Consider the following 125112-nt stretch of genomic DNA (forward strand, 5'->3'; position numbering starts at 1 on the left):
CACTTTGTAAAGGGTTGCAGAGAAAACTGGGTGTTAAACGACTGAGGATCATACACTACCAGACTTTCCACACACAAAAAGCATCTCGTTGCTAGAAGACACATTGCATATGAAATCATAATCGACTAATCTAAAATCGTCTCAAAATATCAAACATGTTTGATATCCTCCAAAAATTCTGTGAAATTGCTCAAAATCATTTAGTATCTACAGTTATTAGATTGAAATCACGTCAGAAATATTTGCAAGAAAAGGGTTATGCACCCTGGAAGTCCAGCATACATCACCAGAAAAAAGACCCAGAAGATCTAGAAATGAACCCCCAGTTCTAGTCTAATGCATGTTTGAGCCGTTTTAAGCAACTTATCTTAAAATATGTCAGTGCCATTGTTTTGTCTCATGTTTATAAAAGCTACTTAAATGTCTCGATTGAACTACGACCTAATCCTGGTTTAGTCTAAGCCCTGTCTGTGAAACCGGCGGGCCATACATAATCAAAAATAAAACATGCATTTACAAAATAGATATGGTGAATTTTAATTGCATAATCACGTGTTGTGGCCACTTAAATTAATATTCCATCTCAATTTCTGTATTTCACTCATTCCTGCCAAGTAGGAACTTCCCAAAAAGAGATTAAGTACTTTAGGAAGGATATGTGACAAACAAACAAAGCTAGAGATCTGTAATCTAAATCTGAATAAGAGTTTAGCTATATTGTAATATTAATCATTGTAAAGTCAGGAAAAGAAAGAGTTTAAGACAATGTGGGTGTGCCTGTGCTGTAAGATCAGTTGCTATACGCATGACTAATAAGATCATGTTTACTTCATTGTCAACTGTGTCTGACTCATGTTCATATGAATCCTTCAATCCCATGAGACAGATGGACACCGAGATGGAATTGCATCTGACGCGTTCACTGTGTGAGAGGTGAAGAAATACAGAGAGAAAGATAGAAATTGAAAGAGAAAGTGACCAATACCAAATAAACGGCACTTTTAGTTCTCACAAAAAAGCATCTTATTCTGGTGAAGAACTTCTCACTGATATTTGAATTTGACACACACACATTTTTAATGTTTTTAAAAAATAAAATTAAAAAAACGGTCTTCAGTGTCACATGATCCTTCAGAAATCATTCTAATATGATGATTTGATGCTCAAAAAACATGAATTATTATTATCAATGTTGAAAACAGTTGTGTACAATTGTTTTTAGGATTCTTTGATGAATAGAAAGTTAAAAAGAACAGCATTTATTTGAAATAGAGTCTTTTGTAGAAATAGAAATATTTCTTGAGCAGCAAATCATCATATAATAATGATTTCTGAAGGATCATGTGACTCTGAAGACTGTAAGAGTAATTATATTGAAAATTCAGCTTTGATCACAGGAATAAATTACACTTTACTATATATTCACATAGAAAACAGCTGTTTTAAATTGTAACTTATTATAACTATTTTTAATCAAATAAATGCAGCCTTGTGAGCAGAAGAGACTTCTTTTAAAAACAAAAAAAAATCTTAACGATCCAAAACTTGTATGCAGTTTGGCCTAGCATGGACTTGCTACTGCTAACAGAAATGTACAATACGCTGCTGCTGCATACATAGACATACATCAATCCTGTAGCAGATCTCGGCAGGTGGAGCTGGGGAGGTGGAGGGGTTCAGGGCATAGCGCTGCAGGACTAGCTTACAGCAAACACTGAACCAGACTCTTTAAACGTTGAGCAAGCATCTCATTGGCTGCAGGATCAGCAGAGGCCAATCAGCTTGTGCCATATGCGGTAATGATGTGATTGTTTGCAGATTGCATGTAAAGAACCGATCAGCCAGCGCACAATGAAGTTGCATGACTGAACTATATGCTGAACATGACAGGCAAGCCTAACCATCCATACATCTACCTTTTCATCTTTACATATTTGTTCAAATCATCATACCTCCATAGTGATGCATTAATTTTCATCCATCCGTAACATCCATCAATCCCCTTTTCTTGTTCAGCAGAGCCACAGTGATCCAGATGAAGGCAGTTCACCCATACCTGTCAGATAAAATGTGTGTGAACAAATGAAAAGTGTCAGGTAGGGCACTAATGCTTTGCTTTCGATATGCATGTGTAACCTTAATGGCAAAACTAATGAGGTGGTATCGTGATCTATAGCATTACATGATAGACAGAGTTCTCTTTCTCCAGTAAGAAGAGCTCAGTAGAGTAAAGTGACCTGAATATCTGAGCTTCGGTCACTGGGGAATGATGCACAGCTAATGGGCACAACTGCTATGAATGGAGGATACTGAGCACTGATTGAACAAAGACATTCATCAGTCATTTGTAAGCTGCACGCTATCATTTGTGCATCCATTATGAGGCAAAATGCACTTTTACAAAAATAGCGTGGAAGTAAAATCACTCTTTAAATCAACATCAGCTGCTGCCACAACTATAAAAACATGTCAACAGCTCAAAAAATGCATTTGAATATTTAAATGATTCATAATTTCAAACATTTTCCGAAGAAAATTTGAGTAATTATTTCATTTGCAGACCAGACCACCATAATGCTAGTTGCATTACTCTTGATAAGGTGTTCAAAGTGTTTTTAAGCATGTCTCTATGCAGTTCCCAAACGGTTCAAAAGGCCTAATAATTGGTTATTAGCCACACTAACTATAAAAGTGCATCCTTACTTCTAATTTGTACATTCATAGCTTTATAGGGTAAAACTCAATACATTAAGGCATATTGACATTAAAAACATAAACACACACACACACACACACACACACACCCACCCAACAAAAAGGATACATATACTGTAAGAGAGAATGTGCTAATGCACTTTAGGTAAACATGTTGTGCATTCTGAGGATCAGCATTAGTATGTGATTGTAACTGTATCGTACTATGCATTTATTCATTGGTTTTCCCACAGCCTTGTGCTCAGAAATGGAGCTTGCAGTGGGATGTTGCATGTGGCAAAACTGATAAATTTGATACTTTTGATACATTTCTATCTTTTTGAATTATGTCTTCATGGTCACAACCTTGAAGTGAATGTTTTCCCCATATAATTCATGTGCATGTTTTGAAAATTGCAGGCTTCATTTTTTAAGCTGTTCTGAGTGGTTTTAAGCAATTTAAAGTACAAACACTGCTGTGCTTGATTTGTAGCTCATTGTCATGTGTGATGATTCACAAGTACACACTCTCCACCAGAGGTCAATAGGAAGAGGAAGCGGGTCACACTTTTCTTCGTTTGTTTAGTATTTAAATGAATCTGCACTAAAGGATTCTCCCACTTATGCCATGCTTTTTCCCTTATCTGTGTGACAAAATTGTGAATTTGACGAATATACCTGTAAAAAACATTTCATGGGGACTTTAAATTATCTGAACAAACCAATAAAGGAAAAGGTCAAAACAAAACTAATTTAACGATCCACATTTATATCTCATTATTTGTAGTGTTAGCTAATGAGTGAACCATCACTATCATTATGCTATATTTCATATTAGGGTTAGTGATTGAGTAAACAACCTAGCAACCAAACACAGAATACTGTAAAAACATGCTATAAACAACTCATGACACCTTAGCAACTAACTAGTAACGTACATAGCAAAGGCCTGGAAACCACCCATTACACTATAGATTCAAAGTTTTTTATATATATATATAAATATGTCTGAACCTGATATTAAGATGGGAATCGGATGCACGTGATGTTTTGATGCCGATTGTTTACAGTGGCGTTAACATGATAAAGCTATTTTACTTACACCAACATAACGACAAAATGATAAATAATTAATGCTTACATGAATTATTAACGTTATTGTTTAGAATAGTATTTATATTCATTTATATTTATACCGAAATGCTGTAAAATCCAAGGTAAGTGCTATCAAACTCTCTCAAACTGTCAATCTCTTTTCCAAGGAAAGGCGGGGCCAAAGTTTCCATTTAAGGAAACGAGGCTTAGGTGACGTCATACACTAGCCAGCGCCCCTTGAGCTGCACGCGCGCGCCTCAGCGGTTGGGGATGGCGTTGACGCAAGCCACCTTAAAAAAAATAAAAAATAAAAAGGCGATATTATTTTTTTTCCATACATTTTTTCGAGCCGTTCGCGTATTTTTGTTTTTGTGAGTGAGTATACTCTCTTTTAGCAGCTGATGTTGATTTAAAGGGCGTTTTTTTTAGTGAGAGAGAGAGAGCGAGAGGGAAGAGAGAGAGCGAGGGGGGCGGGTGTCTCTTGCTCTCGCCTCGCGCAGCCTCACGCGCTCACAGATTCGCATGAAATCAACACACGGACGGTTTACTTCCACATTTATCGCTTATTTTCGGGATTTTCGGGATATACAACACCATCATCGATGCGAGGCCTTCTAAGGGACACTCATCGCTGATATTAGTCCCGCATTTCTTCTGTTTTTGTCATTTTTTCCCCCTCAGTGGAGCGTTCGTTATGAATTCCAGCCCGCTTCCTAACGGCAGGCTCCTGCCGGACAGCCAGAGCTGGAACTCCTCCGGTTCCGACGAGGATCTGGAAGCCGAACCGGGTCCCGGACCGCACGGAGGGGTGTTGGAGTTCAGCGGGGTGCTCAGTAAGGTGGGTAAAGATCTCGAATAACGCCTCCCGAAACGAGAAAGCGCGTGTTTGTGTGTGTGTGTTTCCACCTGATCCGATGTAAACAAACGCCAGTCAGTTGGCTTAATGTCACGAAGCCTGTCAAGAACATGTTTAAAATCAAAAGGTAAAATAGTAATTATGAATCACTAAGCTATTTTGCATGATAACATTATTTAATGACACATTTTTACCCATTTTTACACCACCGCAATATGTCCTATGTTCTGTTCCTCAGTGGTGAAATACTACAAATACTTAACAGTCAGTTTAAATGATATATAATTATTTGTTCGCATTGCGGTAATAATAATTTGGTTTATGTCAAGGTTATGTTAACCAAGACCAATATTTGGCTAAATATGTGATGCATAAATGTGTTTGCTTATGCGTGTATAATCAGTATAATTGAGAAGGGATGCTGCAGGTCATGAGCTGAAGCTCGAGTTTGTGGGGGTTACTAGAGTTCATTTGCTCGTCTTTTCTTCCTGATGGGATTAAACGAGAAAACCTCTCCTCATGACTCAGACAGCTGTGATGAGAGGAGCATTTTCCATAAGAGATTACTGAATTACTCCTCAACATGCAATGGCCTAAACCCCTTCCCCATGGACGATATCTATACATTCAATATAATCAATAGTTGTATTGTACATCAAGTGTTTATTGTCATAAGTCAACTATATGGCTGTGTGCATGCCAGTGTTATTTTAGTATCATGTACTCGTTTCTGTTCATATTTTGAATTTTATTTGAATATTTTCTGTATTCATTTTAGTTGTGTTTGCCATTTTTATTCGTTTTTGTATTTATGTCTATACTCGCTGCGTCCGAATATGCCCACCTCCATACTATACAGTAAGCGAAAAACAGCATGTGAGCCGAGTAGTATGTCTGAAATCATAGAACCATATCATAAAACAATAGGCAAAAAGTACTAATTCGATGGACACTTTACTGTCCCATGAGGCCACGGGAAAAGATTTGTGAATGGAAGTGATGCGACGCAACTGATGCTGTAGGTCACATGACAATGACAACATGGCGGATGTAATACGTTATGCTTTTAGTTGTAGTAAATGATAATAAACCAAGTGCACACACATTTTGGTTTTCTCATAACAATGTTTCCTCTTTTGTGTTCCCTCTACAGTGGACTAACTACATTCACGGATGGCAGGACCGCTGGGTCATGCTGAAGAACAACACCTTGAGTTACTACAAATCCCAAGACGAGCGAGAGTATGGCTGTCGTGGTTCGCTGTGCCTCAGCAAGGCTGTCATCACGGTGAGTATCCTGGGGAAAGGTCCCTCCAGACAGCCGTGGGAATTTCACAGCCGAGCCAAATTTAGAATGATGGTGTGCGTTCAAAACGAAAGCTTGAATGGGTTTAAATTGGAGATTGTTGTGCTTAAGTTGATTAGAGATTAGTAGGGATACATGATATTTCAGTTGATCAATATTAGTCTGATTAGGCAGATAATATAAGGTCTCATATTTCCATTTCTCTCAGCTTTAGTAGTACTAATTTTATATTGTACAATAAAAAAACAACAACTATGTTTTCTATTGTACATTATACTATTTCAATGCCCGATAACTTGAGGCATGTGATTTCACAATAATAACCCTGTGGAAATGTCTATATAATTCAGTGAAAACATCATTAATTGTGTTGTGCCATCGAATCGGTTATTGGCATGGATGAAATGTCAGTATTGCAGAATCTCTAGAAATTAGATTTGGTTTTATGGTTGTGCTTTATCTAAAATGATTAGCGCTGAGGCAGTAGATGTCCTGAGAGCTCTGTTCATGGCAGGGGAGAGGAGAAAAGAGGTTGACGGAGGGCAGACGTGATCCTTTGCCACAGGCAGTCGGCCAGGCATAGACAGACTGTGGCCTATTTCCCCCCCATTCATGGTAAAATCACGCTTGCGCACCTGCAGAAGCCCAGAGACTCTGTGTACTTTGCCTTTTAATATGTCACGTTTGACTCGTTAACAGTGGCAGATATTGCTGAATGTATTCAGGTGCTCCGGTAACTATTAAATGTGTAATGCATGGTTCAGTTTGACTGCTTATGATCTGATTTGGCTCAGATATCAGACAAACCGGAATGAAATGAGAATTCCCTGCATTGCGTTGAAGATTAACTCGTGACCACACACAGATTTCGACATGTGCTGCAACAGTCCATGCCTGAAGTGTCCTGAGTCACCACTGAAAATGAGGAAACAGGGCGAAGGTTGTGTTGTTATGGAGACGGCTGGAAAGGTACAAGTCCTTATGGCGACCCTGTTACTGCTATAGTCCTTCAATGATTAAACCAAAACTCTTTCCAAAGAGACAGGGAAAGGAACACACAAGTCTGTGTGAAACTGAAGCAGTTCAGCCTTAAGAAAACTCATTAAAACACCCAAATATGAAAAGTGAGGTCTGAAATAGGCAGGCATGGTGAATGAAGGGTTTTCGAGGTTTGTGACAGTGTGACTCGGTTGGTTCGTGTTTAAAGCTGTGTGAGTTCGACATTCTAATGTGATGTTTTGCATTTTGGCTTTAAGCGAGAGAAAAATGGCTCCTTTGTTTTGAGACTCTGTGTGTGAGGTGAGAGTGACTTTTTTCAGCTGTGTGTATTTGTTGAACTCCAACCATTATGGTTCAGCATAAATATTAACTTTGGTATTAATCACAAGCGTGTGGACTGGAAATGTAACATTTAGGGTGCAAAATTAACTTTTTGCCACACCAGCCAATGGTGAGTGAATTGACTGAATTTATCAGCCTTAAATATTCCTTTCTAGCTATGAAACATTTTTACATTATTTTATTTTTTTCTTGTGTGTTAGTTTCAAACAGTGCAGGTCATTGTGTGCATCATATATAAACCATTCCGCATCTCTATCTGTCAAAAATAGGACATGTTCTGGCTTAAAGGATTAGTTCACTTTCAAACATAGTTTACTCACCCCCATATCATCCAAGATGTCCATATCTTTCTTTCTTCAGTCGAAAAGGAATGAAGGTTTTTGAGGAAAACATTCCAGGATATTCTCCATATAATGGACTTCAATGGCATTCAATGGTTTGAAGGTCCAAATGTCCGTCTCAGTGCAGCTTCAACGTCTCGACACGACCCCAGTCGAGAAATAAGGGTCTTGTCTAGCCAAACGATCAGTCATTTTCTAAAAATGATAGTTTTTTAACCACAAATGCCCGTCTTATACCATCTCTGAGATGCGCCATTACGTCATCACGTTGGAAAGGTCATGCGTGATATCGTTAAACATCCGGGATATGCACACGTAAGGACCATTTTAAACAATAAACTGACACAAATACATATAAATTTGTGTCATACAATAACTTTGAATGGTCCTACTCCAAACTTGTAAGTACTGGGTCGGTACTTCCGACTACGTCACGCGTGACCTTTCCAATGTGATGACATAATGGCACATCTCAGAGATGGTACAAGATGGGCATTTGTGGTTAAAAAACGATATAATTTTTATTTATTTTTAGAAAATGACTGATCGTTTCGCTAGACAAGACCCTTATTTCTCGACTGGGATCATGTGTCGAGACTTTGAAGCTGCATTGAGACGGACATTTGAACCTTCAAACCGTTGGTTGCCATTGAAGTCCATTATATGGAGAAAAATCCTGGAAAGTTTTCCTCAAAAACCTTAATTTCTTTTCGACTGGAGAAAGAAAGACATGGACATCTTGGATGATATGGGGGTGAGTAGGCTAAATTATCAGGAATTTTTTTATTTGAAAGTGAACTACTCCTTTTAATGCAAGGGTTTTTCGAGAAACGATGCACAAGCCGTGATGAATGTGTGTATGTCTTCGTATTGATTTGCTTGTGTTGCTTACATCAGCGAGGAACAGACTCTTTCTAACCGTTCGGTTTCAGCCATATATTATGTTGCAGTTCCTCATAAATGTAACTGCCAGCTGGCCACTGTGTTTTAACAGTTTTTTTACTCATGTTTGGCATTTGGCTACTGTTCATTTTGGACCCTGGCCACTGGACGGAGCATTTTTTTTCTAATCTCACACAAGATAACACACATTTCTAGCATTCTTTGTGCATCTCCTATAGACCTTATTCACAGCAGCGCCATCTTTTCATTTTTAATGGGAATGAAAGCGAGGCTGTGAGGGATAGACATTCATCACTTCAGTGGTTTGTACTGTTATTTAATGTGTTTTTGGATTGTTCTGCTGATGAAACACTGCAAAAATATCTTTCCAAGACATTTCAGTAGACAAAAAACTCGGCAATTGAAAATTATAGATTATCTAGGAGCTTTATACAGCTTTTTACAGCGGATGCCACTGAAAACACAGCAAGTTTATCCCTCACAGCCTCTCTTTCATACCTGCGCTGAATAAGGTCAATTTTTCTTCCTCAGTAAATCTGTTTCCCTCTGAATGCCGTTCTTGAATACGAAGCAGCTTTATTCAGATTTATTCAGCGTGCACATGACAGCAAATCTGCCCTCATAAATCCTCACAAAAAACAGGTTATTGTGTCACCGCGCTCTTCCTGCCTGCTATTACACTGTCCTCACATGACTCGCACATACTTAAACGGGTCACACACCACGGTTTTAAGTGTCTAAGACCACAGGACCACCCCAAATTCAGACAGGCTTAACCCTTGCAGACACAACAGGATTATACCGTCCTCATGAAGATCTGATTCAAACCCAGAACGCCTCATTGTGTGTCCCTATAAAACTGGGTCTCGCTGCTTCAGCGCTCCGATCAGCATATTAGCTGGAAACAGTGTTAATTATGCTTTTTTGTGAGACACTCCGGCTGCTGAATCGGACTTGATTAGATTAACGAATTTCAGACCTTGAGAGATGGAGACGGATTGTGAAGGATCAATCAGTGTGATGACAAAAACAATTTCACAGACACTCGGTCTGATTTAATCGGTCTGTCAACATCACTTAACCAATCCAACATGCTCTTTTTCACGTTGTCAGTGGTGATCTACATAGGATTAGTGATTTTAAAGGATTAAATTTAATGTGCAACCTATCCCACAAAGTTTTTTCTGCATGGTGTTTTGAGCTGGATCTGTTATCAACAGCCGTATTCAGCACAAGAAAAAAAGCCATCAATAAAGCGACCACAGCACACAGCTTTCAGCGCTCACAGTGCATTGAACTTGAACTATGTGCTTTCGCCTGCCAAGGTTTAGCCTCACGTGAGCTGGATTTTTTTTCTTTCTTTTTTTCTGTCTCTCTTGCTAATCTCTGTTAAAGCGTGGCCCATAAACATGCAATTTTTCTTTGAGCTGTGCTGGACCTGGACTATGTCATGATCTGACAGGAGCAGAGGGAAAGCTCTCGCTGTGTGTCGGTGTATCAGGGACAGGTACACACAGGTACAGGTTATTCTGGTCCAGGGCGGGTCACTGCGAACGTCACCATGGGATCCAGTGCAGCTTTCAGCGCATGTCAGGACAGGCAGAGCACTTAACAGAGCTGAGTTTACAGGAGAAAGAAGAGGGAAGGCCAGTGCTTGATCATCTTCATGTGCTTTTATTTCTTGCAAACTTAACATTTGTGAGCCAAAATTAGGTCTACACGTTATTGGAAAAAAATGAAATTGGAATATTTCATTTTTCTGCAATCTAAAAACAAAATATAGGAATTTTCACCAGATAACTTGAATAGCTATATTTTTAAAGAATTATTCATTTCTAAAGTGAGTTGTGGGATTTTGTTGGGGAGTGCATCTGCATAGATATATAGATATATAAAAACCTTTTACGTTGATGTGAGAATCCCTTTAGGGCTGGACGATTTAGGAGAAGCTTCACTGTAATAAAATAGTTTTTTGAAGTTATAAATAAAACAGCGATTATTGGAGTCCATTTTACAAGAGATTATTATTTGATTCTTTCTACTTCAAAATTTCATGTTTAATTCAATGTGTTACTTGCCATTTCTTTGAAACAATGTTCGCTCAGAAATTGCTAGTAAATTTCACAAAGAATTACAAAGTAAATAATTGCTGTAAATCCAACAGCAATTCTTTCCTAGTGTTGAAATTAAAATTTTTAAAATCTAGTTTTACTTGAGTTTTCTTTCCTATTTTTTTTTAAACAATTAAATAAAATAACAATAATTATTATGCTTTTATTGTGGCTATTATTAAAAAATACAATATATTTCTTATTTTGTTTAATACTAATAAAACACTGTTGTTATTATTTTACTGTAAAATTGCAATACTAATATTTACATCAGAAAAAAAAAAAACCTTAATATTGAGCCCTGGAAGGTTGTCGGATGAGTAGAGAGAAGGAAAAGAGAAAAAAGGGAGAAAAGCAGAAACCTTGAAGGTAATTTGAATGTGGACAGTGTGTATCAAGTTACTCTGTCATTTTGACCTGATGGTTTTTGTTTCTTTTAGCTGGTTTTATTAGAGCTCAAACTGAGGTCTTCCTGTCATGTGTGTGTACGCTTTCTTTGGTGTCCAAACACTGCAGGTCCTGTGCGTATATTTTTATTTTTTTTGATAATTCATGTGGTTTTGGGCTGAATATTGCTCTGATTACTCTTTCATTTATTCCAGTCCAGAACTGGTTTCATTTATCCAAACCTAAACCACAAGAGAACCTGATCAAAACTGCTCCCAGATGAGTGACCGACCCTTCAGTCCTCTGTAAACACAGCCGACTCGATTCGCATGCAGCCGAGCGCTCGTGTGCTGAACTGCTCTGGCGCCACAAAATGGGAAAATGATGATCTTCACAACATTTGCATGCCACCTTTTTATTGTAAATTATTTACACAGAAACGTCACACCAAATGAACAGTAGTTTCATTCAACGGTGCAGGTTTAACTAGATTCTTATAAAGGATGCTAAGTCAAAGTTAGCTCATGTGTCATGATAAAACATCAACTTCATGTGTATTCAGTAACAAAAGAGGAGTCAGTTGTCATCGCTTTACAACCGTTCACTGCAGCACTGAGACGAGGTGCATCTTTTACTAACGCTCATGTTGGCAGAGGTCAGCAGGCTCAATAAACGGTGTGTAAAAGCCTCTCAGACATTAAATGAAGCTGTTCTCTGGTGAAATAAAACGGTAGCATTGGTACTCTTTGCTATGGCAGAACATCGCTGTTGGACGACAGGCATAAGCTTTCATTGCAAACTGAATTCAGATATGACACAGCATTTCTGTTTTAAAGGGGTGAGGAACTGAGAAATCAAATTATTCTCGATCTGTTGACATATAAGATGTCGTCATATAAGAATATCTTGTAAGTTTCAGAACTGAAAACTTCCTTGTTAGTCCAATAAAAGCTTTTACCGACACCAGGCACAGCGGACGACAGGCTTTTCAAAGTGGGGATCTATGACGTGAAAGCATATCATATCTCCGCAGAAGATGAACATGAAACTCATTATAATATGCAAAACTGTTATCCAATCATAGCAGTGGGTGTTTACTTCCAAGTCTTCAATGCGGCACGCCCATAAAAACAGAGCGTTTCAGGAGCTAGGCTCAAAACCAGGGTAGAAAATTGCCTATTATTTATTCATTTTGATGTTTTTGAATGTAAAAACCAAGCGAACGTCATAAGTTGACCTCAGACAACAATATAAAAACCCCTTTAATGTCTTCATGACTTCTTTCAGAGAGATTGAATCGGCTGTTCTTTCCAAAACTATCCATGCATGTATGCATCATTTCTGAGATTTGCTAAACATATATACTTATTCACAAAGTCGTATTTGCACACCTGCTGCTTTTTGTAAAGTAGGCTAATTCTTAAAGTTTATAAATATATCATCACTTGGTAGTCATGCCCAACATATGTACACACACACCTACACACACACACTCACTCACTTGTATTGACCTGCTTAGCTAAATATTTTATAAAGGCAACGGTTTTTGTAGTTACAGCTGCCAAAGAGAGAGAGGGAGTCAAGTGCATTTTAAAATGTCAATGACTTTGTGTGTGTGTCTGTCTGTGTGTTTGCATTTGCATTTTCGATTAGTGTTCTGTGCTAAACCCAAGGGAGGGCTATCAAGTGGCTTGTTCTCATTCTCACAGCCATTGTGTGCATGTCCTCACCTTCTGTCACATGGTAAACTCTGGGTTCCAGTCATCATCTGAGGTCATGGCTGTGCTGTGAACTGGTTTGGGCTCAAAAACCACAAGTGAGTATCACACACAGTGTGCTTGCTTGCATTTCCTCAGACAACACAAGCTCTTCATGTCTGAAACACATGGCGGGACCTGTTTTCCTCTCCTCGGCTTGACCAGCACCGGTTTCTGTGTCAACTGGGAAACTGGTTTGAAAACAGTCATTATTTTTACGATTCCACTTAGTGATGCTAGTGGCACAACTTTCTCACATCTTTGAATTATGGTACATTTTTAGCCGCTCAATGGTGTTGTATCGCTTCATAAGGGAAGCAGTCGTGGCCTAATGGTTAGAGAGTCAGACTGGAAACCCGAAGGTTTGAAAACTAACTTTAGCTGGACAATAACTTTATCCTAGAGCTGCTATAAAGCCAAAACAATCTCTGTTACTGTAATTTCCTATTATCACTGTAAAGCTGCTTTGAAGCAGTTCTTATTGTTAAAAAGTGCTATATAAATGAAGGAACATTTAAAAAAAATTATGGAAATGGCTGAGGTGCCCTTGAGCAAAGCACCTAACCAATTGCTCTCAGGGCGCCACAGCAAAAGTGTGTGTGTGTGTGAATGTGTGTGTGTGAATGTGTGTGCACTAACTTGGATGGGTGAAATGCAGAGGACAAATTCTGAGAAAGGGTTAGCATACTTGGCCTTTACACTATTAAGATATGCAGTTTTTCATAACAGTATTGAATATATAACGTTTTTAGTTTTACATGTAATGAAACCTTTAATTCTTTATAAACTGGGTGTTTAAAATGCTCATTTTTGTGCCAGCTATCTCTAATGACATCTCATAAACCGATTAGTTTAGTATGGTTGGTGAAGGACACATTTATCATGAGTGTGAAGATCGACTGGAGACGTTTTTGTTGTGTTTTGTCCCTTTAAATCTCTGCAGAGCTGCTGGAAAGTTCGATTTTTCCCATTTCTGCTGGAGCCATTGAGCGCCTCAGGCTTTTAGAGGGCTCTTGTGAAAATGGGTTTGAGTGAATCTGTGTGTGAAGGTGTCAAACGGCCTCCATTACGGATCAAACAGTCAGTGAACCCTGAAACGTCCTGTAAAGAAAACCGATGGCAGAATGAGGAGGAGGTGATGGCAGCACGGAGACACTGGGATGTAGGAGGGGATGATCTGTGATATTTTTAAAGTCTAGTAAAAAAAAAAGAAAAAAAGGTGTAGATCTGAAATAAAAGGAAAAGGGAAAACGAGAGAGATGTGCGATGGTCCTGTTGTCTGAAACGGGAAGTTCGCTCCCTGCTGATGAAATCCTGTTTGATGACCCGGGATCAAGTCAGAAAGTCCCTCTGCTCATCTCTCACTTCCTTCCTCCCATGTTTGCTCTGACCGGGACTCTGTAGTCACATCTAGGCACACTTTAACCTATCGATAATAGCAGGTTAGTTCGTCATGTGACCTGGCTCCCTTCCTTTGCATCCTGTGTCCTGAGCTGTCGCTGCGCATGGCCTGTGTTTCCTTTGTCTTTTCCTCTTGGATTCAAGCTGAAGTCCCTCCTTCCTGTGTTTCTGATTTCCCAAAGCCAGATCCAAGACTGAAATGCTCAGTAAACAGTGCTTCACTCATTATCCTTTTCTGTCTCTGTGATGCCTGGTTCAGATTACACGATTTCTTTAGTCTGTTACGAAAGTCACTGTGTCAGATTACGCGATTTTGAGTCTGAAAATCTTGTCGTTTCGTAGACAAGAAACATGTCAGACTACACGTTGCTTTCCGACCAGTCATCGCGTGCCGTCTCACACACACACACATACATGCACACACACATTCACTCGCACACATTCACTCGCACACACACGCACACGCACACACACACACTCAAACACTCACTCGCGCACACACACACATGCACACATACACGCACTCACTCACTCGCACACACACACTCTCGCTCGCTCACTCACTCACACAAACGCACTCACTCACGCTCACACACACGCGCACACTCACTCTCTCGTGCACACACACACGCACACACTCTCGCTCACTCACTCACTCACGCACACACACACACACACACACACACACACACACACACACACACACACACTCTCGCTCACTCACTCACTCGTGCACACACTCTCGCTCACTCACTCACTCACTCACTCGTACACTCACTCACTCACTCGTACACACACTCACTCACTCGTGCACACACACACACTCTCGCTCACTCACTCGCGCACACACACACTCACTCTTGCACGCTCACTCACTCACTCGCGCACACAAACACACACACTCACACTCACTCACTCACTCTCTCTTGACGCAACCCGTTGTGGAGGACCGGAAAAATAATTAAACATTCTAGTCTTCTTATCGTGATATCGTGAAGCAACGCAGACGTGGCGTCGGTTGTTGCCCACCATGACACGCTATACGAGATGAAACAATCGAATCTTGCGTCCCGACGCCCGTTGTCGTTTACGAATCCCCACGACACCCTACGTCAAACAGATCGTGCCGAAATCGGGCTAAAATCGTGTAATCTGAACCAGGCATTAGAGAAAGCAGCATGCGAGGGCCACGAGAGCCCTAGTGTCCATCTTTAACCAGCTCCTGATGTCAATATCTGCTGGTTAATCACATTCACTCGACTCATACCAAGTTTCCATACTACTTACCCTCTGAGGAAAGTGTGGACTTCCACACAATATGTTTATTTCACACCCATCATCACGGTCTTTAGTGATTTGACACAACTCACCTCTGTTCTTTAAATGTAGACCTTGAACTGTGGCTATCATTAACATGATTATTATTATTATTATTATGGTTATTCATTGACGTACAGATTATTGCGCAATAGTAATTTAATTGTCTTTTTGGTTAATACACCTCAAAGCCTTCATTAATGCACTGAACATTGGGTTGAGCTGCAGATGATGAGTTTGATTAGCTCTTTTTATCAGGCTAAAGGAATGTGGCTGTTACTGTTCATCACTGGTGCCATTGTGTTTGGCTTTGAAACTAAAATCAGGTTTTTTTACATTTTAAAACTCCCAAGAACCACCAGTATTTATTCAATAAATGCAAAAATAGTCCAGGCACATTGTGATGCTTTAACATTTGCACTGTGGCACATTAAACATGTCGTAAAACTGTTGTCGACAGCATATAAAATGCATGTAATTAGGCAGCAGAGCTTTTTAGTCCATTTGCTTTGTACAACAATTAAAATGTATTATTAAATGACTGAGTGTAAATAAACATACTCCAGTAAAAGTTCGAATTCCACCCTAAATGATTGCGATCAGCTAGTTGATTATGCAAATGCTTATAATGGACCATGATTCACAGATGTGTCTGGCTTGTATATAATTGTTATGAATTAATCAGGTTTTTTTGACGGATTTTAGATGTAGGATTTAGTTTGGATCCATCTGTGTATTAGGATAAATCATTATTATAGCTGTACGAAAGCCATACAGCTGTGTTTGTATATTGTGTTTTACTCTCTGGACACATAATGCATCATTCTTATGTTGCCACACACGACATGTTGATTATTGTCCTATTACTGGGATACTGTATATGAGACATTTCATTTAGTTTTTGACACAGTGCTGTAAATTTCACTGTCTCTCTCCTGACTTTGCACAAATAGGCTTGTGTGTGTGTGTGTGTGTGTGTGTGTCTGCTAGGAAGCCTATCTTTGGAGAGAGAATGAATGTGTCCAACAAGAGTGTTTGAAGTTCAGCTCACGTGTGCTATGGAAGATTTCCAATTATTCACTTTGTAACAATCGATATAGTCTGAACTCAGTATTACTTAAAGGGATAGTTCACCCAAAATTGAAAATGTTGTCATCATTTACTCACTCTCAAGTTGTTCCAAACCTGAATGAGTTTCTTTGTTGAACACAAAAGAAGATATTTTGAAGAATGGTGGTTCCATAGTAGCAGTGTGACAATTTTCATTTTTGGGTGAACCATCCCTTTAATGAGTACAATGGTTCAATATTAGTTCATGTTAGCTCAGGTCCATTCAATAATAGTTAAACTGTTTATTACTAGTTCATGCTAGTAATTGTAAAGTGTTACCAGATGTTCAAAGATGTGTGTTAACATTGTTTTACACCTCTACCAAAGCTCTGCACTGCATGTTTACCCACAATGCAGCGCTACCTGAGATGGAAACACATGAATAAACAGATGCCAGTTCTGTTTAACGTCTGCGTTAGTGTCAGTGTTGTGATATGTGTGTTTGTGCACATTGCCATGCGATTAATGGTGTCTCCCTGGTTAAGTCAGTCCCGTAGTGATGACCCTTGTGTTTATTTTAGTGTCTTTTCTCAGTACCCGCTGTGACCCTCTTGGGGTCCCTTGCATTGCTCACCGTGTCTCGATTTTCCATTCCCAGAATCCTCCTCCTCAAAGCTTTTCCCATGCAGGCACTTGAATGTTCCCATGTCAGTCTTTTGCTTCTGAGTTATATGCATAAATATAAGCACTCTTAAATCTAAAGTGACATTTTCAACATCATAACAGCCATTTTTCAAACATTGACATTGTAAATGCACAACAGATCCGACCACTAAGAGCAATCGAGACTGAGCTTCTTGAAGTGCATTCTGGGATTGCCTTCTCTGCAAGTGCATCTTATAAGGCAGCATTACGTTACTGTGTTATGAATAGTCTATGATGCCTTAAATTAGGAGCCGAGGAAATCCATTTTTTCCGAATTCCCTTTTCCGTTTATTATGTCTAAAAACAACTAGGGACAACTATTTACAAGCCTCTTTATATACACGTTTTAGTGCCAGATAGTACTAATCTGTCTCTAAAAATTGGATTTTAAAGGCCTTGTCTCTATTTTAACATGAAATAGGCCCTACTGCATTGATTGAAAAATCATTTTAAAAATGTTTTTGTTTTTAATGGTGGGAAAATGAACATAATTATTGCAAAAAAAACAGTGAATTCCCTCAAAATATTAAAGAAAAAATATTAAGTGAAAAAAATAAGTGTTCGGACACTTTTGAGGAACACAGTGCTAAGCAAGTTTTTCATCTCACAGTCTCCTTTGAATTTGGGATTTGTTGTGGAAAGATACTGTTTCTAGGTAAAGATTGAGTCATGTGTCAGTGTTTAGTACTTCCAGGCCTCTTGCTCTGTGTTTTGTGTGTTGTTGTGGTTTTGTTCTGTGGTGTGATAAGTGTCCTTGCTCAGATGTGAGCGATTATTCTCCCTCATTAAAACAGCCTCTCCGTCCTCGTGTCTCCTGTCATGCCTCTTCATATTGTGATCAGTGTCAGGCTTTGAATGAGCTCCTCGCGCTTCAGACCAGGTGTCTGTCATATTGTTTGCAGTTTTTCTCTATTGATGTAGTCTGATATATATATAGCTTTGTTGTGACATTGATTATTACTCATGTGAGGATCGTGTCAGACAACATTTTCAGTGAGTTAAAGCAAAATAAAGACATTAAATAAACATTTTTCTTTTTTATAGCTTTGTCATCGATGGTTGCATGCAACAACAAACATACACTGTAATTTCCCTGAAGTGATTATGTCAGATTCATTCTTTTGAATCACCAATTCTCAAAATGGCCTGAATTTAACTCGTGATTTCTCGGTCTGAATCAGTCACATGACTCTCACACTTCAGGTCATTCCCTTTTTAAATTAGAAATGAGAATTTAGACTAATTTGTATTAGGGCTGCACAATATTGAAGAAAAATGTGATGTGCGATAACTCGTTAAATAATGCAATGTTCGATACGATAATGCTTTAAGTGTGTAAAATAAATTTAAATTATATTTAAAAACTGAAAATGATATAAACAACATGCAACCAACTTTTTGTGAGAAGAAAGCATCCATACATCTTGTGAAAGTGAACAGCAGTGTTTTACTGTAGCGTTACATAAACATTAAGTGGCATTTTAACATCAGTGTTGAGTTTAAACAGAGAGATTAAAGGTTTAACAACAGAAATTGAATAATCAAGTGTAAAAATAAAACACTGCTTAGTCTTCACGATAAATTAAATGTATACTGATTCTTATTAAAGCTACAGAAGTTAGCTTGTTGAGTCAAGAGCAGTGAGTGATTTTCTGTCTTTTATTGTTTGATTGACATTAAGCACGCAGAGGTTTATTAGGCTGCTGTCACTTTAAGAGCTGCACGGATCCAGTATATTGTTACATGCCCGTTTTCTTTCTTTCTCAACTGTTTACTCTACGTGAGTATTCACCAAAACGGGCATTTGTTTTAGTGCACGTACTCAACAGCATGAGTACTTCGCTTATTGCGTTGAATAACATTAAGCATTTTACAGGTATGTAACTCTTATGTATCCACTAGGGATGGGCATCTCCATAACTAAGGCCGATACGATACGCATCTCGATGCATAGCCAATGATACGATACATTAAAGATACATATAAGCAGCTACCGATGCGATGCGATATGATTCACTACTATTACGATGCAGTGCGATACGATTTCGATGCGATTCAATGTAATATGATGCTATGCAATTATAGATAGTTAACTTTTATTTATTTTAAAATAAATATCAGACATACAGCAAATCATAAAGTAGCTTAAGTGCCTGACTTTTAATGGCTCTTTCACAAACAAAAGATTTGGTTTTCATAAAAAAAAATATTTTTTTTTTTCAGCTGAAAGAAGATGCTGTTTTAACAAACAATAATAAAAAATAAACGTTCATAACTGTATTCAAATGCAAATATATATATATATATATATATCCTACTTTAAGGTTGTAGGTGACTCTCATGACACGCCTCGCACTCCGTAGTGTTGTGATGCGTCATATTCACGTAGCAGCTGCAGCAGTGGTGATGAGAGAACGCGCTTGAGCAACAGTTGAGTGATGGTGATGAGACGCGAATCAGGGGAAATCGCGTCCATCGCGCCGTGCTAAACGTGTCTATCGCGCCGCAAGACCACCAGACGCGCGTCAACGCGTCTTTTTAACATGGAAACCACTAGCTCCAGATGCTCTATTCGCGTTCGTTGTGGACGCAGCAGTTACATAATAAAATATTGGTCACAAATGATTGATCACTTTCTAAATAGTAGAAGTATAGCGCATCTACTAATAAATATAAATGAATAAATCGTTTTTTACCGATGCAAATATGTTAGAAACGATGCATCGCGATACAAATGCCAACTTATCCGATGCACACTTATTTAAATCGATGCATCGCATCGTTAGCTTTTATGACGATGCACCGATGCGAATCGGTGAATCTTACCATCCCTAGTATTCACCTTACTATCTGCTGTCTGCGAAGATCTAAAACTTAGACTTTTATTTTTTTTTGAGTATTAAAATCATGCAGTTATCGCAAGCCGTTGCGATATGCATATCGTGATATGTACATTTGCGATATTTCGATTAATTTCGATATATATATATCTCGTGCAAAAGCCCTTGTTATGTCACAATTTCAGTTTTAATTTCTCTAAGGATATTAAGGGAATATAACATTTATTTTGTCACTAAATATATCATCAGGAAGTACAATGTAAACAGTGGTAAATAGTAATGCGGAGGAAAACACGAATTCACCGAATTCAGATGAGAAAGAACATTTATTTATTTACACCCCCAACCAGTAAACACATAGAAAATAAACTTTAAAGTGTTCCAAATATATATAGTCAAAACAAAATTGTAATTTGTAAATGTTGTTGGATAGAGGGAGGCAAGGAATGAATAATAAAGGGAAGTGAAAAGAAACGGGGCTGGCGGAGTGCAGTATATCAGACTGAAGGAGAGGAGTGTTTGACTCCTCATCTGGATTTCATAGAGCAGTGTGAGGTCTGCGGAGATCAACATCTGGCAATAATACCAAACACACACACACACACACTCACACAGCAGACATGGATGCTGTTAGTTTTTTTTTTCAGAGGGAAATATCTCACATTTCCCAGCTGGCTCTGTGGGTCAAGGCTCTTTTTTTTCTTCTCTTGGCTATAGTGGTTCTGTCTAATCCTCATCAACAACAGATTGAGTATTTGGATCCCTCCTTGTTTACAAAATAGAAATATCAATATCATTAGTAATGGTGTTTGATAATCAGGTCATGCATATCAATCTAATAAGTATTCTCCCTCCCTTTCTCTGTAGCCTCACGAGTTTGACGAGTGCCGTTTGGACATCAGTGTCAATGATAGCGTGTGGTATCTCCGGGCTCAGGACCCAGAACATCGCAACCAGTGGATTGATTCCATCGAGCTTCACAGGGTGAGTTCCCCTCACACGCCTGTCTTTACCCAGCAGGCTCTTTCTCATGCAGCCAGACTATTGACTGTCAGTATTAAGTCTGGTTTGTCTGAAACCCCGGAAGCAGCAATCTGACCAACATCTGACTGACAAGCAACCACTGCTTTTTTATTTTTTAGTTGACATATTTGGTGGGTAGATCGGACATTGCTGTTTCTTTCACCCATTACTGTAATGGGAAGCTCAGAGTGGGTTAGTTGTCCATCCACGGGCCTCTTGCTGAGTCACAGAAGTGAATAATAGTTCATTGAGAAATCAGAGAGAAGAGATTGACTGTGAAGAGATTATGAATGTGATTCAGTCTGTTTACATTATCTGAGGGGCAGAGCACTTAAGTGACTAACACACACACACTCACACACACACACACACACGCACACACGCGCGCACACGAGGAAGTCTCAAATACATAATCCTACAGTAATGCAGATTAAAAATATATTTATATAAAAACGATGTATGATGATCATACGTGATATTTAACACTCTCTTCCTCATAAAAGCATAACAACCCAAAAATGCTGCAGACCAGTACTGACATGCATGAGTGAACATGCTACTCGCACAGCTGTAGTAAAATACTCTATAGTGAGAGAGAGGATGTGGGCGCTGCATGTACTGACAGAGAACTGTCACTCAAGAAGCGAGAAAAACAAAAACAATCAAAGCCAGATCATAGTAACGGTGTGAAAGACGTCATTGATCTACTGAGCGACGAAACACTTCAGAAATGAGATAAGAGGAAGGGTGTTATTGTGACGTGTGTGTATAGAGAGAGAGAGATTACAGAATGAAAATATAATAATATATATAATATATATTATTATGTGTGTATATGTGTGTATATATAATTAAAAGTAATTCATGAATAAAATATTTTAAGATAATTTTATAGTAAGTAACAAATAAATATGTATGAATAGTTCAAAGATTAATTGCATGATTTTATATATATATATATATATACACGTTAAATTTATTATATTTAATTAATTGGTTTATTTATTTATTTTCATTAATTTTAAATATAAAATAAAATGTTTTATTTAATAAACAAATAATAAATATTTCTAAATACATAAATATTATTTAAAAATGAATAAAAATATATATTTTATTATTTTAGATGTATATTCCAGCTCTAGTTTGTGCATGTGTGTGTATTGTAGGGATGAGGGAAAAAATCGATTCTTAGATGCATCGCGAAGTGGACATGGACGATTCTGAATCGAATCACAAATGTCAAAAATAGATTTTTTTAAATGTTAATTGATAATGTAATGTTGACGGAGCGCAGGGGTGGACTGGCCATCTGGCAGACTTTCCCAGTTGGCTGACGTGCTTTTTGGGCCGATACATCTTATACTTTTAAAAAAAAAAAAAATATTTTTTTTTACATTTATTTGTCTTAACGGCCCATAAAACATGTACATCGACAATTGCCCCCAAACCCCCCCATAAGGCCCGAGGTCCACCCACCACAGTTTTACTAAAAATCCTGTGGGAAACACTGGTATTGCTATGACAGTGCAGCTTATATACAATAAACAATAGCTTGTTTTAGGATTCATCACTGTGGAGTATAGTTCAATTGTTTTAATAAATGACAATTTTTTGTTGTTGTTATTTCATGTTAACTCTCACTCATTCCTACGAGGTGCCTAGAGATTCCCAGCCCTAGTGTATTTCAGAGTCTGCTGAGTTTGCACAAGTGTTCGTATCTTGAGGCCACACCCTGATCCACACGTGCTTCTGATTTCTGCTGCTCGGAGGAGGAGGGACACACACACACACACACACACACACACACACACACACACACACACACACACACACACACACACACACACTTCCCCGTCCATTCATCCTTCTCTTGCCTTGAGGATGACCCCTCTCTGATAGTGAGTCACACACACATGGCTCTTCTTGGAAGAGGCATTCCTTCTGAATCACTGCTAAAATTCTTCCCAAGGACACTTTCCCCCTATCTATCATTTCTCATTAGGGTACACAGCAGGAATAGCCTGCTTATCAGCTCAGTAATTCGTGTTTTTAATTCAGAACCCAATAAATCCCTTGACAAGTGGATTTTTATTTCCTATATTGACACATTTGTTTTATAAACAGGAAGTTTGGGTGGGATACATTCTTTAAGAAAAACAGCCTATAGGAATTAGTTGTCACAACAGGGATTTGCGGTGTGCTTGTTGGTTGCAGTTGGGGGAGGGGCATTCTTTTCTACAGAGCATTTGATTGGACAAAAATCTGTGTAGTGCAGGATGAGTCATCAACATTTGTTGTCAATTTCACTTCATTTTAAATAAGTATAGCTATTATTCTGTGTTATTCTAACACATATGTACTACCTGGCCACAAAACCTGATTTAATGAAAGTATTTTTAGCATTTTTTTATTTATCCATATTTATATTGAAGTGTAATATCTCATTGTTTGATTAGACTTCAACAGGTTAAGAAGGAGATGTAAAAAAATAAATATGAATATGAAGTGGACCACATTGCATTGTGGGATATATTATTCCATGTTGCACACTGCAAAAGCGCTAGATCATTTCTGATTCTGTATACTTGCTATATAATCCACAGTCCTGGGAAATTCATGTACATGTATATGCTATGTTTCATGAGCTAATTGCTAATTTAATCACTATTAAATTATCTTTAAAAAAAACCTGTCTGCAGGAATAGCAAGAGCGTAACATAGTCTATTTGCACCTTTAATAACAAATCTGTGGCTTGAGTTACATGGAGGGTGTGACACAGACCTGTATGGGTGGAGCTGTGCAGATCTGCCTGTTGTTGTCGATTGTGAGCGTAATCTGTAAATCTAATCAGAGCTGTATTGTGTTAAGCCTTTCACTCTCACTGTGTCAACACCACACTCTCAAAAAAGCCACTGGATATGAGTATCTACAAAACCTGCTAGATTTAATCTAATCTCAGGAGGTGTTTTTGTCCATGGCTTCAAAACATCAGCAGAGTTTGATAACACACATACTCAATGACTTTAATAGTATACTAACTATACTGAAACTATACTATATTTAATATACTATACTATACTATACTATACTAAAATAACACTACACACACACACACACACACACACACACGCGCGCACTATATATTTTAATGATACTGCTTCTGAATTAAACATGACACTGATTACAATTCCTTCTCTTGCTGTCTTTTGCAATCACTTGATTAGGTTTATTGATTTGGTGGGTGTGTGTGTGTGTGTGTGTGTGTGTGTGTGGTCTGTGATACAGTGGTAATGGTTGTTATCATCCTGAAGTTTATCATCTGCGCACCAGCCGCTGAGGCTATTGATGTGTAACTCAAGACACGGCCAGTATTCTTCTTGACCTCTGATTGGTCAGTGGAGGCATTATCAATGCCATAGTCACAGTAAGAGTGCGTTTGGTTGGCTGGAGTGAATGCAGGACTGGCCCGTGTTTGATTGAGACGCTGAATGGTTATCTCTAGTTCTACCCCATAGTTACCTCAGATTAAACCCACTCAACCGTGGACTGAGCTCACTGTTGCCATCTAGTGGTGGACAATGTTAAAGTCCTCACTAAAACTGTGTATATTCAGCGTAGCGCACTTTATACTACAAAATGTGGACAAAATGTGAGTTTTTCCATATGCATACCCAAAATGTGCAGTATACAACAAGAGCACATGACAAGGAATACAGTATCCCATAATGCAATGTGTTCATCATTCAATCACCAATGTGCATCACTAATTGTTTCACACACTAGTTTTGAAAACGAGTATATTCTCTGTAGCATAGAATAAAAGTGTACTAGTATTCTTAAACTGGTTGAATTAATCTGTTTTGGAGAGAAATCTTTATAGTAATAGTTGCAGTCCAAAACAGAAAATAAAATCTAGATATCAGCTCTCACTGAAGGCTGAAACTTTTAAGGACTTATTTATGGATCCATATTTTTTTTTATTTTTTTTTTGTGCACATTTAAAGTACATTTAAATTATCTTTCATAGAATTGCACTCAATTTGTACATGTACTTTTTTTTTTTTTTCGTCTAAGTTTGTTTTCATTATATTGTACTTATGATATTATGGTGTTAAATGTTTAATATGTATCTGCCATGTAGGCGGTGATGCTCATATGGGCAATAACCTCAAATGCTACCTGTACTACTTTTACTGAAGGCTGTGTTTTGACTCTTATCTGCTCTGACAGTACATTTATTTAAAAATAGGTTGTTGTGACTCTAAAGTTGCGTGTGTTTACTGGCATTTCTTATCTACAGGAAAGGTGTGTGTGTGTGTGTGTGTGAGAGAGCTCGGATTCATTAGTTTAATTTGGTTCCAGTATGCGGAACGTCAGAGGGGAAGTGAAAGATTTTCAGATCGTATTTCATCATCCCCTCTTTCAGATTGACCAGATTAGGTGAGTTTATTAACATGGCACAGAGGTCAAAATAGTTCATCTGGAGGAAAGATACAATAACCTGGGCTTGTACCGTCATGTTCTGCCCAAAGCCTCATGGGGAGACAGTCATTGTGTGTGTTTATGCTTCTAAAAAAACTCAGACACTATTTTAAGAGGCTGTTACTCATGAGATGAGCCACAAGAGAGCTCTGAGTTCATGGAAAGTAACTCTCTGAGCTTTCTGTCTGTGTGTGAGCAACGAACCCTGAAGATGAAGTGGAAATTGTTCAGGTCAACCACTCGCACACACAAACACACACACACCCCAGTTTATGCTGTTTTTAAAGTGTCATATTTGAGGTTGGCTGTGTAAGTATCAGTGTAAATCTCGTATTATTATAGTTTTTGTTTGATCTAAATATTGACTGAGCGTGATTCCACCTTTCCTCCTCACAGTTTATGTATTTATTTAGTTTTGAACCGTTTCAAAGCCAGAGTATCATCGTGAGCATTAGCATCCGCTGTTTACAACTACACTGAGATGATGACTTATTAGGAGAGGGTGTCAAAAATGAAATATACTCTACTGTTCAAAAGCTTGGGCTTGGTAAGTTTTCTTTCAGATGTGAAGTATCAGCTCATCAAGGCTGCATTTATTTGATAATAAAATACAGAAATATTATTACCATTTAAAATAATTGGAACAATTTCTATGTGAATATATTTTAAAATGTAATTTATTCCTGTGATCAAAGCTGAATTTTCAGCATCATTACTCCAGTCTTCAGTGTCACATGATCAGGAATCAGTCTAATATGATGATTTGCTGCTCAAGAAAACATTTATTATCGATGTCAGACAGTCATGCTGCTTAATACTTTTGCTCTTTGAATATAAAGTTCAAAAGAACAGCATTTATTTGAAATAGAAATCTTGTAACATTATAAATGTCTTTACTGTCCTCTTGATAAATGTAATGCATCCTTGCTGAATAATTGTATTCATTCCTTTAAAAAAAACTGCAGTGATAAGCACAAGGCATTCACTGCTCCACTTTTAGGTCGATAGTCCTGCTTGTTGTCATCAAATTCTGCAAATGGTGCCAGGTTGCAGATGAACCTGGCTTTCACACACACTCTGTTGTCAGATGGACTGGAGTCTTTAGTGTGGAAGTGCTTCTGAATATCACATGATCTTTGTCTGTGTGTGTTTAGGCTGAATCTGGTTATGGTTCCGAGTCCAGTTTGAGGAGACATGGATCCATGCTTTCCCTCACATCAGCCACCAGCGGATACTCGGCCACCTCCACCTCCTCCTTTAAGGTGAGAAGAGCACAAATGAAATGTCCAATATTGATCGATGCCAATAAAAAACATCACTCTATAGACCTTATGTAGCTCCGCCTCTTTTCAGCGCTGCGCTCGCTGTCTTTAGTCTTCCGGTCTGTATTTTCACAGCGATCTCACGTATTTATGAATAAACGGCTCGTTTAAAAATCTTCCCAGTCTACTGACATTTAAGACATCTGCTTTAAGCATTACAATCCTCATGATAACTTTCGTTAACTTTACACTAAGTAAATCCTACTCCTCTACAGCGATGCTATAGAAATATACAGAGCGCCCGCAAAAACAAAAGTACAAATACAATATTCTAAAGACGCATAAGGTCTATAGACCGATAAATATGCCTCGCCTCCCTAGTCTGAAGTCAAATAAGTTTGCATGTGTGACCCACAGAAGGGTCACAGTCTGCGGGAGAAGCTGTCTGAGATGGAGACGTTTCGGGACATCTTGTGCAGGCAGGTGGACACGCTCCAGAAGTACTTCGACGGCTGTGCCGATGCTGTTCACAGAGACGAGCTCCAGAGGGACAAGAGTGAGTAGATGGAGCGTGAGTGCGAGTGATTCTGCTGACAGGCATGTTTAGACAGCGCTGAAACTCATTCAGACTGCGGCAGCATCCAGATTCCTCTGCATTGGTGCGGTTCCTCTCGCTCTCTCTGGGTGCATCTGTTGTTACAGCACAAGGGCCTGTTGATTCACACAAATGATCAACTGCCTCTTTTGTTCATCCGAGTCCTTCCCCTGTACTACAGTATGCGTGTCTACAGTAGACTCTCAGTGTGTGAATGGGCCGATCTGGGCACCACCAACCACAGGGTAATGAGTTCACTCTGACTGTGTGTGTGTGTGTGTGTGTTTTCTCATCTCAGTCGTGGAGGATGATGAAGATGATTTTCCTACCACTCGCTCGGATGGAGAATTCCTGCATAACAATAACGGCAGCAAGGAGAAACGTGAGTGTGAGCACATTCTGATTTCTGCGTATGTGAAAATTCAGCAGGTTTCACACTCAGCGAACTCTGATCCAGCTCGAGGAGACGGCACTGGGGCGGCACTGACAACTTGAGCAGTTTGTCCACTTAATTTACTCCAGTGATGCAGTAATTTGAGCCTATTGTAATGATTTGTGTGTAATCTGTAACATAGTCAGCATTGTCAGATGTTAGGTCCGATGTTTCGCACCGTGTCCCAACCAGGCGCTACATGACAAATATTTTTCTTTTAATATGTGACAAGTCTTTATTAAAAAAAAAAAATAGTGAAGCAACAAAGTCACAGCCTATAAATAGATTATACATTATGTATAAAAATAATAATATATAATTTATTTATTTTATATTAATAAATTATAATACGTAATGTATCTATCTATAAAGTATATTAATATAAAATATACAACTTAAGACAAATATATATGTATGCTTGTGTGTATGTATGTATATTATATATGTATATGTGTGTGTGTGTGTATGTGTGTGTATATATATATGCAAAAGCCTCTAAGTGCCATCTGAAATTTTCTTCTAGAATGATCATTTTTATTAAGCTTGTATATTTAAGTTCAGTAATTTCACTTAAATGACAATTAATAGGTAATTTGCATTGCCATTTAAGTGAAATTACTTAACTTAAATATACAAGCTTTATAAAAATGATCATTCTAGAAGAAAATTTCAGATGGCACTTGTAGGCACTTGCACATGTACATATAAATGTAATATAAAATACTTAGAAATATAACTCTGGGCGACTACTGTTAGTGTAAAACTCAGAATAACATGGAAGGGATTTTGTTTTATCGCTTCATAATAATAGTAATAATAATAATAATTATTATTGATATAGTGCCTTTCAGCACCTCAAGTTCGATTGATGTTTATCACATCGTGCCTGCTTTGGACACTGTAACACTGTCTAGTAAAATAATGTCTTTAAGATGAATCTCTAAAGAGTGTAACTGAATGTGTTCTCTCTCCCCATCAGTATTCCAGTGTTTGAGTCATAAAGGCATTAATGGGATAGACTTTAAAGGAGAGGCCATCACGTTCAAGGCGACCACGGCGGGGATCTTGGCCACACTTTCTCACTGCATCGACCTGATGGTGAAGAGAGAGGACAGCTGGCAGAAGAGGCTGGATAAGGTACGAGACGCGTCTGGAGCTCGTCCTTGAGCTACTAAAATCAGGAGAGGGATGTTGTATCTGTCAGAGTCACAATCACAACAGCAATATATCAACTGTCTGAGCCCTGAATTACAGAGCCAAACCTTCTCCTCACTGTGAAAATGTATGTGTGAACTGTCGTCAAAATGAATGCACATCAGCCCTGGCAATTCAGCGGCTAAAGTAGTTGTGAGATTGGTAGAAATGTCATGTATTGATGCCATAGGGCTTCCATGATGACTCATTTATACTAATCAACTAATCATCCAGAGCAATAGTCAGCTTCAGTTTCAGTGTGACCTTTCACATTCTTGCCGTTTCAAATGTCTTTTGGTTTTTAAAAGTTTTCATATAAAAATAATGCCACCCATTGACATTGAATAAATGCAAGTAAATAAAGTCACATGACTCATGACCGCATCAAATACTGCTGCAGCTAATCGCCTAGTTTGTGCAGACCAGTGTGTAAAATTGAAATTATAAATGTTTCCTTAAACTAACTTCCAACCAACTAGAATGAAATGTTGAAATTATTACTAGTAATTACTTTAACTGAAATAAAAATAAATTAAAGCTATATCGAAATATAAAAAAACACACATAAAAAATTGCTAAAACTTAAACTAAATTAAAGTGAAAACTGAAAATAAAAAGATAAAAACTATATCAAAAATATTAATAAATACTATAATACTATATAAATAATTCTTAAAACAACTCTGGTGCAATCTAGAATAATCTGATATAAGATGTCTTCTGTCAGAGTTTGAGCCAATCAGAAAGTTTTGTGTGACTAATGTGACTGGACTCTATTATTTTATTAATTTTATTAATATGCAGCAACATATTTTCAGACCTGCATTTGGCCCTCCTGTTTTAACTACTGTAGTTATATAGTGAACCAATATTTACTACCATGTTAAATCTCTATACTACTGCTAAGTGCTGGTAATTTCCATGAAGCCAAATCATATCTGAGAGTTTGAGCATCATTTTGGTGATGGTGTGCTTCTAAACATGGAGAGCTGTTGTTTCTCTTGGCAGAAGAGTGAATCCAGCCGTTTTAATGGGTTTGGGTGTGAACGTGGCGAGCGTGTGTTACAGAGATTGAGCCGAATGTGTCGCAGTCAGCAGCATTCAGCACAATACTGACATATGCAATCAGAACAATGGAGCGCTTCACAACAATCCTGCACCTATACAGTCTCTCGCTCTGCCCAGATCACACGGAGACAAGATTCACTCAAGCCAAGACATTAAATATGACGGCAGCAGAGTGTTTACTCAGCTAAAGTCTCTTGCTTTCTACAGGAGATGGAGAAGAGGAGGAGGGTGGAGGAGGCGTATAAATCAGCTCTGTGTGAGCTCAAGAAGAAGTCTCATTTCGGAGGGCCCGATTACGAGGTGGGTTTGCTTTCTGTACGTGCGCTAATGCCTGCAGAACTTAAAAACTGAAGGCAGAGCTGGAAAGCGCATTAAGATCTTAATCATATTATCGTATTAATCATCTTGTTCTGTCCATCAGGAGGGTCCGAACAGCCTGATCAATGAAGACGAGTTCTTTGATGCCGTGGAGGCCGCTCTGGACCGACAAGACAAAATAGAAGAGCAGGTGTGTTATTACAGACAGCTCTGATACAGAATCAGAATGTGTGTGTGTGTGTGTATATTAGGGGTGTGATGATTCAAATGACTCACGGTTCAGTTTTTATCATGTTTTTGTGGTTTCGGTATGTGCTATGTTCAGGGGAAAAAGGACTACTCTCAATTAAAAACAAAAAAATAAGAACAAATAATTAAACCACAAGCAACAGCACAAATAAATACAATAGAGCAAATATACAAATAAAATAAACAATGCTTTTCAAGTTTCAGTTTTCAGGTACAGAAATTGAAGTAATGAGATGCAAAACAACATTGCATATAATCTTCACTGTATTAATTAAATAAAGATGAATCATTATTAAAGTTACAAAGGCTATTCAGTCAAGATGAGTGAGTGATTTGCTTGTCTTTTGTTGTTTGATTAACATTAAACACTCAGACCGCAGTAATATTAGGCTGCTGTCCCTTTAAGACATAATGCACGGATAGGCACACTGATACTGACACACATGCGTCGTCTGCATTTATTTGAAATGGAAATCTTTTGTAACTTTATAAATGTCACTTTTGACCAATTTATTAATTTATCAATAGTATAAATTTCTTTAAAAAAATACTGATCCCAAACTTTTTAATGGTAGTGTATATATTGAATAAAATGTGTCCTGAGTATTTTAAACTTGTACACTGATTTTTTTTATGTTTTTTTTTTTTTACTTTTATATTATTTATTCAAAAGCCTTAAATTTGATTTTAAAAACTGATTTTATTTTTAAAAATGTAAAACAAATTTATTGGGGGGGAAAAACATAGTTTGTAGTCAATGTATTGCCTCAATACGTCTCATGATTCATCAGTGTGATCAAATTGTAAAGAAATGAATGATTCAATCCTAATGGAAACAGTCAAGTTCCGCCCTAAATCATTTTCCATTGATTATTCAGTTTCACTTTGAATTACGTCACATTATGGAAGTTAATCATGTTTTTAATCATTAGCACATGTTTGTTTCTCTAGTCTCAGTGTGAGAAGAGCCGGATACTGAGGAGCAATTCAGTGCCTTCAGGAGACGCCTACTCCACCGTGGGCTCGCACCGATTCGCTGAGAAGGTGAGTCTGTTCCTCTTCATGGTCCTCTCATCATGATCATCTGCAGACCTCTTCCTGTTCCCCTGTTGTCTCAGTCCATTTTCTTTTTTTCTGCACTCCTGCTGAAGCTGCATTTCTCTCTTCTTCCTCACCCGTGTAGCCCCCCTCTCGCCCCTCCTCTCCCTCATCTTCTGCTGTAGTCTTCACTCCTTCACTCTATGAGCACCGATTCAGTGCTGAGGTAACAGCGCCCTCTAGCACACTCATCCGACACTCGTTCGCAGCTGCTGACTGGGTGTTACACTGCTGATGCATTTGCAGGCATATATATAGATCAGAAGATATCAAAACTTAGCGAGCTGCGTAGCTGTCTGGCTAAAAGCCGCAGAAACCCCGCTGATTGCAATCTGAGATGGGACACATTAACCAAATATGATGTTGCTTTGATTAAAAGCATCTACCAAATGTAAATGTAACGCAAGTGTCAAATATAGTAGCTTTTTAAAAATGTAAAACAAATATATTGGGGGAAAAAACATCGTTTATAGTCGATTTATTGTCTTAATATGCCTCATGATTCATCAGTGTGCTCAATTGTAAGGAAAATAAATGATTATTTAGCATAAGCAGCGCACTATGTTTTGCTATGTTAACAACACATTAAAACCACATAGTCTGCCTTGTTACCTCTATTTTCTTCTGTCTTTGTGTGTTTGGCTTTTTGAAATTATAGCTAATGATACTTTTTAAGTGTCTTTTTGAAATCATAATTTGCATGTTCAGTAATTTCCTTTAACTATCTTACTTTAAGTCACTATGACATCAAAATGAAGCAATGATTTGCTTTCTTAATTCATGTTCCTGGTTTTATTGTTAAATCACATGGTATTTTGTGTAAAATAAAATGTTTGCGTGTTTGTACTACGTAAATAAATTAAGTAGTTATACTGGTATATACTTGTACCAATAATATTTCTTAGTGAGATCATATTTAATGTTTAGTTTTATGATCAAAGCTCTTTTGTTTTAATTATAGGGCAAAACATATAATACAATGATGTTCGAAATATGGACACATGTTCCTCAAAACCCTGATGGTTCATATTTGATACTCACATTTTAAATCGCTGTTGTATCTGATTCAGCGTTTCTAAAACCAGCAATTTAATGCCTGTAATAAAGTTTACAGTCATAACATCAAATTAGTGTTCTGTAGCGGCTCTGGAGGGTGAACTCGACCTCAGGAAGTCTTGCTGATGCGTTTAATTTGGAAATACTGTTTCACTCGTACATTACAGAAGTGGAGTGGGTTGTGAAAGGAGTTTCATGTTGGCTGATTGCTGCTCAGTTTTTGTGTGATTTACCTAGATCCTCTTATTTGAGAGCATGACCTCTGACCTTCTTGTTCTGCTTTGTTGGGCAGGTGGAGGAGATGGTGAAGAATCACATGACCTACTCTCTGCAGGACGTGGGTGGAGACGCTAACTGGCAGCTGGTGGTGGAGGAGGGGGAGATGAAGGTGAGCTCAGCGATACTGCCACACTCGGGACAGTACGAGTATGGAAAGAAATTAGTTCCAATGATTTCAATACGCACTCTTTAGCCCAATATCTGTGCGTTCTATGCAGTGTATTTGGTAGCATATTATATTAGTATTTGTTAATGTTTTAAATTGTGTTTTATTATTATACTTCAGGCTTTCATTTTAATTCATCATTTTTATTTAGATTTACTTTTTATTTCAGTTTTGGTTTTCACTAATGTTTTGGATTTGTTTTTTCAGCTTTCAGTTTAATTTTAGTTTACATTTTTAACACTTTTGTTTAGTTTACTTTTTAATATTTGTATTTATTTTATTTGTTTTAGTTTAAATTGATGTTTATAATTGTTTTATTTTTTATATTTTTAGTTAAATTTTTTTTTTTTTTTAGATGTTTGTTTTTTGTTTTTATTATTTATATTTTATATATTTTTTTTTATTATGTATATTTATTTATTTTATTTCCGTTTTAGAATTAATTTATTTCAGTTAGTTGCCAAGGTAACATTTCTTATTTTCAGTTAGTTTAATGTTTTCATCTAATATTTATTTTTTATTTTTGTTTAGAAATTTGTTTTTTGTTTTTATTTATTTTTTATATTATTTTTTGTATATTTATTTTATTTCAGTTTTAGAATTAATTTATTTCAGTTAGTTGCCAAGGCAACCTTTCTTATTTTCAGTTAGTTTGTTTATTTATTTATTTATTTTCAAAATGTTTAAAAAAATAGTTTGTTTTTTTGTTTGTTAACAATATCACTTCTATGTATTTTTGTGCCTCATCGTGACATTAGCTTAGCATCGTGTTATGATCAAACTACTGGAATCAGCCACTTTTGAGATTCATTTAAAATGGTGCCTGATAAGGTTAAAACTGGGTCTAAAACTCAGTCTAATGTGTGTGTGTTTTCTCTCTCTCTGTGTGTCAGGTGTACCGGAGGGAGGTGGAGGAGAACGGGATCGTGTTGGACCCGCTGAAGGCCACACACTCCGTCAAAGGGGTCACAGGTCATGAGGTCTGCCACTACTTCTGGGACACGGATGTCCGTAACGATTGGGAGAGTGAGTGTACACACACACTAGTGTTGCACGGTGTATCGATACTTCAAAAGTATCGCGATACTCGGAAATTAAAAACGTCACGATACCTAAATTTATCAGTATCGATACTTAAAAAAAAAAAAAAAAAACGCCTCCCTATGGACGTCTGTGTTTTTTTTCCTGCCGCACGCAGCAAAGAACCTGCCGCTGTCAGTGTCATGTGACAAAACACTACAGCGAGATGGCTGCATGTGCGAGCACAAGTGGTCCACGACTCGTAGAAAAAGATGACGCGAGGAGTGACATATGGAAGTACGTTGCCTACCTTGCTCTGTTGCACGGTGCACTGATACTTCAAAAGTAAATCGGAAATTAAAAACGTCACGATTCCTTAATTTATTAGTATCGATACTTCTAAGAATGACCGCGTTCAAGATTTGTAAGGCCGGCGACACACTGGCTGCGTGTCGTGTCCGTTTTTATTTCGGCTCCCATGTTAACTGCCTGCGTGACACACGCGTCTGGGCGCAGCTCGAGACGCGCTGGAAAGCGCGTGCATGCTAGAAATAGAACCGACGCCTATTTTTCACGCGACACGAAAGCGTGTTGGAAGCGTTTCCAGGCAAAATATGTCATTTGTCATGTCATGTCATTTTGACACGAATACATATTAATAAATGACATTTTGATGTTTGAAAGTTTTGACATAAATATAAATGTAATTTAAAAAAATATGATCGATTTTCAAATATTGCACCTCTCAATACAGAACGAATTATTCTGTAGCCTATTTTGCCGTCAACACTGCCGACGTTGTCTTTGCTGCTATTTATGTTTAACATGAAGTATAGGCCTTCCACAACTCTCTCTCCCACGTCAAATATATCACCAATGAGGCTTATCATATGTTACCAATATTAAACATTGTTTAATATAATCGCTGTTCATATTTTTATTCAAAGTTCAGAATCAAGATAAAGCTCTTATGTTTCTTATGATAAATGAGATAATGCTGCTAAATTTATCATTTTTTTTACCTTGAATGTCATTGCTCTAATGTATTTTTTATATTTTGATATTTCATATTTTGTTCAAATGTTTAATATATCTGCTGTTCATATGTTCATTTATTAGTGTGTTATATGATTAGAATGTTGTCCCGGTTTTAAAATAAAGCACAGCAATGATATTTGAGAGTGTTTCTCCCTTTTCAGGAAAAGTATCGAAAAAGTATCGAAATCGCAATACTTGACTTGGTATCGGTATCGAAACAATAATTTTGGTATCGTGACAACACTAACACACAGACACAGACACACACACACACACACACACACACACACACACACACACACACACACACAGAACTACATCTAGTTGTGTTCAGCTTGTCTGGCATCATTTATATCAGGTCTCATTTTTGTCTCCAGCTACTGTTGAAAACTTCAGCGTCGTGGAAACGTTGTCGGATAACGCCGTCATCATCTACCAGACTCATAAGGTGAGAAGAGTGTGTGAGAGACACTGGGCTCAGTGGAAGAGCACTTCCTCATGTTGTGTTTCCCTCGTGCAGAGAGTGTGGCCAGCGTCCCAGAGAGACGTCCTGTATCTGTCTGCCATCCGCAAGATCGTGGCCAATAACGAGAACGATCCAGACACGTGGCTCGTCTGCAACTTCTCAGTCGACCACGAGAATGCCCAGGTGAGCCTGTCTCTATGGCAACCGCTGAGTCAGCGTGTGTGTGTGTGTGTGATGAACCGAGCAGCAGCTCAGTGAGTTCAGAGGGTTATGTTACGTGGATCTCTTCAATTTCAAATTGATTCAGATTTTGTGCATTTACTGCAAAGTTACAAAGTCCCTCCAACGGGAGTTCTCCTCTATATCAGTGTCAGTGTTTCTGAACTCCTGAAACTCCTCCAGTCTTGAGTTTCTTCCGGGAACGAACACGTCACAATATTCCTCATTTGAATAATTAATATGCAGAATAAAGGGGCGGGGCCTGGTCGAGTTAGTTAGTAGTGTGTTGAAACTCATGTTATGGTAAGGAGCGTTCGTTCGTTTATTTATTTATATGTGACCCTGGACCACAAAACCAGTCACAAGTCACACGGGTATATTAGTGGCAATAGCCAACAATACATTAAATGGGTCAAAATTATCGATTTTTCTTTTATGCCAAAAATCATTAGGATATTAAGTAAAGATCATGTTCCATGAAGATATTTTGTAAATTCCCTACCGTAAATATATAAAACATTTATTTTTGTGAGTGAATGCAGCGAATCATGAACATAAATGTAGAACTTTAAAGGAGATTTTCTCAATGTTTCGATTTTTCTGCACTCTCAGATTCCAGATTTTTCAATAGTTGTATCTCAGCCAAATATTGTCATATCATAACAAACCATACATCAATGGACAGCTTATTTATTCAGTTGATGTATGAATCTCAATTTCAAAAAAGTGCCCCATGTGACTGGTTTTGTGGTCCAGGGTCACATACAGGCCACCACTGTAGCTCCAAAGTGCTGTACATTGCAGTAAAAAGCAACAGAACAACTTTAACATCCAAAGGCAGATTATTCCACAATCTAGGACTAGTGACAGAGAAAGCATGATCACCCTTCAATTTGAGACGCGCACGAGGAATAGTTAGAAGAAACTTGGGGCGGGACATTTCCCAAACACACTCAAAACGCTCAACCAATCACAACACACTGCTCCAACCGACCAATCAGAGCACAGTGTGCTTTTCAGAAGGAGGGGCTTCATAGAGACAGGAACTAAAAAGAGTGTTACTGACAGACTGGGAAAAGAGGAGCCGCAACAGTGGAGGTGGACAATATGAGAGAAATAATGAACATTGAAGCATTAAAACCTGTTCTAGTAGAGCCTGAAAACAAATCAAGACGTGGGGCGTAATATGGCCTCTTTAAATGTAGTTCAACTGTTAAAAAGAGGTTCTATGATACAGTAAGCATCCAGGCTTATTTCTGAAGACGCTGTATGATTTATTTATGACTCATTGTTTCATTGATTTTGTCTTCATGCAGCCAAACAACAGATGTGTTCGTGCTAAAATCAACATTGGGATGATCTGCCAGACGCTGGTCAGTCCACCAGAGGGCGACAAAGAGATCAGCAGAGACAACATCCTGTGCAAGATCACATATGTGGCCAACGGTACTTCTTACATACAATCTTTATCAAATAGCTAATAAAATATAGAAATAACATATATCAATATTTCTAAATGTTTTCTGTTCATGTAAATGCATTAGTGTGGTGAGAATACAATGACTGACGGGACATCTATTCAACACAAACCTGCTTGTTAATAAATAATATGTGTGTATATATGAACGCTGACTGGACGTTTGTTTGTTGTGGTTGCAGTGAATCCTGGCGGCTGGGCTCCTGCGTCTGTCCTGAGGGCCGTGGCCAAGAGAGAATATCCCAAATTCCTCAAGCGCTTCACTTCCTACGTCCAGGAGAAAACTGCCGGAAAGCCCATCCTCTTCTGAGCACCAGGTACACCAGACCACAGCACACGAGGAGCAGTGCAAGCCACACAATAAACATTACTATTAATATCAAACTGTATTTGGGTAATGTAAAGACATGCTCTGGAAGTTTTTTTTTTTTACACTCTCAATCAATAATTTATTTAATTTTTTAAACCGTTAATTTTCATTACATGCTGTCTTTAAAAAAAAATCCTTATTATTTTCAGGTTTTAAAATGTTTAATAACTATTATTATTATTTTATTTTTGTTTATTATAATTAATAATAAAATAAATATATTTAGTTTGATTAGTGCTGTTATTGTATTATTATTTATTATTATATATTTAAAAATAATATTCAGTTAACTATTATTTAATTTATTTTAACATTTGTTATATATTTAAATATATTTTGTTATTGTTATTTATTTTGCTAGTTATGTTATTTTTAGTGCTGCTATTATCATGTTGTTGTTATTGTTATTATTATATATTTATTATGTTTTTATTTATTTATTTATTTTACTGGTTACATTAGTTAACATGAACTAACAATGACAAATAATTCTGAAGCATTTATTACTCTTAAATATATATTAATATTAATTTTAACATTTACTAACGCATTATGAAAAGTTGCATCTGTTAATATAATTTTATGGACCTGAACTGACATGAACTAACAATGAACAACTGTATGTTTATTAACTTAACATTAACAAAGATGCACAAATACCTTAAGAAATGTATTACACATTGATAATGTTAAAGGTGCTTTGTGTAATATTTAGAAAGACCTGTTGGCAGAAATGCAATATCATATACATAACTATGTTTTCAGTGGTGTATAAAGACCTAACGTAATGAACCATTATGCTTTGATTACCTTAGAATGAGCCGTTACACACACCGCAGATCTCCTTACATTGACATGTTTCTACAGTGGCCCTGAACGGACAAATGTGTTTTGTTGTTCTTCGTGCAATGAAGCTAGCTAAAGTCAGCGAATAAAACACTGACACAATGATGAACAAGTGACAATAATATTCGTAATAACATATCGTTTTACTGAATAATCAAGTAAACCTAATTTCTTAATTTATCTTTGTAAAGAAACCTTTTTCCTGTCGGCCACCATAACTTCTGTTGGGTGCAATTCGCAACCTCACCACTAGATGCCGCTAAAAATCACACACTGCACCTTTAACTAATGGGACCTTATTGTAAAGTGTTAGTTATGTTATTATGTGTTTAATAATATGTTGTTATTATAGTGGACTAGATGACTAATGGTTGCTTTTGTTCTGTCCTCTGCAGTTCCCCAGTTCTGCTGTCAGTGTGTCCGAGAGCGTCCAGTTCCCACACACACACACTCCTGCAGTGTGTTCATCAGCGGCCCATCGGCAGACGCTTGAAGCCCTTCTGTAGCGCCACACTAGTTCACACAGGCCGTGTTTCTGCCAGAGCTCTAGACCCAGACAAGTATATATATGTATGTATGTAAGTAAGTGAGATGGGAAGTTTATATATATCGGAGAGTGTTGAAACACACGAGACCGGCTGTTTTAGTCCTGATTATTAGTGTTTTTCTGTTTAGAACAAACATTTCAGCTTTGCTTTCATTGTCCTCGTATAATCGTCAACGTTCAGTACGGAATCAGAGGCATGTTTGTGAATGGCCTTTCGTCTCGACGTTCGCCGTCTCTTTGATGAAGCGCAGAACCCGACGCTGACGAAGAGCTGATCTGGACGATTGTGTAATCTTTAGTTATATCCGTGTCTCAGCGGCCGACGCACCGTAGCACAATTACAGATCCATCGCGACGGGCGAACCATTTTAATACGTCGGACGAACTTTGCGCGCAGATTATTTGTATATAATTTCATTATTGCTGAGGTTTCGTCAGTCGATGCTTTTACCTGACTAATCCAACTCCATATGCCTTAGTGTGTGTGTGTGTGTGTGTGTGTGTGTGAGAGAGAGAGATGAGAAGTGAGAAGTGTGTATCCTACTCAAACATTTCTAGAAAGTGCCTCATTATTGATCTGGTACGTCTTGCTGTTCGTACCGCCCACGTTATTATTACATCCAGACCACCGCCACGACCCAGGCATCCTGTAGTGTTTCTACAAAGATCATTTCATATTGATTTTTTTTACCTTGTATTATTTAAACGTGATTTTGCAATCAGCAAAGGCAGACCGAGAAGCGTCTTCTCATTGGAGAAGCTCTGACGCCACTTAAAATATTCTATCCAATAGGGAGACGTGGTTTAAATTTGGGGGCGTAGATCACACGTAGTTGTTGATTGGGTAGAATTAGTTGTTTATTTATTTTTCTCTTGATCAAATGAATTTTTCAAAGTAAAAACTAAATCTCAAAGCATTCATAAACAATCTTACAAGGCACAAACTGGCAAAAATAGATTTTCTTCCTCAGTATTTTTGTCTTGTTTTCCTGCACAAATATCAAAAAGTTCTTAAATAAAGATGCATTTACTTGAATGAATGTCTTTTCTTAAAAAATCAAAATAAAAAATCAAAATTAAGTGACTTTATGCTTAATTCAAAGAGAAAACAGGATTATTTTTCTGACCCCATTGGCAGATTTTTTCTCGTTTTAATTTTCTCGGAGATATTTGCATAAATCACTTAATTTTTTATTTTTTTTGAACATTTTAAAGTCGTTTAGTGTCTCCAGTAAATGTATATTTCGATATTTGTACTGGAAAACAAGACAAAAATACCGAGTAACCACTTTTTGCAGAATGACGAGAGCTTTTACATTTTTTGCTGAACATTTTCATTGGTCAAACTGTCACATGATAGACTGTTAAAGACGCTTTAGAGGACAAAAAACAAAAGAGCAGGTGCACAACGACGACATCCGAGTGTTTACGGTAAGCTTTCGATTTTCAAAACGTCACGCTCGTACAACTTAAACATTCCAGACACTCGCTGAACCCGAATGTACGAATCCACCGGAGTGAAACCGTAAAGCTGAATGTGTTAGCGTTGTTCAGGAGAGGCGTTCTGCGTGTGTGTGTCCCTCTAATACAGTCTGGTGTGTTATTAGTTGCATTTGCACTGAATGTTCAGATGTCAGGATCAACATGTACTGTGAATAGAGGCGGCGCCGCTGCCGGTTTAGAGAGGAATAAAATGATTGACATCTTTCTGCACCGCTGACTTGTGTTGATCATTTCTCTGTGCAAATAATGTTCTAACTCATATTACAGTGTGATCAGTCACTTCTTAGTTCATTTTCCCCAATCTATTGCACACAAAATGCAAATAATACTCTGTTAATGTTCATTTTTTGCAGTTAGATGCATTTAAAACAGTTATTTAACAAAAATACTAAATCAATATTGAAAAAAATCAATAGTTTAGCAGGAAAGAACACAACTATAAGAGACAGATATGGCTTTATTAGCACTTTCTGTAGTCAGAAAGTTGAAGGATTTGCTTTTGTTTGAGAAAAGCTGAAGCACTTTAAAGTCATGAATTCATACAGTGGCAATTCAGAAACGTGACGCATTTCATTAGTAGCGCGCACACACACACACACACACACACACACACACACACACACACAATGCAAACATCCACACTCATTCATAAGCTCAAATCACTTAAATTAAATTAGCACCTGGTTTATAAGGTCCGTCAGTGGAGTTTGTCACAGTGAGTTTGGCAGGATTGATTCGACACATCAATTAAATACATTCATTCAGAATCTGATGCTCTCGAAGGTCCAAACCACACAATCACCCCTCAAGCCCTGATCTCAGATCATGATCGAGTCTAAACACGGAAAAATAAATCCCGTTTTCAGAGAGTGATAAAACGTTGCTGTGTTTCGGCAACTTGTACCAGGTTTTGAGCGAGTGACAGTTCTGGCTTGTAGTGCATGACTAAACACACAGATTCAGGAACATGAGCAATGATCGAGTCACACACTCAGCAGCCAATCACTGGGCAGCTCATGCTCATTAACTCGTGTGTTCGCCTTTTATATTGAGGCACAAAGCAAACGTAAAACATTAGTATTTCCCATAATTCCCGTTCAGACTGCTTCACAGAGGAAAACTCCTCCAGACACGCGTCGAGACGGCCCGAGAGCGACCACGAGGAACCACACAGACCTCATTTCCCAGAGTTCTCTGGGTGAGCACTCCTCATGAAGCTTCCTTGGGCTGTGCTTCAGTCTCTCTAATATTGACACTTGACCTGTTCGAGAGAGTGAAAGAACTTCAGAATCCCAACAACATCATCTAAAATCATATTGTAATATAATTCAGTATATTAGTACTATAATAAGTTAAATAATATTTGTGATATTACTAGGCAATTTAGAAAGAACCAATGTAAATATATATATCATGTGATATAAATATATATTTTAAATATAATAAAAAAATATTAAATATATGTATGCTATAATTGCACAGTTGGAACAATTGTGTGTGTGTATATATATATGCTAGTATATTTCACAAATAATTACAAAGAAATGGTAAGTAACATGTTGAATGAAATGTAATTTTTTTAATTAGAAACACTCATTTCAACAACAAAAAATTGATTGATTGAACAAAAAAAAATCAATCTATATAATCATGCATTTTCTGTGAAGCTGCTTTGAAATGATGTGTATTGTGAAAAGCGCTGTACAATTGAATGTGAATTGAATATAAAAATACCATATATATTATTTATATTTTGAAAATCAATATTGTTTCCTGTATGACATTGCAAATGAAAAAAAGAAAATAATATTCTTTATGTATAGAGTATATATGTACATGTTGTACCTGTTGTGAGTCATGTGACTCTTGACGAGGTGTCCCGCGGCGAGAGCGGCCATCAGAGAGAGCTCTCCTGCCAGCACTGTCCCACAGACGATCCGTGCCAGAGTTCGGGAGTTCTCACCGGGACACTGAGCGCTGGCTCCCTGAACACCCAACATCTGACACACACAAACCAGCGGTTAATGTCAGAGCGCCTCACTGACACCTGAGGGTGGGTGGGTGTGTGAGAGAGAGAGAGTGTATGTGTGTGTGAGAGAGAGAGAGAGAGAGAGAGAGAGTGAGTGTGTGTGTGTGTGAGAGAGAGAGAGAGAGAGAGTGTGTGTGTGTGTGTGTGTGAGTAAGTGTTTGTGTGTGAGAGAAAGAGTGAAAGTGTGTGTGTGTGTGAGAGAGTGAGTAAGTGTTTGTGTGTGTCAGAGAAAGAGTGAGTGAGAGTGTGTGTGTGAGTGAAAGAGAGAGAGAGTGTGTGTCACCTGTAAACAGGCGTGTTGCGCGGGCAGGCCGGTTCCTCCGCCCACAGTGCCCAGCTCTAGCGAGGGCATCGTACAGGAGATGTACAGATCCTCTCCATCTGTGCCGACACTCTCCATCAGAGTAATGCAGTTACTGCTGCCCACCGACTGCGCAGGGTCCTACACACACACACACACACACACACATCTGTAATTACATACACTAACATCTTATTTTATTTAGAACAATTATTTATTTGATATGCTGTGAAATCTTTACTCAGATTTCGAGCGTTTCATTTAAAAAGCACCTAAAACTCTAAAAACAGTAAGGTGAATGTCTCTCTCACACACACACAGACACACACACACACACACACACACCTGTCCGCAGGCGATGTAGATGGCCGTCACTATGTTTGCCGCATGAGCGTTGAATCCACCGATGCTTCCGGCCATCGCTGATCCCACCAGATTCTTACTGATGTTCAGCTCCACCAGAGCACCTGTGCTGCTCTTCAACACCTACACACACACACACACACACACACACACTATATTACTACAGCAGTTTCATGCACTGAACAGATTGAGAAGGTTGTGCAGCAGAGGTTGAGCATCAGCCAGAGCTCTCTGCCGCCCCCTAGAGGAGCGTAACTCAGTGTCTTGTGATCAGCTGACCTCTTTCACCACTCGGGCCGGTACGACGGCTTCACACACTGTGGACTTTCCTCTGCCCTGGATCCAGTTGACTGCGGCTGGTTTTTTATCGGTGCAGAAGTTCCCGCTGACGGCTAACAGACGCATGTCAGGATAGCGTTCCTGAAGTCTGCTCAGAGCCTGTTCTGTTCCCTACACACACCAACACACACACACTGCAACTTTAAACCTAGATATGAGTCAGTCCTGGAGTTGAGATGCTCTGTGAACTCTGACCCACAGATCTGCTTCATCACACACACCTTCGACAGCATGTTCATGCCCATGGCGTCTCCGGTCTGAGACTGGAAGCGGATGTACAGGTTCCTCCCGGCCAAACTGACCTGCAGCCGGTCCAGACGAGCAAACCTGGAGAACACAGAGCTCAGGTTATCACTGGAAACTCTCGCATAGCAGTGCTATATGAGGCTCATTCTGTGTGTGACCTTTGCCCTCTGACCTGCTGGTGTGATCGAAGGCCTGTTTGACGTCACTGAAGCCCTCTGAACTCTCCAGCCAACCCTTGACCTCGGCCGCCCGGCACGCTGACGGCATCTGAACCACCGGCCCGCGGGTCATGCCGTCCGCTAGAACACGACTGCTCACGCCACCCGACAACTACACACACAAGCACTCATTACAGTTAGAGGACACTTACAGAGAGAGAGAGAACAACACATGAAGAGCTGCACCATTAATCGTTAAAAGATCGCAATCGTGCAATCTCATTATTGTTTCTATTAAAGCTTTGATAAGTACGATCACAGCGAACATTCAGATCTGTGCTGGAGCCGCCGCTGAGCCAGAGAGAGCCGTTGTCATGTATAGGTATGAAACAGCTTCTTTTCAAGCGAATTTGACGCTTCAAATAAAGACGGTATCAATTACATCGTTACACCAGTAGGTGGCGACAAGTGACTGTTAAAGAGATTCAAGAGATTTGTTCAAAAACACTGATTCATTCAGCAATGGAATCTTTATGAGTGAGTCATTCAATCATTCACTCATTAAATAGTTCATTTCAATTAATTAAACATATTTAAACAGACTTTGAGTCAATCTTTGAAAATATTTAAGGAAATAAAAAAGTTAAAGAAAGAAGGAATGTGAAAAAAGAGGAAAAACAACAATGAATGAAAAAAGGAACAAATTAAAGGAAAGAAATAAACAAAAATATTAAAGAACAAACGAAGAAATTAAGAAACATCGGAAACCAAATTGAAGAACGAATCAACAAAAAAGGAGCAAATGAGCGCATGACTGAAAAATAAAGAATGGACAAAAAAATCTAACAAAGAAAGAAAAATAATGTGCAAAAGAAAATACAAAATATGAATACATCAACAAAAGAGGTAAGAGGAAAAACAACAATGAACAATTAATCAACAAACGAAAGGGAAAGAATCAAGCAACAAAATAAATAACAGAATAACAATATGGAAAAACTAAAATTAAAAAACAAATTAAAACAAAAGAATGAATTAATCAAGAAAAGACAGAACAAACAAGTGCAGGAATGACAGCAAATAAAAAAAGCAGTAGGAGGAACGAACAAAAAAACAAACAAAATGAAAGAAAGAAAGAATGAGCAGAAGAAAGAAATAAGCAATAATGAGGAAAATAACGAAAGACTCACTGTGACGGCTCGGCATCCTCGGTTGGTGCTGGCCACTAAACAGCCTTCCGTCGTTGCCATGGGGACGTGGAATTCTTTCCCGTCCAATAGGAGCGGTCCGGCCACGCCCACTGGCACAGGCACGTAGCCAATCACGTTCTCGCAGTTAGTGCCGATCACCTGAGAACAAGGAAACCACAGTTAAACCGAGTTAAACAGCACGTCCTCACTCTCACACACACACACACACATGTGGCAGACGGTGAGCAGCACCTTTGAGTAGTCGTAGTGTCTGTAGGGCAGGTTCTCCAGCGCTGACGAGTCTGAGAGTTTAGAGGAGAGCATCTCTCTGCGTACGGCCACGCCTCTCTCGGGACTCTCCAGCACCGCTTCCAAACGGTATCCCAGAATCCCTCTGCACTCCACTAATGACGACACCTCAGCGTTGCTCAGGAACCGAGCTCCTCTCTTTAAAGAAGAGAGAGACTTGACTTAAGATCACTTTATTTACCAAAAAAATTAAAGATATAACACATTTATTAGTAAAAAGCTTAAAAAAAACGAAAGCAGTTAGAAGGAGCGCAATGGATTTAAAACAGTCTCAAGATGTGAAAATAGCATTTTAGAAAAACTTAGAAAGAGAGAGAGAGAGAGAGAGAGAGATGATGATGTAAAGTACATGACTGTTTAAGATCAGTGAACACATGATTGATTGATTGATTGATTACTCTGGGGTCTTTAAGTATGCTGAGACATTCGTCCACAGGGCGGCGCTGGTGAGACTGGAGCTCACGACACTCGTCCGCTTCTTCCTCCTCCTGCTGTTCTCCATCTGACAGAGCGATAAATCAGAATAATAAACAAGAATGAATAAAAGAACAAATGAAAGAAAGTATCAAACAATTAAAGAAAGAACATATTAATGAACAACAGAAATCAAAACAAACAACAATAAAAGAATGAATCAACCAACAAGCAGAAATAATGAACAAAAGTTGAAAGGAGGGAAGATCCGGTTCACCTTTATTGGTCTGGACCGTCTTCAGGGCTTTGGGCGGGGCCGACTCCCTCTGACAGCGGTCCTCTCCTGCTCTCCTATTGGTCAGAGCGCAGCTGGGCGTGGCCACAGAAGATTTGATTGACAGGGATGATTCTGTTTCGGCCTGCTCGAAGAACACGTACTTGGCGGCCAATAGCAGCGCGAGAGAGAGCGTGATGACCTGCTCCAGATCCACACTGAGAACAACAACAAGATCGTTTAAAACGACTCCTAAAATCTCAGCAACATTCGCTCTGTCTCTCAGCTGGTACCTGGACATGGTTCTGTCGGACTCCATGTTGGGTGTGGGCAGATCCACGTCTGAACTGCTCATGTTGTGTGTCGGAGATTCAGTCACGAGTCGACTGTGAGCGTGAACCAGAGCCAGACCTAGAGACTGAAGCAAACACAACCAGAACAGTCACAACACACACACACACCAACAGGCACAAGGCACTGTCATTTTAGTGTAAAGTGGCCCAAAAGAAGACACACAAACATCAACACAAGCGACACCAGCTGATTAAAAGACATTAAGCAAAAAGTCAAGAGAAAAGATTATTGTTACAATACTTTTTGTGACCACTGCATGTACACTAGTCTCTTCTGCTCACCAAAGCTGCATTTATTTGAGTAAAAATACAGTAAAAACAGTAATATTGTGAAATATTACCATTTAAACTTTATATGCAAATATATTTAAAAATGTAATTTATTCCTGTGATCAAAGCTGAATTTTCAGCATCATTACTCCAGTCTTCAGTGTCACATGATCCTTCAGAAATCATTCTAATATGATGATTATCTTCTCAAGAAACATTTATTATTATTATCAATGTTGAAAACAGTTGTGCTGCTTCATATTTTTGTGGAAACCATGATATATTTTATTTTTTCAGGATACATGTATTTGAAAAGGAAATCATTTGTAACGTTATAAATGTCTTTCCTGTCACTTGTAGTCAATTTAATGGATCAAAAACGAGATCTTACCGACCCCAAACTTTTGAAGATCTGTGTATGACATGTTTCCTAAACTCACCATGATCATTTTGACTCTCTGAGTGACGGGGTTTGGTTTGTTTCCCTCTTCTTCCTCCAGGACACGGGCGAAATGACTGAGCTGCCAGATGGGCCGCCCCTCACGGCTCTCTCGGGACAGCTGGACGAGACAGGGGCGAGTGACCGGGGTCAATGCTCATTCACAGATCACTCACAGATCAATGTTCAGTCAGAACATCTTAAACAATACACAGATCCAGCAGAGCCACACTGACCTCTAACACCAGAGACACACAGGCGGGGAAGAACGTCAGGAACACAAAGTAATTGGCCAGAACCGACATGCACCCGAAACAGCACATGATCTCCAGCTGGGGCACACCTGGAGTCAGACAGGAAGTAGTTACAGTGACAGATGCATAAACAGGAAGTTTAAAGCCAGAGTAAGACTTTTTTAAGGGTTCAAGCGACTTCTATACAACAGATTTCCATGACTAAAAATTGCACCAAAAATATTTTAAAGCTGAGAAAATGTAAAAAATATTCCAACCCTAGAAATTTACAAGATTTTATCATTTTCCTTGACATTTCCACACCCTGAAATCACCATTAGGTCATAAAAATCCCTCTCATGAAGGTTTCTATGACCATAGTCACCCTGCTTTTAATTAAACAACTTCTCTCGGGGAAAGCGATAGGTAAAGAGAGAGAGTGAGAAACACTGCTTTAACACACCAGACATGGTGCCCACACCGATGACCAGACACTCCACGAGCGCGTCCAGGGTGAACGTGGGTCCCAGGATGGCCATGCCTTGAGCGATATTCTCCCGGACCTCCTCCTGTGGGTCACATGACTCGTCATTATTACATTCATACGCACCAACATAACGGCACAAAGTAACAAACAGCAATATTCACATAGATACACACATCAACTGAAATCAAATTTATTTGTATATCACTATTCAAAATACACATTGTTTTAAACCAGCTTTACAGAAAATCATGATGCTAATGTTTATAATATCTTTATGCCTTCTAGTCGCATTTAGCAGATTAGAGCTGGGCAATAATATAGTTATATTTTGTGATGATATAAACAGTCGAGCAGCTGAGATTTTGCTATATACTTCACGTGAGTATATGCTCTATGTATGAGGATGAAGTTGGATGTTTTATATATTTAGAGCTGGGCAATGAAATAGTTAACATTTTTACATCAATATATCTGCTAAATGACTAAATGTAAATGTATATATCACCAAAACATGATAACCATGTCTATTATAGTTTTGAATGTCTATTATTTGTTCATTATTTATCATGCTCACTTTAGTGATGATGCAAACAAACCAATGATCTTTTTGATCTGTTTATTTAAATGGACGGTGTGAACTGGTTCAAAGAAATCATCTAAATTTACTAAAATAAAAATTAAAACCCAAAACACACACACACACACACACACATATATATATATATATATATATATATATATACACTCTTAATACTCAAGAAATGGTCAAATAAATAAAAAAACCATGAAAAACAAGACACAATATTCATGATGTTGTTTAATTTTATATTAGCAGAAAAATCATATTTCTGTACCTGTGAGTTTGAGCTGAGAGCGAACTTGGCCAGTGTGCAGGCTTTAGACAGATCGATCAGCAACAGGAAGAACGGCAGCGCCTCACTGGAGGAACACGAGGACACGTTTACACACACACTATAATGAAAGATGATAATCCTGAATGTGTGAGACGGAGGAGAGTCATACTTCAGTCCTGTGAGCTCTTTACCCAGGAAGTGGACGACCACAGTGCTGAACACAAAGCTGGAGAAGATGGTAAACAGACCAGCGATACCTGGACATGAAACAATAAATCAAACATTTTTATTATAAACAGTCAAACAGACGAAAGATCATCCAATAACTTATAAATCTTTTTTTTGTCTTGTCTTGTTGAATATCCAATTTTATTTGGGAATAAATCACATTAAATGAGTTGAAGAGAGAGAAACTCACCCAGTATGTATTTGGAGCCGAGCTGACGAAGGTTTTTGAACTGGACGTAGATGTAAATGATGGCCATGCATCGTGTGATGGTTAAAATGATCATGTCACCGCTTTGAATTTTCTACAAAAAAATGAGCAACACAAACAATCTGCATGTTAACATTGGTTTCATATAATAACTTTCAAGATATGATTCTGTAAAGATCATAATTCCCGATCACACAGTTTACAGCCGACAAACTGAGCTAGACTTCAGTAGCAATAAAACAAACAGTTCAAATAGGAACTAACTAAGCCATAAACCTTGTGTGTAAATATACAGAGACATCTGCTACTTTATGTCAGTAATTTTGTGAATGGACATGGAAACAGATCTGTATAATAACAGTGTATTCTGAAGGTCCAGTAAAGTCGACCCGTGTACCTCCTGTAGTTTGGGACACTGATGGTTCCAGCCACAGATCTGGTCATTAGTAGCGAAAGCGTTCATGGACATCAGACACAGCGTCACGGCGACTGTTCCCACGATCACCTCCCACGGGTGAGAGGCGACGAACAGGCCATGGAGCCGGAAGACACGCGACAGCATCATCACGGCCTTCAGCGGGTCACCTGTTAACAGGACATATAAAACTGATAAAACATCATCACTTCCCTTGCCAACAGAACATACAAAACATCAAAACTGGTGTCAGCTGTTGTCGAAATCCTGATATGTTATTGCCTATTTACAGCACTGACAACTGATTAGAATTTAAGTTTAATTGAATTTGGCATATTTATGATTCTTTCCCAATTTCCAACATGTGGAAAACAACAAAATCTTAAAAAATATAAACAAAAATATGTGGCAATTTTGATCAAAACAGTGTTGGATACTTGGGTGGATTCAAACAACCAATATTATTCAGCAAATCAATGATCAACTATTCCAAATGTTTTTCTTTACTCTTTTCTCATTCTTTTTTATTTTGGTAATCAACTCTTCTATGCACTTTTTTTTATTTTCCTAATTTGTAATGAATTTAGACAGTAAATTGAATCTCTTAAAAGATATATGATAAGATTTTACTGAAATTAAACTGAAGAGACGTCAAAACTATTCACACGTAAAGCATATCCACCATTAAAGTTATGAAAGCTAACTGACATTAATAAAAAAACATGACACTAAATAGTTCACTAGCATTAGCATGATCACGTTTATAATTATTTGAGTTAATACATAATACTGATTGGGGTCATCTTAAACACACTATATTGCCTTTATAACACATTACAGATAATTAATTATTAATAACGTTCCTCACTAAGTTTGTCAAAGAATGAGAGGACAGCATGCTAAGTTAATTTAGCATTAGCTAAAGGAGTCACAGCTGTCATTGAGCCTCATATTCAACAACAACACCGACAAATGTCAAGATAACTCATTATATCGACTGAAGTAGGGCATTTAAGAATGAAAGTTAAAGATTTAACTGTTAATGTCTGAAATATTCCAACATACCCTCATCTGTTCTCCTCTGATCCGTGTCCGTGTTACACGGTGAATGTGACTGACGTAATCCGCCCTCAACGGGCTCGTGCCTGGAGCGAGCAGGCCCCGCCTACTGTCGAGACGTCATCTAGACGAGCAAACGAAAAATGAACAGTGGCATAATTATTAATTATTCTAATTTATTTAATCGAGTTTGACATACAGCAGTCAAGTTGCGTTTTTTTTCTTTTTTTCATTTAGTGTTGATATTACATGGGATGGGGAAAACAAAACGGGAATTTTAGAACATTTTCTGAAATAAACATTTAGCGATTAATGAAAAGGCTACATATAATTCATAAATTAAATTAAACTGCAGTTAGATTAAACAATCTGAGGAAGTCAACCAAATAAAATGTAATAAAATTATGAAGTATGAGCAGGACCGGCGCTAGTTAAGAAAGGTGGTGACAATTCTCGGGGCCCCTGGATTTCAGCCTCAGTGAATTCAACCGAGGGGGAACCTTCCAAATCCCACCTTCCACCAGTCCAGAGACTACCAGGGAATTCACTTTTTCAGTCATAATAAGCCAGGTCATTATGGCCTATATGACAACTAACGCAAGTATGATAACTTGCTTATTTTTTTATTTTACAGGTTTCAGAGATGACATTGAATTGTGTGAGTTGAACAAACTAATTTTAAAAGAGTTTTGACCCACTAATATAAAACACCTGAGTGTAGAAATATGTAGCCTTTAAATAATTGTTGAGTAATTGAGTAATTCCTGGAATTTCACATGAAAAGACAGTTAATGTAACATTTGAGAAGAGAAATCCATGTATGAATTTTAAGGTTATGTACAAATCAGGCTGTAGCACACTATCTTATTTGTAGCCTAATTTGAAGGTACATTTTGAGAGATAAAGAACTTAATTTGTTTCCAGTTTTATCTAGACACTTGTAATATTTTAGAGTAATAGTGACTATAAAAAATAAAATAAAATAAAAACACATAAAAAGATCCATTCCTAAATATGTTTGTGCACAAGTAAATACAAGACAGTTGTGTAATGTGTGAGCAGGGAGAGGGAGAGGCGAAAATCCAAATGCAAGCAATAGTTTATTCAAAAATCAAACACAGATAATCCAGTAATCAGATGAGCAAGAACTTCCAGAGGCTAAATGAAGAGCAGATCATTTACAAAGACAGAGAGAGAGAGAGAGAGTTAAAAGATGATAGAGAGAGACTTCAAAGAAGAAGTTTATAAAAAAACAATTACAAAATCTGACTGAAGCAAAACATAATAAGGCAGCATTTCTAATTAAAAAATTACAATCAGAATTTCATTGACAGAGAGAGGAAAAAGTACAAACCAAGGAGCTAAATGAGAGATGGATAGAGAGAGATATAACTGGATAGGTGAAGCAACTGGAGGACAGACAGTTCCGAACGAGGTTGGGAATCCGTGGGAAATTTCCAAATTAAAATGACCATTTCAGACCTCAGTGAGTACGTCACGTTCACATGTTGACCACATGATGTCGCCAGGACACAACGAGAGCATATCGTATTTTTGTGTCAGACTAAAACAGAACAGAATAAAACAAAATAAAAACAACATTAATCGCATAAAATCAAGATAAAAAACAGCTAACGAAAAGCAAAAACTAAGGTATTATTACATAAACTTCCTGTCTAATGTCAAAGTTTGTTTGTACGTTTATGCTCATTGGAAGGAGGACAAACATCTTTGAAGTGACGTAAAAAATGACGCGTCTCGCTGAGGTTGGGCTTAATCGATGTACCGAGTTCATAGGTCGAACGTCCGACTTTGTGTTGAGTCTCAGACGTTATTTCCATGAACGAAGTGGGAAAAATACAAATTCCGAGCTGTCTGGAACGCAGCATAAGGACAACCCTGTAACTTTCACTTTAGAAATGAGCGGAAGTTATTTCTTCTTCAAAATGCGTTTGTGTTGACTATGTTTTTCCTAATAACTGGCCATTTTTTATGTTTTATTTTATAATTTGTTCATTCTCTGCAGTATGGCTCGGAGACACGCCCGTAAAGGTAAGCAAACTTAGACTAACCTTTCATCTTTGAAGACGGTGAAATCTTAGTTTCAGTGCAATTGCTTTTTGCATTGCTTATCATATTAAATCTTTTTTTGTGTGTGTTTTCAGGACATCGTGACGATTTTGAAATGAGTAAGTTAAATTAAGGTTATTAAATCAGTGGTCTAAAATACAGATACATTATAGTTAAACTTTACTGGGTCAAAAACGGACTAAATTAAAAGTCAGATATCTAGTCAAAACAACCCACTTGAGTAAAAATTGAACAAAAATCACAATTAATTGTGCTTATAAGTTTTAAAGTAAGCTTTATTTAAAACATGACTGATGGAATCATGATTCCTGGAGTTTTTCATTAACTTTTCAGTCATAGTGTCCTGCATGACTTTGTAAATGTAAAAGTATTAATTCTCAGAAGTACTTTGGTAAAGTATATATAAATATATATACAGTATATATTTAAGTATAGTAATTATTAAGTAGTATAGTAATTACTCCAGTATGCTACACCCTTGTATTTGAATCACTGTAAATATAAGACACTTCAGACATGAGCATAAAGGATCATATTATTAATCTTAGATTCAGTTCTATATGATCAAATCATTAAATATTATTTTAGTCCATTATCAATCTTGATTCACTACCACTCTTTGTCTCTTGTGCTTCTTACAGAAACTCGTCTCTTAGATGAAAATGATGGTAAGATATTTGTCTTTATGTGTTCATGATTTGAATACCGGTAAATTGAGTTGCATTGACTTTGTAATACTTTATGCTGTGGTAGTGTTAATAAATTGGATGAAATCCTGGCTATCCAGAGCTTTGTGTATTTTTATAAAATGTTATATATATATGTTATAAATTTCCAAATTTTACATGATTCTATTGAACCCCTGGAATAAGTGCACTTGTTTCTGTAGAATCACATGTTTTAAGCACCCGAAGCTCTTTTAAGCAGACTAAGAGGACATCAGGACAAACTCATTATTCTAAACTCTTGAAATGTCAGGCCAACATGAATGTGTCTTAACTGCAAACATATTTTTACTCACAGGAGAAAATGATGATGCAGATTATAGACTTACAGCACATCAACAGTGCCACAGGCCGTCGACAGTGGCGGACACGCAGGAAAATCCTTCAACTCATGGACCACAATGTATGTGTTTATTTATTGAATAATCAACAATTATTTGTGGTATTAGGCTACTTAAAGGGCCCCTATTATGGCGCTTTTCCATTACCAGTACCAGCTCAACTCGACTCGCCTCGGCTCGACTCGCTTTTCGCTCCGTTTTCCATTGCAGATAGTATCTCCACAATAGTACCTGGTCGTCATAGCGACGCCGCAGGAAACTGCCCTGACTTAATCTTTTACGCGAGACGCGCGAGACACACCCGCTACCCACACACACAGGACAATGGAGGAAATCGAGTGTATGCTGTTTTTGGATGTTTTTATTTTTGTTTTTGCTGTTTTTTTAATTCAGGATACTCCGTCTGGCGCGTGCAATGATGACGCAGTGAATAGTGACGATTCTCTCTGACCAATCAGCAATCTGTCGTGTTTTCACGTCACATTTTAGTATCGCCTCAGCTTGCCTCAGCCCGCTTAAAGCCCCGTTCACACCGCCAGCGATTTTGTCGCTGCATGTCGCTAGTCTATGTACAGTGAAGTCGCTTGTGGGCGTTCCTAGTGTTGTCGCTCTAATGTTATTGGTAGACTGCACGTGAGCATATACCATCACAAGTGTTATATAAAACTGAGATATAATTCTAATTTGACTAGGAATTGGTCTTAAAAGATTTAAAATCAATATTATGCTGTTGGGAGAGTGTTGTTATATTAACCACAGCAGTGCAGTGCATTAAATATTTAACTACATTAACGATCGATCAATCAACAAATTAAACTCACTCATACTGTCAATAGTTACTAAAACGTCATTCGAATTTGACAAATAATCCATTTCTTGTCCCTTATAATCCACATAATGCAGGGGAAACTGTAAAATGAACTGTCTGCAGCAGTGCTAAACTTGCATCATGAAATTACAACACTCGAACTAAATGTGTGAATTAAACTCACTGAGAATGTCGACAGTTTCTTTTCCATGCATCATTTTATTATATCCATACAGTCAAATCATATAAAGCAGTGAAATCGCCCTCGAACTCTTCTTGCCTGCACTCGAGACGGTGACGTAAGCTGAACTCCACTGAAAGTCTTCTTTCCTATTGGTTGTCGCTCGCGAAAATCGCTTCTCATTTGCATAAAGTTGAAATTTCTGAACTTTTGTCGCGCGTCTCGTGTCGCTTGACACGCCCACATTCTGTCGCCAACGGTCACTGTCGCTCGTGTCGCCGGATGTCGCCAGCGCTCCATTGAAATGAATGGGATCATGTCGCTTTGTCGCTGCGTGTCGCTGGCGGTGTGAACGGGGCTTAAGCCCCGTTCACACCGCCAGCGATTTTGTCGCTGCATGTCGCTAGTCTATGTACAGTGAAGTCGCTTGTGGGCGTTCCTAGTGTTGTCGCTCTAATGTTATTGGTAGACTGCACGTGAGCATATACCATCACAAGTGTTATATAAAACTGAGATATAATTCTAATTTGACTAGGAATTGGTCTTAAAAGATTTAAAATCAATATTATGCTGTTGGGAGAGTGTTGTTATATTAACCACAGCAGTGCAGTGCATTAAATATTTAACTACATTAACGATCGATCAATCAACAAATTAAACTCACTCATACTGTCAATAGTTACTAAAACGTCATTCGAATTTGACAAATAATCCATTTCTTGTCCCTTATAATCCACATAATGCAGGGGAAACTGTAAAATGAACTGTCTGCAGCAGTGCTAAACTTGCATCATGAAATTACAACACTCGAACTAAATGTGTGAATTAAACTCACTGAGAATGTCGACAGTTTCTTTTCCATGCATCATTTTATTATATCCATACAGTCAGGGTTGCCAACTTTTCAGTTTAGCTCGGAGTGAGACTTTTCCGAGGGGGGGAGGGGAGGGGGGGGGATAATTTCAATTCAAATGAATGTTTCATTATGTTTAATTGTAGTGTGATATAATGATCAATAATAACACATTTTTAGCATCTAAGCGCATCTAGGCACTTTTTTACATCTGGGGTGGGTGATATGGCAATAATATCACAATTGTTTTTATTTTTTTCAGAAAAAATCACGATTTTAGCATGATTCTTTTTCATGTTGGTTTTACTATTTTGCATGTGACTGAGCATTACAGCCAAACTAATGTCCCTATTTTAAAAACAAAGCCTTATAACAAAATATAGGTAACAAAATATAAAATAAAAAAGAATGGCAGACATTTAGGTCAAAGTGGCGAAGATAAAATCTTTGTCACGATTTTCTTTGTCATTAAAAATTAAGAACAGAGATACATATTACACATACACAACTTAATATACAAATGAAATAAACAGTGCTTTATTTTTTCAGCTTTAGGTGTATTTAACAGTAGAATTGAAGAAAGTAATTAAATGGACAAATATGAAAATAAAACACAACAGACTTAAAGTTCTCAGTTAAGAGCAGTGAATGATTTCCTCTGTGTTTTGTTGTTTTATTAACATTAACGGCATAGTTCTCCCCCCCAAAAGTCATAATTTACTCTCTTAAGTTGTTTTAAACCTGAATAAGTTTCTTTCTTCTGTTGAAAATAAACGTTATTTGAAAGAATGTGAGTAACCAAACAGTTGATGTACCCCTGTGACTTCCATAGTATATTTTTTTCCTACTATGTATGTCAATGGGGACCAGCAACTGTTTGGTTTTGGGTGAACTATCTCTTTAAGAACAAGCGGCAGCATGTTTATTATTAGGGCTACTGTCTCTTTAAGAACTGCACGCGACGCGTCTAATATACACGCATATATGACAAGCAGATTTTAATTAATTTTCTCTGTTTGCTTTCACTTTAGACATAACCAACTTTTGTTTATGTAAACATTGTCTGTAGTTGACCGTATTAGCGCAATATAAGACTCAAAAGATAACTTTTAGTCCAGTAACAGGCTTTTAGTGCATGTGTGCGTCGAGTGTACGCGCTCAGTAAAGCGCATATTTGAACAGCGCATCAGCAGCGAATGACATGTTTAACCGGCAAGGCTTTAAAGCACATGCAAATAATGAACTTTTGTTAACTGCAGTGTCCCGTTCCTCTGCGTCAACATTTGAAGTGAATATACGTCGTGCTGCAGTGTAGCCTATAGATGAAGGCGCCGCAACTGATAAAATGCGCAGTTGTAAGACTTTCCCTCTCTGCCGTGCGTGCGGGCGCTATCGGTTGGTTTGGACGACAGTCTCTGTCTCGCATGCGTGCTCGCTCTAGGTTCTGGGAGATTTTTAACTAATTTGCGCCATAACTAGTGGTCCATCCAGTAGTTAAGAGCCTGAATTGTTTATAGTAATTCTTAAATTTAGTGCACATGAGTGAAAAAAAAAAATACAGCACAGAAGAATGTCTATTTTTGCGTGAGATTTCGTTGTTGAGCGTGAGAGCGTGAGATTGAGGCTGAATGCGTGACTGTCACGCGAGATGCGTGAGAGTTGGCAACCCTGATACAGTCAAATCATATAAAGCAGTGAAATCGCCCTCGAACTCTTCTTGCCTGCACTCGAGACGGTGACGTGAGCTGAACTCCACTGAAAGTCTTCTTTCCTATTGGTTGTCGCTTGCGAAAATCGCTTCTCATTTGCATAAAGTTGAAATTTCTGAACTTTTGTCGCGCGTCTCGTGTCGCTTGACACGCCCACATTCTGTCGCCAACGGTCACTGTGTCGCTCGTGTCGCCGGATGTCGCCAGCGCTCCATTGAAATTAATGGGATCATGTCGCTTTGTCGCTGCGTGTCGCTGGCGGTGTGAACGGGGCTTCAGAACCTCACCGGAGGTAGTACGAAAAAAAGTACCTGGAAGCAGGTACAGGTACAACTTTTACACAGTGGAAAACCAAACAGAGCCGAGTCGAGTCGAGCCGAGGCGAGCTGGTACTGTGTAGTGGAAAAGCGCCATTATGCTATTTGAAAGTTTCCTAATGTTGTTGTGGAGTCTCCTACAACAGGTTTACATGCATCAAAGGTGTCCCACCTTTCCGCTATATACTCTGCTCTGATTGGCCAGACAGCTCAGTCTGTTGTGATTGGTCTACCGTGTACAGCGCGTCGAAAACAAAACCGCCCATTGCCATAACAACGTCAGCTCTGCTTGTCCTGAGGCTTCCTACACCGTAAACTAAACACCGTAACGAACAATGATGTCGATTTGACCATATCAATGCGAGTGCGAGTCCGATGATGAAACATTGGAAGAACTGTTATTCAACCCGAACCTCCATCGCAATGATGGCTCGAGCAGGACTCAGTGTTTCTCAGTGATACACTACTCAGTTTGAGGGACATTATGAGATGTTACAACTGTAATTGCTCACCATCAGCATTAACAGGTGCATGTCCATCAACAAATTTTTCAAGTATTTTTCAAATATATTGCAGTGAATATGTGGAAACTGTATCAATAACAGTGCATGTATACATTAGCCGAGCTCTAGAGTGAATGATCTGATGTAACATAAACGTTGGTAAAACAGACAATCACCATTAATAGACACAGTTATAGGTAATAAGTGGCCCACAACTGATTAGCAGAAGTATTTAAGTAAGTGATAATGTGAGTTAGCCAGATGGCAGGAGACCTACACAATATAAAACTCAATTTTGAACCCCATCTTTCAAGAGCAAGCGGTTTGCGAATCCTGCATTGAACTCTGAGATTTGAGAAGCAGTCGTCAGTGAAATAAAGGGAACACAGCAAAAGTTTAGGATTATACTGCTGTGATATCGTGGTAAAGATGAATTTTAACCACTGATTCTTCACATGCTCGTCCTTGGGCAGAGAAAAAAAACTGGCTTTACCTTCACATTGTAGAGCACAGCGTCTTCTCGACATGATGCTGTCCAGTGTCCACAGGAATAAGCTGCTGGTTTGAAGTTCAAGTTTTTTCTGGTGTCTGCTCGTGCAATAAGTGGGCGGGCAATATACTAATGTTTCGTCTTGACGTCACAATGAAACGGCTTATGACTCGTTTGAAAAACGATTCATTTAATTTTCTCAGAGTTGACTTTTACTTTTGAAAGACAATAAATTTATATACAGTGCTATGCATAAGTTTAGACACCCATGCTAAAGTTGACTAAAAAGAGGAATAAAAAATCATCTTTTGGAAATTGAACTTAATGCCTTAATTAAAAAAATTAGGAAAAATCCAACCTTTAAGGACACCAATTTTCTTTGTGAATGAATAATGTATCGTAAATAAATAAATGTTCTTCCTTAAAATACAGGGTGCATAAGTCTGGACACCCCTATGTTAAATTCCCATAGAGGCAGGCAGATTTTTATTTTTAAAGGCCAGTTACTTCATGGATCCAGGATACTATGCATCCTGATAAAGTTCCCTTGGCCTTTGGAATTAAAATAGCCCCACATCATCACATAGCCTTCACCATACCTAGAGATTGGCATGGAGTACTTTCCATAAGATCATCTCTCAATGCAAATCAAACCAGCTATTAGGCTAACTGAAATAAAACCATGCCAATCTCTAGGTATGGTCCAGACTTATGCACCCTGTATTTTAAGGAAGAACATTTATTACGATACATTATTCATTCACAAAGAAAATTGGTGTCCTTAAAGGTTGGATTTTTCCTAATTTTTTTAATTAAGGCATTAAGTTCAATTTCCAAAAGATGATTTTTTATTCCTCTTTTTAGTCAACTTTAGAATGGGTGTCTAAACTTATGCATAGCACTGTATGGTGCACTTTCAGATTTAAATTTTTGCAGGATGTTTTCATTTACTTAGAGCTATGTTACACACTACATGAAAGGGCATTTTCAAAAATCCATAATAGGGGCCCTTTAAAAGAAGCCCATTTTGTGAATTAAAGTGGTACATTTTTGGTAAGATTTCTGGTTTTCTATTACATTAGGTTTATTGTGAAGTAATGAGTTAAAAGTGTTATACAAAGATAAGCATTTAAATACATACTTGTGTATTCAATGTTAGCGGGGCCGTCATTAGGGCGGTGCAACCGTACTGGGCCCTGATTGCGATCGAACACAGAGGGGGACAAGCAGATGGACAGGGTTGTAAAAATTCTGTTTGATTGACCACTGATAACCCTCAGTGTAATCTGTCAAAATTACGGACTGCCTTAAGATTTTTCCGTCACTGCTAAAAAACTTCAGGCAATGACTGAAAATATTCGGTCAATGCGACCGTAAAAAGAATGCTTAGGACATTAAGGAGATCTTTCTACTGACTGAAAAACACAGAATGACGCTCAGGGTCTCTGATCACCTGTGTGAACATGCCATAGTCCTGCTTCAGGAGGCATGAGGACTGTAGATGTGAACAGAGCAATAAACAGCCGTGTCTGTAATGTAAGGCACCAAAGACAGCGCTACAGGGAGACCTGGAAGATCAGCTGATCGTCCTTTCTAATGCCAAACTACATGTAAATAAAAGCAGTTGAGAGTGAGAAGACCTTTCTTTTTAACTGAGTTTATAAACATGGGCATTCAATAAAAGAGAAATGAAAAACAAGCATAATTATGCAGAAAACATAGATTGCCCAAAAGGAGGGTAATTTATACAACAGTGACCTGGAGGCCAGGATAACATCTCATTATTTAGAAAAAAAATATTCTGTGATAAATGTGGTGAACAGATGTTTTTTGTCATAGCTGTTATGTGTATTTTACCAAAGCTGAAATACTGTATTAATCTGTAGCTTATTTATCAGCATCCAAGGTTAAAATGCTCAGTTTTATCATTGTATTATTTTAAGGGTATGCTTTTCCATTTGTGATTGACTCACTTTTATCCTTTTTGACAGATGGAACATTCACGCAAGCAGCAGGACATTCCACTGGCTCCATTAAAAACATGAGATTTATAGTGCTTGGAAGTGATAATATTCTAATGAATGAAGTTCGTGCATTGATATTAGGAGAAAATCAGACAACGAGGAACCGTCCTGGAATATGTGAGTTAAGAGAGGGCTATGTTCAGGATCGCCATGTGTCTGTAGTGACAACTCCAGCTAACTGGTTGGCACGCTTGAAATCATTCTGGTTTTTCAAAAATGCAGTCCAATCATTGAAAAATGAAATGGAGTTCTGTGAATCTCTGGTCTTTCCTGGACCACATGCCTTTCTCTTAGTCATTGATGACAAGAGCAATAAAGAGCATTGGCTTTTAGATGCAGTCAGAGAAGTGTTTGGTCAGGAGGCTTTAGACTACAGCATGGTGCTGTTCATCAATGCACGACCTCGTAATCAGCCAAGAGATAATCATTGTGTTAAGGCATGTGGAAACAGGTTCCATATATTAAGCAGCATGAACCAAAATGTAACAAGCTTATTTGTAGAAGTGGAGAGAATGATAGAGAGTAAAAAAAGTAAATTTTTTACAAATCATTTTGAGTTCTTTAAAAAAATGTCAGTTCATCTTGAACAGGAATTTAAGACTGAATATGAAACCAAGGAGAGTGAACTATTGAGAAAATTGACAGAGATGAATGAGACATTGCAAAAAAAACAGAAGGAAATTATGGACCTTAAAACAGAAGTTGACCTGAAAGATGCAATGCTGCACGAAGAGAGACACAAGCGCAAAGCACTAGAACAAATACTGACTGAAGCAGGAGCTGAGCAAGCCCTGCTAACAAGAGGACAGCCAAGGACAGCACAAAGACAGGCCGGTAAGTATCTAGTACACTGGAGAGTTAACACAATCAGTTACACTATTTAAGAGCATCTGAAAGAACAGTGGGTCCTGATTTAAGTGCAGTGCTATGCAATATGTCATACACACAAAGTCACTGGGCAAGATTAAAGAATTTTGAATATTTGAGCAAAAGTCTAGGCACAAGCTTGGCGAAACTGAGTATGCAAGTCCATTTGTTTTATGTTGCTTGGTAACTTTGTCCTTCATGATTGTCAGGTAACATATATGACACACTTTATATCTGAATAGAAAAATGTGGTGCTCATTAGAAATATTTTAGCCTCCCTTAAATGTTCGATCATGTAAGCACATATTCTAATTTTCTGTATTTGTTTTTTAAAGTGCATAAAGATGAAAGTGAAGAAGAGATTGAGACCAGAGATGAAGATTCACAAGCAAGTGGATCACAAAAATTTGAAGGACTGAAACCAGTGAGACGGGGCAGCAAGGAAATTGATCCGCCCAACAGTAAGAATTGTCAATAAACTTCAATGCTAGTAACTTTGTTTTAGTGAAATTATGTGTTATTCCAAAATGTTACCAATTAGTTTGAACTGTGTAACAGTGTATATCAATAAAAAATCTAATCAAGCAAACAATTTCCGCAGAAAATCCTCTAAACCTATTTCTATATTCAAATGAATTATATCTTAAACAAATTTCATCTAAACAAAACTCTGTTCTAAGTGTCTAAAATAGCTAACATGATATGATTCATATCTTCATTTTTTAAGTGTCAGAGCACAAAGATGAAAGAGAAGGACAGATTGAGACCAGAGGGGAAGATTCACAACGCAGTGGATCACAGTATGTTTACAGTCTGAAACCAGTGAGACGGGACAGCAAGGAAATTGATCCGCCCAACAGTAAGAATTCTATCAACCATGTTTGTCTCATTTAAAGAAAATGTTAATGTGTACCGTAATTTAATTACATGTTTCAAAAAGCTAATAAACTAATAAATCTGATTAAGCAAACAATTTTAGTACAAATTATATATTAAAAACATGCATTTATTTAAAAAAAAAACTGGCACATAAATGCACTTTTTGTTTTTAGTGTCTAAAAGTGAAGATGGACCATGGTTTGTTCTCTGAATGGACTGAGGTGAGTTTTGAGGATCAAATATCTAAGTTGGAAACAGTTCTGCACAAAGCTATCAGACACACACACACACACACACACACTCCCCTTTTCTTGTCCATGATGAATATCAATTATGTTACATGAAGCATTATTATTATTTATGTGTCATCTCAATACTTGTCTACAAACTGATGGACCCATTAACAAAATAACATTTAAACATCTTTATTAAACCACCAGATACATGCAAACAGCCGATTTAAAGTATGTTTAGTTTAACCTCAGTCAGCCTTTAATCTTTGTTAAAACATCCCTATTTCTTGACCAGATCAACTGCATGATTTGTTTTAAAGCTTATTATAAATTAACATCCACAGCGAATGGATTGTAATTGTGCAAGTGTGTTTGGATGTATTGTTAATGTGACATTTACAAAATCATAACTACCATTTTTATTATTATCCAGTGAAAATTAATGTGATGATTATTTTCCTCTTATTCAGGCTGCATCTACAGAAAGTATGTGACTGCAGAACAGATGAAATTCTCAGTATCCTCAGTATTGACTGCTGGTTATAACCTCTGCCTTAAACGACAAACCCGGGAATGTTATGCCAACAGTACTCAGTCTGGCTCTATGTCACTAACTTCTGGAAAACACAAGTGGTTAAAGTCCATCTCTTTCCACAATCAACAACTGTCACACTAAGCAGTAAATGTCAGTAAAAGTCTATCTTTGCTGATAGATGGCACATTTTGTATATTGTTGTATTATAATAGTGTTTCTACTTTTTTATTTAAGTTTTATGTAAAACATGACATGTTACAGGATGACATGGATTATAACATTGTGCTTTACAATAAAGCTTTTTAGAAATGTTCTTTCTACAATCTATAAATAAACAAATTCAACACTACATGACATTTTAGAAGATAATATCAGTTAATAAGAAGAATACTATGTGTAAACAAGGTTAAGGATCATGTGCTTAATCTCTCAATCTATATGTCTGTACCTACCTGCGACCTGTGATGACACCACAATAATCAAATCACAGGCACATGTAAGGTTTTTTTTTCACTATACATTTTTTTTTGATGATAAAATCTTATGAATATAGTGATGACTCTTTCTTTCTAAACAACTGAAATAAAGCCTTCCCTGAGCAATGGTTGGAACTAGGGGCTAATCTGGGATTTTTGAGTTGTGGAAACCCTAATCCAAGGTGATTGGATTCATATACATTTTATTTTACCCTTCTAAGCCATAACCGGCAGTGGCAACCTGTGAAACATTCTAGGAAAATCCATGAAACATTAATTGGCATTAATTAAGCACAAATAGGCTACACTACTTAACATAAAACTTTTTGAAAATAGGAGAAAAATAAAAGTCAAGTCATCTTCATTTATATAGCACTTTTAACAATGTAGATTGTTTCAATGAAGATTTACAGTGATAATAGGACATTAAAGTAACAGAGACTGGTTTGGCTTTACAGCAGCTCTAGAATAAAGTTATTGTCCAGCTAAAGTTAGTTTGATTGATTCACTTCCGTCGCAACGATTATTAGTTATTAACTTAGGGGCCGCTAACACAACACCGTTCTAACAGAAAACCCTTAAGTTCCCTCTGCGCAAACTTTAAAAATGTGAACCCGTGAGAACGCTGACAGCATGCACATGCGTATTACTCGTTTAGTCTTAAGGTATGCACATTTAAATATATAAGTGCGCAGGCGTGTATTCCTTCTTTACAAACCAACCCTCAACAAACTACTTGTCTGGCCTTAAAATTTAGAATACAGAATTTGTATCGCTTCCGTGTAGCCACGTGAACCGGGATTATCCCGACAACGCTTTATCCGTACAGAGGTAAAGGGAAGGGAAGGAGGCCTTAGGGGAGAGACTAGTTGACACTTCAGGACTGCGTTGCCGTCGGGTTCAGGCGCAGGTCCTTCATCAGATCTGGATACGGCCTGGATCCGGCGGACTGCGGTAAACCTCGGGATAAACAGAGAGACTGATATTAGCGTAGACGCCATCCTTCTTATGATGTAAAGAGTACATCAGGATTTATGGGAAGTGTTAAATTCCTTAAAAGGCTCTTAAAGCAGACACTGTAAACTGTGTCAAAATATATGTTTTCTGCCCTTCATCAGCTCCAGCGGCAGATGATGATAGTGAGGAGGATCAGGAGAGAGATGAGAGTGTAGAGCCTGCAGTAAGCAGAACTACTTTCAAAACACTTAGGCTATGTCATGAGTGCAGGAACCCATAACCGAGTTACAGATCATTTCCACATCTGCATAGATGACGATTACCGCAATTCACTAGAAATTTAATGAGAGGCGTTTGTAAACCATGTTTTCCGCCAAAATAAAAGCTTGATGCAGTTTGCGTCAAAATAAAAGATCATGTGCTTATCTCTTTCAAGTATAGAAATTGGTACAACACTAATTATGAAAGTTTCCTTTATTTTTTAGTGCATTTGTTTTACAAAATATGGCTATTACTGTCATTGGATTAATATTATAACTATTATTATGTAGTAGGTGTAATGTAAATAGACACGGTAACTAAAAGAGGTTTGAATTTTTCTTTGTTTAATTTGCACACTGAATATGGGTTGGAGCTTTTAATTTTGAATTCTCAAAGTGCACCAGATTGATGAATTTAACATTAAAATGCACAAAATTTTCTCACGGGGGGGCATGCCCCGGAACCCCCCTAGAAGGACCGAGGTCCCACCACCATAGTTTTAACAAAAATCCTGTAAGAAACACTTGTATTGCTATGCCAATGCAGCTTATAGCTTGTTTCAGGATTCATCACTGTAAAGTATAGTTCAACTGTATTAATAAATGTCAAATTCTTACTTATTTCATCCGTTAACTCTCACTCGTTCCTATACTCACTCATTACATGGCATTAGTGGTTTTAATGAATAGGAGTTGGTATGCATATAATTAAGGGTGTGCAAAGATGGGTTGTGTTTATGATCACATAGTGGGCCGGTCTGGGCCAAAATGCCCGGGCCGATTTTTTGTCCCAGTCCAGCCCTGCACCAGGTCCAGTCATCACCCATAACCCACATCACTTTCTCTGGTCAAAACATTCCACTATCATCGACAGTCACCAACCAGGGCGTTAGATTTGATGTTCAACTCACATTTGACGCCCACATAAAACATCTGTGTAAGACCTCCTTCTATCACCTAAGGAACATTGCTAAACTCCGTCCCACACTTGGTCTGTCAGATGCTGAAAAACTTGTCCATGCTTTTGTATCCTCGAGGCTGGACTACAGCAACGCTCTCCTCTTTGGGATTCCTGGAAAAAGCCTTCAAAAACTACAATACATTCAGAACAGTGCTGCAAGGATCCTAATGAGGATAAGGAAATATGACCATATCACTCCCATCCTTCACTCACTCCACTGGCTTCCTGTCTCATACAGGATTAACTATAAAATCATCCTACTTACCCATCAATGCATTCACGGCAACGCACTGGAACTACTCACAAAACAAAACTCTATGGGGGATCGAGCCTTCTGCTCAGCAGCACCGCATCTTTGGAATTCCCTTCCAGAAAACCTAAGGGCTCCTCAAGCCATAGACTCTTTTAAGAAAGGACTAAAAACCTATCTTTTTAAGCACGCATTTTTTACTTTTTGCTAACTTTTTATTTTTTTCTTCCCGGTTTTTAACTTTGTTTATACTCTGTTGCACTTTGGGATTGTTTTTAACTATGAAAAGTGCTTTACAAATAAAATATATTATTTTTATTATTGTTATTAACAGTTCTTGAACAGGAATTTATATTTTTAGTAACCACATAGGCTAATTATTGATATCAAAAATTATGATTTTTACAGGAATGTAAATAGGCTATGAGCAATTGTAATTTCAACTAGTAGGCTAAGAAATCAATTATTTATATCAACAATTGAATTTAAATGAATATGAATGGTGACATTATTGAAAATACAATTACAGATAAAGAATTACAGTTTTTTAGTTTAAATTTATTTCTTGATATCAAGACTTTGTAACCTATTTCTGCGAGTTGTTGATATCAAGAATTAACATTTTTACTAGGCCTAGTAGAAATGTAATTCCAGATATCAAGAATAAGCATTTTAACAAGTGAAAATTTTATTGTTGATATCAGGAATTCATATGGAAATCAATAAAAGTCAACACGGCTTGGTTTTGTTCCGCATAACCTTCCCTTGAAAATATTCAGAGTAGGCTATACGTGTGATTTAAGTTGTTTCTTTTTTGTAGGTCTAGCCTACGAAAGTTAATGGTGCGTCATATCATGATTTGTTCCTGAAAACGTTCGCACTTCGCAGATTTTACGCACACGTTCATGCGTACGCACGTAACACACACTGACTGAATGAGATCCCGGTTTTATATCACTTTCGAAACAAGCCTTTTTGAGGAAGATTGCCTCAAGGCCAAAATTAGGTTTATTTCGATTTTTTTCTAGCATTTTTTTCATTCTCTGCACTGCAGAATGGGAAGGAGACGAAGACGCAGAGTCGGTAACTATCACTTTCTCAATCTTTCTTTGAGAATTTGAGTACAGAAAATTAATTAATTGGCAATTTTTTTGCAAATCGTAAGTTCCCAGGTAATTATGGCCTGCGGACTAATCCGAGTATGATAGCTAAAAAACAAAACTTAAAAAAACTGTTTTGTATTTACAGGTTGCAGAGATAAATATAAACTGAGTGAGTAGCCTACTACACCTAACTTTTAAACCACTGAATCATTGTTGAATGAATGGACGTATCATGACTCCCCTTTAATGACAAAAAATATAGCTATAGCCTACTTAACCATTGTCACGTCCTCAGTCTTGAGAATGACGAACAACAAACATATGGAGAGGCTTTGAGTTTCTCCAGCTTTCCAGCCCCAGAATCACAACACAAAAATCGAGGTTTCAGGTCAAAGTGTCGCTTTGTCCGTTTATTTCCTTATTAAGCAGGGATAAGAAATGAAGCGAAACGAATAAAATACAAAAAAGAAACAAAGAACGAACTTTAACCTCGGGAGGAGAAGCCGAACAAAAGAAAACACATAGGCTACCTAAAGGGAAACAAGCATTAACTTGTCTAACATTAAAATAAAAAAAAGAAAGAAAAACAACAACAGATAACTTCCCTCGCTCCTAACTGTTCACTAAACGGGAGAAAAGAAATAGGAATCACCAATAGGGGGAGACAGACCGAGTATGTTGTTGTAACACATGCTGGGGTAAGTTGTAACATTTAGACAAAAGAAGCAAAAACAGTACAGTAGCCACACTATGCAATGTGCTTCAAAAACAGGTTTATTGAAAAAATACAGAAGAACACTACAAAACAATGTCTCTCTTTCTGTGATTGACCACTGCTAAAATACACTTTCTGTTGCACTCAATAGTGTGTGCATGTGTCAGTAAATTATACGAACAAACTTTACAGTATTTTAGCTTAATGAACACTCGACTGCAGGGTACCTAAAGAATATGTAGATCTATATATTTCTTTTTTTTTTGTAAATGTGTCCATGATATGTGTGAATATTCTCAATCAGAGTGACAAAGCTAAAAAAAAAAACCTGTGTTGTTAACCCTGGTGTGGTAAGAAACTGCATATAGGGCACATTTTACCCACACTTCCTTTTCCTTTGAGTTGCCATATGGCTCCAAACAGACAACATAAAAGTTTTCATTGTCTGAGGTCTCAGAATCCTCACCACTGGCTTTCAACATAGTCGTCGCAACTGATCTGACTGACCTGCCCTTCTTTAAAACCTCATCAGTTAATAAGAAAATTCAAATAAAATAAAAACGCTGGTAGGCACATCAGTTTTTAGTTGTATGAAAGGGGATAGTTGTAACACTTTTTAAAGATGTGTTACTATACCCCAGTCAGAGTTTAGCTAGCTTCATAACAGTTTGCAATTTGCAGGTTAAAATGTATCACATGTAGCCTCGGAAACTACAAATGAATCTAATATAAATTATGTGATTTTATCTGCAAATGGTTCAGTACTAAACAAAATATAGTTTGTCCAAAAAATTGACATTTTTAAATGGCATTTTTACCTAATAATCTGTTTTATCTGTGTAAAATCTGCATGTGCCTATTACAGCCTTGACAACCATTCACATGGGATAAATATGAAATGATCATAGGACTCCTTGCTTATCCCTGATTGGTGGAATTGGTGTTGTTACAACTCTCCCCATGTTACAACCACACCCGGTCTCCCCCTACCCATAAACTTTCAACTTATCACAAATTTTGTCAACAAAATATGCACATTGTGACACAAACATTGTAAATCAACAGCAAGGACCGCAAATTGGGACTGGAGGGTGGAAATACAAATATTTCCCCCACTCTGTTTTCAATAATAACATCGTGCACACAACATCGTTTTCAAAAAAGTTGACATTTACATCAACCCGCATAAATACGCCGTTGAGCGCCATCATAACTATGCCAAACCTATGGGCGGCAGTGTAGGGAGAAGGATAAAACCATGCAAGCCAATCTGAATCCTCAGAATCGACAACAACGAATAACCAAGGGGGTAATCCCATAGACAGTAAAAAAGAAATGGACAGCGACCCCGTAAACTTCAACGGAGAAAAGTGAAGTCAATTTGAATGATTAGGGTAATCCATCAGCCGGAAACTGAAGCTTCCCCGAGCGCCACTATTGATTAGCAGACCATCACCTGCTGTTAGCATCCCATTGACTTTACATCTGAGGCATTTAAAGACTCCATTTGTCCATTATTTATTTCTAAAGAAACACGAAAATGTATAAAAGTCTCCATTACCTGTTATGGCCCCGTAGAAGCAGTTTTTGTAAAAATAGGCTAACGATTGCATCATAACCACGCGACTAGAAGACTACTAGAAGTGACTAGAAGACAGACAGGTTGCTCACGTCACATCTACGTCGTCAAGCTCAGTTTGAGTCTGCACAGTACGCTCGACCATCAGGAAGTGAGTGCTTCTAATTGACCGGCGTTATCAGAAATCTCCACTTTGGCCGGAGTTTTTAGAAATAATCGTTTTCTGTGATAAAAACGGGGTTTTCGTGTAAATGAGAGGCCAAACCGCAGGGAAATATCTGCGTCTTCCCTTCGTGTAAACGGGGCCTTACACCCCTCTCATGAATAATGACAAAAACTAAATATTACTACATCCTTGGACATGACACTAAAGAACAAATCTATTTATTATGCTGGGATGGAGTCCAGTATTCCCTTGACCCAACAGAATATAATTGGTATAGAGAATGGATGGTTAGATGGATGGAATGTTTACAAAGTGTTGTAAGCAGGAGATACAATTAATAAAATAAAATTGATACGGTAAAAATAAATAAAGAATGAAGAGCATGTTACATAAACATTTTGATTCAAAACTATAGGTAAATTGTCTTTTAAAATAGCTAATTGATTGTGAAAACTACAGTAGTTCACATGATCAACGACAATTTAAGGAATTTCTGGAACGCCATATGTAAAGATTCGTAATGAGATGTATTTTATGAATAAATGTACAAGTCAAAGAATTCTGACACTATATAATATGTTCTTATTACAGTTCCTCGTGCAAGTAAAGATGGTGAGTATAGCCTAATTTTGCAGCCGAAGTACATTTTGACAGAAATAAGTGTTTGTTTTCTGATTTTATGGTCTTGGTAGAATTATAGTATTGTATTTTAGAGTATTTAACTATAATATTTTGGAACATGAAAAGATTCATACCAACACATTTTTTTATGATAAAATAAATAAAAAAGGGTTGTCAATATTTGACAAAATAACAAATCAAGTATATTTAGACAGCAACTGACTTTATACATTTCATAAAATTCACCAAAAGCTGTTTAAAATTAAAACTACATACATACATCCATCTTCTTCCGCTTATCCGGGGCCGGGTCGTGGGGGCAGCAGTCTAAGCAGAGATGCCCAGACTTCCCTCTCTTCAGACACTTCCTCCAGCTCTTCCGGGGGGACACAGAGGAGTTCCCAGGCCAGCTGGGAGACATAGTCCCTCCAGCATGTCTTAGGTCTTCCCCGGGATCTCCTCCTGGTGGGACATGCCCGGAACACCTTCCCGGGAAGGCGTCCAGGAGGCATCCGGAATAGATGCCCGAGCCACCTCAGCTGACCCCTCTCGATGTGGAGGAACAGCGGCTCTACTCTGAGCTCTACTCTTCTCACCCTATCTCTAAGGGATCTGCTTCCTCAATGGAAGACGTGACGCTGGGATTGAGGAGATCCTCGAAGTATTCCTTCCACCATCCGACGACATCCCCAGTTGAGGTCAACAGCTGCCCACCTCCACTGTAGACAGTGTTGGTAGGGCACTGCTTCCCCCTCCTAAAGCGCCGGACGGTTTGCCAGAATCTCTTCGAGGCCAGCCGATAGTCCTTCTCCATGGCCTCACCGAACTCTTCCCAACCCCGATTTTTTGCCTCCACAACCACCCGGGCTGCAGTCCGCTTGGCCTGCCGGTACCCATCAGCTGCCTCGGGAGTCCCACAAGCCAGCCAGGCCCAATAGGACTCCTTCTTCAGCTTGACGGCATCCCTTACTTCCGGTGTCCACCACCGGGTTCGGGGATTGCCGCCTCGACAGGCACCGGAGACCTTACGGCCACAGCTCTGAGTGATTGCGTCGACAATGGAGGTTGAGAACATGGTCCACTCAGACTCAATATCTCCAGAATCCCTCGGAAGTTGAAGATCTCTGACAGGGGACTCCACCAAACGTTCCCAACAGACCCTCACAGTACGTCTGGGCCTGCCGAGTCTGTCCAGCCTCCTCCCCGGCCATCGGATCCAACTCACCACCAGGTGGTGATCGGTTGACAGCTCCGCCCTTCTCTTCACCCGAGTGTCCGAGAGACAGAGGACACAAGACAAAATTAAAACTAATAAGGTTTTATTATAGATTACTAATAAGGTAATCTAAATGTATTAGATTAAAACTAATAAGGCCAAAATCACGAAGAAAGGTGAAGTTAAAGAAGACAAAAGCATTTGAGCGTAGATACACTGTACTTTACAGTTACATTTTTGGGTCTGGTAATTTTTTTGTCTGTCACATTTACAATTTGTTTTTTCCCCCTTAGATTCACAGTCATATACCAGCATGACAGAGTACCAAGATGAAGAACAAGATCAATCAGGTGCACATTAACTTAGTAATTTAGTTGTATGCTTTTCATTTACACTCAGTTAAATGGCAATGAATGCTAGATTTTATTCTACCTATTATATTAATTACATCAGTGGTGTAGGAATTCACGTGTGGGGCACATTTTAAAACTTATGGCCATTATTTTGACCCAATTTGGTAAAAATGTATGTAAATAGCCACTGTTTGGAAACAAGTATACCAGTGTTGTATAATATTTACATAATTGAAGAATTTTTCGATTGCTCCAGTATTATTATTTATTTATTTATTTTAAATTTCAGTCACAACACAGGTTTTATGCATTTGTCTACTTACTTTGTTCACATTTTAACAGAGAGATCATTCACAGAAGAAGCCGGACTGAACACAGGCTCAGATGAAAAGCTGAGATTGATGGTGCTTGGAGGTGATGATGCTCTTATGGATAAAGCATGTGGCACAATCCTTAGGAAAAGAAAAAGAAAGACTGCATTTAAATTTGGAAAATTAGAGCCTTGGAATGCTTATGCTTGTGGACGACAGGTTTCTGTACTGAAAACTCCATTCACATGGCTTGAAAAATTGAAATCATACTTGTTTTTCAGCAGTGGAGTCAAAGCTATCAGAAATGAAATTGAGTCATATGAGTCTATGATGTTTCCTGGGCCTCATGCCTTTCTGTTAGTACATAGAGATGTGAAAAACTCTGGTAGAGAGAATTACCTTTTACACGCTCTCAGTGATGTGTTCGGGAAGGAGGTCTTGGACTATTGCATGGTATTATTTATGGATGGGGCTAAACACAATGATCCAAAAAAGAACTATTGTTTGAAGATGTGTGGAGGCAGAAACCACATTTTACACAATACTGACGACAGTGTTAAGAAACTGTTTAAAAACATAGAGACAATGACAGAGGGCAAAAACATTTTTTTCACAAACCATTTGGAGTGTTTCAGAAAAGCTAGCAATTATTTTCAGGAAGAGTATGTGGAAAAGGAGGATAAACTAAGAAGAGAGTTGCATGATACCAGAGACAGAGAGAATCAGTTAAGGGACGACATAGAGAAACTTCAAAGAGAAATGGAAGAGTTCAAAGAACAACTAGAAAATAATCTGACCGATGCCAGAGTTAAAGAAGACTGTCTGCGTAAAAAAGAGAGAAATCTGCATAGAAGAGAAAAGCAACTGGATGAAAGAGAGAAGGAGCTGGAGATCAGAGCGAGAGAAGTAAGAAAGAGAGATAAAGAGCGATCCAGAGAACATCATCAGACCACAGCAGATCCTGCTGGTGAGTATTATCATCATCTGTTATCTGTACAAATGTAAGGTGTCATTAATTACCGTTAGATTTACCAGGTTCACTAGGGCTATTTCCAGGTTTGTGTCCTCAAAAGGTGTCCTCTGACACTGTAACCCTTTGAATTTAAAGGTGCTCTAAGCGATGTTGGGTGACGCCACTTCTTGTTGATGTCCGAAGTATTGTCAAACAAAACTGAGGCTAGCTAGACCCTCCCTCCTCCTCATCTCGTCCCCTCCCCCTCCCTTCCGTGCTTCCTGAAACAGTCATGAACCATTTAGAAAAACAAACTGGATTTACCCTGTCCAGCAAGAACAGAGCCACCTGAATGTCGGATTGGAAGCACTTCTGCCAGCGGAGTTCTCGTGACCTTTTGAACGCTTTTCCGATGTAAATTCGGGACTTCGCATTCCTTCTCCTTTTCCCTATTCTTTGTAATTTGTTCATTGGAACGTCGTCTCTTTGGTCGTGTGTCGGCCATATATTAAAATTCTCAAGAATATACTATTTTAATGTTAGTCGTTGTCTAGGACATCTCCCCTCTAGCTAACTTCCCTCTTCATGCTTCTCTCTTCTCCACTCCCCACACTCATGTGCACGCGCACTAACCCCCCCACCCCCAAATCATTCTTGTCGGTTATTGGCTGGAGCACTGTTTGTTATGTTTCGTGGTCCAGGCTGGGCCAGTTTGTTTTTGTTGCCGTTTGTGGAGCCTGGGCTGTCTATAGAGACCACGTTTTTTTACATTGTGTTCAGGGGACAGGCAGCTAGCGGATAGTGAGGAGATGTTTGCTGGATGTGACAAAAAAAGTTTTGGCCTAAAAAACGTGTGACATCGCTTAGAGCACCTTTAATAATGCTCAAGGTTAAATCACAAACAGATGCTCAGTGGACTGAGTTCATACAGAAAAAAAAAAATTGTTTTTCTATAGTGTCTGAGGACATAGACAGACCTCTGTATGAACGTGAAGGAAAGCTGAAGAGCCGAGATGATTCACAATCCACTGGATCACTTGGAATCCAGAAACCAGTAAGACGACACAGCTTGGACAGAAATACACCTAACAGTAAGAAATCTATTAGAAATACAACATAATGTTACTATACTCATTGAATCTTTCCCTCAAAAGATTGCTGTAACATTAATAAATGTAATAATATTGTCCCTAAAATTTTCTTTTTCCATAGTGACATTAAAGTCAACACATGTAGGCCATATATTGTGATTTCCCCATTCATCGTGACCACATCTGTCAAGCTCTATAAAGGACAAAAAGACACCATGAAGCATCTTAAAAAGTCATCCATCTTAAAGGGATAGTTCACTTAAAAATGAAAATTCTGTCTTCATATACTCACCCTCAAGTTGTGTCAAACCTGTATGAGTTTCTTTCTTCTGCTGAACACAAAGGAAGATATTTTGAAGAATGTCAGTAACCAGACAGTTAACTGGCCCTATTGACTTCCATAGTTTGGTTACTGATATTCTTCAAAATATCTTCCTTCATACAGGTTTGAAACAACTTGAGGGTGAGTATATGATGACAGAATTTTCATTTTGAAGTGAACTATCCCTATAACATTCATAAGTTTTCTGAAATATGTTGCTTTGTGTGAGGAACAGACTTCCAATTTGGACTCTCTCATAATGCAAGATCTCACTAGTGGGTATCATTTTGACCCTAATTTTGTTCATATTTGACTGCTGGTGAACACAGGGGTTAAACATTATCTCCTCCCACACTAAATGTCATTGCACTAGATATTCTTCACAAGCTTTTCTCACAACTAACCAGCTTTTCTGAGGTACTTTTTTTTTTTTTACTATGGTGTCAATGTCATTTTTCTGCACTATTGTGCATGACATGTATTTACACAATAATTTGTACAGCCTCATATGGTGTTTGATATACCAATAATGTTCTGTTCTTGTTTATTTCTTTTGCATTTCTGTAAAGACGTAATTTTTCTTACGTAATCATTAGTTTAGAATGCATAATTTTGGAGTAGGTAAAAAAGGGATCACTCATGTCTGCCTGTGTTTTAACAGTGTTAGTGACTGAACTGGGTGTAAAAGAACAAGTCAACATTGTCTTGACAATATGAAGAGACAATGTTTATGATGTTATAATGAATGCTAAACAGCAAATTAGTATTTGAATTGATTAAAATCTCAAATATTTTGGTTTAGTTGATTAGTTGACCTTTGAACTAGTCTAATTGTTTGTACAGTTGATTCTAATATTGCATATTGCATTTATACTCTGATTGGAAAATTTTGAATGATAAAACGAGTCACACTCGTTATACTGAAATAAAAATCATTTTGAATGGTTCAAACTTCAAAGAGTGTTTTATATTAATTAATAACTTTAACTATATAATTTACAGAGCAATCAAGGAACTCCAGTGTGGTGTTCTGCTGTAGTCTGTCCTCTACAAGGTTTGTCACTTTGCGTTCAAACAGGTGCGTTCACACCATGTCGTAATTACCGATTCTAAACTGTTAAAAACTTTCACTTGCTTGTAGAACTTGTAAGTACAACATGTAAACTGTACACAGAATGGACTTAAATTGCAACCAACGATTCCAATGTTCAAAGAAGGTTAAAATGTCCGTCTCAATGCAGCTTCAAAGTCTCGACACGATCCCAGTCGAACTTAAGTGAACTTTAATACAACTTTACTTTCATAATTGCTATAGTGTCTTTAAAATATAGTTAAAGTACTCTGCTCAATGTACTGACAAGCAAATAATGTGAATTAAATATAGGCTACTTTCATGTAATTTACATCACATGTACATTAGTTATATAATTAAATACATTTGTAATTACATTTTTCTAATAATGAATTTGCAATTAAGTATATTTAAAATTTTATTTTTAAAATCTCTTAATAACCTAGTTACAATCAACACAAATACAAAATTTAAACCCTCTACATTTACTGACAAATCAATCAGTATAAATACACTAAAACATTTTTGTTGATGCACAAGAAAAACCCAAGAAACACTAGGCTACACAAACACAAACAGTTACAACACAAACTCTCATTTAGAAAGAGTCTGGAGGACAATATTCACAATCATGTTCTCCCTCGCATACAAAGGTACCTAAACCTAAACCTATCCATCACAGAAAACATTCTGCATTTTTACATTTTCAGAATACATCATTCTGTATGATTAATAAGATCGTAAGGACCTAAAAATTTCCCCACACGGTCAAAATTTACTGGTATTTACTATACTTGTGGGGTCATTTGGTCCCCATAATGTTGGGCTTAGCAGTATCTCAGGAATTCATTGTCACACCACTGAACAAAATCATCTACTACAGTACCATAATATGGACATTTTTCCCGCAAATTCAGCCATTTCAATTTAGTGCACCATTCATTATAAAATCTATGACATGCATGCCACCCTCTTCCATACTCTTAATCATGTAAACTTTTCAGATGTAATGGCATTCATTCTTCCAAATAAATTGAAATGTATCTTACCTCGGCATGAGAATGTTGGCTGTTCTCCTGAGGGACACGCCCCTAGCTCTGCGTTTGTCTATATAATAATGGCAAGTATATGTATGGTTAACGCTGATTGGACAACGCAGCTGTCAACAAGAAGCTCCATTCACCAATGAGAAACCTTCTGGCACATCCATTTATCCAACCTGCGGCTATCACTGTCTCCATATGAATAGCCTTTTGTCATCTTGACTTTCGAAACAAGCTTTTTTTGCGGAAGAGCGTCTTAGTCCCAACATTTTTCTAACAGTAGGCTAGACATTTTGTTGCTTCATTTATTCTATTTTCATTGTCTGCAATATGGCAAGGAGACGCAGAGGTCTGTAACTCAACTGACTTTCTATTTTCTGACTTTTGATCTGGTACTTTCGAGAAAATAAATGTCTTTCAGACAAACTTCTGTGTCGATAATATTCCACGTCATTATGGCCTAAATAACGACTTATGAAAGTATGATATTAATTAATATAAAATTATCTTATTATGTATTTTACAGGTCATGAAGAACATGAAATGCGTGAGTATAAACAAACTTTAATTCACTGAATCATTGTTGTATGAACTGATGTAGGCCTACGATGACTTTCCAGATTTCTCTTTCAAATAATTATGGAAAAAAATATTAACGTTACTTAACCATGTATATATGCATGTATAATGCATTTATAAAGTACCTTTTAGTGTTTACAAAGTGCTGTAAAGACTTAGATCTAAGTGTGCATAAACAATCCTATATTATAAGGAAGGAGATACAAATGAGGAATTACAACTGACACTGACAGTAAAAAAATTAGAGTAGGGACAAATATATATGTGTGTGTGTGTGTGTGTGTATGTATATATCATGCATAAATTATGGAAAACATCTATATTTTTTAACATTCTTTTTATTACTTTAATATGATGCTAACATTTTTACAAAATCCAGTTTTATTTAAAACTGATTTAATTGTCCACGTATGTGGACACCATGCAATAAAGGCGTAAAATAGGACATTAAGCCACAGATGACAATATGGAACATTGTGTTTTTATTATGCCATTTTATGCTATGTATATCAGCTCAGTTATTAAAAACAATAATATTACAATATAATAACAATAAAACACATATTGTAGTATAATGGTAGTTACATATGCAGAAACCTAGTAGCAATATGGGCAAATCATGGAAAACAATTGGTGTATAAAAACTACATTTTACTTTAAATTTTAGTTCTTAAAATACTAACATATTCATCATACTTTACTGTACATACAATTTTTTATTTTTTTACCCCAGTTGACCTCCTTGTATAAAAGTTTTTCACAGAAATGCCTTGGGCATTTGGCACATGGCTATTGCTGTCAGCCATCTTGGATTAATGATATCATCAAGCTATTAATATGTGGAATGCAAGACAGTAAATGTCAAAAATGGAAGGTGGATCCTGTTGTAGAGCAAGAAAATCTACATCCAGGCACTCACATAGTTACACAGATGTGTTTCAGCCCAAACAGGCCTTTGTCAGGGTGCTTTAACATTTCTAACTATATGTGAGGGCCTGGATGTGGATTCTCTTGCTGTACAACAGGATCCACCTTCCAGTTTTAATACAAATCAGGCAGTTCTCACACTATCTTGTTTTCTTATTACAGGTCCTCTCTTGAATGACAGTGGTAAGTAGCCTAATTTGGCAGTACATTTTGAGAGTTGGTTTCCAATAGTATTATTGACTCTATAATAATTTGAAACATGAAAAGATTCATTCCAAAATATTTGTTTATGCACAAGTCTTCAATATCTTTCACCAATACCACGTTCACACAATCCAAACAAATCAAACTTTAACATCAAACAGACTTGGGTCTACACCAAAAGCTCCATTGTAAAAGCCCTATATACCCCAAATTAAAGCATACTGTAGATATCTAATTTGTGTGCAGTATAACTTTTTTCTTAGGTAGTGTTTTATGTGTATTGTTCTCTGACTTTGCTTTATTCACTTAACAGATGAATCACTCACAGAAGAAGCCGGACCGTCCACAGGCTCCGATGAAAAGCTGAGATTGATGGTTCTTGGAGGTGATGATGCTCTTATGGATGAAGCATGTGGCACAATCCTTGGGGAAAGACAGAGCAGAGAGGGATTTAAATTTGGAGAATTGGAGCCCAGGACAGCTCAAGTTTGTGGCCGACAGGTTTCTGTATTAAAAACTCCATTCACATGGCTGGAACGTGTGAAATCATTCCTATTTTTCAGCAGAAAAGTTAAAGCTATCAGAAATGAAATTGAGTCATATGAGTCTATGATGTTTCCTGGGCCTCATGCCTTTCTGTTAGTACATAGAGATAAGAAAAACTCTGGCAAAGAGTATTATCTTTTACGAGCTCTCAGTGAGGTGTTCGGGAAGAAGGTCTTGGACTATTGCATTGTATTATTTATTGATCAGGCTAAACACAATGATCCAAAAAAGAATGACTGTTTGAAGATGTGTGGGAACAGAAACCACATCTTACACAATACTGACGACAGTGTTGATGAATTATTTAAAAAAACTGGGCCAGACAGTAGGAAGTTTTTCATAAAACATTTGGAGCGTGTCAGAGCAGCTAAAAATTATTTTGAAGCTGCATATGAGGAAAAGGAGAATAAACTAAGAAGAGAATTGGCAGAACATATAGAAACTGCTGAAAAACAAATTGAACAGCTCAAGAACAATGAAAAACAACTACTAAATAATCTGACTGAAGCAAAACTTGAAAGAGAGAAAGAACTGGATAGGAGAGTGAAGGAACTGGAGGACAGAGAGAGAGAGTTAAAAGAGGATAAAGAGAGACTTCAAAAACAAATTGAACAGCTCAAGAACAATGAAAAACAACTACTAAATAATCTGACTGAAGCAAAAAGTAAAGCAGAATTTCTGCATCAAAAATTACAATCAGAATGTAACATAATACAGAGAGAGGAAGAAGTACAAGCCAAAGAAAGGGAGCTAAATAAAAGAGAGAAAGAACTGGAGGACAGAGAGAAGGAGCTGGAGATCAGGGAGAAGGAGCTGGAGATCAGGGAGAGAAAGTTAAAAGATGATAAAGAGAGACTTCAAAAACAAACTGAACAGCTCAAGGACAATGAAAAACAACTACTAAATCTGACTGAAGCAAAACGTGAAAGAGAGAAAGAATTGGATAGGGCAGTGAAGGAGCTGGATGACAGAGAGAGAAAACTGGAGATCAGGGAGAAGGAGCTGAAGATCAGGGAGAAGGAGCTGGAGATCAGGGAGAAGGAGCTGGATGACAGAGAGAGAAAACTGGAGATCAGGGAGAAGGAGCTGGATGACAGAGAGAGAAAACTGGAGATCAGGGAGAAGGAGCTGGAGATCAGGGAGAAGGAGCTGGATGACAGAGAGAGAAAACTGGAGATCAGGGAGAAGGAGCTGGATGACAGAGAGAAGGAGCTGGAGATCAGGGAGAAGGAGCTGGAGATCAGGGAGAAGGAGCTGGAGATCAGGGAGAAGGAGCTGGAGATCAGGGAGAAGGAGCTGGAGATCAGGGAGAAGGAACTGGATGACAGAGAGAGAGAAGTGACACAGAGAGATGTGAGATCCAGAGAACATCTTCAGGCCACAGCAGATCCTGCTCCTGCTGGTGAGTATTTACTGTCTGTGTATCTCACTCGGTTACTATAATTATTCATTGACATTAATTTTGAAATGCTCAAGTTGAAATCACAAACAAGTTTCAAGTTTGTATTTATTTATATAGCACATTTAAAAACAGCAAACAGGGCTGACCAAAGTGCTGAACAATACACAAGATACAGAACAAGGACATAACCACACATTCATGACAACAGATGCTCAATGGCCTGGATTTTCTGCAGTAAAATGCTAGTGAATGTTTTTACTCTAGTTTCTAGGGACAAAATCAGTCCTCTAGATGAACGTGAAGAGCTGAAGAGCAGAGATGATTCACAAGCCAGTGGATCTCCTGGGACCCAGAAACCAGTAAGACGAAACAGCAAGGAATTACAGCCACCTGATAGTAAGTTTTCTATCTGTAATACACTGTTACAACTATTAAAATTTATCTCAAATGATTCACTTAATGCTTTAATATTTATCAACTTCTCTATTCATTCTCCTCAGTGTCTGAACATTAGCACAGACCACTAGATACTCTGTGAATGGATTGAGATTGTCCTGAGGTGAGATTTTTCTTGTTTCTTCTTGAAGAGATAATGGAAATCTGTTATCATATACTGACCATTATGTAGTTCCAAACCTGTACGACTATAATATTTCATGCTGTTCTTTTTCATAGAGTGACTGGAAGTTGGCGTAACCACAGCTATCAATCTCTAAAACAGAAAAATGCCATGCAGTATCATAACAGTATTTAAAATAGCGTGCACTATAGGTCTTCTGATGTCATGTAATGCTTGAACGAGGAACAGACTGAAAAAAATAGCATTGCCATTTACTTACATCTTTCAGCGCCCAAGACTCTCATAATTCAAGATCTCACAAGTGGGTCTGAAAGAGATTTGTTAAAAGGAACAATTGATCCTCATTTTGTTAATATTTGACTGCTGGTAAACACAGATCTTACAATTTGTCTTTTTCTGAGGTACTTTTGCAATGACTTTTAACCATTTATGTGCTAATATACTCATACAGTGTATGAAATGTATGTAATATTTTTGTGAAATTATTATATTTGATGACACAACATTGTGCTTTAAAATATTAAAGCATTATTTGAATACATCCTGGAATAATTAGCTTTTTTGAAGCAGTTTAAAAAAGTGCATGACTTCCACACACTATAATCTCCAGTCATGCTGTGTTTTAACAGTGCTAATGATCTGTGTGAATGAGACAATGTTTATGAAGTAAACAAATATGAATTGTTAAAAACATCTCAAATATTTTCATGAGATCTTCGAACGAATCTAAATATTTTGCAAAGAATATTGCAAAGTTATTTTATACTCTGATTCAATGTAAAATTTTGAATGATGGAATAATACAAAATCTTTTATAATAAATACTGCAATATTCCGAACGAAAAAAACAAGATTTGTCATTTTGATTTCATTGTGACTTTAATGCCAAGTAATTCATGAAATGATGCAACATTCTGATCAAGTCAACAGTTAAAGACCTAAAAGTATGAAGTAAAAGCATATACAGCAAATAGCATTTAATAAAGTCAGCTTCCTCCTTATTTCGGGAGTTCATTATTTAACAAAAATGTTTGAAACTAATTATTACCATAATTAACAGCAGAATTTAACTATGGTATTATTATGGTAGTTACAAGCAAAACCATGCTTCTCATTATTATATGGTTTATAAAAACAAACAAAAAACAGTGCAAGCCAAGGTCATTTTCTATGCCGGTGGTGTGTTGATTGAAAAGCTTGTAAGTCTATGATACAATAATTTCCAGTCAGTGAACAATGAACATTGTCGAGTCGCTCATACATCGTGCAGATCTGCTGAGAGTTTGCATTGAATTAACAAACACATAACTTAGCATATTTTTAAAATATAGGATAACCACATCCAGGCAATTTTGGGGAGAATCCTGAGTCAGAAACAGCATTTCTTTTCTTCACTTCAGAAGATGAAAACAGATGCTGACGTTTGTTTCGGCATGGATTAATCGATCGTTTTTCTAAATAACCGTTTTGTTGTTCTTGTCCAGGTTTTGTTCACAGCACAGTTAAGCAGGTAAGTTGAATTATTTGTTTCTTTATGAAGGTGAATGTGTTGTGCTTCTTGTTTTTGTCTGTAAATAATTGTCATTTATGTTTGACGGACTTCTCTAATGATCAGAGCTTATATTTTTATCTGACAGAATAATACTCCAAATGCCCAAGTGTCTATGAAAGTTAAAGAGTAGCAAAACTCGAGAACATGTAGATGTGAATTGGAGAACTTGTACAATTATCAACAATTACCTCAGAGTTTGACTGTTTTGCCATTGATTTTAACATTCACATAGATAATGCAGAAACCAATATGGCAAAAATAAATTCAAACTGTTTTAAAAACTTTTGATCTGACTCAGCATGTACATGGACCCACACACAATCGCGGACACACTCTAGATTTACTTATCAGTAAGGGTCTAAACATTTCATCGATTTTTATTAAGGATGTAGCACTGTCTGATCATTTCTGTATTTTCTTTGATATATTGATCTCTCCTGGCATTGAAGCTAGATCTGTGTCTGTCAAGAAGAGATGCTTAAATGAGAACACTAGTGTACTATTTATGAAGACCATATCTTTAACACCTAGCATATCTGCTGACTCTGTTGATTTTCTCCTTGATTCCTTTAACTCAAAAGATAAAAGTTTAATTGACGATATTGCTTGACTTCTAAAGTCCAGAAGAAGAGTGGCAGACAAAAAGCAGTCAGAATTATATAAGACATATATGACATTGTCTGACCTTCCAGGTCACAGATTTGTGTTGCTGGGCACTAACATGTCCAGAACAACAACTCAGTCAATCTCCAATAATGCCACTGGTTCCTTAACCTGTAACCAAGAAGACTAACACACACACACCAACACGGTTCCAAGGTTGGATTTGGCCAGGCTCTAACTATAAACAGGAGAGTCCTCTCAAAACATCAAGATAATGAGTTCTCTCTCTCAAGGAGAAGACACTTTAGTCTAACACAGTAAAGTAAAGCTTTAGCTAAGAAATGGTCACTTAAACTAATGGTTCCTTGTGACCTAGTTGTCAGAGTACCCTAGAAAAGCAGATGGATGTATTGACACATGTTGAAGACCTTTCTCAAACAAAACATCTTTCCATATTTCATTTCTGGAAGCCAGGCTAAATAAGCAAGCACTGTTACTGCATTCAGAAATACAGACATTAGAGAATACATGAAAAGAACATTTCAGTGATCACACTGGTAACTTCTATAACAAAATAAAATCTTACAAGAGAAGTCATTCAAATCATGTGATGTCTAGGAGGAAACATATTGATTAATACCTTGATTATAATCACTCATTACACATACATCGAAGCAGCAGTGGATTCCAATCCCCCCCTTCACCATAAACCATGATGTCCTACACAGGGGAGTCTCTCACCCCACCCCCGCTGTTAAAGAAGTAACTCAGTAACTTTTACTACTTTTTACTTTTACTTGAGTAGATTTTTAGACCGGTGCTTTTACTTGTCCTTAAGTAAAATTTTATTACTCTTTCCACCTCTGGTTACGACTGTAAACACCGGTCAAATTCGATTGCCGTGATTGGATAGCTTCTCAAAAACAGAAGAGTGTCTTAGTCTTAGCATTTGACATTGAGTCATTGTCAGTACTGTCTTAAACACCCTGTGAGCCGCACTTTATCTTTTAACATGAGATTTTGGCCATAATGACATAAAAAACACAATAGGCCCACACAAAAATGTATTTTGCTTATGTCACAGTTTGAGGTAAATCCGGCCCTGCAGGTATAAGAACAGGCTTTTGTTACTTTTACTTTCAAAATAGATCGTCTTATGTCTATAATGGGTTTATTTTAAGGTTCATTGGATATTTTGTTGCTTCATTTGATATTTTGCTCATTGTCTACTACAGTATGTCGAGGAGACGCACAGGTCAGTGAATCGGCTTTCTAGAATATTTCGTCCCGCTTTTGTTCTCGCTTTGAGAGAGTAAATGTGTCCTACAGACAGACTACTTTGTCAATCATAATAATTCCAGGTCATTATGCCCTATTTAAGGACTAATGAAAGAAATTACTGAACAAAACTTGATCATTTTGTATTTCACAGGAAAGAAAGATGGGACTGAAATGCGTGAGTTGAAACAAAATTTAATTTATTGAATCACTGTTGCATGAAGTGACATAGACCTAATATTTGAAAATGTGTAGGCCTATACACACAATCAACGACAACTTAATCTGGAATTATCTGGAATGTCAAATGAAAAAACACTATAATGTGAAACATTAAGGGAGAGAAGTAGAACTATGATTTTTAGGTTTAAATGTACAAATCAGGCAATTGTCACACTATCTTATTTTCTTATTACAGGTCCCTTGAGTCGGGCTGGTAAGTTGACATTTTGTTAAAAAACTTACTTTGTTTCCAAGTAGTATTTTAGTATTGATATATAAATGGAAACATGAAAAGATACATTCCAAAAATATTTTTATGTCCACAAGTAAATAAGATAAATGTAGGCTAGTAGTGTGACCAAAGATCAAAATCTAACAAAATAACAAATCAAGTGTCATATTTTAGACAGCAACTGACCTCACATCCAGTAAAAATCACCAGAACACCAGTTGATTAAAAGTCATTCATTAAAATTCCTAATAGAAATTCTATTCATTCCGCCAAATTAAATGCTATTTATTTTATAATAAAATGCGGTGCAATTTATACACAATTCAACTTATAGGCTATACAAATATAATTCCATTGCTCTAAAATTTCAGTTGAAATTCAGGAATTGATTTGGATTTAAGTGGTTTGATGTGCATCCAAGATTGGAAAATGAAGATTTTCGCATTTCACCCAAAGCTAATGCAAAAAGCCAGATACAGTTTTGTTTTGTATATATTTTTGTGTTAATTTAAAATTTATTTTTCAGAGTTGTATAAAACAAAGATTATTGGGGTATGTTTTTCAAGAAAATATTTTTTTCTGGGTGAAAATTGTTTCTTCACCAATTTTGTCACAATTGACTGACATAAAATGTCAAAGGTGGGTCTTGAACGTCTCTCAGTCAGAGAAAGCTAGCCTACTTCTCTACCTCTGGTCTACTGGGGAAGACAGTTTGTAGAAGACCCATGCATGTACAGAAGCATAAGCAAACTAGGAGGCTCAGATAATTTAAAAGCAGGCAGTCTTTACTTGATCTCAGTTTTCAAATACAAGCAAAAGAGCAGTCATAGCTTTACAAAACATAAAGTAAGCCCAATGGCAACAGCGAAACAGCAGATCCATAGGGGAGACTCAAAACTGAACACAGCTCAATCAACTGCCAAACTTAAATAGGGCAAAATACAGGTGGAACACATTAACTTGATGAGCAGTCCTAACTAAAGAGTTCACAGCAGTGATGGTGAAATGAAGCTTTGTGAAGCCCGGGGGGCGGGGCTTTCCCCCTGGACTGTATCATAAAATGGTTCATTACTCGAAGCTTTTCAACACGTTGCACACTAACGACATCTTGTGGTCATAAGGTGGAAAAGCTGCCTTTCTGTCCCAGAAGACCTATCCATTTTTATATTGTTTCATTTGTTTCATAAATCACTTTGTGCTCTGTAAACCACAAAGCAATACAATTAATCCTCATAATTCATGTGTTAGTGTTGATGTAGTTCTTACACAATGTATGAACAAACAACTGTATGAATGAATTTATGAAAAAAATAATAATAAATAGGACTAATTAACAGAAACTGTTCTTATGAATCTGCTTTGATCAACAAATGCAGCCTTATTCACATACACTTTAGCCTCAGTCCTAATCCTACGAGTTCATAGGCAAGGCTCATGTTGGCATAATCAAAATGAAAGAAATTTATTGTGGAATGGTGAAGTGCTTGTGGAACTGGGGAGCTGACATTTTATTTTGTGGGTCGAAGGGTATGACACTCGAAACCTGCTCAAGGGATTCGCGCTATTTTTGAATCTGAATACGAAGCAGTCACGTGACTGTGTGTGGAAAGGGTGGAAACCAAAGGTGTGTTCGACATCGGCTGCGGTTGGATGTAACCGATCGGCGAGAGTAGCCGCGTGCAGGCGGGGGGAGCTGCAAACGGAGACGTGAAGTCGGACACTTTCTGGTTCCCGTAGTGACCGCTCACGTGGTGTTTGCATACTTTACCACAGCTGAAGTGAAATAAATGCAATATTTGCCTAATAATACACAGATGTTTCAGAGACATTTTCATTCAATACTTTATGTAGGCTACTGCTTCACACAGCGTCTGTTTGAACAATAATAAAGTTCAACATAGCTAGCCTACTATCAATGAAGTGGAGTCTACGTTTTTAATCAGTTTTAATTTGATAAACATGACACAATATAACATCACAAAGACATGAAAAGAGTGTTTACTGTTATAAAAAACTGATTGGTGAACTTTAGAGGAACTAAAGGTGTATGATTAAACACGAAACACACGTGATCGTTGTCATGCGGTGAATTCGGCCAGCGGTGGAACAGCTGTGTCGTCATCAGCCCTCGTGCAGCCCAGTGCAGCCGCTCTTGAGAAGCTGCACTGGCTGAGTTCTCCGGCTACTCTCGAATCGCTCTCGCGGTACTTTGATGGCATACGTCACAGTCACGTGGCGTCGGCGCTGTATCAAGTCGGACAAAATTTCTAACCGGCATGCACTGCTTCAAGTCAGCCGCCGATCGGTCTGCGCAGAGCTGCATGAAGTCGAACAAGCCTGAAGCTTCGGACGTCACAGATCCCGTGGTTACGACGTAGATGTGACGTGAGCAACCCGTCTGTCTTCTAGTAGCTGTGCCAAGAGAAATCTGAATCATTCCCTTCCGAAAATTGCAGAGACGGAGAGTGTGAGTAGGAGGTGTCCAGGAGCAGGAGCAACTTTTGCTAAGTATTCTTATTAATAATTTTGTCATTTTGCCTCCACGTCCCCCTGATTGCCCGCGAGCTTCTCCTCCTGTCCATACGGTAATTCTCTACTGTGCGACAGAGAGTCGCGTGGTTATGACGCAATCGTTAGCCTATTTTTACAAAAACTGCTTCTACGGGGCCATAATGTAAGATACAAGGTAATGGAGCCTTTTATACATTTTCGTGTTTCTTTAGAAATAAAATAATGGACAAAAAGAGTCTTTAAACGCCTCAGATGTAAAGTTATTCGCTGTCAAAGTGACGCCAAAATGAATGGGAGTCAATGAAATGCTAACATCAGAAGATGGTCTGCTAATCAATGGCGGCGCCCGGGGAAGCTTCAGTTTCCAGCTGATGGATTACCCCCTTGGATACACTGCTTCAATGTGAGATGTTTTGTTTTTTTGATACAAGCGTGGAAGCCTCGGTGCCATTGTGTCATTGTGTTTCTCTTTGGCTGTGCATTTATGCATTTGTTCTCTGACTTTTTTCACTTAGCAGATGGATCTTTCACAGTTGAAGCCGGACCGTCCACAGGCTCCAATGAAAAGTTGAGATTGATGGTGCTTGGAGGTGATGATGCTCTTATGGATGAAGCATGTGGCACAATCCTTAGGAAAAGACAGAGCAGAGAGGAATTTAAATTTGGAATATTGGAGCCCAGGACAGCTCAAGTTTGTGGCCGACAGGTTTCTGTATTAAAAACTCCATCCTATTGGCTGGAACACTTGAAATCATTCCTGTTTTTCAGCAGGGGAGTCAAATCTCTGGAAAATGACATGAAGTTTTTTGAATCACTGTTGTTTCCTGGGCCTCATGACTTTCTGTTAGTACTTAGAGATGTGAAAGACTCTGGTAGAGAGAATTACCTTTTACACGCTCTCAGTGATGTGTTCGGGAAAGAGGTCTTGGACTATTGCATGGTATTATATATAGATCAGGCTTGGCACAATGATCCAATCAATAACTCATGTGTGAAGATGTGTGGAAACAGATACCACATTTTACACAATACTGACGACAATGTTAATGAATTATTTAATAAAACTGGGACAGACAGTAGGAGGTTTTTCCTAAAACACTTTGAGTGTTACAAAGCAGTTGCAAATTATTTTGTAGCTGCATATGAGGAAAAGGAGAATAAACTAAGAAGAGAATTGGCAGAAAATAAAAAAACTGCTGAAAATCTAAAGAAGGAAATGCATGATATGAAAGAACTAAATGCAAAGAAAGTGACAGAATTGAATGAGAGAATCAAAGATGATCTAAAGAAGTCCAAAGACAGAGAGAGTGTGTTAAGCAATGAGTTGGATGCTCTCAAAAGCAGAGAAAATCAGACGAGGAAGAAGGTCCAGAGGCTAAAAGAAGAACTGATCAGTTACAGAGACAGAGAGAATAAGTTCAGCAAAGAGTTGGGTGCTCTCAGAAGCAGAGAAAATCAGACAAGGGTGGACTTGCAGAGGCTAAACGAACAGCTGATCATTTACAGAGACAGAGAGAGAGAGTTAAAAGAACAGCTCAAGGACAATGAAAAACAACTACAAAATAATCTGACTGAAGCAAAACGTAAAGAAGAATTTCTAAATAAAAAATCAGAATCTAATATAATTAAAGGAGAGGAAGCCAAAGAAAGGGATCTAAATGAAAGAGAGAAGGAACTGGATGACAGAGAGAGAGAAGTGACACAGAGAGATGTGAGATCCAGAGATCATCATCTTCAGGCCACAGCAGATCCTGCTCCTGCTGGTGAGTGTTTACTGTCTGTGTATCTCACTCGGCAGTCAATATACTGTAATTATTAATTTACAAGAATGTTTAAGTTGAAATCACAAACAGATGCTCAATGGCCTGGATTTTCTGCAGTAAAATCCTAGTGAATGTTTTTACTCTAGTTTCAAGGGACAAAATCAGTCCTCTAGATGAACGTGAAGAGCTGAAGAGCAGAGATGATTCACAAACCAGTGGATCTCCTGGGACCCAGAAACCAGTAAGACGAAACAGCAAGGAATTACAGCCACCTGATAGTAAGATTTTTATGGTTTCTTCTTGAAGAGATAATGGAAATCTGTCATCATATACTGACTATTATGTCATTCCAAACCTGTACGCCTATAACATTTCATGCTGTTCTTTTTCATAGAGTGACTGGAAGTTGGCGTAACCACAGCTATCAATCTCTAAAAAGAAAAAATATCATGCAGTATCATAACAGTATTTAAAATAGCGTGCAGTATAGGTCTTCTGATGTCATGTGACGCTTGAACGAGGAACAGACTGAAAATTATAGCATTGCAATTTATTTACATCTTTCAGCGCCAAAGACTCTCATAATGCAAGATCTCACAAGTGGGTCTCAAAGAGATTTGTTAAAAGGAACAATTGATTCTCATTTTGTTCATATTTTACTGCTGGTAAACTACGGTGTATAATTTAACCACCTGATGTAAAGGTCATTTTTCTGTGCTAAAAATATTTATGGATTTTGTTGCTAATAGCCACTTATGGTGTTAGATGTAATATTTAGCCATTTCTGTGTATCACTAGTTTTGTTGACACAACATTGTGCTTTAAAACATTAAAACATCTTAGTATGCATCCTGGAATAATTAACTGAATTAATTTTGGAGCAGTTAATTTTTTTTTCATGACTTCCACACACTATATCTCCATGCTGTGTTTTAACAGTGCTAATGATCGGTGTGTGAAATTATTCAACATTGTGTTAACATTACAAAGAGACAATTTTTATGAAGTAAACAAATATAAATTGTTAAAAACATCTCAATTATTTCCATGAGATCTTTGAACTAATCTAAATATTTGTTGTATAAAAGTTGTTGTATATGCTCTGGTTCAATGTAGAATTTTGAATGATAAAAATAATTTATAATAAATACTGCAATATTCCATACAAAAAAACAAGAATTGTTCATTTTGATTTCATTGTGTAATTCATGAAATGATGCAAAATTCTGATCAAGTCAACAGTTTAAGACCTAAACGTTTAAATTAAATAAAAAGGTCCGGCATGTGACAGAAAACAGGCAAGAAATGCCTTTTGCCTTTTGTTCATCTCCAAACAAGCTTGTTTGCGGAAGATCGCACTATAAACGATTTCTGTCGCTTTCATATTGTATTTTCAATTAATTTTTACCTCAGAAACTTTACACTGTTGTCAATTTTGTAGCTTTTACTTTGCTGTATTACCAGCTTTGCCTTACTGTAGAAACTATTTACAGTATGTTGCTGTCAATTTACGTTGTTATTTAAAGAAAAGAAAAGAAAAACGGAGTGAGAAAATAATTACAGTAATCCTTATATTAATGTTAAACTGAACAGTGTTACGATCCCTCAGGAAATCTATAGGGCTAAAGGGATAGTTCACCCAAAAATGAAAATTCTGTCATCATTTACTCACCCTCAAGTTGTTTCAAACCTGTATGAGTTTCTTTCTTCTGCTGAACACAAAGGAAGATATGTTGAAGAATGTCGGTAACCAGACAAATGTGATGTGGGTTTTCTTCTGTTTTTCTGTGAATGTGAGGACAGTTATGGGGGGTACTGTGTGTGGTTGTTGGATGTTAATTGAAGTTCTGGATGGGATAATTATGAGCATGTTTTGTGTAGGTAAACTGTGTGTTGGCTGGGTGTTATACGCAATGTGTCGTAATTTTTCTCTCGACTGCCCAATACGAATTTCTCCAATACGAGACAAAGGCTTATCTTATCTTAACTTGGTTAGTGTTGTCGGAAACACTGTAGTTTATGAAAATAAGTAGAAATAAAGAAGATAAAATTATGGTTAAATGCTTACAGATTCAGAGAGAATTGAGCTTATTGATCAAAACATAACTTAGAAGATTTATATAAAAGGAAGGCTGAAGGTGCCTTCATCAGGTCTCGTCAGGACAAAAACACTTACAGTTGCTGATTGCTTCTCTCTGCCAAATGCTAAATTATTACACTGTTTAAGTAGTCAAGCTAAAGCACGCCTTACTATTCACCAGAGCGTTAACAACTGTTAACAACCGTGAACTAATGAGAACAAACACGACTTAAGCATGAATTTTTCCTTGTAACGACAACTGTGCTAAGATTAAATGAGAAAAGACGTTCCTTCTGTTGCTGATTGCTTATGCAAAATGAAAACCACTATATGATAAACTCACCTTAAAGCAGGGATAGGCAACTCCGGTCCTGGAGGGCCACTGTCCTGCAGAGTTTAGCTCCAACCCTAATTAAACACACCTGAACAAGGCAATCAGTGTTTTCAGGATTACTAGATAGATACAGGCAGGTGAGTTTTTATGAGGGCTGAAGCTAAACTCTGCAGGACAGTGGCCCTCCAGGACCGGAGTTGCCTATCCCTGCCTTAAAGGCTCCCTACCTGTGGCCTTCTTTCACAAATCTTAAAATCATCATTGGTAGAATATAAAATATTTTTAATACAAGCATTTCAGTCAAATATAATTGATGCAATATGTCAAACCTTTAACCTGCTGAGGGGGAAATCAACCAGTGGCAACTGTTTAAAAATAGCCCAACTCTGCTGGAAAAATGCAGACTTGGCAACCCTGATTTTAACTGTTACACCAAAGTAAAAGAAATGGAAAATTACTGCTTCATAACATCATCATGTGCCATTAAAAATCTTGAGATGGAGACATTCACAATTTATTTAAGATAACAAAGCATATATAATGTAAGATTAAACAGCAACATAAAAATCATATAAAATTAAAAGTAATAAGAAACTGAAACTCTCTTGATGTCATACAATAATGCGTCCTCCTCCTTCTTGGTTTGAAGTGTGTACGTTTGCTCCAAACCACATCCTTTGTTCAAGTGTTGTTTCAGTCTGCAGTCTGAGCATGGTTTAATTTTCATAACTTTTGTCTTAATAACAGCTGGATGGAGGAGTGTTCATTTTGCTCTTTTTTTTTTTGAACTAAAATGAATGAATTAATAGCCTTATAAAACTTTTTAAAATAATATTTTCCACATGGCACAGAGTGTTGAATAATCACCTTCAACATGGCGCAGAGACTACAAAAGAGAGGTAACACTTTCGTTTTGACTTGTTTACTTTTTTTGATGAAAGGTAAAATGAAGATTACTTATTATTTTGATGTTTGAGTTTTTGAAAACTGATTAGCAGATATAGTGCATCACAGATTACACCACAAGTGCAGATTTTAGATAATATTTACAGTTATCCTTAGACCACAAATGCATTAAAACATGGTTTCATTCTCTTTTGTAACAGATGGAACATTTTCAGACGAAGCAAAACAATCCACAGAATCCATTAAAAGATTTAGATTCATTTTACTTGGAAGCAATGATGTTCTCATAAAAGAAGCTTGTGATAAAATTCTTAAGTCAAAAGATATAAATGATACCACTAAACAGGGGACGTGTGAGTTAAGAGAGGCTTGTGTCAGTGGACGGCATGTCTCTGTAGTAAAAACACACGCTTATTGGCTGGAAAACATGAAACTGTACTCCTCCTTCAGCAATAGAGTCAGGTCTATGAAAAGGGACATGGAGGCTTGTTACTCACTGGTCTTTCCTGGACCTCATGCTTTTCTGTTAGTGCTTGGAGATGTGCGTAACTCTGGTAAAGAGCATTATATTTTAAAAGCCCTCAGTGAAGTGTTTGGGCAGGAGGCATTAGACTACTGTAAGGTGTTATTTATGCATGAATACACAGACAGCGACATAGGCAAGAACCAATGTGTCAGAAAGTGTGGAGCAAGGTTCCACATTTTAAAAGAAAATGAGGAAAATGTTCTAAAGTTATTTAATGACACTACTGGGACAAAACGGAGAAATGCGAACTTTTTTACAAAGGATCTTGAATTGCTGGACAAAGCAGAAACCTTTTTTAAGAAAGAATTCAATGCTGAATATGAGGAGAGGGAGAGCAGACTTAGAGGAGATTTGGCAGAAATGAAAACAACAGAGGAAAATCTAAGAATTAAAATTACAGAAATGGAAAAACAGAATTCCAAAAATGTTAGAGAATTACAAGATCTGCGTAAAGAAGTGGATGCTCATAGAGCCAGGGAGAAAGAGTTAAGTGGGGAATTACGTGATTCCAGAAGCAGGGAGAATGAGTTAAGTGGGGAATTACGTGATTCCAGAAGCAGAGAGAATCAGTTAAGTCAACAGATAGATGCCCTCAAAAAGACAAATTACGAACAAAAAGAAGAGTTGTATGCCCTCAGGTATTATAAGAGACAGATGAATGTAGGACTGACTGCTTCCAGTGAAAGAGAGAGTCAGCTGAAGTCTGAATATGAGGAGCTTCAAAGAGAACTGCAGCTCAAAGGCAGTGAGAAAAAGCTAGAAAAGAATCCAAGGGAATCAAAAGAAATTCTGCTCACAAAAACACAGTTAGAGCATAACAGATTACAGAAGCAAAAAGAAGTCCAGGCTCCAGCGCAAGAAGAGCACGACAGGCCGAGAACTTCGGAGAGAAGAGAGGTGGAACTGGATGAGGGAGAGAGAAAACTGCTGCAGACAGTCACTGGATCACAGCATGGCCATCATATCTCAACAGCAGTTACTCCCCCTAGTGGTAAGTATGTTCAACATGCGTTATCTAGTAGTGATAACTAAGTGATAACCGTTATCACGGTATGTGAACTCAAGATGTCATTGTGTTTTTATCTACAGTGTCTGAAAATGAAGAAAAAGTCCATCCTCTGAGTGAAAGAGAATGTGAGATTGAAAGAAAACTAATCAAAGGTGAAAGAGTGAACCCTGCAAGACAGAGCAGCATTGACAATCCACCCAACCGTAAGTATTACACAAACATCAAGTAAGCTCAATAACAGAAAATGCTGTCGGGTTAACCTCAGAAAATATGTTATTTTAGTTGTAGTTCCAATACAATTGAAAACTCATTCTATTAATTTTGAAAAGCTACCGTAATCAATTTGCAAAGAAGTCGTTTCCTTTTAACATTGAATATTTTGTGGCCTCAAAAACTATTTTAAAACTTTGGTAACTCTGTAAAAAATTTTGCTTGGAAAGTGTGTTTCTTTCTTTTCAATAAATGACAATCGTTTTCATATTTTATGTCCAATAAAATGACATTCAGACATTTCATGGCTTAAGTGTCCAAATTAATATGATGTTCTTTTTAATCATAGTGTCTGAAGCCAAAGTAAACCCTCAAGAAGACACTGGATACCTTGAGTTTGAAGGATTGGAGCCTGTGAGAGAAAACAGCAAGAGATTAGATCCACCTGATGGTATTCATTTTTTTGTGGATTTGTAGAAAACGTACATTTAATTATGAGGCTTTTAGCCTTTTATTTGACTCCAGATGTGATACCTAAAACTACACACATGTCTCTTCCTCTTAGGATCTGAAAGTAATCTGCATATGAGTATACTATAATTGAACTGAGGTGAGTGTTTGGATATTCCAGGTTCCCAGTGAAGTTTTAATTACAAGTTAAACTTCAAAAACTTGCAAAATGTGAAGTATCAGCCCCCATTGTTCTCCTCACAATATGCTGATTAGTCAACATGATGAATGTTGTGTAGAACATGTTACAAACACATGGATGCTCTGCTCCATTCTGAATAATATAAATTGTTCAATTCTTATGCTTAAAGGGATGGTTCAGAGAAAAATCAACCTAGGGTCCTTTGCACCATGATCTCGAGCCAAACACCCCCCCTAGAAGCCATTTTTCTTGGTCGAACATTATTAAAGTTAGAGCTTATTTAGAGACATCGGCCGGATGGCTTAGTGCAGGCGCTAATGGATCCAAGGTTGTATCTCGTAAATTACCCCACTAATAATGCCAAGGGCCGGGTTTCCCAATAACGATGTATTTTAGCTCTTAAGAGCGCTTTCTACATGCAAGGTTACGAACGCTCGCAGCAATTCCACGAGCATTTCCCAAAAATGCACTTAACATGAACGCGCGAGAACGCGCTCTACGTGCTACTTAAGAGTCGCTGTCCATTCGTGAAGTGCTAAAACATAACCTTATATGGAATCGTATTCTGAACGTTTAACCTAATAATTGTTGTGGATTAGCAACCAAGACAAGTCTATATAAAGCACCTACAAGCGGAGGCACTGACAAAATGGCAAAAAAAGAAAAAAAAAAAAAGAAAAGAAAAGATACCTTTCAAAAGGATTAAATTAATGTCCTTTTAGAGGAGATAGAGCAAAACAAATATGTAATTTTTAACAGATTTAAAGGATTTATGTAATTCATTTTTTGTTCATTCATTAAATTTTGATTAAAATTATTAGATTAAATTATTTCTATTTTTTTGTTTTGTTTTCTGACCTTTTTATTTCTTTAATTTATACATTAATTTAACCAACAACAAAAAAGAGTAATAAAGTGTACAATAAAGTACAATCAAAACCTTATATTATAATCACATTGCATTTGAATAAAATTAAAGGTGTAATCTGCCGGTTGTCCTGCAGGTGTCCTCATAAATCTGTTTTCTTACGATGCACTTGGGGATGTACGATTACTCCAGAGCACTCATAGATCTACGATGATTTTTAAGTGCTACTTAAGCTACGATGCTTTTGGGAAACAGACCATAATATTAAGATCAGTCGTACGATCGTTTTTACGATCAACTTAGGCTTACGATGCTTTTGGGAAATGCAGCCCAGAATGGTACCAAACTTAAACAGTAGTTTGGTGTTTGGCTCGAAGTCATTGTGCAAAGGACCCTGGGTTGATTTTACTCCGAACCATCCCTTTAACTCTTTCCCCGCCAGTTTTCAGTGTTATACTGTAGGGGGCGCTATTACACATCTTCTGAAATCTCCAGATCCAAAATCAAGCGAAAAATAATAGAAACAAGTGATAGAAGCATTGTTCACAAGAATGATAGCTATATATAAACTATAACTATATAGGAATGATAATGTTGGAATCACTTTTGGAGTGAATTTTTCCAGTTGATGAACGATAAAAACATTGACAGCCAATCAGAATCCATCCTGCTTTAAAGAACTTGAGCATTTAAAGTGACAGAAGACTTGGAATAAACAATAAACAAAAGAATATAATCCGCTGGTGTGGACGCTAATATAGTTATTCCTACAGTTATCTTAATAGTTTTCGTTCCTGGTGCCAACGGTCCTCAACGTTACCGAATGAAAAGTTGACCCATGACCCATAGGACTAGCTTTGTGGGTGTCGACATAGACAGTATATAAACTGGACACAGCGACCCCATTGGATTCAACGGAGACAAGTGAAGTCAAATTGAAGCTCTTACTTCCTGGGGGTCGAGCGTACTGCGCAGACTCAAACTGAGCTTGACGACGTAGATGTGACGTGAGCAACCCGTCTGTCTTCTAGTAGCTGTGCCAAGAGAAATCTAAATCATTCCCTTCCGAAACTTGCAGAGACGGAGAGCGTGAGTAGGAGGTGTCCATGAGCTAGGAGCAGGAGCAACTTTTGCTATGTATTCTGATTAATTATTTTGTCACTTTGCCTCCACGTCCCCCTGATTGCCCGCAAGCTTCTCCTCCTGTCCATACAGTAATTCTCTACTGTGCGACAGAGAGTCGCGTGGTTATGACGCAATCGTTAGCCTATTTTTACAAAAATTGCTTCTACGGGACCATAACGGAAGCTACAAGGTAATGAAGCCTTTTATACATTTTCGTGTTTCTTTAGAAATAAATAATGGACAAATGAAGTCTTTAAACGCCTCAGATGTAAAGTTATTCACTGTCAAAGTGACGCCAAAATGAATGGGAGTCAATGGGATGCTAACAGCAGGTGGGGGTCCGCTAGCCAATGGCGGCGCCCGGGGGTACCTTCAAAATAATAGAAAACCCTGCCCCCTGGGTGTCGATGGAAATTATCTACTATCTATGTTTTGATCATCTTTCTGAATCCGATCCAGGCATAGTCTTTGACAAAAATGCGATTTTGTCATCTTTTCGGTCAAAATGTTTATGTAACTTACCCACATTCAAGTGATGATGAAAAAAATGAATGCATGAAACAAGAATTATTATTATTATTGTTATTATTTTGATGAAAAGCAGAGGCTCTGTTCCCATTAGACGTCCAGAGAGGAGGAGCTGGACGTCATTTGACTGCAGTGAGCACCACTTATCAAAAATCATTGCATCATTATCAAAAATGCTGGCAGTGGCTGGCAACTTAAAAAAAAAAAAAATGCTGACGGGAAAAGAGTTAAATTGAGTGTTAAGTGATTGTGGGGTGTATTTAATTATATGCTTATAAAATTGTAGTTAGGCCTATCCTATGTGAAAGTAAGTGATGTTTTTTCCCTCTCTCTTTACATTCAGTTTCCTGGAATGTAAAGTGCCAATCTCCTTCATACTGAGTTATCATCCGACTGGGAAACACTTCATCCACACTTCAATCACATGATGGCATGAGCTGCAAGACTCAATACAGATGTGTGCTTTAGTAACTGTATTGTTAAGTATATTCTTCAGCCAAAACGAATGTGAATGGTTTTGATAATGTTATTGATATTTTATTTCTGTATTTCCTAGTTTTGGCATCAACAGATTTGTTGATCACAATTACATTAAAGTTTCTTTAGGGTAAAAACTGTGGTTTAGAGGAGATTCAACACAAAACGAAGGTCAGAGTAGCAACAGATAATATCTTTTAAAATCCTTAATGATTATTCATATCATGAGCCTGCACATATGTGTAACTGTAAAATCTTCTCATAGTTTTAAAGCATTCTGAAATTCTTTTTGTATAGCCTGTAAATATTTGTATGATTGTACAAACCCCATTTCCAGAAAAGTTGGGACATTTTGTAAAATGCAACAAAATAAAAAGAAGCTGTTATTTGTTAATTCTCTTGAACATTTATTTAACTGACAAATGTACAAATAAAAGATTTCCAATGGTTTCACTGAACAACTTTATTGTATTTTGTACAAACAATGATTTTGATGGCAAAAGTTGGGACAGAGGCATGTTTACCAGTGTCACTTCACCTTTCCTTTTAATTACACTTTTTATTTAGCCTATATACACGGTATATTTTACCCAACTATGACGAATTTTGCTCCTGAGAACCCCAAAAATGCAAGGTCCTTTCTGCTTTTTCATCAAATGATGTTTTGTTAACACAGTTCGGGAGGAGCACGTTCAGATAATTAACCTGATTAACTTGAGAGGAGCGCATTCAGGTAATCAACCCATATAAGAGGCTATACAGCAGACTTACCTCTGTTCATTGACAGTTTATCAGCATCCCTCCACCGCCTCACTTCTAGTTCTAACTATATCAGAACCGGGGAATATTGTGATAATTCCATGTTTATAAGTAAAAATGGATGTAAAACACGTCTTTTGGAATAAAAACAAGTAGCCTACTTGGGGTGTCTTGTTCATCTTATTTATTTTCACAGCCTAAAAGCAACAGAACTTAAATAAGATCCAGTTTATTCACAGCGCATGATGAGCGTGAAACACGAGATAACCACCTTTGAGCTCGAGGATGTCTGATCCATAAGGAGAGTGTGTTCTCTGTATAGCCTACAGTATAGGCTACTTGTCTTGCGTCCGTATGAGAACACAAGAAATCATAGATTAAGAAACGGCCATAGACCCAGGCTGTTGTGCGTCAGAACAACATCATTCTTCCACTTTATTATAAATGCTAAGGTTTGTTTCGGGTTAGCTGTTGGCTTGTAATTATCGATAGTCTTTCTAAATAGCCTTTTTGTTATTCTTGTTCTGGTTTTATTCACAGCACAGCGCAGTTAAGCAGGTAAGGAGAATTATTTATAATTATATTTCTTTGTAAAGGAGAAAGTGTTTTGTTTCTGACTGTAATATAGCCTACGTGTCATATGTTATTTACACACAGACTATAATTTATCTAATGATGATAGCTTATATTTTTATTTTATTTTACACGATAGGCCTACACATTTTTTTGTCGCATAAGTTAAGATCCTGATTCTCGATGGATCATTCCTTCTTGAAATGTAATTTACACCTATACCCTTTTGAGTGTCTTTTGTAATTTTGCTGTATAGGCTACAGTTCAGATTTGGGGCAAAACAGTTGATGAAATAGGGATGGGCGAACGATGCGTGGAATTTATGAATGAAATGAAAAGAAGAAAATGATCCGATCTTTTGAAGCGCAGTGAGAAAAACTTAGCCTAATTCATTTATTATTCCTATAGAAAACATATAGCCTACATAGACTGTAAAACATTTATTTTGCATAAAAAAGTAATATTTCACATAGTGTTTCCCAACTCTGGCCTATAATCTGACAGACGGCAAAGCTGCTTTTCAGATGCACTGCAGTGAAATCGGACACCACACCACATGTAGCATGTACAGCAGCACTGCTAGCACAACGCCTCATCGATATAGCTATAGCCTACAATAAATGCGTGTTTTCATTTTTGTTTCATATTTGCGTTTACTTGTGATGTATATTATTTGTGCATGCAGCCTGTATAATAAATTAAAGAATTATGTATTTAACTGCTAAAATTGTTTTGATTCCAAATCTGAAATGAAAGTTTATTGAAACTTATAATGTGTGCATTCTATTTACAAACAGTTATAGCCCACTACGGATGGGTTGTAATAAAATAAAATGTAGCCTACATGTTTTTATGCCAATCCCCACCCGTGACCCCACCCCTATATTTCATTTTAACACGCACACATTCTTGGTTTCGCTATCTTTGTGGGGACTCTACAGAGGTTTAATGATTTTTATACTGTACAAACTGTTATTTTCCCTAAACCAAACCTGACCCCTAAACCTCCCCCAACTTTCTGCATTTTTACATTTTCAAAAAAATATAATTTAGTATTAACCTGGCTGGCCCCACAGGTGATCTCAGGTTTTACACACACACACACACACACACACACACACACACACACACACACACACACACACACACACACACACACACACACTTTATGTTTTTAGCCTGTTCTTTTGTATTTCTTCCATATTTGTGTAGGGGAAAACGGGGACAGTTGCAACATGGGGATGGTTGCAACATGTCATTTTTCTCCAATCAGAAACAAGCTAGAGTGATGACACTCATACTGCACATGTTAGACCCTCCCCCCACCAAGAAGACAGTAGACATATTCAACAAATGCTGCTGCATTTATTGAACAAAACTTGTTTTGGAGGTATGAAAATAAATTTTTTCATGAGATATATTTTTGTCATACTGTCCTGACATTTTGTATGAATTACTCAAAACTTAGTTTGAATTATTGTTTTGTTGACTTCTAAGTGACATGGTTAGCATGTGTCAGATCAGTGTGTCTATAGCAGGAATATGATGTTCTGTCATGGCTGATAGGGTTTGGGACAGTTGCAAAGTTATAAATTGCATGTTTAATAAAAGTTTGTTGCATTGTAAATTGTTCAATTCTTCCTGTCTGACACTGAAATATGGAGAGATTGAATAGCATCTGTAACTCCTGCACACTGAATCTGTGTAGGCCTATGTTCTACACATGAACAAACAAAACTCAATAATTGTTATTTGATAAATATGACTAAATAAATAAATAATAGCCTACAATAATATGATTGAAATAAATAATAGTATTATAGTAGGCCTAAAACAGTTAATATTTTCAGAATTCTATGCACATTGAGACAAAAAGCTTAAGTTAATAATGAAATTTAAGGTATTTTTAACATGTTGCAACTGTCCCTGGGTTGTGTTGCAGCTGTCCCCCGTGTTGGGGTCAGTTGCAACATCTGGCTTCTTCCATTCAAATAAATACTGTGAATGATATGTCCTATATAATCATTTTTAAATGGTATGGGTAATTAGCAGACAGATGCAAGTTTAATATATACAAATTTGGTTGGTCTAGTCCAAATAGTCTCTGAGTAACTGAGAGAAATGCAAAAAGTTTTGCAACTGTCCCCGGTCTCCCCTACAATTTTATTAGTCTTTTTATTTTTATAGAAAATGTTCCTTATGTTTAACATTTTCAATGGCTTATAATTCTCGAAATTAACAAGGATGTCACAAAATGTTTTTGAACAAGTAAATTTGAATTTTTAAAAAGTGATGCATGAATCTTAGAATATCTTTTTTTGCAAAACGACTGAACTTTATTTTTCCTGCAGGAGAAAATGGGGAATGAGCCAGTGAGTAGTTTATTTATTTATTTAATTATTTTGACCATATAGATTAAAGTTGCTTTGATCCAAAGTGAGTAAAAATAATGTAAATCTGTAAATATAGCATTAAACGTAAACAATTCAATTTAACTGAGAAAATCTAAATGTCTTCCTATAAGTTTATAATTTTTTAAAAATGGCTCAATTTACCTGAATTCATCCTACATTTCCGCTGACATAGGTTTGAGATTTTGGATTAGGTCTTACTCCACTTATATGGAATTCTCTTACATGAAGGAAGACTCAAGCTGAAAACTTTAGATTGATGTGCTTAAAAGTGATGCTCTTATGATGTTCTTCATCAGGATCAGATGGGTAACAGTAAACACTGAACATATGAGCCTTACACCGTGACTACAGATGCAACAGCAAATAGAATACTATAATCAGTGATGGATCTGAAATGTTTGCTTTGACAAAAGCACTATGACCAGTGTGGAAAGCCTCAAGCCTGGTGTAGACAAGGTGTGCATGGCTAGCTCTTTGTTACAAGCTCCATTTTTTGGTTAGTTTTTCTATCGAAGATCACTGACAGCAGTATTTGCAAATTATATAAAAAAATAAATTAAAAAAACTGACACTGCATGAAGACTAAATGTTTTCACACAATTTTTTTTTAGAAGTGAGGAAAAGAATAAACTGTTAAAAACCGGACAGAATTAGAAGATATAAAAATGAAGTTGTATGTTTCCAAAGCTAGAGAGAGATGACAGTCTGACACTGAGGAGTGGGTCCCGTTAGCTTATGGAGTTATTCTTGTGCCAATAATAATGAACGTAGCTTTTCAAAAAACTAATGAAAATATAAATTGAAACTGAATAAAATATGTTTGAAACTGAAAAAATAATAAATCACTTCGTTTTTAATACACTGCATGTTTTGCTAACTATTTCTTATATTTCAATCGCTGATCTGAACTTACAAATGCGCTTCCAGAGTTTTCATTTACGCTTCTGAAGTTTTTGTTTACGCTTCTGAAGTTTTCGTTTACGCTTCTGAAGTTTTCGTTCACCGTTCTGACACATTTCTCTCGTGGGGGCGGGGCTAGTAGCAGTGTGTTCTCATTGGCTACTGAGTTTTTGAGTGACAGCTTCTTGACCTGGAAGTGAAGACGTCAGTGGTGTGTTTATGTGTGCGTCTGTAATCGCAGCTTTCTATTTAATTTGAGTGATATTAAGTTTATATCTGTATTTATTTGCTGCTACACTATATTGTTGAGATGATTTCTTATAGAAGGAATAGTACAGACGAATGATATCATTATCATTAGTCATCGTCGCTATCAGGATACTGGATAACGTAGCCTACTCCTGGTAAGTCTGTTTTTTTTATTTTTTTTATTAATACTATACTAATAGGCTACTATTTATAATACAGTACTGGCTTTTTTCAGGTGGTGAGGCATTTAGAGCTCAGTGGGAGCCCATAACATTATACAGCTGTGTCTTGATTTAAGTTAACTGTTAGCCCAATCATTAGGCTAACGTTACATGACTTGTTTATCTACATTCGGTTACAGTCTTCGATTAGATCATATTTGCTTCGATTAGATCGTATTTCCCCCCAGCCACCCCAAACAACATTGGGCTAGAGTACTGTACAGTATCTGTACTGTAGCCTACAGTACAAAAAGTACTGTATCAGTCAATGACCGATGCCATAGGACCAGAGCGCTGTCAATCACTGCCTGATTCAACTTTGGCAATGTAAAGCCTTTTTTACCATGCCAATAAAGCTATTTAAACCTGAATTTCTCAATTGCTGATTAATTTGCGATGCAGAGTTTTTGAAAGAGGAGAGACACGACCACAGAACACGTCTCTGTTCGTAATATGTAAACACTAGAGATGCACCGATTACAATTTTCTAGGCCGATTCCGATTTAATTTTTTTTCTAACCACTTTACAGCACACACACATATTTATTTTCGATCTTTTCTTTAACCCTTTCACGCGTAAGTTTAAAATATTCTAACTGACTCCCCCACCCCCAGAGTTTTTTCAAGGCGAACGTTTCCTTTAATGTTTCCATGGCGACGCGTCACGCGATACACCGCAGCCACAATAACACTGTATGACAGGTGTCGCTTTTATTTCGCTTTTCCTTTTTTATTCAAAATATTCACAAACTTGCTTAAGTTACCATGTCATCAACTAGCCTATCTGATATTCCGATTCTCAAATACGTGTAAGTGAGTGTGTTTGGTTGTTTAAAAACCTTTATAAATAATCTTGATCTATAACATGAGATGGGCGCCGCAATGTTGTCCTGTCAGTCGGATTTAACTTACAGCACGTCAATTCATCAGTTTCTCCCGAAATAAATGCAAGAAAGTGGCCGGTGAACTGAGAAGAATAGAGTAAACTTTATAGTTACTTCCACTATGTTTGTCTGATATGAATAACACATGTCGGCAAATTATATTTGAATAGACTGTTATTGCTGCTTCCACAGACATCAGTGTGTATTTTACAAACTCCAAATGCATTGTTTTACTCGTGCTTATGTGTATTTAAATATCTGAAACCTAAAATAAACATTATGAGGTTGAAAACACTGCTTAGTTGTGACATATGACAGCGCTGAACGCGTCCGACTCTGGCTCAGCGCCAGCCAACGCGCGAAAGCACAGTTTGAATCTGGCAGTTATAAGACGTCACTGAACATTCTAAATGTGATACCTACTCTCAGGGGCACAGAAATAAAAATCCCATATATGAAACCGTACCGCTCTAAAGGTTAATCATGCGGCGCCCGAGTGCATTTGACCGGCATAAAATCGGCATATGTCAGACTGACCGGCCGGTCGCCGGTCATGGCCGATCACGTGAAAATCGGCCAATTCCGGTCACCAGCCGATCAATCGGTGCATCTCTAGTAAACACTCAATTATTTTGAAGTATCGCCCTGGTCGCAATATTTATTATGATTACTTTGTGATAAAGATGACTGATAAAGCTATTATATGTAGCTAGTATGAGTAACAAAATGCTTTTTCTGTGTCCATATTTGACTAATAATAATGAAAAAAAGCACTTCAAATGAACATTTCTGAGAAAAATGTTTAATCTTTAATAGTCTTTAATAATAAATATATGTCCAAATTAAAAACTTAATACATGCAAGTAATTATGACTGAAAACATCCAGCAACTAGGGAATACACAGCCATGGATAAATGTTTATATATAGGGCAATACAGCCATCTACTGGTTACACAACCATATTACAGATGATAAATGCTGCATGACTCAGAGGTAAATATTTAGTACTGTAAAATCCCTTAAATATATATATAATAAATATTTTAAGTCTGCAACTTGTTACTGTTTGTGCGAGTTCAAAGCATTTTGTATTGTTAGATTATAATACATTTCCTCTCTCATTTTCCAGGAAGTGGAGCAGCTTTTCCATAAACAAAATTCTGATGCTGACACAGAGGATGGAGTGATAGTACCAGAGATCCACTGTCCATATCAGACAATAATCTTACTTTGTTCAGACACATCACCTTTGAATGACTGGGATCTTGATCTTCAGACACCTGATTTATTTTATTTTAATATAAACTAGCAAATATTTTAATTTCCTCTAGATTAAAACAAACACAGTTCACAAGTACACAAGAGGTTGCACTTTATTCTTATTAGTCTATGCTGATCTTGGATTAGCATACCAACAGCATATGAATGTTAAGGGGATAGTTCACCCAAAAATAAAATTCTCACTTATTTTACTCACCCTCATGCTGTCCCAGATGCATTTTCTTTTCTTTCTACAGATAAACACGAATTAAGATTGTAAGGAAAGTAATCCATCTCTGCGAGTCCTAAAGACGCTTTAAACCACACACAGTGAGCGTGACGGTAATCCATGCGACCTCAGTGGATGAGTCAATGCCTTCTGAAAGTCAAAACAGGCTAGATAAGAAAAATACTAATAATATGACTGTTTTAACTATTAAAAATCAACTGTCTTACGTACATGGGTTACAATCCACTTGTATTATGGACTCACAGAGATGGATTATTTCCTTAAATATCTTTGTCTATGTTTATGTGAAGAAGAAAGTCATATACATCTGGGATGGCATGAAGGAGAGTAAATGATGAGAGAATTCTCATGTTTTGGCTGGACTATCCTTGCACTGCTTGTGTCCAGTCACTGCTTTGTTACTTGTCTTGTACTACAACAGGAACTGCTCAAAGAATCATTGCAACATTTAAAATGTATATGAATTTTTAAAATGTATTCTGTATTTGTAATTGTGCATTTTGTATAGTAATCTATATCATGAGAATACTGTGCATTACATATATATTATGCAGTTAATGTTTTGTGGATTCTGGTCTTTCCTTTCACAACATAATTGGATCCAAGACTTTCACTTTGATACTTGTGTATATGCTTTAGTGACAATAAAGAATGTAAATTTATTTGAATTCATATTTTCAATTACATTCATTTAACTGGTTGTATAATTCACAATTGAAACGGTTGATGATTGTTAAAATATATTTACAATTTTAAATGTTAGAAGATAGTGTTAATTAAATGAAATAACTAAATACAATTATCAATTAAAAAAAAATGGCAACAAGAACATTCTTTGTGTGACATATGTAATGCAATGCCCTTTGAGGTCTGTGTCTGACAGCAGGCCACGATTGTAATTTTCATATAGTTTAAATTCCTCTTATTTAAGTGATCATTAATTTTGATGGTGTAAATGTATATCATGCTAACAATGAGTAGTGTGATGGCCATGGTTGCCAACCCTGATTACCTGAAGTGAAACTTTCTTGACGGCTGAATATATCACACACGTTTGCTAGTATTCTCTTTAAATTGTAACAGCTGAACCTAATCAGAGCCTAACATGCAAAGGAATCATCATAAATAAACAAATATTATCCGAAAACATTGGACACTACAATATTTTAAGTATTATATACAGTACTTTAATGTAGGCCTACAATTACACCTGAATAGGCTGAATAGATCTCTTGTGCTTCTAAAAGCTTCTGTCGACTAAGTAGTAACAGCAAGTAAATAAAGATCAAATAAAAAAAAAACATAACTTAAAACCACTAAAAAGAACTGGAAACCTGCGCTTACAGACGCTCAAATCCACACATAAACACACCACTGACGTCTTCACTTCCAGGTCAAGAAGCTGACACTCAAAAACTCAGTAGCCAATGAGAACACACTGCTACTAGCCCCGCCCCCACGTGAAAAATGTGTCAAAACGGCGAACGAAAACTCAGGCAGCGTAAACAAAAACTTCAGAAGCGTAAATGAAAACTCTGGAAGCGCATTTGTAAGTTCAGATCAGCGACTGAAATATGAGAAATAGTTAGCAAAACATGCACTGTATTAAAAACGAAGTCAAAAAATTTGCCTGCGATTTATTCTTTTTCTGTTTCAAAGATATTTTATTTAGTTTCAATTTATATTTTCATTAGTTTCTTGAAAAGCTACGTTCATTATTATTGGCACAAGAATAATTCCATATTAGCTCAATAGGACATTTCACTATAGAGACAAGCTCACAGGTTCTGTGACACTGTCTGTTTCCGGGAAGATACAAACATATACAAATATATGAGTCACTTTGGATAAAAGCAAGATTTTCCCAATGAATGAATGAATGTAAATGTAACTGAATCTGTGGGAAGTAAAGTGTAAAAAATTCAATAAAATACATAATGTTGCACCATACAGTCCACTCCATCGGAGACACCTGAAGCGAAGAGAGAAAGGGAACTGATTGAAAGAGCAAGGGAACTGAGAAAAAGAGGAATGGAATGGGATAAAAAAAAAGGGAACTGGATCAAAGAGAAAGGGAACTGATTGAAAGAGCAAGGGAACTGGATCAAAGAGAAAGGGAACTGAATGAAAGAACAAGGGAACTGGATAGAAGAGCAACGGAACTGGATCGAAGAGAAAGGAAACTGATTGAAAGAGCAAGGGAACTGGATAAAAGAGAGACAGACATGAACATGCAGAAAAAAGCGTTTTTCAGCTTATTGCAACAGCTAAAACTGGAGATAGAGAGACAAAAACGTTGGACACCAGCAGAGGAACAGAAAATGCGGGAGATACAAAAGATGATAAAAGAAATGAAACCCAAACTTAAGCGATCTTACAGCAAAGAATGTGATCATCCTAATGGTAAGTATTATGTTACTGATGCACATTGTGATTGATATATGTGAAGACAGATGATCATGAAATTTCATAGGATACACCAAACTTTACTTTCATTTTGAGGCCAGAACACGTACTCTCAAAAGTAAATGTTCTATGAAGCCTTTACTTTCCACCAAAGGTTCTTTTTATTATCCTTTAGATTATTAAAATATCCTTCAAATTAAGAAAAAAAAAATTTTAGTTTAAGAACCATTACCTGAAAGGTCCTTTGGAGAACCAAACATGGTTTTATGACATCACTGTGAAAACCTTCTTTTGGAACCATTATTTTGTACAACAGTTCCCCATCACTCCTGTTACTTATAATATTCCTGGAAGAAAAGAATGTTAAATCTAAAAAGATATGGCATATAAATAGTCTGTGTCTCTCTCTCTCTCTCTCTTTCTCTCTCTCTCTCTCTCAGTGTCTGGAAGGGAGCACGAATCTACAAAAAGCACAACAGCTTTATTTCCTGCCAAGACTTAAGAAAGATCAACTTCATCCCGAAATCCTGGTCGACTTTCTCCACTGTAGCATGAGTATACTGACCCACTGCATCTCAGTGTGGTATGGCAATTCTTCAACATCAGACTGTAAAGCACTCCCAGAAAACTGCCCAGAGGATCACCGCTACTACCATCAATCAAGGACATTTACAAGAAACGCTGCTCGGGAAGAGCTAATGTTATCATCAAAGATGCATCCCGTCCCAACCAGGGTCCCGCATCAGCAGGCTCAGGAAGAGTTTCCTCCAAAAAAAATGTTTTTAAAATACATTTATTTCATATTACAGTTTTTCTCAATTGCTAAAACACAATTTCTGAAACCTTGCTCCATTTTCTGAAAACATTAAACACAAAATCTCATCTTCAAGCACTATTTACAAAACCTCTGACTCCTCTTGCAAAATGAAACTTTCGCCTCAAAACAGTTTTACCTGTGTTCAAAATCAAACACTGCTCTCAAATCATAAACAAAGTTGTAAGAACTGAGAAATTAGGAGATGCCGGACAGTCTGGTTGAAGAGCGACCAGACCCTGAGAGGACAAAAGGACCTCTCTGGAAATTAACATTTGAACTGGCCCTCGTGCACCATCGAGACGAAAGTCTCACCTCCGAGTCATCCTAATCTACATCTCTTCCCCTCTCCCCTCACCCCCTGTCTCTCAGGCTCAGATAATCTGAATTCACCCAAGAAAATGTATAGTTTAATGTGAATGATTATCACAGAGTATTTTTGTGTATCATTTGAAATGTCTCATTGCGACTGGTACAAATGTCACATTTCCAAATAAGTAAAACACATGGTAATAAGGTTTTTAAGAGTTTATGGATAACTGACATACAAATAAAGGTGATCTCCTGGTTACACCCCCCCAAAAGATGCAACCTCTGAATGCAAATTTCTTTTGTTAGCACGTTTCCAAGTGAAAGAGGTCCTGACTATATAATGAAATGCAGCAGGGAATTCGGGGCCTTTTCTGTAACTCAGATCGGCCCGTGAGGCTGAGAGTGAGACCTCTCAGCCTCATGTATTTCTTAAAGGGCACCTATTATGACTCTTTTCACAAGATGTAAAATAAGTCTCTGATAGTCTCTATGAGTATGTATGTGAAGTTTTAGCTCAAAATACCCAACAGATCATTTTTTACAGCATGTTTAAATTGTAATTTTTTGGGGCTCAGAAAAACGCGCTATTTTAGTGTGTGCCCTTTAAATGCAAATTAACTGCTGCTGCACGGCCCAGGGGGCGGAGCTTCACGAGCTCGCGCTTCAGTCAGGACAATCTCACCTGATAATATCAGAACAGAAACTCTCAGTTGCGGTGTTCATTTCGACTCGGAGTCGGACAATAATGCCCACAGAGCCAGAGAATATATGCTGTATGGACATAGAACAGGTATAGTTTAGTTTAATTATGGTTATAACTTATTTGTCAATCTGCTTTTATCCACTAATACAAGCCTGCTGTAGCAAAACCCGTCTGAATGATGACCAAAATATACTGACGAGTTCAGTGAAGTTTATTGTACATCACACAAAAGATGAGCGTTAGTTTTACTCCAGAGAATCTCTGTAAGAGCTGAATAAACATAAAGTCTAGAGATGCACCGATTACAATTTTCTGGACCGATTCCGATTTCCGATTTTTCATTAAGTTTGACCTGCCGATACCGATTTTAGCCGATTCCGATTTCATTTTTTCTACAGCACACACAAATATTTATTATATATCTTTTCTGTTATAGAACATTTTACAATTTGCATAGTTCACACACATCTAAAGTGCAGTGTTATGGAAGAACCATTTCCTTTTCACATTCAATATCCAATATTTTTTTATATATGTATTTAACAAACTAAATGTCTGTATGAAAACAGGGAATGGCAATAAAATAATATATAAATAAAAAATTATTTATTAGCGGGGGTTACATCGCTGGTTTTGAAGTAATTAAACTCACAGCGTCATTGTTAATAGAGAGAGATACTGAACAGACACAGGTACAAATCTCTCTCTCTCGATAATGAATTCTATAAATAAATCCATTCATTCAAATAAATGTAACCTTACACTCTAAAAATTGCTGGGTTGTTTCAACCCATGTTTGGGTTTAATATGGACAAACCCAACTGTCGATTTAAATTGTACAATTTTATGTAGTATAGGCTACTCACTACTTTATAGTTTATATATTGTTATATTCTGTCTAATAAACTTCCATTGTTTAAAAATATTGATTTATAAAGAAAACAGATATGTTTAGAGTATCTGAATTTTACAAAGAAAAAAATAATACAAACTATAAGTGTAATGTTATGTTCACTTAAAGAAAACTTACAAGTGTACTTGCAGTATAAAACTACTAAACGAGTAGTTCACTGAGAGTAATGTAATAAGTATGGTGGTAATAAAATGTTCATACTGTAATAATTTTCTCAAAACGTAATAAAATCTTGAGCTCATAATGTAATAAAAAAAATTACATTTTGAAAATATATTACATTATAAACTCACCAAAACATATCATATTTTCATTATTGTAATAGCTTTTAAAACTTATAAATCCAGTCTTAAACTACCTGCAAAATGCAACATTGAAATATTCATGCAATTATTATTATATTTTTATTAAACAAAACATTGGTATTCCTTTATACATATTGAAAAATGCAGTCTTAACCTGCCTACAAAATCCACCATGATACTAGTAGACATAGTAGTAGATTAAAGGTGCAAAAGTTTGATTTTAATTACCTTTCTTTCTTTTTTACATCACAAAACCAAACCGTTTTAGCAGGGGTGTGTGGTTTTTTATAACCACTGTACATGATTGCAAGTTGTACTGTATTTTTAACATGCCCTCTGATACATTCAGGCTTTGTTTTGCTGTAAATTGTATTAAAGTGAATACATGTTTGCTTAACTTGCGCTCTGTGCTGCCGTTGGTAAACACACACACACACACACACACACACACACACACACACACACACACACACACACACACACACACACACACACACATGTCTGGTTCACTATCTTTGTGGGGACTTTTGCAATTGCATGTTGCATTTTGCAGGTAGTTAAAGACTGGATTTAATTTTTTTTAAAGATTTTTTAATTTAAGATTTTTTTAACTGTACTGTAAGGGAATAACTTAATAAATATGACATGTTTTGGTGAGTTTATAATGTAATAATTTTATCATAATGTAAACATTTTTATTACATTATGAGCTCAATATTTTATTAAATTTTGAGAAAATTATTACATTATGAACATTTTATTTCAATAATGTAATAGGCTACTTATTACATTATGTGCAGTTTTTACAGTTATTACATTATGATGAGTTGCTACAGCACCTTTAAACCGAGCTGGACCAAGACAAGCTTTTGTGGTTAAAAAGTATATTAACAATATACAAGTAAGTCAGTAGGCCTAAGTAATGAAAGAAAGAAAGAAAGAAAGAAAGAAAGAAAGAAAGACCTTCATATCAGTGTGTATAACAGAGAATTCTGTGTCAAAAATCAGGGAAAGACCGGCCATCGGGAGCAAGGGGATTTTCCCGGAGCCCCATTTCCACAGAGAAAGTACCTGTGCTCCAGATGACCACTCCATCCCTGATCATCACAGACGTCTGTGATTGGACCATCGGTCTCATCGGTCTCTATAAGATCAGCACTCCTCGAGATCTGCTTCAGCAGAGAGGCTGACTGCACAGAGAGAGTTTGCTGTGAATTAACACACATAACTTAGCGTATTGTTAACATATACTGTAGGATAACCATAGATCCAGGCAATTTTTGGGAGAATCCTGGTGAGTCAGAAACTGTATTGCTTACTTTCACTTCAGAAGATGAAAACAGATGCTGACTTTTGTTTCGGCATGGATTAATCGACCGTTTTTCTAAATATCCGTTTTGTTGTTCTTCTCCAGGTTTTGTTCACAGCACAGGTAAGCAGAATAATTTGTTTCTTTATGAAGGTGAATGTGTTGTGCTTGTTGTTTTTGTAAATAATTGTCATTTTATTTGACGTAGCCTAGGCCTACTTCTCTAATGATCAGAGCTTATATATTTTTTGACAGAATAGTAAATCTCCAAATGCCCAAGTGTCTGTGAAAGTAAAAGAGTAGCAAAACTTGAGAGCATGTAGATGTGAATTTGTACTTGTAAAATAAAATTTAGCCTTCACTCACAGCTCCAATGTGAAAATCTGAAAAATAAAAATCTGAAATATGAGGAGAGTCTCCGCATTAAAAGACTCTTGACTGCAGATCAACGTGCTTCTGCATTTCTTTCCGATGCGGTAGAAAATTAAATTAAATTAGATGTGGAGGATTTTATTTTAAACAATATGAATGACAGGTCAGTTTACGTGACATGATTTTTTACAGTCTATGGATGCGTGTAAAAATGTTAGAGAGCAATCGTAGACGCTACGTGATAGTTTGTCCCAAAGCTTGTCTTCTGCTATACAAACTCAAAAGTATGTACTTTTTCTTCACAAAAAGAGTAGCCTATACTTTTAGGTCGTAGTAGGCCTATAGGCGAATTGAAACGCAGCACTAGTAGCCTAATATTAAAAGACCAAACGCAGTAAACACCATACAAATATAGCATTATAGAGAAAAGCAGATGAGCCCAGAATATGAACGCAACGCATTTAATTACACGTTTCTGACGTTTTCCTCCTATAGAAAACCCAAGAAAACACTTAATGAGGCTTAATGGACCAACAGTTATAAAAAACTAAATTTGCTATAGCCTACATTATAAAACACAGGCAGGTTTAGTGATTTGCGAAAAGTAAATCTGTACTCACACTTAGATAATCATAAACACTAAGGGATTCTCTCACAACCTTAAAGGGATGGTTTGGAGTAATTTCAACCTAGGGTCCTTTGCACCATGACCTTGAGGTCATGAATGCATGAACTAACTGTTCCGCATTTTTCATTGGAAGTATATGTTACAAACTGCTCCGAGACACGAAGGTTGAGATCCAAATGCAGCTTTAATTAAGGGGCAATCCAGACACGTAATCCAATATACAGGCAATAGATCAAAACACAGGTAGGTCGTCCAAACAAACAAACAAACAAACAAACAAACAAACAAACAAACAAACAAACAAACAAACAAACCAGGCAGGGGTCAGAGGCAAAAGAGTAATCCACGGAACAGGCAAGAAATGCAAGAAATCCAGAAAACCAAGAGACATAAAACCAGGGAAAATGCTCGGAAATGCAGTGCAACATACAAAACTTCACAGTGAGTGAATGAATGAGTGGACATGGAATAAATAGGCTGAAACTAACAAGGTAATGAGATACAGGTGAATGCAATCAGTGATGATGAGTCCAGGCAGTGAGTTATGGAAAATGTAGTTTGTGAGAGTGACAATAGTCTGGTGTGGAGTGCCCTCTGGTGGCTCTCAAGGGCACTCCAGCTGGTGACCATTACAGTATATGTTGTAATTTAGAAGAATGCGGTTTTACAGATGCTAGACACATAACTTTCAAATGAAAGATTGGTATCAAAGAGCACATTCTTTGATAAAATCTGTATGGTGCCCTGGTGGCCTGTATACAGTAGCCAGCACAAATCTCAAGCAGGATTTATCACTTACGCTAGATAACGTTACAGAAAGCACCATCACTTCAAAATAATTATATTTGTAAGACTTCTGAGTAAAGATATTGCTATATAATTTAAATTACTTTTTTTTTTTTTAAATGTACTTTTTTTTTTTTTAAGTAAAGTAATTGTCTGGTTTTACCCAGGTTTCTGTCAAACACAGCACATCTAGGTTATGGTCTGTAATCATATCATTAACAATAAGTGCTTTTGAAGAAAGGGATTGAATATTCAGCAGCCCGAGCTTTATCATTTGTTCATCTGCATTATATTTATTTTTTACTTGTTGAACATCAATCAAATTTTTTACCTTAAAGGGATAGTTCACTTCATAATGAAAATTCTGTCATCATATACTCACCCTCAAGTTGTTTCAAACCTGTATGAGTTTCTTTCTTCTGCTGAACACAAAGGAAGATATTTTAAAGAATGTCAGTAACCAAACAGTTAACTGGCCCAATTGACTTCCATAGTAGAAAAAAAAATACTATGGAAGTCAATAGGGCCAGTTAACTGTTTTTTTTTTTGTTTTTTTTGCTCAAAATATTTTCCTTTGTGTTCAGCAGAAGAAAGAAATTCATACAGGTTTGAAACAACTTGAGCGTGAGTATATGATGACATAATTTTATTTTGAAGTGAACTATCCCTTTAAATGGATTTGGAAGTTTTTTGTATTTCCTAGTTCGGGGAACAGACACAGTCTCTATGTGATGATATCTAGGTGAAAGAGGCTCTATGTGATGGGATTTATCTGACCTCAGTGACGCGAGGCCGCTAGCTGACGATCGGTTTAGCCAGTCTGTCTGCTTCCTGACCTGAGCCCCAGATTGTCATGTTTGAGCTCTAAGATTATGTGCCATATTACTAGAGAGAAGAGCAGCACCATCCCAGGAGGGATGAATACCATCTCTTTTCAACAGGTCAGGTCTGCCCCAAAAACGTTTCCAATTGTCTATGAATTCTACATTATTTTGCGGACACCACTTAGACAGCCAGCCATTGAGTGAGGACAATCTACTAACTATCTCATCACTCCGGCGAACAGGAAGGGGGCCAGAGCAAACTTCGGTGCCTGACATCGTACTTGCAAGTTCACACACCTCTTTAATGTTCATTTTAGTGATCTACGACTGGCGAAGTCGAACATCATTAGAAGCAACTTGAATAATAATCTTAGAGGATTTACGATTAACATTAGCCAGCACATTTAAATTTGCTTTGATGTCAGGCACTCTGGCTCCTGGCAAACATGTGACTATGGTGGCTGGTGTCTCTATTTTCACGTTCCGTGTAATAGAATCGCCAATAACTAGGGCACAATCAACAGGATTCTCAGTGGGTGTTTCACTGAGTGGAGAGAACCTGTTTAATGTCGTTATCGGAACGGAAGAGCAGTGTTTTGTCCCTACAGTGCCTCACCGTCACCCAATTGCCCTGCTGCACAGGCTCTACAGCCGGAACCGAACCATGTACAAAGTTCACTAAGCTAGTCGCATCCAAAGCAGTATCTAAAGCCCTTGCATGCTTACTATCCTTGATTAAAGTTTGGACGCGTGTCTCTAGTTCTGAAATGTTCTCCGTCAGCCTGACTATCTCCCTGCATTTATCACATGTAAAGCCCTCGGCGCTGACAGAGAAGGCTATGCTATACATGTGACATGAAGCGCAAGTGACAATAATAGGAGAAGACATGACTCACCGTGTTTGTTGACTGATCCTACTCACCACTGTTGTTTGATGGACTCGAAAAGGCGCGAGAGAAAAAAAGACGGCAAACGGATGGCAGGTTAACAGGCTAGTGGAAGGCTAGCGCGTTTTGCGAGCGATAGTGATTTAAATTAAAGCTAGCAAAGTCAGATCAATGTGACAGACAAAATTAGATAATATCAGATATCTGGTTGATGAGTATGATATATTTAATGATATAAACAACAAGGAATGATAATAAATAGAGATTCAGAACGGAAAGCTATTAGCTTACAGACGCAACTCACACGGCAGCAAGACAGCAGACCGGAGCAATCGTACATGCAATCATATTGATTGTACAAGTTCTCCAATTCACATGTTCTCGAGTTTTGCTACTCTTTTACCTTCATACGTTTCCTTTTTTGTTGTATATAATCATACCGTGATTCTCAACATCACATTCATGCTTTCTTCAAAATAGGGTTTGTTGCAGATTTTGTCGGAAACAACGCTCAGAAGAAAATGGGGGCAGCACCTGTAAGTCGTGTATATTTTTTAATTGGAAACCTTTGGCAAATCGTACATAATTATGCCGCTTATGAACTTTATAAGTAATTTACATTATAAATAAATTGTTGTTTTGAAATAGCCTATTAATTATGCTTCTTTCAATTTGGTACTTTAAATGTACATTTGTTCATTATGCAGATGCTCTATCTGTGTTAAAATTATTTTAAAAACTGATGCAATAAAAAACTGCATGAAGGCAAAACACATTTTACAAAACAATTGCAGTGCTTCAGAACAGTTAAAACATGACGCCAAGAGTAAACCAAAAAAACAACATAATTTGAACATCTTTGAACATTTGAAGCTGTATGTTTCCAAAGCTAGTGACAGGATGACAATAAGTGGAGAGTCCTGTTAGCTCAACTGTTTCCACACGCTGCGTAGAAAACTGCCTTTTTCGGGAGGTAATTTGGTTGTAGAATGCAGTTGTCACTCCTGTAAATTACTGAAATGTGTGTGTACAGGACAGGATTAAACACCAAAAGTGACCAAAACTGAATTGATCTTCAATGTGTAAAAAATTACCCTAACAATAACCCTAAATTGTGACACTTTTATGATGGATAGATACATTTGAATGGACTTAAAAAAAAAATGGTGCCCATTCACTCCCATTATAAAGCTTGGAAGAGCCAGGACACTTTTTTATATTATTCCGATTGTATTTGTCTGAAAGAAGAATGTCATATACGCATAGGATGGCTTCAGGGTGAGTAAATAATGGGCTAATTTTAATTTTTGGGTGAATTATCCCTTTAATGTCACATCATACAGTCATACAGTGAGAGAGATCAAGAACTGGATAGAAGAGCAAAGGAACTGGATGACAGATCGAAGGAGTTGGAGAAAAGAGCGATGGAACTGGTCAACATCGAGAGTGAACTGAAGAAGAGGGAAACTGAATTGAAGAAGGCTGGAGGAATGAATCCTCTGAAACACAACAGCAAAGAATCAGACACATCTAACGGTAAGAGATATGGTATTTATACCATATTGATTCACATTTTGACTGATGCATATGATGGCAGAGGATCGTGAAATAATAATAATTTCATAATCTCAGCAAAAAAAAAAATCTCAGCACATTTCCTGTGTTTTGAATTGTATGCTATTTTTGTTTAAGCATCAACTTTGTAAATTTTATTGTGCAATTCAAACAATGAGTGTTTGTTTGATGCTTTTTAATGACTGAATAAGGTTGCTGGTTCAATCAAATGGCAGCATAGAGTGAAGGAGAACCATATACATTCGCTGGTAGGTCACATGATAATGACAACATGGCGGATGTAGTTCAGATTACATTCATACTACACACACTCATACTATATAGAATATTGTAGAAATAGTAAATATGAATGTAGTTCAAAATAAGTACCTACTCAAGAGAGTATGTAATTTCGGACGCATTCATTTGCTGCAACCCAATTCGCCTACTTATACTACGCCCTAAAAGTATGTACTCTTTTTTTGAAGAAAAAGTACATACTTTTGAGTTTGTAGCAGAAGAGTAAACAAGCTTTGGGACAAACTATCACGTCATTAAATAACATCCTCCAAATTTCATTTCATTTATCCCTACCGTATCGGAGAGAAATGCAGAAGCACATTGATCTGCAGAGACAGGTCTTTCATGCGGAGACTCTCCTCATATTAATGCATAATGCATTTAAAAGTTAATGGCCAAACAGATCTTTATTATAGTTTACATTGTTGTTGCAGATTAAATAAAACATGGATAACATTAAATAAATATTTTTTATCAGCTTAAATGTTGATTATTAGTCACTCAATCTCTACCAGATCTGCCATGTTTGTAGTTTTCTGAACACTTTTTACTTGTGTAGTATTTGTAGTCATGTTTGTAGTTCTGAACCGAATCCTCCTCCAAAGCGCAATGGGTTGTGGGCAATATTAGCCGTTATGGTCAGCACGGATCCACACTTCGAAAACAGTGCATGTCGGTTAGAAATTGTTTTCTGAATTGAGACAGCACCGATGCCATGTGACTGTTATGTTTAGCATTAGAGTCCCGCGAGAGCGATTCGAGAGTAGCCGGAGGGCCCTGTCCCAAATGGCACACTTCATATGCACTTTCGGTCTTGTGGACTTACAGTGGCTGCCGCGTGTCCGTTAAGTCCGTGAGACCGTGTCCCATTTGTCAAGTTAGGTTTAAGAAGGGTGCTAGCGAGTGCCCCCTTTGCGGTCGATTTGCGCCCTCGATGCGCACTTTTGCCGAGCCCGCACTGATGCGAGCTCCACAGCAGACTTCTTCCCGACAGTCAAAGTGGCGATACGTCACGAAAGTGCGGACTCAGAGGAAGACCGCGTGTGCTTAGGGTGCCATTTGGGACAGGGCTTCAGTCAGAGCAGATTCTCCAGGGCGGCTGCACGAGCTCTGATGAGAACACAGCTGTTTCACGATTGACAACGATCACGTGTGTTTACTCGAACACCTTCAGTTTCACTAATGCTCACAAATCTGTTTTTATGACAGGAAAAGCTCTTTTCATGTAGTCGCGATGTTATATTGTCATGTTATTCAAATTCAAAATGAAACTGATAAAAAAACCTAGACCCCACTACATTGATAGTATAGGCTTATGTTGAACTTTATTCTTGTACAAACAGAAGCGGTATTAAGCAGTACACAGCAAAAACTCCAGTGTTAAATTAACTCTCCTGGGAGTTTATTTGGCTCCAGACTCAAGAGTGTTAAAGTGTTAAAATATGAGTGTTAAATTAACACTCAAGAGTGTTAAAGAGTGTTAAAGTTAATGAGCTAATTAAGTGATTAATTGAGTGATGATTGATCATTTTTGAAGACTGACTGATTCAACCCAGTCAGCATCGAAATTATAATCTGAAGTTTTAGATACATTGCTGTTTTCCCAAAACAGATTTGCCATCATTACGAGACCTGTAATCATTGTGGGAATATAGCATTATAACATTCTGTTCCAAGCATATATACAGTGAGGAAAATAAGTATTTGAACACCCTGCTATTTTGCAAGTTCTCCCACTTAGAAATCATGGAGGGGTCTGAAATTGTCATCGTAGGTGCATGTCCACTGTGAGAGACATAATCTAAAAAAAAAAATCCAGAAATCACAATGTATGATTTTTTAACTATTTATTTGTATGATACAGCTGCAAATAAGTATTTGAACCCCTGAGAAAATCAATGTTAATATTTGGTACAGTAGCCTTTGTTTGCAATTACAGAGGTCAAACGTTTCCTGTAGTTTTTCACCAGGTTTGCACACACTACAGGAGGGATTTTGGCCCACTCCTCCACACAGATCTTCTCTAGATCAGTCAGGTTTCTGGGCTGTCGCTGAGAAACACGGAGTTTGAGCTCCCTCCAAAGATTCTCTATTGGGTTTAGGTCTGGAGACTGGCTAAGCCACGCCAGAACCTTGATATGCTTCTTACAGAGCCACTCCTTGGTTATCCTGGCTGTGTGCTTCGGGTCATTGTCATGTTGGAAGACCCAGCCTCGACCCATCTTCAATGCTCTAACTGAGGGAAGGAGGTTGTTCCCCAAAATCTCGCAATACATGGCCCCGGTCATCCTCTCCTTAATACAGTGCAGTCGCCCTGTCCCATGTGCAGAAAAACACCCCCAAAGCATGATGCTACCACCCCCATGCTTCACAGTAGGGATGGTGTTCTTGGGATGGTACTCATCATTCTTCTTCCTCCAAACACGTTTAGTGGAATTATGACCAAAAAGTTCTATTTTGGTCTCATCTGACCACATGACTTTCTCCCATGACTCCTCTGGATCATCCAAATGGTCATTGGCAAACTTAAGACGGGCCTTGACATGTGCTGGTTTAAGCAGGGGAACCTTCCATGCCATGCATGATTTCAAACCATGACGTCTTAGTGTATTACCAACAGTAACCTTGGAAACGGTGGTCCCAGCTCTTTTCAGGTCATTGACCAGCTCCTCCCGTGTAGTTCTGGGCTGATTTCTCACCTTTCTTAGGATCATTGAGACCCCACGAGGTGAGATCTTGCATGGAGCCCCAGTCCGAGGGAGATTGACAGTCATGTTTAGCTTCTTCCACTTTCTAATGATTGCTCCAACAGTGGACCTTTTTTCACCAAGCTGCTTGGCAATTTCCCCGTAGCCCTTTCCAGCCTTGTGGAGGTGTACAATTTTGTCTCTAGTGTCTTTGGACAGCTCTTTGGTCTTGGCCATGTTAGTAGTTGGATTCTTACTGATTGTATGGGGTGGAAAGGTGTCTTTATGCAGCTAACGACCTCAAACAGGTGCATCTAATTTAGGATAATAAATGGAGTGGAGGTGGACATTTTAAAGGCAGACTAACAGGTCTTTGAGGGTCAGAATTCTAGCTGATAGACAGGTGTTCAAATACTTATTTGCAGCTGTATCATACAAATAAATAGTTAAAAAATCATATATTGTGATTTCTGGATTTTTTTTTTTTTTGATTATGTCTCTCACAGTGGACATGCACCTACGATGACAATTTCAGACCCCTCCATGATTTCCAAGTGGGAGTACTTGCAAAATAGCAGGGTGTTCAAATACTTATTTTCCTCACTGTATGTGCTCCTCAAAACGTATGGCTATGAACAACGGATACACTTGACTTGGTGCATAAATCATATACCATCACTATTGTTTATTTTATCTATGTTCTCTGTCCCTCTCCAGAATCCATTGGTCCCAGACTGTGCTGTGGCTGCTGACCATCTGGACTGTTACTGGTGCTGGAGTTTGGATTTCCCAGGGTTACCGATCACTTCAGGGCCAGCGTGGGCGTTACTGTGCCCCCCAAACGCGTTACTATGCCCCCCAAACCTCCCTTCCCTCCCTGATGAACGCGAGCGATTACAAATGCATGAAATGCACACACACTGGTTGAGCACGGTGAAGTTAGCTTTAGGTTCAATATTCGCCGGACATTTGTTTTCCCTTGTCATTGTTCTATAGGGTTGGCAGTCTTACAAAGATCAATAGCAGGATTAGTTTTAACAGTATGTAACCATTGTATATCGACATGAAGTATACATTCAAAATCATCTACGTGCGTTATAGCTGCATATTTATACATGAGAATGCTTTGAGTAACTTGCTTCCACAGCGCATGACGCTTAAGGGAACGTCTGCCAATCCCACCAACTGCGTTAAACGTATAACAATTTTTAATTACTTTTAACATTTAACTGACATTTTTAAATGCCAAAGCTTGTAGAAGGTTCCTATCGGTAAGACACTTACTACAGCTGAAATTGACAAAAACTCCCTTCATGTATTTACAGTACACAACATTACTGTAATTCACCAAAAGGGGTTTTTTCATGTTCCATTGATTGTAGTAGTTTCCTATTGACCAGACTGACTTACAACAGGTGAAATTGTGCAAATACCTCCCTTCATGTATTTACAGTAAAAAATTATTTTGATATTTTTATTTTTATAAAGGGTTTTTGGTGACTTACTACAGGTGAGATTTTGCATTATTCACCTGTAATAAGTCAGTCTGGTCACTAGGAACGTATTACAACCATGGCTGTAGCCATCTATGATTTCACCGAGGTCAGAGGTGTATATAATAAAGGTTGTAAAATAATTTCGTAATATAGTATTAACTCGACTTAAGTGCTGCAAGGATATTGCACAGCATCAAGATAATTTGTTAATGGTCATAAAGTGCGAGATAAGATGCAAGTAGCTAAACTAAACATTTAAGAATTGTCAGCGGTTTTAAGATAGAAATGTTATATTTCCATATAAATCAGGCAAACTAATAAACTTTTGACTAATTTCACCATTTTGAATTGAAAACAGGCCAATATAATTAACATAAAATTCATGTATATAATAATTTAAGTAACTGTAAATATGAGAGGACAAGAAACCTTCATGAAGCTGTTTTTTTAATCATATTGGGCTTAAGATTAATAATGAATGTGTAAATATTGTGAATTTATTTATTTAATTTAATTTATTGTGATTCATAAAACATATCATTATCAGTTGACCCTATATGTTTACTTTTTACACTGCCACAGACGAAAATGAAAAGACTATCATCAAAGCTCAGCTTTAGGAGGGGAAGAGACAGGGCATGATAAGGAGACTGAGAGAAAAAGAAAGAGTGATGGAGATGAGGAGAGAGCAGGTATTGACAAATAATCTACTGCCCACTGACACGGTTTTATAACTAGTTCTTAGCCATTTTTTGGCCTTCAGAGAAATCTAAATGTTCTCGGGGGAGCATGCCCAAAACCCCCCCCTAACTACCTCACACTTGAAAGCTCTGTGATCATAAAACCATGCCTACAGCCCTGACTACAACCTTTGGAGCATGAAAAAAATATTACTTTTAGTGAGTTACAGTAAAAAAAAAAAAAAAAAATCACCCCAAAAAATTGTACTGTACAAGTGAGGTATCAGAATCTCATACAGTAATCCAGTCTGCTGACTAGGCATTTACTATAACCTAAAACTATAACTAACTCTACTGCGCTCCCGAACAAAGTCAAATGCCGATGGCCTCCCCTAGAAATGTAGGGTTTTGAAATCCGTCTGTCCTAGGATTTTCCTATTTGCCTGTGTCCCTGTGATTGTTTGGACTGCTTACTTTGTGTTTATGACCTCTTGCCTGTTTTCTGGATTACGTTTTTGGATTACCCTCTGAACAATAAACTGCATGTGGATCCTCAACCTTCTTGTCTCGGAGCAGTTCGTAACTCGATAAGTGCTTTGTAGCTTCAGTGTCATATGTAACATCACTACTCTGAGCAGTTCGTAATCGTAACAGGAACTGTGTGTAGTTTTGATCTTCAGAAGAGCCTAACTTGCATGAGTGACCCCTTACGGAACTAAGATATTTGGGAATATACTGCAAAATATAATGCAGTATTTTACATAATACATTTGGGAAACTAATGCTTATATTTTTCAATATACCGCAATAAATGCATTGACCATGTGTGGCTATATATTAATACATATAAAATGTTTATAAATGAAGACAAAAATAGCATTACATGTAATATTCACAAAGTTTTTATCTTTTATTGTGTACATATGTATATTGCACATACATGTTCCCATATAAATGTGAATGTATGTTCACACATATATACACACACACACACACATTCATTCACGGAATACAACAGTTACAACAGATTTCTAGTTCCCAGAATGCTTTGCTTCTGACTGTTAAAGAAGAGTAAATGTTAAAATTAAATGTTATTTAATGTGTTTTGCTCAATAATAGGCTAATATAGAGGGGACATCTGTAAGTGTTTAATGCTCTATTATTTTTGGAATTTAAAAGGTTTTCTGGTATGTCTGAGTTTTTGGGGTGACCATTGTGCGGAAGAGTATAGAGCTTGTGGTTCTGTTGATGATTGGCCATTGCCCTTCCGAGAAAAAAAAATAAAATAAAAAAATCGTACAATGGATGCAGAATTTCACGTAGGCCTAGATAAAAAAAAATCGCAAAGCCTCATTCACTTCCATTCGGGCACCGAAAGTGAAAGTCAGTAGGGGAAGGGCAAACTCTGTTTACGTGGCTGCAGCGCTGCACGCGACCGGTGTAGCAGTCGATTCTGTTCCCTACCGGAATTCCTGTTCCCTTTACGCAATCATACTACAAATCATGCGTAGTTGCCCAGTTACCATACGTACCATCAGAACAAGAAGCACGATATAATATAATGATAGGATATTGATAGGGATATTAATGTAGGGATTTTCATGACTCAAGTCATGTTTTTCTGTGTTATTATTAGTAGTAGTTAAGGTGATTGAGTGCTGTATTTCAGTGTTTTACTTCTTTGTGTATATATATATTTTAATAAAGACCCTGTTATTCTCAGTCCTTCTTCTCCCTTCTTCAACTGCCCCTCAAAATTCCTGTGCACGTCCCTGGGTACAGGTATACAATCAGCACATGTCAGAGCATAGAGGAAACCTAGGCTGAATCCGAAATCACCCCCTAAACCCTCATTCACTATTCCCTACGTTAGTCCACTAATACTGTTCACTTGAAGGAGTGAATGAAAAATAGTGAGAGAATTCGGACAGCCGTTTGGCGTACATCGGTTGTAGGCCTACACGTTATTGCAGAGCAATGTGGGATTGAATAAGTGCACTCAATAACATCCACTATGGTTTCGGACACCACTACAAATGGCTGTCCCCTCAAATGACTCACTCTTTGTTCCCAAGTTCCCCACAGATCAACACATATCAATAGCCTACTATACGGTAATTAGGCTACGACATGAACGCACCTTTAATGAGCTGGACCAAGACTTTGTAGTTAAAAGGGAGTTGTAGTTATATAGGCTACACACATATACACACATATATACACATATGTACACAAATATGCACACATATACAGACACACACACACATATACGGGTTCAGCTTCAGGAAAGACCTTCTCATATACCGTGTATAACAGAGTATTCTGTGTCGAATTCAGGGAAGGACGCCCATCGGGAGCAGGGGATCATCTGTGATCTAGATGACCAGTCCATCCCTGATCATCACAAACAGTGGACCATCCATCTCTACCAGCGATAAGAACAGTGAACTCCTGAACCTCGAGTTGATAATGGGAAGTTCGGATCATTTTACTGACTCGGGTCTTTGAATCTCATTCACCA

General features: G+C 37.5%; 7 protein-coding genes across 10 annotated transcripts; 6 read left to right on the top strand and 1 right to left on the bottom strand.

Annotated features, from left to right (window-relative positions):
• Nucleotides 1-4007: 4007 nt before the first annotated feature.
• cert1b (ceramide transporter 1b) lies at nt 4008-41027 on the top strand. 2 transcript variants are annotated; one of them, XM_084137805.1, is made up of 18 exons: nt 4022-4627; nt 5799-5933; nt 20972-21088; nt 26768-26875; nt 27293-27431; nt 27769-27852; nt 28883-29040; nt 30373-30465; nt 30587-30673; nt 31684-31776; nt 31916-31996; nt 33179-33274; nt 34225-34357; nt 35767-35837; nt 35910-36038; nt 37391-37520; nt 37734-37868; nt 39163-41026. In XM_084137805.1, exons 1-17 carry the CDS (start codon nt 4484-4486, stop codon nt 37859-37861), a joined length of 1926 nt encoding a protein of 641 aa, XP_083993931.1. In that variant the 5' UTR covers nt 4022-4483; the 3' UTR covers nt 37862-37868; nt 39163-41026. The 2 variants fall into 2 exon arrangements, with proteins under 2 accessions (XP_083993930.1, XP_083993931.1); XM_084137804.1 differs by lacking the exon at nt 31916-31996 and having other exon boundaries at nt 4008-4627; nt 39163-41027.
• A 229-nt stretch (nt 41028-41256) lies between these two features.
• Nucleotides 41257-51056, bottom strand: hmgcrb (3-hydroxy-3-methylglutaryl-CoA reductase b). 2 transcript variants are annotated; one of them, XM_084137803.1, is made up of 20 exons: nt 50993-51056; nt 49910-50097; nt 49495-49606; nt 49246-49333; nt 49077-49161; nt 48199-48304; nt 47739-47845; nt 47504-47623; nt 46734-46858; nt 46444-46658; nt 46151-46254; nt 45696-45890; nt 45444-45602; nt 44268-44425; nt 44071-44176; nt 43790-43960; nt 43493-43633; nt 43130-43288; nt 42663-42817; nt 41257-42078 (listed from the first exon to the last, which is right to left on the bottom strand). In XM_084137803.1, exons 2-20 carry the CDS (start codon nt 50075-50077, stop codon nt 42027-42029), a joined length of 2526 nt encoding a protein of 841 aa, XP_083993929.1. In that variant the 5' UTR covers nt 50078-50097; nt 50993-51056; the 3' UTR covers nt 41257-42026. The 2 variants fall into 2 exon arrangements, with proteins under 2 accessions (XP_083993929.1, XP_083993928.1); XM_084137802.1 differs by having other exon boundaries at nt 49077-49333.
• Nucleotides 51057-52854: 1798 nt separating this feature from the next.
• LOC311096914 (uncharacterized protein) lies at nt 52855-63891 on the top strand. 2 transcript variants are annotated; one of them, XM_084136338.1, is made up of 9 exons: nt 52855-53038; nt 53152-53175; nt 53719-53745; nt 54101-54205; nt 60996-61862; nt 62231-62356; nt 62623-62754; nt 62948-62995; nt 63478-63891. In XM_084136338.1, the coding sequence occupies exons 1-8, from the start codon at nt 53014-53016 to the stop codon at nt 62983-62985; spliced, it is 1344 nt and encodes a 447-aa protein (XP_083992464.1). In that variant the 5' UTR covers nt 52855-53013; the 3' UTR covers nt 62986-62995; nt 63478-63891. The 2 variants fall into 2 exon arrangements, with proteins under 2 accessions (XP_083992464.1, XP_083992465.1); XM_084136339.1 differs by lacking the exon at nt 60996-61862 and having other exon boundaries at nt 52890-53038.
• A 3395-nt stretch (nt 63892-67286) lies between these two features.
• Nucleotides 67287-76038, top strand: LOC311097045 (uncharacterized protein; the record flags this gene model as incomplete). Its single annotated transcript, XM_084136507.1, has 8 exons — nt 67287-67529; nt 67695-67718; nt 70601-70621; nt 72140-72196; nt 72542-73477; nt 74419-74553; nt 75878-75929; nt 76017-76038. The coding sequence occupies exons 1-8, from the start codon at nt 67502-67504 to the stop codon at nt 76036-76038; spliced, it is 1275 nt and encodes a 424-aa protein (XP_083992633.1). The 5' UTR covers nt 67287-67501.
• Nucleotides 76039-77527: 1489 nt separating this feature from the next.
• On the top strand, nt 77528-82275 carry LOC311097220 (uncharacterized protein). The gene is made up of 6 exons (XM_084136767.1): nt 77528-77537; nt 78659-78679; nt 79014-80648; nt 80913-81044; nt 81149-81207; nt 81324-82275. Exons 1-5 carry the CDS (start codon nt 77534-77536, stop codon nt 81160-81162), a joined length of 1806 nt encoding a protein of 601 aa, XP_083992893.1. The 5' UTR covers nt 77528-77533; the 3' UTR covers nt 81163-81207; nt 81324-82275.
• Nucleotides 82276-88842: 6567 nt separating this feature from the next.
• Nucleotides 88843-90257, top strand: LOC311097046 (uncharacterized protein; the record flags this gene model as incomplete). Its single annotated transcript, XM_084136508.1, has 3 exons — nt 88843-89389; nt 89536-89667; nt 89784-90257. The coding sequence occupies 3 exons, from the start codon at nt 88843-88845 to the stop codon at nt 89786-89788; spliced, it is 684 nt and encodes a 227-aa protein (XP_083992634.1). The 3' UTR covers nt 89789-90257.
• Nucleotides 90258-92443: 2186 nt separating this feature from the next.
• LOC311098102 (uncharacterized protein) lies at nt 92444-98554 on the top strand. The gene is made up of 6 exons (XM_084138191.1): nt 92444-92702; nt 92910-94226; nt 94325-94447; nt 94804-94905; nt 95020-95064; nt 97971-98554. Exons 1-5 carry the CDS (start codon nt 92678-92680, stop codon nt 95052-95054), a joined length of 1602 nt encoding a protein of 533 aa, XP_083994317.1. The 5' UTR covers nt 92444-92677; the 3' UTR covers nt 95055-95064; nt 97971-98554.
• Nucleotides 98555-125112: the final 26558 nt, after the last annotated feature.

Source organism: Abramis brama, assembly GCF_963993115.1.
Source record: "Abramis brama genome assembly, chromosome: 15".
In the NCBI taxonomy this organism is placed as follows: domain Eukaryota; kingdom Metazoa; phylum Chordata; class Actinopteri; order Cypriniformes; family Leuciscidae; genus Abramis; species Abramis brama.

Excerpts from the sequence above, each read along its gene's own strand:
- cert1b (XM_084137805.1), top strand. The coding sequence starts at position 4,484 with ATGAATTCCAGCCCGCTTCCTAACGGCAGGCTCCTGCCGGACAGCCAG. Across the intron at positions 26,876-27,292 it reads CCTCCACCTCCTCCTTTAAG|AAGGGTCACAGTCTGCGGGA; the intron begins GTGAGAAGAGCA and ends TGTGACCCACAG. Across the intron at positions 33,275-34,224 it reads TGGAGGAGGGGGAGATGAAG|GTGTACCGGAGGGAGGTGGA; the intron begins GTGAGCTCAGCG and ends TCTGTGTGTCAG.
- LOC311097220 (XM_084136767.1), top strand. Across the intron at positions 78,680-79,013 it reads TCCTCTCTTGAATGACAGTG|ATGAATCACTCACAGAAGAA; the intron begins GTAAGTAGCCTA and ends TTCACTTAACAG. Across the intron at positions 80,649-80,912 it reads AGCAGATCCTGCTCCTGCTG|TTTCTAGGGACAAAATCAGT; the intron begins GTGAGTATTTAC and ends TTTTTACTCTAG.
- LOC311096914 (XM_084136338.1), top strand. The coding sequence starts at position 53,014 with ATGGCTCGGAGACACGCCCGTAAAG. Across the intron at positions 53,746-54,100 it reads TCTCTTAGATGAAAATGATG|GAGAAAATGATGATGCAGAT; the intron begins GTAAGATATTTG and ends TTTTACTCACAG. Across the intron at positions 54,206-60,995 it reads TTCAACTCATGGACCACAAT|ATGGAACATTCACGCAAGCA; the intron begins GTATGTGTTTAT and ends CCTTTTTGACAG.
- LOC311098102 (XM_084138191.1), top strand. The coding sequence starts at position 92,678 with ATGGCGCAGAGACTACAAAAGAGAG. Across the intron at positions 94,227-94,324 it reads AGCAGTTACTCCCCCTAGTG|TGTCTGAAAATGAAGAAAAA; the intron begins GTAAGTATGTTC and ends TTTTATCTACAG. Across the intron at positions 94,448-94,803 it reads CATTGACAATCCACCCAACC|TGTCTGAAGCCAAAGTAAAC; the intron begins GTAAGTATTACA and ends TTTTAATCATAG.
- hmgcrb (XM_084137802.1), bottom strand. The coding sequence starts at position 50,077 with ATGATGCTGTCGCGTGTCTTCCGGCTCCATGGCCTGTTCGTCGCCTCT. Across the intron at positions 49,334-49,494 it reads CGGCTCCAAATACATACTGG|GTATCGCTGGTCTGTTTACC; the intron begins GTGAGTTTCTCT and ends TTTCATGTCCAG. Across the intron at positions 43,289-43,492 it reads TCTACATCGCCTGCGGACAG|GACCCTGCGCAGTCGGTGGG; the intron begins GTGTGTGTGTGT and ends GTGTGTGTGTAG.